Raw genomic sequence first — 144,179 nt, 5'->3', positions numbered from 1 at the left:
CATAGTCACTTTTGTTATATGTGGTTCAGCTTCACTGGTATTGTGTATTCACTGAAGATTGTTTGATCATATTGCATCGTTTTGAATATTACATCATATTGATAGCATTTAGCACTGTATTGGGAGTTACTGTCATTAGGACAGCATTGCACTTTATTACTAGTATACTGGTTAACAATTGAACCCGGGTTCATACCCAGCGGGTGGCTCTTATGTGAGCACCCCTGAGGTTGATCTATGACAAATATATACATATGGATTCATTGAGCACTGCTATTTCATGGTCAATTATTACACAGGTGGCATATATGTTTTAATTGCTTTTATGTGTATAGTGATGTTATTGTACTAATAAATTGCATATATCTTTTCATTACTGTACATGTGTGGTGCTGTTTTTAAAGGGCCTTGTTCTTTCGCCCCCCATGTATCTAGTTGTTTGGTCCTAGCACACACATTAATAGTGTTGCAGAGAGATTCCTTTCTTGTAGTATTGATTTATGGGGTTTTTCCCATTTTTTTTCTCTAGCACCTATTGATATTTATTATAATTATAAGTATTTATGGTTTTGAGGATGGAGGGGTATCTTGAGTCTATTGAGGCCAGTTGGAATGCTAAACTAAATAGAGCATTTTCGAGTAGAGTGCCCCCGGGTCAGCAGATGCCGGATGAAACAAAAAAGTACTTAGACGTTATAAAGATCTTCATAAAGATCATATTCGCTTATGGTGAAACATACATAGTTTAGAACAATACAAAAAGGAATCTATATACCCCAGAGGCCTGAGAGTGCAAATCTTTCCCACATGGGAACTCCTAGGTGATTCTAAACAGAAATGGGAAGAGGGCCTGGGTAGGTGCTCTGTCATTATTATTAATATGCTTATTGAACATGATCAGAAACTTCTTAGGGAAGTTAAGTCTGGCATTGCTGACCTTGAGACACAATTGAATATACTTGATAAAGATACTGTTATCAAGCCCTTTATTGTTACATTTAAGAAGGATATGGAACAAATGGAACAGTCCATCATTGAGGGGAAAAGGAAAAAGTTGGATAGGGATAGACATGACTATGATACTGGTACTGCATATAGGTGGACACATCGTGGCAATAATAGACGGATTAGACGCAGACCCCGACCCAGACCCAAGGGTGATAATCCAGCACCTCAGGGTGGGCCACAGATCCCTAAACCCAAACATGTACCCAATAATGGTCAATATGGTTTACTATCTACTGACCAATCAGACACTCATAGTGATTTTTTATCAAGCGACACAGAAGAGGGAGAACCAGACGGGGGGGCCAGAAACATAAGAGATCTCAGGTCCCTACTGGACTCTCCTCGGAACCCCAAGCGCATGAGACACAAGGATTATGCCAATCTGACAGATTAAATGTGATGAATTTGACAGAGTATGTACTATCAGCAGATGAAGTGGCAGTTTTGCAGAAAGGCCTTTCTTTTTCACCAACTAGGACACTGGACAAGTTTGAATTGGTCAAAGATTTGTATTTGTTCTGCAGAAGGCTGTCTTTTAGGAAGCACTTTGGAAGCACTACTCCTATGGAAGCTAACTCAAATAAAATGGATCAACAGGCACTCAACGATCTTCTAGAATTACTCGATGAAGCTGAGGGTCAGGACGTGGTGAGTCAAAGGAACCGACGTTTTAGGAACCCTTCAAAATTCATGCCATGTTTTGGCAATTATCCCTCTTTAAAAATCTTCTTTGAGGTTATGCTAAAATCGATTGCACAGATAGTACCTAAACAACATCATAAGCTAAACCTGAGTAGGAACGAAGTTTTGGCCATGAACAGTTTGAAAACAAACAGCCAGTTTATCATCAAAGAGGCTGACAAAGGGGGTAATATTGTGCTATGGCCAAGGGAAATGTATTTGAAGGAAGCTTATAGACAATTGGACAATCGCATTAACTATGTGGTTCTACCCGGTGACCCTACCGAATATTATCAGACCCAGTTGGAAGTGTTATTATTTGATGCTAGACAAGGCGGTGTTATTTCTTCTAGGGAATTTGACTTCCTGCTTCCTAAGTGGCCAACCGTACCCACTTTTTATATGCTTCCGAAAGTGCATAAAACTATTGATAATCCACCTGGCAGGCCCATAGTGGCGGGAATTAACAGCCTGACTGCTCCAGCATGCTCCTTTATAGACTTCTTTCTGCAGAAACATGTTATATCTTTAGATTCGTATCTCCGTGATAGTATGGATTTGCTTCGGATTCTTGATGACATCAGGCTACCATCTGGTACGTTGCTGGTTACATGTGACGTGGAGTCACTCTATACTAACATATCACATCAATGGGCTATGCACTCTGTCAAATATTTCTTGAATATGGAAGATCTTACAAACTCTGACCTGCATGTGTTTTTGTTACAGCTGCTGAATTTTGTTCTTGGACACAATTACTTCATTTTCAACGGGAAGTTCTATAAACAGGTATGTGGCGTGGCAATGGGTGCCAAATGTGCACCGGCCATAGCTAATCTGTTCCTGGGGTACTGGGAGCGTGAGATAGTGTTTGGGGACCTCTATGTGGCATACCACCCTTATATTTTGGGGTGGTATCGCTACATAGATGACCTGTTGATCATGTGGAGTGGCCCAGAGGACAAATGTCGACAATTCTTTTCAGAACTGAATAACAACCATATGAACATCTTTCTTACCATGCAGGTATCTGCCTCTGAGGTGCAGTTTTTGGACTTGACCATACGGGTCGAGGAAGATGGGTCTGTTACATCGGATTTGTATCGTAAGCCCACTGCCGTAAATAGTTTTCTACACTATCAAAGTGCGCATAATCGGTCTCTTAGAAATAACATTCCAGTTAGCCAATTTTTACGGTTACGTCGACTTTGTTCTAATGATGATGATTTTTACAGACAGGCACGGGACCTACAGGGGAGATTCTTGGCTCGTGGATATCCCAGAAAAATCATTAAGAAAGTCTTTCATGTCGCCAAGGCCAAGGACCGTATGGACCTGATCAATAGTAGACCGAAAATTCAACCTAACTTGGTGAGATTAAGCACTACCTTTAATAACGGGTGGCCGGATATATATAAAGCACTACAGCGTGCATGGCCAATTCTACAAGCTGACCCTGACCTGGTTAACCATATTACCGCTCACCCGTCTGTGACGGCCAAAAAGTGCCCATCATTAAAAGATAAACTCTGTCCTAGCCACTTTAGTTCAGTAGTTGGCCATACTCAAGGGAACCGCATTTCTGGAAGCTATCCATGCGGATCTTGTAATGTGTGTCCTTTTATGCAGAGACAATTATCAATTACAAATCCAACACAGTCCAAACCATTTAAAATTGAACACTATGTTAATTGTAGGACCCGAGGTGTGGTATATGCCTTGAAGTGTAGTTGTCCAAAAATTTATGTAGGTCAGACAAAGAATGCCTTAAAAACTAGGATTCAACAGCACTTGTCTAAAATCAGGTTGGCAGCAAGAGACTTTGCAGAGGGGAAAACACTTACCTCTGTAGCGTCCCATTTCTTACATGTGCATTCTAGCAGCGTTTCCAGATTGCAAGTCTATGGCCTGGAGCAGGTTAAAACAACAGTAAGACGTGGGGATATAGAGAAAAAATTACTGCAGAGAGAGGCTAGATGGATATACATGTTGGATGCTAAGTCTCCCCACGGCCTGAATGAAGAAATTGATTTTTCTGACTTTCTGTAATGGCTGCTGAGTTTGTATGTTAGTACAATATCTGTAATACTAATACTCATATGCTTGTTCTGCAGATTGGATATGGGTTCCCTTGTTTATAAATACATGTATCATGTTTTGCTGCGCTTATAATTGATATCAGCGGACTTCTTATTGTCACGTGGACTCTGTGTTACACCTGAGATGGATGGACTCTGTTGATCTTGGGACCTTTTGCTATTGGACCTATTGGATGTCGATTCGTCGTTTGTGCGCGGGTTTGTTGTGGATCAAGGACTTTTGAACTGTCTTTACCCTACTCATCTTTGGACTGGACCTTCCTTGCGGACTATATAAATTGTAGTGTGTCTCTCCTTCTATTGGGAGGGAATGTTATGTGATACAGAATATGTAAGTTTAATAATTGTTGCTGTTTGTACAATTAACATGTAAATTGCTTCACAGGTTATAGAGGCTGAAACACATGTATATATAAAAGTGTACTATGCGCTTTTTCGATATAAACTATATGCACTATTCTTTGGTTTGAGTTGTGCATTGTTTTGATACTTACTTCCTGTTTGCGCTCCAGCGTGGTCTTGGTTGGCCTTGTATCCTTTCCTCCTCCTATTGCCCTCATCGGCATCATTGGGCGGCTTGGGTCATGTGACGTTTGGACGCCGTGTGACGCTTACGCGTCACGCGGATAAACACATGCGATTGGCTATGCGTATGATGAGGCGCGTGCGTGCTATGATGACGCATGCGCTCCACGCGGACATTTTGACGCGTCGTGCGGTCACGTGACACCCGCCCCTCTCCACTATATAATTTGGCGTCCTTCGCCATTTTAACACATGGAGATTACCCAGCTTTTGATAAAGCGGCATAATAGCCGCGGAACCGGTGGAGACATCCGCCTGGGGTCCTTCTTCCTCTTGCCAGCCTGATGTTGCGCTCTTATCCGGATAAGTATATTGTACATGTGTCCTCCGTGGTTCCTGTCCAGTATGCAGTATCATAGTCACTTTTGTTATATGTGGTTCAGCTTCACTGGTATTGTGTATTCACTGAAGATTGTTTGATCATATTGCATCGTTTTGAATATTGCATCATATTGATAGCATTCAGCACTGTATTGGGAGTTACTGTCATTAGGACAGCATTGCACTTTATTACTAGTATACTGGTTAACAATTGAACCCGGGTTCATACCCAGCGGGTGGCTCTTATGTGAGCACCCCTGAGGTTGATCTATGACAAATATATACATATGGATTCATTGAGCACTGCTATTTCATGGTCATTTATTACACAGGTGGCATATATGTTTTAATTGCTTTTATGTGTATAGTGATGTTATTGTACTAATAAATTGCATATATCTTTTCATTACTGTACATGTGTGGTGCTGTTTTTAAAGGGCCTTGTTCTTTCGCCCCCCATGTATCTAGTTGTTTGGTCCTAGCACACACATTAATAGTGTTGCAGAGAGATTCCTTTCTTGTAGTATTACTACATACAAGCTACAGTACTCAGGGCCGTGCAGAGAGTCCTTAAGTGGGGGGTGCTCAAAATTAAAAAAGGGGCCTGCCCTCCCCCCCCCCACACACAATGCACAGTAGTACCAACAAGTTAACCCGCTTGCCCTTTAGGGACATGTGACCTTCACACATCCCCGCCACCCACCCCCGGTACCAGTGGCCGTACATTCCCCTCTCCCCGTTTCTGTCTCCTTGGCAGCCTTGTCTCCGCTGTCATGACATCAGGATGGCAACATCGTTAAATGACACGCGTTGTTGCCATGGAGATACCTAGCTTTGAGAAACTTCCTACTTGTTGGCGCCTGTGCTGCCTGGATCACTGCATCTCTCTGCGACCAGTGAGAATAAGTTACTTACTGCAGCTCTGCTGCAACCAGTCCACTCCACACCAAAATGGTGCCCTAGGCAAGATAACACTTTTTCCCCTTCCCTGATGGTCACCAGGCTTATTTAGTTAGATTTGGTGGAGACTTGCATCCACCGGGCCCCTAGGCTTTCTCCAGGCCTTAGGCAACTGTCTAGGTTTGCCTTGTGGATGATCCAGCATTGTATGCCATACAGCACATGCTGCCACTATGCACCTCAAATAAAACCTGTACACACACTACAAGTTCCAGCATCATGTACCCACAGAACAATTTAAGGTATCATATCCTCTAATTGCAGGATCAGATTATCAAACAAGACAGTCTCATTTCAGAATACTTTTTCATAAACATTATGGGATATGTAAATATGTTATTGCCTGTTAGGATAGGATTGGAGTGGGTATAGCATGACATTGAAGGGCTAGTGAGATGGTACAATAGTTTAGCATTTATAACCCATTCTGGTGATAAGCACAGTGTGTTGGTAATGTAGGTGAGACTAGATAAGAGAAGTAGAATGGAGGGAAGAAGTAGTGGAGGGTTGAGAGAGAGAATTGATGACATGGATGAGAAGATAGATATGAGTGGAATAGAGGCATAGTGGAAAGCACTATTGTAATATAGTGCTGAGGCCTAGGTTTGAACTTTGGCCATGGCAAAATCTGCATCGAGATTCTATCGTCCCCTGGATTTCATTCAGACACTTCATATTCTCCTACAACCCAAACGCAGTACTAATAACTGGTTCCCCCAAAACAATCATATAGTAAAAATAGGATTAGACTGTGAGCTCCTCTGAGGACAGTTTGTAACAGGACTACATACTCTATACAGTGCTGCAGAAGATGTCAGTGCTTTATAAATACATAATAATAATATGAAAGGACAATAGACTGTGGTAGAGATTAGATTGTGGGCTCCTCTAGGGTTAGTCAGTAACATGACTATATACTCTGTAAAATGCTGCAGAAGATGTCAGTGATATATAATATATATAATAATAATAATATGGTAGGACATTAGAGTATGACTATGGTAGGATTAGATTGTGAGCTCCTCTGAGGACAGTTAGTAACATGACTATGTACTCTGTAAAGTGCTGCAGAAGATGTCAGTGCTATATAAATACATAATAATAATATGGTAGGACATTAGACTATGACTATGGTAGGATAAAATTGTGAGCTCCTCTGAGGACAGTCATTAACGTGACACATGACTACGTGATCTGTATAGTGCTGCAGAAGATATTAGTGTTATATACTGTAAATACATAATAATAATATGGTGGGACATTAGACTATGACTATGGCAGGATTAGATTGTGAGCTCCACTGAGGTCAATCAGTGACCTGACTATGTAGCGTACCGTGGTGAAAAATGTGGACATGACATGGGTGGACAATGGGTATGGACTCGTTGCTACTGGGTGGGGTGGAAGGGTGACACTGGGTACTACTGTGTGCTGCTGGGTGGGAGAGTGACACTGGACACTACTGTGTGCTGCTTGGTGGGTGGGTGGGTGACACTGGGCACTATTGTGTGCTGCTGAGTGGGAGGGTGACACTGGGCGCTACTGGGTGGGAGGGTGACACTGGGCACTACTGTGTGCTGCTGGGTGGGTGACACTGGGCACTATTGTTTGCTGCTGAGTGGGAGGGTGACACTGGGCGCTACTGTGTGCACCTGGGTGGGAGGGTGACACTGGGCACTAGGGTGGGAGGGTGACACTGGGCGCTACTGTGTGCTGCTGGATGGGAGGGTGACACTGGGCGCTACTGTGTGCTGCTGGATGGGAGGGTGACACTGGGTGCTACTGTGTGCTGCTTGGTGGGAGGGTGACACTACTGTGTGCTGCTGGGTGGGAGGGTGGCACTTGGCACTACTGTGCGCTGCTGGGTGGGAGGGTGGCACTGGGCACTACTGTGTGGGAGGGCGACACTGGCACTACTGTGTAATGCTGGGTGGGAGGGTGACACTGGGCACTACTGTGCGCTGCTGGGTGTGAGGGTGACACTGGGTGCTAGTGTGTAGGAGGGCGACATTGGCACTACTGTGCGCTGCTGGGTGGGAGGGTGACACTGGGCGCTTCTGGGTGGGAGGGTGACACTGGTGGGAGGGTGACACTGGTGCTACTGTGTGCTGCTGGGTGGGAGGGTGACACAGTACGCTGCTGGGTGGAAGGGTGACATAAGTTGCTACTGTGTGCTGCTGGCAGCGAGGGGGACACTGGCTCTTAGCTCCCCTCCCCCAATCTGTAATCTTCTGCTACTTGGGCTAGTGGGTGCTGTGCTCTCCTGATGTCTTCCAGCAGTGCTGGAGAAGGAGCTGGAGAGGGCTAGTCTGTAGATGGATCATATTGTAGTAAAATCAATGTTGTCTATCTATCTCAGTGGGGTGAATTATGACATTTCTCTTATGGTCAAAGCTTGCTATGGTGGTGCAGTCTGGTTTTTGTACGTAAAACGTTCATTTTATTACAAAAGTGTCTTTTCTTTTAATCACTGAGAAACAAGCATAACTGAACTAATTTCTGGATTGCCTGTATAGAAGACTGTATTGTGCACTAATGAGTTCCATAAAGGAGATCAGTCATGCTTGTTTCTCAGTAAATTATATACATAAAATACATGCACCTCACATAAAACAAAAGTTTTGTGTGCAACTCCAGACTGCATAAAAAACTTATTTGCACAGAATCAGCATTAATTTGCTCAGCTAGTCAGCTTTCCATCCATTACTGCAGCCAGCAGTCTCTGTGTCACATGTAGCCCTACAGTCCTGCCTTGCCTGTCAGTGCTCTGAACTTTAGTCACACACGCAGCACTGTAAGCATTGGAATTCTTATCTGCTCCTGGCTGGCTGCGGAGGTCGTGTACCTCCAGACAGAGCAGATGACAGTCCAAATCCAAATCCAAAAAAAGCTTTATTGGCAGGACCAAATACATTTAGCATTGCCAAAGCAAACAGTCTCACTACTGCACATTATTTATACCTGGCTGGCTGGGGGAAAAGATGGCCATCCTGCACAAAATGCACACAGCTCTCTCTCCTGTTGCTGGCTGGCTGCTACTAGTGTTGGGCGAACATCTAGATGTTCGGGTTCGGGCCGAACAGGCCGAACATGGCCGCGATGTTCGGGTGTTCGACCCGAACTCCGAACATAATGGAAGTCAATGGGGACCCGAACTTTTGTGCTTTGTAAAGCCTCCTTACATGCTACATACCCCAAATTTACATGGTATGTGCACCTTGGGAGTGGGTACAAGAGGGAAAAAAATTTAGCAAAAAGAGCTTATAGTTTTTGAGAAAATCGATTTTAAAGTTTCAAAGGGAAAACTGTCTTTTAAAGGGAAGGTTCAGGGAGGGGATTCAAAAAATAAAAAATAAATTTCCACTTACCTGGGGCTTCCTCCAGCCCGTGGCAGGCAGGAGGTGCCCTCGTCGCCGCTCCGCAGGCTCCCGGTGGTCTCCGGTGCCCGACCCGACCTGGCCAGGCCGGCTGCCAGGTCGGGCTCCTCTGCGCTCCATTTCCTGGGACTTCTGCGTCCCACGACGGCGCGATGACGTCATCGGACGTCCGCCGGGCTGTACTGCGCATGCGCAGTAGTTCTGCGCATGCGCAGTACAGCCCGGCGGACGTCCGATGACGTCAGCGCGGCGTCGTGGGACGCAGAAGTCCCAGGAAATGGAGCGCAGAGGAGCCCGACCTGGCAGCCGGCCTGGCCAGGTCGGGTCGGGCACCGGAGACCACCGGGAGCCTGCGGAGCGGCGGCGAGGGCACCTCCTGCCTGCCACGGGCTGGAGGAAGCCCCAGGTAAGTGGAAATTTATTTTTATTTTTTGAATCCCCTCCCTGAACCTTCCCTTTAAATGCGGGAAATGTCTGTTTTCTTTGCACAGGTAACATGCTTTTTGTCGGCATGCAGTCATAAATGTAATACATATAAGAGGTTCCAGGAAAAGGGACCGGTAACGCTAACCCAGCAGCAGCACACGTGATGGAACAGGAGGAGGGTGGCGCAGGAGGAGAAGGCCACGCTTTGTGAGACACAACAACCTAGGCCTTGCATGAGGACAAGAAGCGTGCGGATAGCATGCTTTGTACCGCCATGCAGTCATAAATGTAATAAAGATAAGTGGTTCAATAAACAGGGACCACGCGGCAACGCTAACCCAGCAGCAGCAGACGTGATGGAACAGGAGGAGGCGCAGGAGGAGAAGGCCACGCTTTGTGAGACACAACAACCCAGGCCTTGCATGAGGACAAGAAGCGTGCGGATAGCATGCTTTGTACCGCCATGCAGTCATAAATGTAATAAAGATAAGAGGTTCCATAAACAGGGACCGGCAACGCTAACCCAGCAGCAGCAGCAGCACACGTGATGGAACAGGAGCAGGCGCAGGAGGAGAAGGCTATGCTTTTTGAGACACAACAACCCAGGCCTTGCATGAGGACAAAAAGCGTGCGGATAGCATGCTTTGTACCGCCATGCAGTCATAAATGTAATAAAGATAAGTGGTTCAATAAACAGGGACCACACGGCAACGCTAACCCAGCAGCAGCAGACGTGATGGAACAGGAGGAGGCGCAGGAGGAGAAGGCCACGCTTTGTGAGACACAACAACCCAGGCCTTGCATGAGGACAAGAAGCGTGCGGATAGCATGCTTTGTACCGCCATGCAGTCATAAATGTAATAAAGATAAGTGGTTCAATAAACAGGGACCACGCGGCAACGCTAACCCAGCAGCAGCAGACGTGATGGAACAGGAGGAGGCGCAGGAGGAGAAGGCCACGCTTTGTGAGACACAACAACCCAGGCCTTGCATGAGGACAAGAAGCGTGCGGATAGCATGCTTTGTACCGCCATGCAGTCATAAATGTAATAAAGATAAGTGGTTCAATAAACAGGGACCGGCAACGCTAACCCAGCAGCAGCAGACGTGATGGAACAGGAGGAGGCGCAGGAGGAGAAGGCCACGCTTTGTGAGACACAACAACCCAGGCCTTGCATGAGGACAAGAAGCGTGCGGATAGCATGCTTTGTACCGCCATGCAGTCATAAATGTAATAAAGATAAGAGGTTCCATAAACAGGGACCGGCAACGCTAACCCAGCAGCAGCAGCAGCACACGTGATGGAACAGGAGCAGGCGCAGGAGGAGAAGGCTATGCTTTTTGAGACACAACAACCCAGGCCTTGCATGAGGACAAAAAGCGTGCGGATAGCATGCTTTGTACCGCCATGCAGTCATAAATGTAATAAAGATAAGTGGTTCAATAAACAGGGACCACGCGGCAACGCTAACCCAGCAGCAGCAGACGTGATGGAACAGGAGGAGGCGCAGGAGGAGAAGGCCATGCTTTTTGAGACACAACAACCCAGGCCTTGCATGAGGACAAAAAGCGTGCGGATATAGCAGCAATGCTTTTTGCCGCCATGCAGTCATAAATGTAATACAGATGAGAGGTTCAATAAACAGGGACCGGAAACGCTACACCATCCCAGATGTTCATTGGTCATGTTACTTGGTTGGGGTCCTGGAGTGTTGCGTAGTCATTTCCAATCCAGGATTGATTCATTTTAATTTGAGTCAGACGGTCTGCATTTTCTGTGGAGAGGCGGATACGCCAATCTGTGACGATGCCTCCGGCAGCACTGAAACAGCGTTCCGACATAACGCTGGCTGCCGGGCAAGCCAGCACCTCTATTGCGTACATTGCCAGTTCGTGCCAGGTGTCTAGCTTCGATACCCAATAGTTGAAGGGTGCAGATGGATTGTTCAACACAGCTACGTCATCTGACATGTAGTCCTTGACCATCTTCTCCAGGCGATCGGTGTTGGAGGTTGATCTGCACGCTTGCTGTTCAGTGGGCTGCTGCTGCATGGGTGTCAGAAAATTTTCCCACTCCAAGGACACTGCCGATACCATTCCCTTTTGGGCACTAGCTGCGGCTTGCGTTGTTTGCTGCCCTCCTGGTCGTCCTGGGTTTGCGGAAGTCAGTCTGTCGGCGTACAACTGGCTAGAGGAGGGGGAGGATGTCAATCTCCTCTCTAAAGTCTCCACAAGGGCCTGCTGGTATTCTTCCATTTTGACCTGTCTGACTCTTTCTTCAAGCAGTTTTGGAACATTGTGTTTGTACCGTGGATCCAGAAGGGTATAAACCCAGTAATTGGTGTTGTCCAGAATGCGCACAATGCGTGGGTCGCGTTCAATGCAGTCTAGCATGAATTGAGCCATGTGTGCCAGAGTCCTACCAGAATCCTCATCATCCTCTTGTGAGCGTTGTGATAGTTGTTGTGATGCATCATAGTCGTCACCTTCCTCCTGGTCTGCTTCTGCTGACCATTCGCGCTGAATTGTGGAAGTCCAACGTGCACCGCTCTGGCCCTCGTCAGTGGTGGCATGAAATTCCTGCTCCAACTCCAGCTGTTCCTCCTCCTCTTCTTCGTCATAGCTGCTGGGGCCAGCGTTCCCTGAGGCGGATGGCCTGATGTTGGTACCATCACGCTGATCGTTTTCTCCTTCAGATTCCCCCAGTTGCATCATGACAGCTGTTTCCTTGATTTTCAACATTGACCTCTTCAGTAAACACAGCAGTGGTATGGTAATGCTGATAGTCTGGCTGAGCCGTGTACACAGAGTGGCAGTACACACAATGCTATATAGTCTGGCTGAGCCGTGTACACAGAGTGTCAGTAAACAATGCTATATATAGCGTGGCTGAGCGAGGTACACAGTGGCAGTACACACAATGCTATATAGTCTGGCTGAGCGGTGTACACAGAGTGGAAGTACAATACAATGCTATATAGTCTGGCTGAGCCGTGTACACAGAGTGTCAGTAAACAATGCTATATATAGCGTGGCTGAGCGAGGTACACAGTGGCAGTACACACAATGCTATATAGTCAGGCTGAGCCGTGTACACAGAGTGTCAGTAAACAATGGTATATAGTCTGGCTGAGCGGTGTACACAGAGTGTCAGTAAACAATGGTATATAGTCTGGCTGAGCGGTGTACACAGAGTGGCAGTAAACACAATGCTATATATAGCGTGGCTGAGCGAGGTGCACAGTGGCAGTACACACAATGCTATATAGTCAGGCTAAGCCGTGTACACAGAGTGTCAGAAAACACAATGCTATATATAGCGTGGCTGAGCGAGGTACACAGTGGCAGTACACACAGTGCTATATAGTCTGGCTAAGCGGTGTACACAGAGTGGCAGTACACACAATGCTATATAGTCTGGCTGAGCCGTGTACACAGAGTGTCAGTAAACAATGCTATATATAGCGTGGCTGAGCGAGGTACACAGTGGCAGTACACACAATGCTATATAGTCAGGCTGAGCCGTGTACACAGAGTGTCAGTAAACAATGGTATATAGTCTGGCTGAGCGGTGTACACAGAGTGTCAGTAAACAATGGTATATAGTCTGGCTGAGCGGTGTACACAGAGTGGCAGTAAACACAATGCTATATATAGCGTGGCTGAGCGAGGTGCACAGTGGCAGTACACACAATGCTATATAGTCAGGCTGAGCCGTGTACACAGAGTGTCAGTAAACAATGGTATATAGTCTGGCTGAGCGGTGTACACAGAGTGTCAGTAAACAATGGTATATAGTCTGGCTGAGCGGTGTACACAGAGTGGCAGTAAACACAATGCTATATATAGCGTGGCTGAGCGAGGTGCACAGTGGCAGTACACACAATGCTATATAGTCAGGCTAAGCCGTGTACACAAAGTGTCAGAAAACACAATGCTATATATAGCGTGGCTGAGCGAGGTGCACAGTGGCAGTACACACAATGCTATATAGTCAGGCTAAGCCGTGTACACAGAGTGTCAGAAAACACAATGCTATATATAGCGTGGCTGAGCGAGGTGCACAGTGGCAGTACACACAATGCTATATAGCCAGGCTAAGCCGTGTACACAGAGTGTCAGAAAACACAATGCTATATATAGCGTGGCTGAGCGAGGTACACAGTGGCAGTAAACAATGCTATATATATAGTGTGGCTGAGCGAGCGGTGTACTACTGTTCCCAGCAGCGACACACAATGACTGGGGGGACCCTGGCTAGCGTGGCTGGAGAGCGAACTACCCTGCCTGCCTACCCAAAGCTAAACCCACAGAGAAATGGCGGAGATATGACGTGGTTCGGGTATTTATTCACCCGAACCACGTGACCGTTCGGCCAATCAGAGCGCGTTCGGGCCTGAACCACGTGACCTGTTCGGCCAATCACAGCGCTAGCCGAACGTTCGGGGAACGTTCGGCCATGTGCTCTTAGTTCGGCCATGTGGCCGAACGGTTTGGCCGAGCACCGTCAGGTGTTCGGCCGAACTTGAACATCACCCGAACAGGGTGATGTTCTGCAGAACCCGAACAGTGGCTAACACTGTTCGCCCAACACTAGCTGCTACTGCCTGCCTGGTCTGCACGGGGTTTGTGGGGGCGGGCTTAGTCGGCTGGCTGCCTCTCTCATTGGCTGGGGACACGCACCAGCACAAAAATGAATGTTTCTGATTGGAGAGTGGGAGGGAAGAGTGGGGAAAGGAGGCCTGATGCTTCTCCTTATGTGTATGGCCCCTATCGCAGCAAAAGTGATTATTTTTGATGGATGCCTGTCCCAAAAGGACAGGCAGTACAGAGAACATTAAAATGTATTGTGTTTGGATAGACTGCCCATCCACAGATTGACAATTGGAAACATTGATGAGGAGGGGCTTCGGGGCTATAGTTCTCCCTAGAGGGGGTGCTTGAGCATCCAAAGCACCCTGCTGTGCACGTGCCTGACAGTACTACTGTACTGCTAAACCGCTACATTAAAAGCATGCAATGGCATAAGAGTAACAGCACTTTGTAGCCTGCTGTTTCTATAAGGTTTTAGTTTGGGTATCTAGAAACATGCTATGTATTTAAAGCTACGTACACACATCCAACAAAGTGCACAACCAACACCACAACATGACCGACACCACGACAAACTGTTTACATGACTTGTATTTTCCGCACATCAACCAACTGACCAATCAACTCATTTACATACCGCATGCGCAAGTGAAATGACGGATTGCACGATATGGCCGCATTCAAAACAAGTGTGTCACTGGAACATGACCAACTGCACAATATCAGCCCAACAACCGGATGGATTGGGCAAACTGCCTGTTATCAGACACTCATCATCATTTGCCACACGTACACACGCCTGATTGACATCCATAAGACCAAAATCAGATGACAATCAGGCGGTTTGGCTTAGTGTGTGTAGGAGCCTTAAAGGGAAGGTTCAAGCAATATAAAAAAATGAGTTTCACTTACCTGGGGCTTCTACCAGCCCCCTGCAGCTATCCTGTGCCCTCGTAGTCACTCACTGCTGCTCCAGTCCCCTGCTGGCAGCTTGCCGACCTCGGAGGTCGGCGGGACGCATCGCGTACATTTTTACGCATTCCCGCTAGTGCAGGAACAATAACACATACATTTTTACGCGTTACTGGTTCAATGCGTACATTTTTACGCATTGTGACACTAACGCGTAAAAATGTATGTGGTACTGTCCCTGCACTAGCGGGAATGCGTAAAAATGTACGCGATGCGTCCCGCCGACCTCCGAGGTTGGCAAGCTGCCAGCGGGGGACTGGAGCTGCAGTGAGTGACTACGAGGGCACAAGATGGCTGCAGGGGGCTGGTAGAAGCCCCAGGTAAGTGAAACTCATTTTTTTATTTTGCTTGGACCTTCCCTTTAAGGGCCCGTTCACACCTATAATCGCAAATGCGGGAGTGATTTTCCCACGTTAAACGAGGAAAAAAATCACTGGACACTGCGGCGGTTTTGGAGCAATCGCGATTAGCGTGCCACGATCGCTAATCGTGAATCGCCACCAAACCGCTGCGTGCAGTGTGTTTGCGGTTATCGCTAACCGCAAACGCGGCAGTCAGAACACTGCCACTTGCTACTATGTGTAGCGGTTTTCGTAAAACCGCTAGCGGTTTGCAATGAGCGGGAATCGCGCGATTCCCGCTCAGGTGAGAACGGGCTCTCAGGGCCTTTTTCCACTAGCCTGCGATTTGCTTCTGATCGCAAATCGCAAGGTACATTAAACTAATGGAAACTTCAGCAGCAATTTCCATTAGTGCGATCCGATTGCGATGCGATTTTGGTCAAAGCGCAATCGTTGTCCTGCCGCGTTTTGTATGCGATTGAGCTGGACTATAATGAGTATAGTAGCTCAATCGCAATCGCAAGGTGGAAAGTGAAACGCGATTGCTATCGCGATCGGAGGAAAAGAGCCCTTAGGTGGTTTGACAGAAAAGAGCTTTCCCTTTCTAATCCAGTAAAATAAACCCATTAACGCAGCTGTAAACCAGGCACCATATCAACTCTCACCTAAAGACTTTCATGGAAAGGACCCTTTAATTAAGGAGGTGCAAAGACTCTAGCTGTGTGTGCATTGTGATTGCTGGTGAGTAAATACTCAAAGAGAGACATGAAGGAGGATTCCCAGTAGCAGTGGAGGTGGTACATATATCCGTAATCTCAGGCAGCTGCATTTACACTCATCACTTTACATTCAATACTAGCTTAGGAAACAAGAGTATTAGTCAAACAGCCAGTTCTATAGTGGGAAACAGAATAAGCTGCTCTTGACATTATCTGTACATTTCAATAGGTCAGTTTACGTTGCATGATCCCTGCCTGTGTCTACTCAGTAATTTCCAGCTGTGCCTGATGTGGATTGAGACTGTCCTGGTCAGTTTATACCCCTGCCTGCATAATGTATGAATACACAATCCTGAATGTTGAGAAGCCTACTGCAACATTGAGATAGTTTTCAAATGTTCCGCCACTGATTTTTGCATTGAGGTCTGAATAGCCATTGTAACTACAGGACAAAGAAAAAAAATCATCAAAATCAGTGCAAGGAAAACTAGAAAAAAACAAATGCAAAAGTGATGCAGTTGCTAAGAGCAACCAATCAGAATCATTGAGACAGATTTATCAAAGCCAGGACAGGGATAACTGAAGCAAAACCAGTAGAAAAGTGGAGGAGTTGATTGGAGCAACCAATAAGCATCCTTGATGTGGGCATCTGCTTCACTTTTGTACCAGTGTTGCTCCAATCTTCCTCACATTGCTTTTGATATGTTTGCCCCACGTCTCTGTACATACACATATCACATGTCAGTTACAGAACCGGATTAAGGCTAAATGGGGCCCTAAGCAAAGTAACTGATTTAGGCCCCCCCATCATGTCGTAATAAAATCAGAAGATGCCGCTAGGGATGATCGGAAGGAGCAAATTCCGTTCCGCCGGAAATCGCGGATTCCGTCAGCGTTAAATTCCGTCGCTACGAAAATTCCGCCGGATTTTTACGAAATTCCGCGGAATTCCGGATTTCGCCGGAAAAATTAAAATAATCGCAAAAGCAACCTTATTTATTCTATATGGTAGCCTATAGAACCTATTAACTGTTCCCTTAGTCCCTTTTCTCCCTTCTCCCGGAGGGAGGAGGATCTCATCTTCCAGGGAATTGTTGTATTTCAAAAGCCAGCTTACATACCTTGGCTGGGAATTGAACCCAGGTCTGAGTGCGTAGGTAGCTCTCTTCACCACTATACCACCACCAACACTACATGCTGAAGCCATCCTAGCATGTACCATTATGATATATTCAAGAGAAAAATGAGCTTGCTTAAGGATTTGGAGCATGTCAAAAGCCAACTCACATTGGCCAGGAATCGAACCCAGGCCTACCGCTCTGTAGGCTGCTGTCCTGACCATTATACCACCAACACAACACACTACAATGCTACATGCTGAAGCCAGCCTAGCATGTACCATTATGATGTATCCAAGAGAAAAATGAGCTTGCTTAAGGATTTGTAGCATGTCAAAAACCAACTCACATTAGCTGGGACATTTGCACTCGGGCTGGGGCACCCCTGTGAAGAGGGCGCCAGATATCACAGCAGCAGCACTTTCCCCCTGCATCTCCAGCCTGGCAATAGCAGAAAGCTCTGGACACCGCCAAACCGGAAGCCTTCCCCAGACAGAATTACATAACCACCCCCACCACCGAATAACCGATTTCCTCCCAAACTAGACACCCATCATGCAGCCTCCATCCCAGTGAATACGATAGTCCAGGAGAGAAGGCAGCCGCAGCGAAGGAGAATGACAGCACCAGATGACTCACATTCACCTATTGCAATCTAAGCAATAGAGGTCCCGTTATCCGGAGCCCATCTGTCTCCTCTAGAGTGCCGCCGCTCTGTTACTACTACTATTACTACTTCCTACTTCCTGTCTGATCTGAGAATCAGGAAGTTCAGAGCGAGCTGCTGCACTGTAGAAAAGACAGATGGGTTTAAGATGACGGGATCTCTATAGCTTGGATCATGGATAGGTGAGTGAGCGTTTGCCATCTGCTGCTATCATTCTTGCTGCAGCTGTGGTTCTCTGTGGGAAGGGAGGGAGGAGTGGGCAGCGGCAGAGCGCACAGTAGCAGGAGGGGGACCTAGGAGGAGAGTCTGGCTCTGAAGACAATCAGCAGCGCATGGCATTATTTGACAAGACAAATAACACTTATATCGCGCTTTTCTCCTGGCGGACTCAAAGCGCCAGAGCTGCAGCCACTAGGACACGCCCTATAGGCAGTAGCAGTGTTAGAGAGACTTGCCTAAGGTCTTCTACTGAATAGGTGCTGGCTTACTGAACAGGCAGAGCCGAGATTCAAACCCTGGTCTCCTGTGTCAGAGCCCTTAAAGGGACTCCGAGCAGTGCCTGTGGGTATGCCTTTTAGTATACCTACAACTAATTAATTACATCCTCACACCTACCATCATGATGTTTGTAATTATATCCCCCTGGGTTCCTTATATTTCATTGCATTGTGCTGAATCGAGCTGCCGACTTTGGAGAAAAGACGTCCTGTGTAATACAATGTAACTATGGAAAGATGTATATTTTTTTAAAGCTCTCTTTCTCCTCTTTCCAATAATATATAAACCGCCGCCCTACGCCTTTTAGTTTTCGCTATTTTCGTGATCGAAATTGCTATGGCCGCGATTTCAATCATGAAAATATCGAAAACTAAAAGGCATAGGGCGGCGGTTTATATATCATTGGAAAGAGGAGAAAGAGAGCTTTAAAATAATATGCATCTTTCCATAGTTACTGCACTGCTCAGAGTCCCTTTAACCATTATACCATCCAGCCACCGCTGACAGGATGGCGAGGGCTGGTTTATGTGCTGATGGGGCCCCTTTGACTCTGAATGGGGCCCCAAGTGACTGCTTTTGTTGCCTGGACGGTAATCCGGCCCTTGTCAGTTATATACATGTATTTGTCTTAATGCACCCATGCAGATCATTGTGAAACCTGAGAAATAGTAAAGGCCTGTTTCCACACACACGAATCACAGCCACACACGATTTTGGAGGCTTTCACATGCGGGAAAAATAATGCTGCATGCTGCAGTTTTTCGCAGAATGCGTCGAAGCCCCATAGACGTGCATGGCAATAGCAATTCAAAAGCAAATTTGCATCAGTACTGGTGCCACGTCCATTTCGGGAACCGCACACCCTAGTGCAAACGTAGCCTAAAGGTGGCCATACACTGGTCGATGTGCCATTAGATCGACCAGCTGACAGATCCCTATCTGATCGAATCTGATCAGAGAGGGATCGTATGGCTGCCTTTACTGCAAACAGATTGTAAATCGATTTCAGCCTGAAACCGATTCACCATCTGCTGAGCTGCTCCTGCCGCCTGTCCCCCCCCCGTATACATTACCTGATGCTGGCTCCCGGGCATCTTCTCCGCATTGCACGGCTCTGTTCCGGCTCCATTACGGCGCTTCCTGTGTTACTCCTTGACCAGGAAGTTCAAATAGAGCGCCCTCTATTTGAACTTCCTGGTCACTGCAGTGACACAGGAAGCGCCGGGATGGATGGAGCCGGAACAGAGCCGTGCAGCGTGGAGAAGACGCCCGGGAGCCAGCCTCAGGTAATGTATACTTGATCGGATCGGCCGCCGCTAGCGACGCGCACTTTACCCGCGGGCGATCGAGGGTAATTTCCCGCACGGCGCGATCGACGGACCGATCCGATTTCGGGCGTTTACCGCGAACGATTGGCAGCAGATTCGATCCCAGGATCGAATCTGCTGTCGAAACGGCCGGGAATCGAGCCAGTGTATGGCCTGCTTTACTGTATTTTAAAGCAAACCTGAACAGAAATGTAACAGTCAAAATAACATACATAGGTCATACTCCCCTCCAGTGTAGTCTACTCATCAATCTCATTCTCCTCTCCTGCCCCCTGTTTGTCCACTGTGATCAATGGAATTCTCCGTCCTCCATTTTGAAAATGGCTATTACCCCATAACAGCTTCCTGGTCAGCAGACTATTAAACTGTAATATTTCCTATATTTCCTGTATTACATATATTACATACTGTATATACTGAGAGCAACTGGTATATTTCAGTTCTGACAAATTCTTGTCAGAACTGGAAGGAATCATTGTTAGAAGAAAATGGTGAGCTTCTGAGAGGAACTGACAGTGAGGTGAGTATGTAATATTCATTTGCAGGTACATTGTGTGTTTATTTTAAATAATTGTTTTCAGTTCAGGTTCTCTTTAAGGGCCTACTGAAGCAACAGGCTGTGAGGGCCTATTTCCACTGCTGCACAATGCAGCATTTACCAGCAAGCAAATTGCGTGGGGAAACACTGGCTTTTCAGCCAATAGCCTTTCTAATCGAATTGCATGCTGGCTTGGCATGATCGCAGCTGTGCACAGCTACAGGGGTTCGGATGCTTACTTGCTCCACTGAAAGTTCTGGCGTGTGTCCCACATGACGCATGTGGCTCACTGGAAACCGAGGAACACCATCCATTTATTTTCCTTGTACTTCTGGATGGAGCAGTGATGGATTACAATTTCTGCCATAGTGCCACCTAAACAGGAAATAAAAAGAAATATCTAATAAGGGAGAGGTTCTAGCCCTTCCCCATTTGGTCACTCTACAGACATTAGATAGATATTGATCAAAGTGAAACATTTTAATTAGTTAAAAGTTTGATGTCTGTAGAAGTGCTTTCCCTCCATTGCCATTAACCCAGCTTGGATGAACACCAATTGGTCATGATGGATTTTGTGGAAGACTGCAATTGTATTCCTCCCCAGTGGGAGGATGTATTCCTTTCTACACGACAGCATTGCTTAGCTAAGCTGTAATTTGTGATTGGATCACTTTGTAGAGGAAGATAGTAGCTGGATTGTGCTTTACACGGTCTGATTATTATTTTATTAAGCTAATCTGAAGCAGATTGATCCAGTGTGAAGGAGGCGATGGTGCTGGATCTGTGTCTGGGCACCACTTCCTGTACACACTGCTCCCCTGCCCGCCATGTGACATCACGCACACGCCGATCCGTCATCTATATACAGCTGACTTCACGGCTGTTCAGCCCGGCACAGCGTTGTCACCCGAGAGATCGGGTCGTGGTCCCCGACGGGTGACATCAGTCAAAGAAGTGCACGTACCTGTAAAGGCAGAGGATCCGCTGGACAGGTAGGAATTTGCATTATTTAAAAGGAAATAAATATGGCAGCCTCCATATCCCTCTCACTTAAGTTGTCCTCTAAAGGACAACTGTAGTAAGAGGAATGTGGAAGCTGCCGTATGTTTCTTCCTTTTAAGCAATACTAGTTGCCTGGCTGTCCTGCTAATCCTCTGTCTCTAATACATTTAGCCATAGACCCTGAACAAGCATGCAGTAGATCAGGTGTTTCTGACATTATTGTCAGATCTGACAAGATTACCTCCATGCTAGTTTCTGGTGTGCTATTCAAACACTACTGCAGCCAAATAGACCAGCAGGGCTGCCAGGCAACTGTTGTTGTTTAAGAAGGAAATAAATAATAATAATTTCTTCCAGGAAGCACAGTTGTTAGGGCTAGTTCACACTGGGCGCTCGGAGCGCAGCTTAACTTAAATCTTGCGATTCTTGAGCACTTTGCGTTTGTGATTCCCGTTCAACAGAATGGGAATCACAGAGCAATCGCCCCCAAAATGCTGCATGCAGCGCGTTTGCGATTGATCGAAATCGCAACCGCTGCAGTGTGAATGTATCCATAAAGATACATTGTAGCAGCAATTTGCTGATCGCCGGCGATCAGCAAAGCGCTCAAGAATCGCTCCAGTGTGAACCTGCCCTTAACCCTCTTGCCTTGCAGTGCCAGAATCCCAGATCCATATCTCATCCTGGTTATTATTCGCTTGGAGCCTGTATGTTTACTGTGTGTTTATGTAGGTTTTATTCCACATCTGAAGAATATACTAGTGGTGGGTTAACAGGCTTCCCTCTAAGAAACTAACTGCACACTATGACATAGGTAACAGACGGTACATACACAAAAGCAACTAACTGCACACTATGACATAGGTAACAGACGGTACATACACAAAAGCAGTTAGCTTGCTGAGTGCGCTCTAGCTCTCCTTAGCTACCCATGTACTTTCATTCCTACAGGTAAACAGTGCTACAAAGGCTTTAGTTTGTTTATTTACTTTGGGGACAGCTAGGCCATGAAAACCAAATGATTTGCAATGCTAGGAACTGTGTCATTTTGCTACAAATTTCTTTGTACCAGTTTTGATAAATTGTCCCTAGAGACAGCCATTAATATACTTAAGCCTGGTACACGCATCCAATCTTCATTGGCCAATTTTTATCACTTCCATGGAGTACAAGAGCTTACTTATACTATCTGTTCGTGGTTTTCAAAATCTGTTGGCACTTTATTACATAGAAGTAGTAAAATTGGCCAATCAAGATTGGATGTGTGTACGCACCTTTACTTGTCTGATCTCTTTCTTCTCTAGCAATGTTGGGCATATTTTGCCTGTACAGAATGTTCAAGTGGCCAAACTTACATTATTTTTCTAATAATCATTCAAAGGATTGATAATATATCATCGTTTGAGTGATTGTTTTGAAGTCAAAGTACAAAGCAATTTCACGCAGTTTAGCGTCCTATTCTTGGAAAATATAGAAGTCTGACATCTATGACATCACAAGCATGGGGTTGCGGAGGGTCAGTTCGTAGGTAAATATCTTAATTCTGCAGTCATATGTTTTTGCTTCTTTCTGTGAAAATGGACATGGTCTAGCCCAGGCATGGGCAAACTTGGCCCTCCAGCTGTTAAGGAACTACAAATCCCATAATGCATTTGCCTTTATGAGTCATGACTGTGGTTGTCAGACTCCTGCAATGCATTGTGGGACTTGTGGTTCCTCAACAGCAGGAGGGCCAAGTTTGCCCATACCTGGTCTAGCCTGTACTGACGGAATAAAGTCTGCTCCTTTTGCATTTTGCCTGATGAAGCGGGTGAGAAACACATAAAATGCATTGCAAACATTTTTATTGGAGTATACAATAAACGGTTATTCTTACATTGACTCCGACCTTTCAAGTCTTCTGTGGGCAGGTAAGTCCACCATTACCTCATCCCTGTTTATGGTTGGAATCTGTTTTTATTCTTTATTGGCGCCTCTATTTACCTAATATTGTCGATCCACCCCAGTGGAAGGGTTATTTTGCCCTATTTTCCTTGTCTACGGAGAGCGACTCCTTTATCTGAGTGGGGACAAGATATTCTCCTCACCTGCCTACACCATGGTGGCCTGGGAGGTAACCCATCTTTGTGAGTAGTTTTCATAAAGTGTAATATCCTTCCATTTCTTACTAAACTACGTAACTACAAGCTGGCCACTAACGGTCCAATATCTAGCGAAAAATCGTTCGAGCGATCAGAAATTCTGATCGGATTGGTTGTAAATAATCTCCATTAGTGGACACAATCGATTATGAACGAGTGAAAAAAATGTCGGCCGAATGAATTTTCGTCGAACGAAAATTTGGATTCTCTTGGTGGTCGTGATAGATAGGAAGCAAAGATTGGTTAGTTGGTGGTGTAGTGAACGATTTTTCGTCCGATCAGAATTTCTGATCGCTCGAACGATTTTTCGCTAGAAATTGGACAGTTAGTGGCCACCTTATGGGCTCTCGATTGTTTGTCCCCCTGTTTGTGTGCATTTGTTCTATGCTTACTTTGTTATAATCATTACCCACTCCCTATAACAAGGTTCTATTTGTCATCGGCTTGTTCTTATCACTGTCACCACTTTTTTGCTTTCAGTAAAAGGCCTAAAACCTCTTAACAGCAGACAAAAGACAGCATGTTTCCTCACAAACAAGTAATTTGCTAAGCCTTGCAAAGTAAGGAAATTTATGAATGCGTCGTTCATCAAACTTTCAATCCTACTGCTTGGAAGGATTAAAATTCTTAGCAACAGAAAAATGATTGTGAGACCAAAGGTCAGAGGAACACAAATCAATCTCAAAAGCCAAATGTACTGCATTCTTGTAATACAACAAAAAGACACACTCTGCACTAAATCTGCAGGAAAGTTACTTTTTCTACATCCAGCTAAGCATGATCACAGGTAGAGCAAGTAAATCAGTGTTATATCAAACCGGGAAAGTAAATCAGTGTTATTATTATTATTTAGTATTTATATAGCGCCGACATATTACGCAGCGCTGTACAGTGTATATATATATATATATATATATAGATATATATATATATATATATAGATATATCTATATATATATATATATATCTTGTCACTAACTGTCCCTCAAAGGAGCTCACAATCTAATCCCTACCATTGCCATATGTCTTTATTATGTAGTGTAAGTACTGTAGTCTAGGGCCAATTTTTTGGGGGGGAGCCAATTAACTTATCTGTATGTTTTTGGAATGTGGGAGGAAACCGGAGTGCCCGGAGGAAACCCACGCAGACACGGAGAGAACATACAAACTCTTTGCAGATAGTGCCCTGGCTGGGATTCGAACCAGGGACCCAGCGCTGCAAGGCGAGAGAGCTAACCACTACGCCACCCTGCTGCCCGTTATGCAAATATGGAGAGGAGAAAGCACTTGCACAAAATGCAGCAGAGGTGGATACTGCCACACTGGGCAGAGTCTCTGATGAAGCGGGGCTAGTCACTGCGAAACAGCTGTCAGACTTGTCCTTCCCCACGCTGTAAGCTTTTTTGTGTCAACCCAGCCACAATAAAGGGTATTTTAGCAGCTGTGCCCATCTCCTTCTTCTTCTCTGATTTAAATCAGTGTTACATCAAACTGTTAGGAATAGATTGTAAAAAAATCAAGGAAATCATCTTAAGGGAAGGGAAGACTGGGAAGCTAGATTATACTGAGCTGTGCACTGCATACTGCCTGAAACAGAACTTCACAAATAGAATTGCACTGTGTATGCTAGAGGCCAAGCTAGGCATTTTCCTTGTTTGCCTGTGCCTAGAAACAGCCCTCCATATAATGTATAAGGGACAAGAAGGGGGAAAAAGAGAATAAGGTATCTGCTACCTCTGATACATCGTATCTAAAATCAATTAACACCTCTAGAAATGAATATAAAGAATCTTACAAATTATACAAAATAAAGGGCAGAAAAGTCACAAGGTGTCCTCTCCGCCTATAAAGAGCATACCTACTTTTACATGTACAAATGTATTACATTATTGATGCCCTTGCAAGGGCAAACAAATCCTCAAGAGATGTAAGGCCTTGTATACACTAATACACTACCAACTGATGTCATCCGTGAGGGATCAGGCCCTGGGCCGGGCTGCGTCAGCTGTGTAGCTGACAACACGCTGTATTGTTTTTGCTCAATGACACATTCATTGCAGTATGCCAGAGCTAAAATCTATGAACTATTGACACTTTTTATCTCTTTCCTGCTCTCAGAAGCCATTTTGTTCTAGGAAAGTGTTTTATAGTTGGAATTTCTTATCAATGAGGGCCCTTTTCCACTAGCGGCGTTTGCGATGCTGAATCGCAAAATCGCAAACCGCTAGTGATTTTGAAATCGCTATGGTTTGTTTTTTAACATAGGAATCGCGGTAGGCAATTTCCACTACCGCGATTCGTTTTTGACTCAATTGCGATCGCACCGCGGAGTGATCTTTGCCGCGATTTTGCTATGCAGTGCATTGCATAGCAAAATCATGAACGCAATCGCCGGGAAGTTTCCTGCACTTGCGATTCAGCAATCGCTAGCGTTTAGCGCGAACGCTAGTGATTGCTAGTGGAAAAGGGCCCTTAGGGTCACACTGTAGTCTGACCCAGACAGAAACTGCCACTTACACACCTGATATTTAACTATTTCAGGCAAAGAAAAAAAGGAACACAGCCTAGCTATTTGTGTGCTAGGCACTGTACATACACATGTCTATCTCATCATGTCACGTCACCTCAGGTATCCTTTAAGTAGATCCGCTGGGTGGATCGCTCGCAGTATGGCGATCGGAGGTTGCGGCTGCCACCCTCACACCTGATTATCGGCTGAGGTAGACGTTGTCGGCCGCCTCAGCCGACTTAAGTCAGGCGTGTGTACAGGCCTTAATACATGAATCAGATGCTGCAGTCCTACACAAGAATTATAAATGATGCAAGCTGTCTTCACATCTCTTGGTATGCACTGCAGCAGACGGGCCGGCAATATCGCTATGGGCACAGCGATCTGTGGCAGCTGAGGCAGGGACAGACATGGAGATAAAGGTTGGGGGGCTAGGGAGCAGCCCACTAAACTTAATTAACTGCTAGGTGCTCTGCCAGTAGCCCGTACCATCCTCCGATCCCTTTTATATATTTTAGTGCTATGGTACTCAGTCTCCTTTAAAGTGCGCCTCTAACAGATATAGACTGCGAATGAGGGACATAAGAGAAGCAATAACCAATCACTACCCTCTTTCCCCGAAATTAAGACATCTCCTGAAAAAAAAGCCCTAGTAGGAATTTTGAGCATGCTGGAAATATAAGCCCTACCCTGAAAGTAAGCCCTATAGGCAGGAAGACGGAAAAACATGGCAACTTATGTTACTACTGGAGCCCATGGTCTTGCAGGCAAGTAGACACGGGACACAGGAGGACAGGGGATAGTGGAAGACACAGGTACAGAGGGGGACTCCAAGGGACATAAAAGGTACTAAGGGGAAAAAGAGGCACACAAGGTGGATCCAGCAGAGGAAATGGTGTCACAGTGGGGATGTCAGGAGGACACAGCACAGGGACTTGTGTGTTCATAGAAATATAAGACATCCCCTGAAAATAAGCCCTAGCACATCTTTTGGTGCAAAAATTAATATAAGACAGTGTCTTATTTTCGGGGAAAGATTGTAGTTCTAGCTTACCTGCTGTGTCTGTAGAACTACCTTAATGCTTCTACCAGCAGTTTACCCAGCAGGATTCCGCCAGGCCATCCGTTGCATGAAAACTTCTATGGATTGATTAGCAAGAGCCCTGCTGGACATTACACAGTAGAAGATTATCACTAAGCACCACTGTAATAAGACAAAGTGCAGGTCACACAGGTCCAGATTACTCATCAAACAGCAAGAACAGTAACATCTGTGTGCAGACAACATGCTGGATACCCCTGGGCTCTGTAAAATAAATGACCCTGCATATGTTTTTATGCCTTTTGTTAACCAAACTCTTAACAAAGGAAATGTATTGTCCTGCTAATACAGCTGGAGCGTCCAAGGGGATTTGTCAGCCTCAGAATTCACAGTTTGTACTCTTTTTCATTTACGGTAATATCTGTAAGTGTTTCTATGCACAGGAGGTCATTTGCCATTTTAAAGTAATAAGTGGAGTCAGAACAATGTACACTAGGCAAACATTATAATAGCTAATGGCAACATTTCAGTAATTAAATACATATGAAATAGAACCATAGTCAAGATGGAAAGGGCCCTAAGTAGCTGGTGGTCTAGGGACAGGGGCTTCTGTAAGATGCCTTCATCCTTGTTTTTATGCCACAAACTTGGTGTCAAACTCACCATACCAGGCTCCCGCGGCATTCCCGAACCTGTTCCCTTGTAGAGTTGGGCCGAACCTCCGATTTTAGGTTCGCGAACCGGGTTCGCGAACTTCCGCGGAAGGTTCGGTTCGCGTTAAAGTTCGCGAACCGCAATAGACTTCAATGGGGATGCGAACTTTGAAAAAAAAAAAATTTATGCTGGCCACAAAAGTGATGGAAAAGATGTTTCAAGGGGTCTAACACCTGGAGGGGGGCATGGCGGAGTGGGATACACGCCAAAAGTCCCCGGGAAAAATCTGGATTTGACGCAAAGCAGCGTTTTAAGGGCAGAAATCATATTGAATGCTAAATGACAGGCCTAAAGTGCTTTAAAACATCTTGCATGTGTATACATCAATCAGGTAGTGTAATTAAGGTACTGCTTCACACTGACACACCAAACTGTTCACTGAACAGAACAGGTATGCAGTGGCGGGTTCACTGAACAGAACAGGTATACAGTGGCGGGTTCACTGAACAGAACAGGTATGCAGTGCCGGGTTCACTGAACAGAACAGGTATGCAGTGGCGGGTTCACTGAACAGAACAGGTATGCAGTGGCGGGTTCACTGAACAGAACAGGTATGCAGTGGCGGGTTCACTGAACAGAACAGGTATACAGTGGCGGGTTCACTGAACAGAACAGGTATGCAGTGGCGGGTTCACTGAACAGAACAGGTATACAGTGGCGGGTTCACTGAACAGAACAGGTATGCAGTGGCGGGTTCACTGAACAGAACAGGTATACAGTGGCGGGTTCACTGAACAGTACAGGTATGCAGTGGCAGGTTCACTGAACAGGTATGCAGTGGTGGGTTCACAGTACAGGTATGCAGTGGTGGGTTCACAGAACAGGTATGCAGTGGTGGGTTCACAGTACAGGTATGCAGTGGTGGGTTCACAGAACAGGTATGCAGTGGTGGGTTCACAGAACAGGTATGCAGTGGTGGCTTCACAGAACAGGTATGCAGTGGCAGGTTCACTGAACAGGTATGCAGTGGTGGGTTCACAGAACAGGTATGCAGTGGTGGGTTCACAGAACAGGTATGCAGTGGTGGGTTCACTGAACAGGTATGCAGTGGTGGGTTCACAGTACAGGTATGCAGTGGTGGGTTCACAGAACAGGCATGCAGTGGTGGGTTCACAGAACAGGTATGCAGTGGGGGGTTCACAGAACAGGTATGCAGCCAGGGACAAGCTAAGCCTAACTAATCTTTCCCTATGAGAGAGAGTGTGCAGCAGCTCGCCCTACTCTCACTAATGCAGGCACACGAGTGACCGTAATGGTCGCCGCTGCCTGCCTTTTAGTAGGGGGGAGTGGCTCCAGGGGCTAGTGTAGCCTAATTGGCTACACTAGGCCTGCTGACTGTGATGTAGAGGGTCAAAGTTGACCCTCCATGGTGCATTATGGGGCGAACCGAACTTCCGCAAAGGTTCGCCTGCGGGACGCGAACGCGAACCACGGAAGTTCGCATGGAACCGTTCGCAGGCGAACCGTTCGGCCCAACTCTATTCCCTTGTACGCACGCGCGGGGGTTCCCTGGGACTCCTTTACTTCCTGATTCCTGTGTTATACAATACAATACAATAACATTTGTAAAGCGCTTTTCTCCCATAGGACTTAAAGAGAACCCGAGGTGGGTTTGAAGAATATTATCTGCATACAGAAGCTGGATCTGCCTATACAGCCCAGCCTCTGTTGCTATCCCAAACCCCCCTAAGGCCCCCCTGCACTCTGCAATCCCTCATAAATCACAGCCACGCTGCTGACAAACAGCTTGTCAGAGTTGGCTGTGTTTATCTCTATAGTGTCAGTCTGCTGCTCTCCCCGCCTCCTGCAGAACTCCAGTCCCCGCCTGCATCCCTTCCCTCCATGCTGATTGGAGGGAAGGGACGGGGGCAGGGACCGGAGCTATGCAGGAGGCGGGGGAGCAGCTGAGACTGACACTACAGATGTAAACACAGCCTCACAGCACGGCTGTGATTTATGAGGGATTGCAGAGTGCAGGGGGACCTTAGTGGGGTTTGGGATAGCAACAGAGCCTGGGCTGTATAGGCAGATCCAGCCTCTGTATGCAGATAACATTCTTTAAAAACACCTCGGGTTGTCTTTAAAGCGCATTGACCATTGGCTTGTGACCCCAACCTCCGTTGATTGCCGCCTGCCCCGACTCCTGGCTTGTGACCTGAATACGTGGATTGCCGCCTGCCCCGACTACTGGCTTGTGACCTGACTACGTGGATTGCCGCCTGCCCCGACTACTGGCTTGTGACCTGACTACGTTGATCGCCGCCTGCCCCGGATCTCTGGCTAACTGTCTGACTACGTCTTCTCCTTTTCATATACTAGCATCACTGTTCTCCCAACCACTAGCTGAGGTTATCCCAGTAGTGACCTGGTGGGCACTAGGCAGCAAAATCCTGCACTCCCTTAAAGGGTGTGTGGGCGAAGAGACCTGTGGTCACCTAGATCCCACTACTGGGCAACCCCTCTTCCATCAGTGGACGGGTCAACAGTGTCTGAAGATAACCGGCCGAAGATGACATTTGGTTTATAGCAAAGGGGGTGGAGGCAGAAAATTGGCAAGGATTCCAACCTGACCTGGCATTGAGTGCCAAAGCACTTCTTGCAGAAGCAAAATCAAAGGTCACAAGCTATATATTGAGAGCTCAGTGTTTGGTCAGAAAGGCACGGAGGCATAGTGGATAACACTATTGCCTGAAAGCACTATTATCATTATCATTATTAGTTTTATTTATAAAGTACTAACATATTATGCAGCACTGCACAATGGAGACATAACAACATTATACAGTGGTACAGAGACAGGTCACATATTACAAGACAGAGGGTCATCATACAAGTAAGAAAGCATATGTACAAAGTACGAATGGACCAGAGAGGGGAAAGACACTGGGTTCATTGATTGGCGGAGTAGCATGGCACTGAGGGGTTAAGCACAGGCAATAAGCATGGGGATTAGGGCTGTACCAAACAGACTTATGCTGGGAATACACGGTTCGTTTTTGCCTTCGTTTAAACCTTCGTTTCGATTGTGCCTTTTGTCCTTTTCGATCCCGAAATAATCGGTCATACGGTTAATATCACCACCCACGGTTTCGTTTTTTTTTTTCGATTCTGATGGTTTTGTTTTTCCAATGATCGAAGGCTGCAAAGAAACGAAACGAAAATCCCTTTTTACAGGGACGGACTAGCATAAACGAATATATAATCGATCTGAACAGCCATCAAGCCTACCAATGGCTCGATTAGATGGATAAAGAGAGATAATATCAAACATGTTCGATCACTAGTCGTTCGTTTTTGGGGTCTATTAATCGAAACTATAATGAGATTATGACTATTTTCACATACGTTTTCAACACTCGATTCGTTTACCGAACGAATCGAAGGTTTAAACGAAGGCAAAAACGAACCGTGTATTCCCAGCATTACAATCTAAGAGGCAGGGAAAAAAGACACCCTAGGTGGAAGGGAGTTGCATGCCCATTCAGAGGAGGGGTCTAGGATAAAGATGGAGTGTAAGCAAGGATGAAAAGGTGGGTCTTTAAGGCCTGTTTGAATGAGTTGAAGGTTGGGGGGAGACTGATGGGGGTTGGAAGGGAGTTCCAGAGAGTTGCAGTTACTCTGGAGAAGTCCTGGGGCCTTGCATATGAGAAGGTAATGAGTGGTATTGACACCTGTAGAGTGTTCGGAAGAGCAAAGAGAGCGATTAGGAGAATATTTCTGACTGAGATCTGAAATGTATGAGGGTAGGTTTGGTGGATGGACTTACAGTATATGCCATGGAATATGTTGGTGCTTTATAAGTCAATAATAATAATAATAATAATAATAATAATAATAATATGCTAGGCACAGCAGTTTTAAGGACAGGAAGCCAATGAATGGACTTGCAGAGTGAAGCAGCTGATGATCACTGGGAGGAGTGGCAGTAGTAGATAATAGATTGAAAAATTCAAATCTAGGCCAGAAAACTATCTGCATGGAGTTTGTATGCTCTCCCCGTGTCTATGTGGGTTTCCTCCGGGCACTCCAGTTTCCTCATACATCCCAAAAACATACAGACAAGTTAATTTGTTCTCCCAAAATTGACCTGTCTACAATAGCGCTATGGAACTATGACTATGGTAGGGTAGATTGTAAGCTTTTCCATGGAGCAGTTATTGACATGACTATAAGTACCCTGTAAATGCTACAGAAGATGTCAGTGCTATATAAATACACAGTTAACAAAAATAAACCAGCTAGGTACAGAGAAAGAAAGAAGTTTTGAATCAGGAGGATACCATTTATTGGCTAACTTAGAAGGAGCAAGCTTTTGGCTATGAAGCCTTCCTCAGACTCAATTCCTTTATACTGTAGATACAGGAATTGAGTCTTAGGAAGGCTTCATTGCTGAAAGCTTACTCCTTTTTCTTCTAAGTTAGCCAATAAATGGTATTATCCGGATTCAAAACGTCTTCTTTTTTACTGATGGCTAACACAGTACAATACTCCACTGCTACTAGGTACCGAGACCTTTCTTTCAGGAGGATCATGTGTATGTCCTACAAAAAATACTGAAATAATTTAAGTGGAAATGAAGGCAAACAGAGAGCTACATACACCACCAGCTGAAGTACATGTATGCTTTCTGTGTTTTTGTTTAGCCTTTCTTTTGATTCACACACTGTTGGGATCATGAGTCTCACTATCCCAGGGGAGTATTACACTGATTACTGTTACTGACAGCTAGTGAAGACTGAGCTTAATATTTAAACCTTATTGAATGGCGAAGGTGGAGTAATTGTAATGTACCCAGGGGCTACATGCTGGTGTGACAGACATTTAAGTAAATACTTGACCCTTGTTTCTAGTCACGCTCCACCACACGCAAAAAAGATCACTAGAAGATAATGGATTGGAAATGGTCACAACAAACACATGCTTTAGTCTTCCCTAATCTCCCTAATCTACCAGCTATTTCATGCCTTTCATCTTTTATTTATTACGCCTTCATATAGGATTGCCAAGTACGACTTTGCCTTTACAGAAGATAGCACCTTTACATAACACATCTTCTGTAGGGTCTTATAGAGAACGTTCAACCACTCATATCACTAACTGCCCATTATATGGGCTCACAGTCTAATTTTCCTACAACAATATTGGAAAGGGCACACCTGCCGTGAGGAGAGGCAAGAAAGCTTGTGCTATAGACTGGATGGGGATACTGGATAGAGGAGATCTCAGTACTGCAGGCAGAGCCGGATCATCCACAAGGCAATCCTAAGCAGTTGCTTAGGGCATGGATATAGTTTAGGGGCCTGGTGAATGCTAGCCACTATCAAATCTTACTTTAAAAAAAAGCCAGGTGACCATTAGCAGTGGGCAAAAACTTCTATCTTGCTTAGGACCCCATTTCATCTTAATCCATTTCTGACTGCAGGTAAAGGAACATTTGTTGTAGTGGAGAGTAGTAATGGGTAGTACTGGGTACTGGAGATTTCAATGCAGATATTGTAGCATTTAATACAGTGGAGAGTGGTACTGGGTAGTACAAGGTACTTCCCTGTGTATGCCAGGGAAGGGAGAACTGAGTAAGGAGGTTACACTCAAATGTTAGATTGACATCAGATTCGAAGGTGATCTGCTGGCTGTTCTAAAGCAGCAGCAGATTCATCAGCAGCAGCATCAACAGCAGCAGCAGCAGCACATGCAAATCAACAATGAGGTATGAAATGTAATCCTTGTCTCTGACCATATCTAATGGCCCTTACTCACGGGCTACAATTGTGCGCGTGTTGCGGCGACAGGTCGCCCGTGAGTATGCGGCGTTGCACGGGCGCGCACCCCGAACTGTCGCCCGTCGCTGATGTCGCCAGGCGATTGGCGCGGTCAATCGCCTGGCGACAGTCGCCGCCGCATCTCCGGCGCAACTGTCGCTAGTCCGCGTGAGTACGCCGACTAGCGACAGCAACATAATTACAAATAGACGGCGCTTCCGGCGGGGGGAGGGACAACAGCGACAGCTTCAGCCGCATCAGTTGCCAGGTCCCTCCGCCGTGTGTATGCGGAGGGACCTGGCGACGAGCTGTCGCCGGCATGTCGTTCACACGCTCCCGTGTGCTAGCGACATGCCAAAAAGTTGCCCATGAGTATGGGCCATAAGACATTGCATAATAATAATAATTTTTTTGTATAGCATTTTTCTCCTGTCGGACTCAAAGCACTTGCGAGGCAGCCACTAGAGCACACTCAGTAGGCAGCAGCAGTGTTAGGGAGTCTCACCCAAAGAACTCCTTACTGAATTACTGGCTTACTGAACAGGAAGAGCCAAGATTTGAACCCAGGTCTCCTGTGTCAGAGGCAGAGCCCTTAACCAGTACACCATCCATTCCAGCCACAATATAAAATGGGTGTTTGTCAGTCTACCTGTAATGACATTATGTTTGTGGGGTTCTTTGGAGGACGCGCTTCATGGTTATATTGAGAACATAAAAGCCATCTTTATACCATATGGGTAGTACCGCTGGATGCATAGTTGCTGAAAGATGGACTTTGTGGGGAATTGGTGGGTTCAAGCATACTGAGTGGGTCACATCTGCTGACACCACAGCCCCTGGGGCACATGGCTCTGTAGCTGTGCCACTGCACCATCCTCTGTTATTCTAGTGGTAAAAAATATGATAGCAGTGGCATAGCTATAGCTCCCGCAGGTACAGCTTCTGTGAGTGGGCGGGTGGGTGAGCCCATCAGCCCAAAATATACTTTTAAAAAGGCTTTTCTGGCTGGGCAGTGTGAGTGTGCATAGGCAGTGTAGCCTGCTACTGCTCCAGCCAATAGGATCCTTGTCAGGCTGTTGATGTCACTGTCCCCATAAGAAGGAAGTTCATCTGCGTCACATGAGGAGCGTGTACCGACGAAGCCAAGACTGGAGCGCAGTTGCAACAGATGGATTACCCATCATGGTGCTTCCTCCTTGCTGATGATATTTTTATTTCATAATCGTGATCAGGCTTGTACTGAGCCGCCGAAGTGCCGATGGTCCCATCGGTGGGCCCCGGCCACCCGCCTCCTGGGAGCCCCAATGCTGAAAAGGAGGGGGGCTAAGCGCAGGAAGGATGGAAAGTGGGCACAGAGCGGCGGGGAGGGGGGGAAGCCTCCCCCCCTTCCTCACCTAGGGGCCCCCCTTCCGCGCTCCCCCAACCTCCAAAATTGCAGCCAGCCAGCGGCAGCAGCGGGGAATAGCTTACCGACTGAGAGTCAGATCGATAGCTCTGCGTGCCACTGGTCTGGGCTTCTGCACTGACTGTCCAATCACGCTCTCGCAGTACTTCCTGTGAGAGCGTGATTGGACAGTGCAGTGCAGGAGGCCAGAACAGCAGCGGCACGCAGAGCTATCGATCTGACTCTCGGATGGTAAGTAATTCCTACGCTCGCTGCCGCTGCTATTTTGGACGGGGGGGGGGGGGGAGCGCGGAAGGGGGGACCCCTAGGTGAGGGAGAAGGGAGGCTTCCCCCCCTCCCCGCCGCTCTGTGCCCCCTGCCCCCCCTTCCAGCATGGGGGGCTGAGACCTGCGGCTGCCTACCTAACTGGGGGGGGGGGGGGGGCCCTAGATGGGGGGTGGCTTCCCCGCCAATCTGTGCCCGCTGCCCCCCTTCCGTGCTGGGGGGAACTTGCATTTTGTGGGGGTATCTGCCGCCAACCTGATTGCATTTTGTGGGGGTATCTGCCGCCAACCTGATTGCATTTTGTGGGGGTATCTGCTGCCAATCTTATTGCATTTTGTGGGGGGATATCTGCTGCCAATCTGATTGCATTTTGTGGGGATATCTGCAGCCAATCTGATTGCATTTTGTTGGAAAATCTGCTGCCATTTGACTACTTGATGAATTATCATGAGGCATGTAACTACTTGAATATTTTATCTAAAATGTATCTGGTCGGACCTAATCTCTGAATAACACCGCTACTTATTTTGTGTTTTTTTTTTTTGCTTTTTTTTTTTAAGTCTACCCATGACTCATCATGACCACGCCGATGTTCCAGTGTGTGGTGACACCCATTTATTTTTGCTGCGGTGCCGCATGTGGACATATTCCTATTGGAGACTGTCCTCAGAAGTGCTCACAATCTGTCCCCTACCATAAAGTCATGCAAAATATGTACAGTACATGTGTATGTGAGCCCAATATGAAGGAAGGGGGGGAGGAGGAGAGGGGGTGGGCCCCAGGCTGAAACTTCCTTGGTGGGCCCTTAGTGTCCCAGTCCGACCCTGATCGTGATGTAATTGTTTGAGGGGAGGGGGCAGATGAGAAGTGTCACGTAGTGTTAGGGTAAGACAGAGGCATATTGGGAGTAGCTTGTACAGGGAGTTTTGGTGGGGCTGGGGGAGGGGGGGTGATATCTAGTTACACACCTGCATGACAGTCTTCTGTCATCTCAGGAATATTATAAAGTATAAAGTTTGGGTTATAATTGTGCATATATTCAGTGGTTTAGCTAAGGAGCGTTGGGCCCCAGTTTTACATTGGCCCAAAGCATTCTATACATTACAATTCATATTTATTTATTTATTGTATTTATAAAGTGCCAACATATTATGCAGCGCTGGACATTAGTTTAGGTTACAGACAATATGGCACCACAAAACTGGCCAAGGACATCCACAATATGAGAGTTGTAAGAAGAGGAGAGGAACAGTTTGTTAACCTCCCTGGCGGTATGATTACTTCTGGGTCTTAGGGTCTAAAGGCGGTGCAATTTTTTCACAAGCTTTTAAAAGCAGGAAAAAATTAATATGCTAGATAGATCTGCAGCAGCCCTGCAAATAACCTCACCTCCCCTGGATCCAGTGCTACAATTCTCCCTCCATCCACCGGGTGGCACTCTACACCCATAGTGAGATGGCCGCCTGTCATTCTTGTGATAAACAGCGATCTCACCAGAGGAATCAAGTGCCTCCAAGGACTGGAAGAAGAACGGCTGCCAGCGTCTGGATCCCAGATGGGGTGAGTTATAAACGCCCGCTACACTGTGTCTCCATAATTCTCTGCGGCTACCCCGTGTCAGGCTCGGGGTTATCAATCTGAGCTGTGGATTTCCGGCCCGAGGCTGACTCTGGGTTACTGCTAAGGAGGCCAATGATTACCACTATTCAAAGCATATAGAGTATAGCATAGCACCATTGAAGAACTAATACTGAAGCCCCTAGTAGGCCCCTCTGGTCCAAGGGCCCTGGTGCAGTCGCAACTTCTGCATTCCCTATTGCTACACCACTATATATATTAATTCTGTATTCTGAGCAGATTAAAAATAAGTTGCAGGCCGGGTTGAGAGGCTTACAGAAACGTATCTTAAAAAGATTCTGTCGGTGCAAAAATGGTAGAAACAACAAGAGTGGAGGAGCACCCATGCAAAAGGACATGTGGTGTTCAATAGCTCTAAGATCACTGTACCGATGATCAAACAATGTAGATCCAACAAAGCTGGCACCACCTTCAGTAGATTATAAGTTCTTTATTGAAAAAGTCATTAAAATAGCATGTCAGTGATAAAAATGGCTACACGTATATATACTGTATATACGTATATGGCTTCTGGCTTTGAGGAAGAGCTATTAAGCTTGAAACAGCAGGCTGTTGGCCGCTATAGCCATTTTTATCAGTGACATGTCATTTTAGTGGCTTTTTCAATAAAAAGCTTATAATAACCCACTGAAGGTGGTGCCAGCTTTGTTGGATATTCGGTGCAAAAGGGGTTAAATTCCGTAGAGTAGAACTTAAGTTGGTTTGCAATAAACCTTGTATGCGTGACCTTCAGCAACTCAGATGCAGAGTACAACTTCATGATAGTGTAAATGGTTTCCCTGGGTCTCTACCTAGAATTAAATATGTCATTTTCATTTTCTGAAAACATTGTGAAGGACTCAGACAACAGTGTAAACAAGTGTTACCTCAGCTGCCCCAGGAGATGTAAGTACTGCCGATGAGAGGTGATGTGTTCACTGGAGAACAAATTGCTTCTTATCATACAGGTGCTTTAGTAACAGCTCTGGAAAATGAATCAGATTTGCCTGACAGTTGCCATATTTCAAAGCACTAAAATACAAAGCTGAATATTGGATTACTTACACAGAACAGTCTGTCATTAATTTGATTTAAATGTTTAATCAAATCTCCCCCCCCCCCCCCTCCCGCACCCCCGTTATTCACTGTGTTATGAGTTGCCAGGCAGAGTCAGCATGTTGATGGGCCTTGGAAAGAAACACGTAATCCGAACGCTATAAATAAATTCAACACAGCTGCGTAAAATCCATTATCAGGTATTGTGGGCACAGACGCTGCCCAGTACTTGGCTGGGGAGAGCTTCAGGCTGGTTCCAGTCACAAGGTTTTGTGGGGCACTTCTTATTCTGAAACTGATGGTTTCACATAATCAGAGTATTGGTTTATTATTTGGTTAGTTGCTTGTTAATACTGATAATCCGCACTTTCAGCATACCTTTCAACATTTGAGAATGAAACAAGGGACAAACTAAGAGCGACACAGTGAGCAGCGTTCTTTGCAAATCGTGGCGAAAGGTGGACATGGACAAATAGGTGTTATTTAAGTGCTTGCGATTTTAAAAATCTCTTTAAAAGTGCTTGTGCAATGTTTGCTTATGTGAGTATTCTCACATAAGCGATGAGCTTTCTTTCCAATCGCAAATGTGGCTCCTGCACCATTTCCAGAGCATTTGAGATTCAATGAAAAGTATAGGAAAATCGTTATGCGCTTGAAAAAGTGCTTTGAAAAGCGATTTCGTGAGCACTTTTATGAATAAATAATTTAAAGTCCTTAATTCACTAAGCTTTATCAAACACTTTATCAAACGTTTGATAATTTACCTCATGAGTAACACCTAATTTTGAATTCACTTAGGGCCCTTTTCCACTAGCGCGTTTGCGCTAGCTGAATCGCAAAACCGCAAACCGCTAGCGATTTTCCAATCGCTACGGTTTGCTTTTTAACATAGGAATCGCGGTAGGTCATTTCCACTACCGCGATTCGTTTTTTACTTGATCGCGATCGCGCCGCGGAGCGACTTTTGCCGCGATTTTGCTATGCAGTGCATAGCATAGCAAAATCGCGGCCGCAAACGTCGGGAAAACGGCGGAATTGCGATTCAGCAATCGCTAGCGTTCAGCGCGAACGCTAGCGACTGCTAGTGGAAAAGGGCCCTAAGGTGTTATAGATTTATTTAACATTTTATCGATAAAACATTAGATAAATCTATAACACCTTGGTGAATTCAAAATTAGATTTTACTCATGAGGTAAATTATCAAACGTTCGATAAAGTGTTCGATAAAGCTTAGTGAATTAAGTCCATTGTATTTATTCATTTCCAGGTCAAAAAGTTCACTTCCTGGTTGGGAAGTATAAAAAAAATCACTACACAAAAGCGCTTAGAAAAGCGGATAGAAAAGTGCTTTTCAAAGAGAAAAATCGCTCTGAAGGCGCAGGGAGAAGCACTTACAAAAGCGCTTCCAAAATCTCTCCGCGCCTGCGATTTTGCTGGCGATTTTTAATGTGAACTCGGCCTAACGAAGGATTGAACTTCATCCAAATCAGTAGCTGATTCCCACTTTCCCATGAGATAACTTTACCTTTACTCGGATAAATCATCGGGGGTGGGGAGGGGGGGGGGGGGTTTGGGGTTTGGCGGAGTCTGTATGGCTGATATTGTGGTGAAACCTCTCCCACATTATGATATCAGGACCTAGGTCTGACTGTTTCCTGTCTGAGACTTGTTGCATTGTGGGTAATAACAGCTGCTTCCAACTACTAAGCAACCAGTATCTCCCACTGTGAGTGAGGATCAAACAACATGAACAAATTACATGGCAATTATCAATCATTTCTTGATCTCGCTTCTATTTTTTAACTTCTCACTAGCCTAGCACCATTGAAAAGCTAATACTATAGTTCTGGAAGGGCCCCTAGTGGGCCCCTCCGGCCCAAGTGCAACCTCTGCGTCCCCTATTGCTCCACCGCTGCATATATTAATTCGGTGTTCTGGGTGGATTGTAAATAGGTTGCAGGCTGGGTTGTGAGGCTTAAGGTACCCATACGCTTTTGGTAGCTGATCGACCAATAGACAGATCTCTCTCTGATAGAATCTGATTGGACAGAGATCTGTTACATGCCATAAACTGCAGGCCATTTCCCGGTCGATTACAGCATGAAATCTTTCGGGAATTGGCCTTGTGACGCCGCCTCATTACATCACCGCACCACGCATCCAAATGTAAATGTATGGTGCCCCTGCATTACAACCTACAGTACAAATAATATACATGTCTAACAATGGCATGAAGAAAAATCAAACATGGCAAAGGTGAATTAGTAATCAGCAGTATGACAACATCAGAAAGTAGGTGAAGATGAATACCTAGGAACAAGGCGCCTTCACTACACCTGCAGAACAGACTGGAGAGTAGACCCAGCCCCCCGCTAAACTCAATCCATGGTTCCCATATATTGAAGAATTTGGCAATTTTGTCTTGGATTAGGGCGTACAATACATGCGATCACAAACCATGATTTGGTCTATACAACCTTCTAAGGATGTAATTGAGAGGGTTGGCTTAAGCCACTGGGAAGCTATGTAAGCAGGGCCTCCTTCAGGGCATTACAGACGTCCCGTATGTATGGGGCCTGAGTGAATCTGGGGCCCGGTGAACAATGCCACACATGGGCTGCCCATTAATGTGATGAGAGGTGCCGGTGTAGTGAAAAATGTTGCTACCCATCATATTTTGCAACTTGCCATAAAGAACAGTGTATGGCTGTGTAGGCGTGGCTCCTCTCTATTAACACGCCTGTAATTTTTTGCAACCACAGATCCCATTGAGCTAGAAGGGGGGTTGTTCCCTCCAGGGGGGGTTATTAGTTGAGCAAGAGGGGGTATTGTACCCTCGGTGGGGGGGGTTATTAGTTGAGCAAGAGGGGGGATTGTTCCCTCCAGGGGGGGTTATTAGTTGAGCAAGAGGGGGGATTGTTCCCTCCAGGGGGGGGGGGGGGGGTTATTAGTTGAGCAAGAGGGGGGATTGTTCCCTCCAGGGGGGGTTATTAGTTGAGCAAGAGGGGAGGGTTCTGTGTGAGAATAGGGTTTGGTTGGGTTGCATTTTCTGATACAGATAGGTTAAAGTCAATGGTTAGGTTGCACTTTCTGATAGATATACCTATAAATAAGTGCAACCGGTTGCAAAATCTGATAAAGTTGCAAAAAATTTCACCACACCGGCAGTCTCAACCAGGAGTTACCTTAGTCTATTAGTGATTAAAGCTCTGCCTCTGACACAGGAGACCAGGGTTCGAATCTCGGCTCTGCCTGTTCAGTAAGCCAGCACTAATTCAGTAGGAGACCTTTGGCAAGTCTCCCTTACTCTGCTACTGCCAATAGAGCGCGCCCTAGTGGCTGCTGCTCTGCTCTGGCGCTTTGAGTCCGCAAGGAGAAAAGCGCAATATAAATGTTATTTGTCTTTTTGTCTATTAAAGTAAACCGGAGATGAATGGGAGGAAAGGATTCTTGGTGGGCGGGGCTATACCCCGTGAGGTCCGGTGGAGCGCTCCGTAACTGTGGTCAGCTGACCGCCTCTCCTTGTGGACAGCATGCACGCCAATGGCTTCTGAAGTCCACGTGAGTTGGAGGAGTGACTGTTGAGCCTGTGCATCTACCCAGGCGGGTGAGTCTTGAGCAGCAGACCTGCCTGTTCACACAGGCGAAGATTCCAGCTGCAGCAAGTATCTAACTAACACCCGAAGGTCTGGTGAGATTTACCACTATTGTATTGATGGTCAGCAAGTATATTGTACTGCAGCCGCACCATAGTATATGTGCCTCTTTCCCCCCCGTCTCCACAAAGACGCCGGAGTGTGTGTGTTTACCGCCGGTACCGGTGCAGGGTGACTGTATGTGTCATAGCTGTGTGTTGCATGGAGTGGAGCGCTCCACTGTTGTCTTTTAAATGGTTTTAATTTTTTGACGTACTTTTCTACAAGATTCCCAATAAAGATTGCTTATTATTTTTGCATACCCTCTGAGTGATGACAAATTTATTTGCCCTTGAGAAAAGGATTCTTACCTGAGTCTCCTTCTAGCCCCCTGTAGACCATCAGCTCCCTCAATGCCCTTCCGGTCCAATCCATTGTGCTCCTGTGAAGTCCACACAACCCAGCTGGGTTGCGGGGCACTGCGCATGTGTTTTTTCGGTCTCCTCCATCTAGAGATGTCGCGAACCTCCGATTTTCGGTTCGCGAACCCCGTTCGCGAACCTTCGCGGAAGGTTCAGTTCGCTGAAAAGTTTGCGAACCGCAATAGACTTCAATGGGGATGCGAACTTTGAAAAATAGAAAAAATTATGCTGGCCACAAAAGTGATGGAAAGGATGTTTCAAGGGGTCTAACACCTGGAGGGGGGCATGGCGGAGTGGGATACATGCCCAAAGTCCCGGGGAAAAATCTGGATTTGACGCAAAGCAGCGTTTTAAGGGCAGAAATCACATTGAATGCTAAATTGCAGGCCTAATGTGCTTTCAAACATCTTGCATGGGTATACATCAATCAGGGAGTGTAATTAGAGTTCTGCATCACACTGACACACCAAACTCACTGTGTAACGCACCGCAAACAGCTGTTTGCGTAGTGACGGCCATGCTGGACTGGTGCACACCGTGGCCAGAGTGTAGGCCGTGGCGGTTTTCAAGCCCATATGGTCGCCGCGCTGTGGTAGCTCAATGATAGAACAACAGTGACTGTCCAGCTGATGAAATTTGGTCTGTCCACAATGAAGCAACGACCTTATTATCTTCTTGTATGTAGGTAGGCATAGGTAGGTGTCCCAGTAGTTAGCTAGGCATAGGTAGGAGTCCCAGTATAGGTAGGTAGGCATAGGTAGGAGTCCCAGTATAGGTAGGTAGGCATAGGTAGGTGTCCCAGTAGTTAGCTAGGCATAGGTAGGAGACCCAGTATAGGTAGGTAGGCATAGGTAGGTGTCCCAGTAGTTAGCTAGGCATAGGTAGGTGTCCCAGTAGTTAGCTAGGCATAGGTAGGAGTCCCAGTATAGGTAGGTAGGCATAGGTAGAAGTCCCAGTATAGGTAGGTAGGCATAGGTAGGTCCCCTAGTATAGGTAGGTAGGTGTCCCCGTATAGGTAAGTAGGTGCCCCAGTAGTTAGGTAGGCATAGGTAGGTGTCCCAGTATAGATAGTTAGGCAGGGCCTGGCTGGCACAGTAATAACAATTACCAAGGTCCAGCTGCAACAGATAGGGCTTTATAATTCAGTGAGCAACACACACACACAAAAAAAACACATCAGGAAAACATTAGAGCTCTCAAAAGAGCTGTTGAGGGGTGCTATTTTAGCAATAACAATCAGCCAGGAGCAAGCCAAGAGCCTAACTAATCTTTCCCTAGGAGAACAACTCTGCAGCAGCTGTCCCTAGTCTGTCTCTAGCAGGCACACGAGTGAGTGTAATGGCCGGCAAACCTGCCTTATATAAGGGAGGGGGGGGGGGGGCTCCAGGGCTTAGTTTAGCCTGAATGGGTATAATGTGCCTGCTGACTGTGATGCAGAGGGTCAAAGTTGACCCTCATAGTGCATTATGGGGCGAATCGAACTTCCGCAAAAGTTCGCTTGGTCCAGTCGAACGCGAATCCCCAAAGTTCGCCTGGAACCGTTCGCCGGCGAACCATTCGCTACATCTCTACCTCCATCATGATCATATAGCTGGAAGCGTTCTATGCAAGTGCAGTGTTAGTCTTAAAGCGGACCCAAACCAAACATTTTTTTAATGCAAAATATTTAGTTGCACCTCTCTGACACATACAAAGATAAATAAACACTCCTTCAAGCCTATGAGCATTTCAATGCATGCTTTTCACCCTTCTCTTTTCATAACTAGGGTTATGCAGGTGGCAGCCATTACTTCTGAGCTTAGTAGGAGGTATAAGATCATGGGTGTGTTTGTCATCAGCTACCCTCCCTCCCTTTGTCTATGTGAAATCTCACACAAGCTGAGATCACTTCCCTTGTGACATCATCAGTAACAGCCTGTCTTTTGTTTTTGTTTTTTATCTCCTCCACCAGTCTGCCGGATTCTGTCCCGGCAATATGAAAGAAAGGGAGGGGTTCCTCCAATAAATGTAAAATATTTTATAGTTGTCATCATGCAGCTGCAAAAAGGCTGCTATTTATTATTATAATTTAGAAAATAGATTTTATTTCTGAAATCTTGTATTTTTAATTTGGGTCTACTTTAATGACCTGAGCATACGCAGAATGCTCCCAGCCAAGGGAGCATGTGAAAAGCGGACACACGGACATTAAAGAGGATCTGTAACATGAAAAGATCCTCTGGGGGGTACTCACCTCGGGTGGGGGAAGCCTCCGGATCCTAATGAGGCTTCCCACGCCGTCCTCCATCCGTCAGGGGTCTCGCTGCAGCCCTCCGTGGAGTCCGTGCAGCGGTGACGTCAATATTTACCTTCCTGGCTCCTGCGCAGGCGCTCTGACGGCTGTCGGCTCCGAACTACACGGAAATACCCGATCGCCGTCGGATCTGCTCTACTGCGCAGGCGCAAGTTTCCTGCGCCTGCGCAGTAGAGCGGACCCGAATGAGATCGGGTATTTCGGTGTAGTTCGGAACGGAAAGCCGCCACAGCGCCCCCGCTGAAGCCAGCAAAGGTAAATATTGAACTGACAGTCGGCACAGTCGCCGGCTGTTCGGAGGGCTGCAGCGAGACCCCCGTGGGACAGAGGACGGCGTGGGAAGCCTCATTAGGATCCGGAGGCTTCCCCCACCCGAGGTGAGTACCCCCCAGGGGATCTTTTTAATGTTACAGAGTCTCTTTAATGTGCTCAGACTATCAAAAATTGTGATTTGCTAAGTTGGGGCAGAGGGGAGTGAGGGGGGAAAGTAGGTTTGCCTAGTATGGGGCTCTAAAATTTCTAATGGTAGCCCTGTATGTAAGACCTAATATGCTTATAATATCTAGCTGTCATTGCAAGTCTGTAGGTATCTATTAGCCTGGGTGTGCCTTCTACCTTCCAGGTTTAACAGAGTAAATCTAGATTGTAAGCCCTCAAGGGCAGGGACCTCCTCCTAGTGTTTCTCATACTGATGTTATTTTAACATATGTACATGTACCAACTACATATCAACTATGTATGTATCTATATTTATTCTATTCAATGTCATGACTGTACAGTGTCTTGTATTTCTTATGTATATTTGTTCCCCATTATTTGTTTGTATTATGTACAGCGCTACGGAAGATGTTGGCGCTATATAAATAAAAAATAATAATAATAAAATAATAACAGAGGTTATTCCATACCAAGGGCCCAAGCTCAGTGTGGGAGGTAATTACTGCAAAAAGCAAAGTGACAGCTAAAAAGCACTAGCACTGCCAGATATTGTACTTCTGCTTATTGTCAAAACAGATGAACCCAAGTGTGGTTCAAGGTCATTAGCATCAGCAAGAAAAAAAAAATCCTTTCATTTCTTATTCCCATTCGGCAAGCAGCTGCCTACTGCCAAACGTTCAGCTGGAAGATGCATTTCTGTTTTAATAAATTATAATTGCTCTGCATTAACTTCAAGCACACGTAGGTGTCTCCTTTGTTTGAAATATGGACGGGTTGGAACACGTGCATAATAAGTCATTGGTGGTGGATCAGGTGTTTCTGTTTAGTGGAGATTCAGTTCTCGTTTGTATACATAGGAGATGATAAGCAGCCTCTCAGGTGCCTCCAACGCATACCATGCCCCAGACATTTTATTTCTTGTGGATTACATATTGGCGGTAAGGCTGATATTACCCGGCCCTGCCAGACACAAACATCAATTTACTCGTTTCACAGTTAAGATGTTATTTGTGGACAGACAGTAATTAGCTAAATGTCATACTTGGAAATGTAACCTTTTAGCAAATTCATTGAAAATAACAAGTCATGAAGATGATCATTGTGGTAGAAACTTGGTCGAGGGGGAATATTGCATTCTGGGTAATAAGAACTAAAAATTGTGACAGGGCTCCACAAAACGGGCCACCATTACCCCTAGTCAGGGGCATAACTAGAGGGGAGCAGCCCCTGGGATTGCAGGGGGCCCAGAGCTGTGGAGGTCCCAACTACGAACCTTCCCTTCCTCCCATACAGGGGACTATACTTCAGATTAGGTGTTTTAGTGGCTACACTTGTTGTGGGTGTGACGATTCTGATGGCCACACTAGTTTTATGACCCTTGTGAGATGGGCCCCAAGGCTGTGAAGGGCACCAAGGGGAGGCAAGTAAAGGGGTGTGTGATAATTGGGAAGTCCCATCAGTTTCTCCGGATCCCCATGAATTGTAGTTACGCCACTACCCCCCGTTATTTTATAACTGTATGTATTGTGCCTTCAGGAAAAAAAACTTCACCAGTGCCTTTAGGAAAAAAAGAGGCTGTCTAGTTTGTCTACTAGTGGTCAACCCAACAATTAACAAGCAGGGTATCCATAGTAGATATAAGATGCCACTTGCATTGTGCTGCAGAGAAAAAAATGGCTGAAATCCAAAAGGCAACCTAGGCAGGTACCTGTGGCCTAGTGGGTGTCAGGGGGTCCAACGTTACTTTCTCTGACCCATTTCATCTCAGATTGCCAAAAGGACAATCAAGATGAGCCAAAGCTACTACCTTGCCTAGGGCCCCATTTTATCTTAATCTATCAAATGACAAACTTGCTTACATAGCAAGTTCAACCTATGAAGAGCTCAACTGGGTGTTCATTGTATTCAGTCTGCAAGGCTTTGGCAGAGCACACAAGATGAGAGGAGTGTCAAGTCATCAAAAGGCAGGGTATTGGTTGGAACTTGTTTCCAGACCTCTAACCTATTGGCTGATTGGCAGTGGCGTAGCTTAGGAGCTCTGGGCCCCAGTGCACGTTTTACATTGGCCCCTTAAGTACTCTATACATAACAATTGATATGGAGCACCAAATCCTGCCAAAGACAGCTGCAATGTCAGAGAAGTATAAGCTGGGAAGGAGAAAGGTTTATTAATGGTTACAAGTAGTCAAAGTATATATAGAAGTAATCATGAAATCTTCAGAGAATTGGCCTTGTGACAGTAATGTCTACCAGTGTAGCTCTCACAATCTCAGTGGTGTGGGTTGAGGACCACTAGGGTACCAGGCATGCAGCTGGGTAGAGCAAGTATGCCCTAAGCTTACTGGGGCAACAACACTTGTAACAGCTGTTTAGCTGCTACACGATCTGTCAGGCTGCCAGCGGGAAGCCACGAGTTTGAGGGGAGAGCTGAAGCAGCAGAGTGTGAAGCTGCAGGAGACTGCCAGTGGAGAGCTGCGAGGCTATGGGGAGAGCTGAAGCAGCAGAGTGTGAAGCTGCAGGAGACTGCCAGAGGGGAGCTGTGAGGCTATGGGAGGGCCGAAGCAGTAGAGTGTGAAGCTGCTTGCGCTGTGCGAGACATGCGAGTGTACCGCTCCTCAAAGGAAGCCAAATGTGGTACGGGTCTCTCTTTCTAAGCTTTCTCTCACTGTGTGGCCTTTAAGTGAACATACATCGGGATCACAGGATGGAAGATTCGGAGGTGAGGGCTTCCACTGCTGGGGATTAATGGGAGGACAGTGGCGTTGATCTGAAAATGTATTGACTTTTTCATACAGCTTTTGGGGGAGAAAGAGTGTGTCTTATGGTCCGAAAAATTTGGTACTTTATTTTTACTTTGCTTTAAAATATGGTTTCAGTCACTTTACACCCCATACTGTGTGGTGTAATACACGGTATGAAGCTGAAACAGACTGAAACTAATTCACTAAGCTCTAAGGGACAGTTAGTGACAAGAATAATAAGTGTCTGAGTTCTAATAAATACCTTTACCTCTACAGGCTCAGTCATTTAGAGGTAAGGTCTAGATACCAAATTATTTGTCAAAGTTATTTTTGGGGCCCCTCCTCCTCCTCTCTGATTGTAACCATTGACAGCTCCCAATAATTAGGGTTTGTACGCTTTTTGTACTAGTTCTTTGAACTTTTTACAAAAGCACCTATTTTTTTGGAGTACAACCTGACTATTTACGACGAAAGAACCAGAGTTATGATGGGATTCCTCACAGGCCTTAATTCTGTGGTTGCTGGTCTTGCACCCCTCCTTTGCAGGGCCGGATTTGTACTTTTTTACCGCCCTTAGCCCACTATTACCAGCCGCCCCCTGAAAAAAGCATCCCAACCGAGACACATACGATCACGCACCTTTTTCCCAGTAAAAGCAGCTGGTTGGCCAGATTACTTGATTTTAACAGCCCCTATGCCTACCCAGATCCCCTCATTATACATAGCCAAATTCCTCCCTTTTCAGTATAGGTAGCCAGAGATGCTAAGCCTCTCACCCCCAATTTGGAATGATCGCACAGCACCGACAATGTTTTAGCCACGGTGTTAAAGCCCTCAGACTCAGTATAGGTAGGTAGGTAGCCAGGTATTGGTGCCCCCAGTATAGGAAGTCAAGTGTAGGTGCACCATGTATAGGTCGCAAAGTGTAGGTGCCTCCAGTATAGGTAGCCAGCTATAGGTGCCCCCAGTATTGGAAGTCAGGTGTAGGTGCCCTCAGTATAGGTAACCAGGCATAGGTGCCCCCAGTATAGGAAGTCAGGTGTATGTGCCCTCAGTATAGGTAGCCAAGCATAGGTGCCCCCAGTATAGGAAGTCAGGTGTAGGTGCATCCCATATAAGTAGCCTGGCGTAGGTGCTTCCAGTACAGGTAGTCAGCTGAGATGACCCTAGTGGTATAATCTGGCGGCTGCGGTGGCTCACTCACTATCTTCACGCGTTCCAGTGCTGACGTCACTCTTTTCTCTCTGCCTCCACTCTGTCTGTAGTTAGAGCAGGGCTACAAGTAAATGGCCGCTGATGTCCCCATTTGTGGACATCGGCGGCCATTTTCTTCTAGCCCTGCTCTAACTACAGACAGAGTGGAGGAGGGGAGAAGCAGGGAGTTACAGAGTGTGGTGGCGAGTGGTGACCCATACCTGATGCTGCTGCAACACATGAATGTGTTGCGGTACATGGGTTGGAAATGACTGCCATAAGGGCTCCCGCCTTTCTCTTTGTGCTTTTTTATCTTCCTGGAAGGTTTGGAGATCCTTTAGGACCATTATTGAATACACACCTAAAGTAAACTTTTCAAAGTTTGAAAGGTCCCCATTAAGTGATAAAACCCTCCATAATAAACAACTTTAACACTTACTAAATCAACAGTGAAGATCCAGTGATGACATCACAGGGAGTGTTTCAGCATAGTTCCAAATTAGCTTTTGAAATAGTGGCATAGCAATAGTGAATTGTTGTCTTATTACAACTCCCCCCAAAAAACAAACAAAAACAACAACACATTGCTGCCTTTATAACACCATATATTTTAAAGGTAAGCTTATGGGATTTCATACTTGCATAGTGAAGATCACAGTTTGGGAATCTATGAAGTGGTTGATTGCTGCTTTTTTATAGATTTTGGTTGTAGATTTCTGCTGAAACTAATGTCAAAAACATGAAAGTGGTAAATATTTAAGCTGAATGTAACTTTTATAACTATGGTTCATGGCCCGCCCCATAGTGTCTAGACAATCCATTATAAACATTAGAATAGTCAATTCATATGAATTCATTTTTTTTCATTAGAAAATCATGAAGATAGCTCTACCCCTTTTGTGGCCATTAAATTACTTAACTGAATGTAACTTGATTCAAATGTTTCATATTTTACAGTATTCCTTTATTCATTATTTAGTCAGTGTTTGCCCATTGCAAAATTTTTCCTCTCTCAACATTTTTAAATTCATCATGGCATCACTGCGGAATGTGTTCCTAAGTAAGCAGAAACAACAACAGGTCTCCCAGAATGCACTGGTAGGAGAAGGCTGCATAACTAAATAACCTGAGATAAGCATAACTGGGAGGGTGGGATTACATAGCAATAAACAGGATTAAATACACATAGAAAGTATTTCTAAAGCTGAAACCAGGATAATGAACATAAAATTGTGTATCCCGATTAATGTTTATGTTTTTGAGGTGCCTATTTAAAGTGAACTGGTGGCATTCCAGTAATATCTGTTTGACAAAAGAAAACTATTTAAATAACTTTATTCATGGCACGGAAGGTAGACTAACATTCCAGTCATTCTTACATTCTCCGTTGCTTTATCAAGCATCTCCCTCTCTTCAGATGCTTGGAGGCGTATCATCCATAATCCTCCTGTGCTGATGATGCAGAGCGAGAGAGTCGAGGTAGCGCCTCAGGGATAGATTTGTCACAGGATATGTTATGTTTTGAAAGCCAGCCACTGAGCAGTTTGTTTTTCAGATAAGGCAGTTTTTATGGGGAAATTTTACTGTATTTCCAGTAAAAACACATGGTGTGTTATTATTGTATGATTTGATTTGCCTGAAAGAGAATTCACGTTTTTACATGTCAGCTGTTCACTATTTCCATGACTCTCTTTCATACACATTTATAGATTCTGCTTCCAGTGACTGTCGTATATCTGTATGTAAGTAAAGAGGCAGAAGAGGCAGAGCAGGTGAAGAGGCAGAGCATTTCTGCTGGTCAGATAAAGTGACTTTACTCTGCAGACAGTATATTGCTTTCTTTCATTCTGAACAGAGTGACACACTTGCACTGATAGAGAGGACCATAGTATACCTCCAATACCAACAGCAACTACACTCAGCAAATATCATTGATTATGGCAGTTGTATAGTTGGGTATACAACATAGGGGACAGCACACAGCAAAAATTACCCTTCCTATTGGCAGCAAGTTACCCCGAGTCATGCTATTAGCACAACCCGCGGTACTTGAGTAACACAAGCGTTGCTAAGGTTGTGTTACAAGAACATTACTGGAGCAGTGCTCGCGGTACTCGAGTACCGCGTGTTGTGCTAGTGGTGTAACGCAGTGTGGAGCCGACCGTCCTTGGGAGCACTCAGAGTCACGAATGCTCCCAAAGCCTATTCAAGGTGCCCAAAGATGTATTCGACCAGTTGATTGAATAATACAATACAATACAATAACATTTCTATAGAGCTTTTCTCCCGTAGGACTCAAAGCGCTTAGGCTCTCTCAGATTCAGTAATTGGTAGTAGGATGAAGTATTCACACAACAAAAGTTATATTTCTGCAAATGCCAAACTGAACAGGTGGGGTTTCAGTCTGGATTTAAACACGTCCAGGGATGGAGCTGTCCTGATCTGTTGAGGTAAGGAGTTCCAAAACGTAGGGGCAGCATGACAGAAGGCTCTGGAACCAAAAGTTTCCAAATGGACTCTGGGTATGACTAGATCAGTGGTTCCCAACCTGGGGCGGTGGGCGATTTGGGTTCTAAGGGGGGCGGTAAATTTGTGGGGGGCGACAGGGGGGCGATCAGTATGAAAAGGCAGAAAAAATAAAGTGTCGCAGTGTCACTTGTTTTTAAGAAAATTATGGGCAAAAAATATGATCTGTATAAAATATGCAAGTGTGCATGATAGAGTTGCGTAATTCCTCATGGCTCGTTGGTCACGCGCCGGTGTAATGTCAGATATTGCAGCCCGGAAGCAGCCTTCCTCACTGAGTATCGCGCATGCTCAGTGGGAAGTTAGATATTATTTACCTGAAATATCTCCGCTTCCGCACCACGTACACTCCCGAAATTTTCAGGGGAGGGAGGGGACCGTAAGATCTAGCTCTGTGTCGAATTGCAGCCCCCGAGCCCCGCTAGTTCCCGAGATAGGTTTGCTGCAATCAGTCTCGGGAACCAGCGGGGCTCGGGGGCTGCAATTTGGCACAGAGCTAGATCTGGGGGTCACCTCCCTCCCCTGAAAATTTCGGGAGTGTACGTGGTGCGGAAGCGGAGATATTTAGGACGTTTTACGTGGCTGCACAATTTAATGGGACGCAGGCTCCTACTGCGCATGCGGGGCTGCACAACGTGCGGGGCTGCAATAGCTGACATTACACCGGTAAGGGAATTGGCGCAAAGTAGTTGAGTCACCGGCTATTTTTAGCTGGCAAGGTCACAGCGCTACCCCCTCCACTGGCACCACCACCTGGCGTAAGGGTATACCGTACTAAGAGAAGGGGGGCGACAGGGGTGAGTCGTCTTCCCCTAAGGGGCGATACCTCATAAAAGGTTGGGAACCACTGACCTAGATTATTCAGGGATTTAAATGTCAGTAGGCCGATCTTGAATAGGACCCTCCATTCTATAGGTAGCCAGTGAAGGGAGTGCAGGACTGGCGTTATGTGGCAGTGACGGGGCTGGTTGGTTAGCAGTCTGGCAGCAGTATTCTGTATCAGCTATATGCGGTACAAGACCCTTTTTGGAAGGCCAGTGTAGAGAGCATTGCAGTAGTCCAGTCGGGATGTGATGAAGGCGTGGACTAAGGTTGGCAGATCTTCTGGGGGGATGAGGTGCCTGATTTTTGCAATGGTGGTGGCAGTGCTGGAACGAGGGGACCAATAGGAGAGAGGGAAGGCTCAATAGGAGAGAGGGAAGGCTCAATAGGATCCAGAGCCTTCTCTTTCTATAGGTAAGTTTATTTATTTTTTTGTTATTATCACTTCAGTATAACTTTAAAAAGAAAAAAGTGCTATGTAGTTTATGTCACATGTTAATTCGTGATAGCACACTGGCAACTCATCAAGTTATTATTGTCCATCACAGAGCTTCTGTCAATGGTTGCAGTGCTTACCAGATAACAGCTGGACATGCTGCTGCTTTTGTATATTAAAACATACAGGGCTGTTTATACACACGTTTCTTAGCAACCATGTTTAACAAAAACTTCTTTGCAATCTCCATAAGTCTTACTGTATACATCAGAATTAAGCAAAAGTGTTAATTTCACTTGAGGTTTCATTTTAAACTGCATCCATTAAAACATCCATTTAAATTTATTTGTAACTTAAAGTGTATCAAAGCTCAGGAAAATAAAAAGATGTATACATACCTGGGGCTTCCTCCAGCCCCATACGCTCTGATCGCTCCCACGCCGCCATCCTCAGTCTTCTGCAGCGCCACTGCCGGGTCCCCGCACTTCCATCAGTCGGAGCCAGTCTGACGTAAGAGAAGTGTGCCCTCTGTGTATCTCTCCAGCAATAAAAAGAACAGGGAAGGGGAAGCTGGGCTATCAATATTAGTCATGAGTTAATAAATGCACACTAAAAGCTGAAGCTTTTCCAGCAGTCCATGTGCAGCCCCCTCTTCCATGTGAATCACCCACGTACAGCAGCCCCTTTCATTCATGAACAGCTTGAGCATAATTTTCACTTTTTCATGTTACATAATTATTTGGGTTAAAAAGCACATACATCCAACATGTTCCTCCAGAAGGAAAGGTACAACACCAGCCTGTACCACTACCCTCACATACAGTGGTATGAAAAACTATTTGCCCCCTTCCTGATTTCTTATTCTTTTGCATGTTTCTGCTCATCAAAAACCGTTAACTATTAGTCAAAGATAACATAATTGAACACAAAATGCAGTTTTAAATGATGGTTTTTATTATTTAGTGAGAAAAAAAACTCCAAATCTATATGGCCCTGTGTGAAAAAGTGATTGCCCCGCTTGTTAAAAAATAACGTAACTGTGGTTTATCACACCTGAGTTCAATTTCTGTAGTCACCCCCAGGCCTGATTACTGCCACACCTGTTTCAATCAAGAAATCACTTAAATAGGAGCTATCTGACACAGAGAAGTAGACCAAAAGCACCTCAAAAGCTAGACATCATGCCAAGATCCAAAGAAATTCAGGAACAAATGATAACAAAGTACTATAATTGAGATCTATCAGTCTGGTAAAGGTTATAAAGCCATTTCTAAAGCTTTGGGACTCCAGCGAACCACAGTGATAGCCATTATCCACAAATGGCAAAAACATGGAACAGTGATGAACCTTCCCAGGAGTGGCTGGCCGACCAAAATTACCCCAAGAGCGCAGAGAAAAGTTAACCGAGAGGCCACAAAAGACCCCAGGACAACATCTAAAGAACTGCAGGCCTCACTTGCCTCAATTAAGGTCATTGTTCATGACTCCACCATAAGAAAGAGACTGGGCAAAAACGGTCTGCATGGCATATATCCAAGGTGCAAACCGCTTTTAAGCAAAAAGAACATTAAGGCTCGTCTCAATTTTGCTAAAAAAAACATCTCAATGATTGGCAAGACTTTTGGGAAAATACCTTGTGGACCGACGAGACAAAAATTGAACTTTTTGGAAGGTGCGTGTCCCGTTACATCTGGCGTAGAGGTAACACAGCATTTCAGCAAAAGAACATCATACCAACAGTAAAATATGGTGGTGGTAGTGTGATGGTCTGGGGTTGTTTTGCTGCTTCAGGACCTGGAAGGCTTGCTGTGATAGATGGAACCATGAATTCTACTGTCTACCAAAAAATCCTGAAGAAAAACAAAATGGCTGAAGAAAAACAAAATGAAGACTTTGGAGTGGCCTAGTCAAAGTCCTGACCTGAATCCTATTGAGATGTTGTGGCATGACCTTAGAAAGGCGGTTCATGCTAGAAAACCCTCAAATAAAGCTGAATTACAACAATTCTGCAAAGATGAGTGGGCCAAAATTCCTCCAGAGCGCTGTAAAAGACTCGTTGCAAGTTATCGCAAACGCTTGATTGCAGTTATTGCTGCTAAGGGTGGCCCAACCAGTTATTAGGTTCAGGGGGCAATTTCTTTTTCACACTGGGCCATGTAGGTTTTGAGTTATTTTTCTCACTAAATAATAAAAACCATCATTTAAAACTGCATTTTGTGTTCAATTATGTTATCTCTGACTAATAGTTAACGTTTTTTATGAGCAGAAACATTTAAGTGTGACAAACATGCAAAAGAATAAGAAATCAGAAAGGGGGCAAATAGTTTTTCACACCACTGTATGCCTGTTGATCCAAAGAAGGCAAAAAACCCTTAGAAGGCATGGTCCCATTAGCCCCAAACTCCAGATGGCATCAGCTTGCCCTCAACCACATGCATACTAGCAAGGTCACTCCACTTCCTAAAAAATCCTCATTGAAAGACTGCTGGAAAAGCTTCAGCTTTTAGTGTGCATTTATTAACTCATGACTGATATTAATAGCCCAGCTTCCCCTTCCCAGTTCTTTTTATTTTTGTCTGTCCTAAATCATCAAATTTTATCACAAGATGTTTACTGCACAAAAACAACACAGGCTTAAGGCAGTGTCTCCTTGATGGTAAATAAAAGTTGATTTTCTAAAACAATGAACAAAACAGATTTGATTAAACAGTGGCTTCAAGCAAAAAAAAATGTAAAATTAAAATGCAACTGCCACAAGCAGAAGTGTATTCTGAAATTCAGCATTAGATGGCAATGGGTATTTCACGTCTTCCTGACTCCAGCCATTTCACACTTTATCCATCTGCACACCTCATTGTTCTTCAGAAAAGTCAAGGAAACGTTTAAAAACAGGAGAGAAGGGTCAAGAGTCAATGGCGTAGTAGGTAAGAGTATGAAAAAGAGTATGAGTATGAAAGAGTGCGAATGCAATACTCAGACCAACTTTTTGAGAGGGACACTTTAAGCCACGCCCGTGCCACACCTCTAACCACGCCCCCACCACACCCCTCATCATGCATACCACAAAGAATTCAGCAGCAAAATATGTAGTTTTATCATTCAAATCACACTGGTCCTCTCAATTATCATTCGTTTTCCTTCATTTTCTCTTTTTTTTTTTTTTTTTTCCTTTTTTTTTTTTATTTTTTATTTTTTTTTTCTCTTTTTTTTTTTTTTTCTTCAGGCTCAGTCATGCCACCAGGCTATTTCCTGATTAATTTAAGGCACTCGCCTTAGATTCAGGTATCACTTGCATCATTGCCTGAAGATTAGATTGAATTTTTCAGCTTAATTTACTCTTCTATCTATATAATACCTTTAATAAATCTATTCAATTTTTTATACCCCCCACCTCCTTCCATACCGCAAACACACTAGAACAGACATACCTTTACATAGCAACCATACCATAACAGGCCATGCCAAGCGCTATCATCATCACCAAATATACTTTACACCCCACCTTGCTATTATTTTAAACATTTTCCAAAGAGAGAGCATCCCGCATATTACCCCATGTTCCTCTAAAAGATCCCTCAACAGTTGATAAAGCCAATGTGGGAGCATTGGTGGCTCTATCATATACAGATTCCATTTCTCTAAACCAGTCACTAATATGGGGGTTCCCCCCGCCCTTCCAATGTTTTGCAATTATTTTTTTCAGATAGATATAGCCAATCTCCTTTAGGAAATCGCTTTCCCCATTTTCTTTCGAATCTGTTATGCTAAATATTACACTGATTATGGAGATGTTAAAACAGCTATCTGCCACCCTTTTACCAAATTTAATAAAATGTTCCCACAAGGTGCAAATCGCTGGACAAAGCCGCCACATATGCAGCTCCGATCCCCCTAACCGCCCGCACCTCCAGCATGGAACGCCCGACAGTGGACCGAACTTTACCGCTCGTTTGGGGGTCAAATACCATCTTGTGATTATTCTATATTGCATTTCCTTCATTTTAACATCAGAAATTAAGAAATATATACATTTATATGGTGGTCATAAAGTTTAGAGTCAATTAAACACATTTTTCAGAAGAAAAATACATATACATACACAAATCTGTACATCAGTTCTGAAAGAGGGACAAATGAAGAAAAAAGAGAAACAGAGAGATTTGGTTTCCAAAGAGGGACTGTCCTTCTGAAAAAGGGACAGTTGGGAGCTATGCTCAGAAATAGCGACGGCAGAACCATTTCCCAGGTGAATGGTCGCCGTTCGCCAGCTCGATTTAGCAGTGAACAGTATGGGCCATTGGCACCCGCCCTATACTTTCCTATAGGATCCTTTACCCTCAAGTCAGGCAGGACAGGTTGGCCAATCCGACCTGATCACCACCCAAGCCACCCCCCCTTCAAAAAAAAAAGGCACGATCCTGATGGACATTTTAAGTCTGACAGTGTTAGATAGGCTGTATTGTTATATTGTGCTGTGTATCTGCTTCCTGTGTGCACTGTTACTTACAGTGCACCAGTCAGGGACCCCCCCCCCCACCAACAGTCCTTCTGAGGACCCTTCCTGACTGAATTGAACCCCCAGGAATTGGATTGAGCCCCCAGGCATTGGAGGATTCGAGGAGCCCACAGGCATTGACGGACCAGAGTGACATACAAGTGTTCTTGTCATCAGATAAGGGAAGTTCCCATGACACCACACGGTGTAATGTCCCTGCTCCTTGCTGCCTACAGTGAGCTTGAAGCTGTAAATGATGATGAGAGTGATGATGAAGGATGTGGTGATGTATGTCTGAGGGGTGCCCACAAGATTATACTAATCCAACCTATCTGAAGGAACAGTGTACACAATCTCTGCATGCAAAGTCTTGCTTATCTTTCCCCTGTGCTATGTTATGGCAATATCATCTTTAACAGATATACTAACTGCTGCTGAACCCTGCTAGGTTCCTTTATAGAGCTAGTCCAAACAGTAGTTGCCGGCGTGTGATTGTGGTGCTAGTGAGGTTGTGGGTGTGTTGTGACGGGGTGGCCATCCCATGTGTTTTTTAATGTGATTTTATAGAATATTTTCAACTTTTTCATTAACCAATAAAATTTGATATAATTTTGATATTGAGTACTCTTGATATATATTAACTAGGCAGTACATGCCCCACCATTTATTTGCACAGCCACAATTGTGATTAATGTGGTGATGTATGTCTGAGGGGTGCCCACAAGAGAGGAACAGGAGGAGGAGAGTTCAGAGGGCGAAACCAAGCCTCGGAGAGGGAGGAAAGGGACAGGAAGCAGCGGGAGGTTGCAGGGGACAGGAGTCAAACAGCAGGGTGTGACTTCACCTGGGGTCATCCAGACAACCCACTCGGTCCCTTCTAGCTTTACAAGACTAGCTCATCGAGGCTCTTTAGTGTGGGAATTGTTTTGTATGTGTGCTACTGATGGAACCAACAACATTTCCATCCTGTGTCAAGAGAAACTTGGGAAGACCAGCACACATGTAGGAACAACTACACTGAGTAGGCACCTGGAGTCCCATCACAAGGCCCTGTGACATGAAGACCTTAAGGGAAGAAGCACTCAAAGCGCAAACAAGACTTCTTTTGTTCCACCTTGAAATGTTGAAATTATAGGTAATTGCCCAATTTGTTATTATGGCTTCTGTGTCATACAGAGGCTGAAAGTCAAATATTTATTCGGCAGGTAACTGCTCACCTAGTGTGGAATCTGCTATTTCAAATGTTTAGGCAGGTAACTGCTCAATTTATCTTGCCTCGCCTAGTGTGGCTGCTATTTCAAATGTTTAGGCAGGTAACTGCTCAACCTTTCAGGCCTCGCCTAGTGTGGCTGCTTATTTAAATTTTTACAAGGAAGAAATTATAGCTGTACTATAAAAATCACACTACATGCTATTATTGTTATGCATTTATATAGTGCCGACCACACTGATTACTTCATGCCACTAAATGCAAGTGTTAGATGGTATTGACACCAAAAGGTCAGCAAAACAACCACACAATTGCGTTTTTATTTTTTACAACAACAACAACAAATAACATTTGTAAAGCACTTTTCTCCCGTGGGACTCAAAGCGCATAAGCATGGCTCAGACCATCATGGTACAGAGGAAGAATTCGGAAATGCCAGGCTAAATAGGTGGCTTTTCAGTCTGGATTTGAATAGCTCCAGGGATGGTGCTGTCTTTACTGGGTGTGGCAGGGAGTTCCAAAGAGTAGGGGCAGCATGACAGAAGGCTCTATCTCCAGATTTTTGAGGTGCACTCTGGGAGTGACCAAGTTTATAGAACTTGCTGATCTGAGGCTGTGAGAGGTGTGATGCAGCTTCAGCAAGTCCTTCATGTATCCAGGGCCCAGATTGTGCAGGGATTTGAATGTCAGCAGTCCAATCTTGAAGAGTATTCTCCATTCTACTGGTAGCCAGTGCAGTGAGCGAAGGATCGGTGTAATGTGACAGCGGCGAGGCTGGTTTGTTAGCAATCTGGCAGTCCGCATGGTAATTTCCATATTACATTCACTACCATATCATACAGGCCCCATATATCATTTGTTGGTTTTTGCTATTATTCTTTGCACTGACTGGTGTTGTCAGATTGGTGCCAAAATTAACAGGGGCAGATTGTTAGTGCTGCAATGACATCTGATAATCTGAGGTTATACAAGTATACAAGTGTAGGGAGCTGGTTTTTATCACAGTGTAAACTGTTTGTACCTTTGGCTGATTTGAAAAAAAGTTGTGCGTTTACCATACCTAGTTATCTGGTTACATATACCCAGGCATATTTACACACTTTTCTTCCATGACTGTGCTGGAATGCATTGAAGATGTTACCTTATACTGTGGATCCATTTACTGTTGTTCATCTTTTATCATATAAAGTTGGTTAACTTTTCATTCTGTGTACACATGCTATTGTGTTATTATCACCAGCTGGGTACAGCGGTTCGTTGGTGCTCCACATTTACCTGGTTTGTAGAATAACTAGTTCATTTTCTCAGGAAGAGAATCCTTCCTCTGTCATCAGGGACCCTATCCTGGGTGGAGGCACGCCAAATCTACTTTTATCCTCACGCTTGCATTTAGCAAAGGTTCAGGTTCTCTGTATTTCCTTCAGGTTAGTGCCATAGTCTGGTTTAGAAGGGTCATGTGATATTATGGTACCTACAGTATGTATTGAACCATCCACAAATTCGGCAGCCCCCGTTCAAATTCTAGTTGTTCTCCTGGTAAGATCTAACCATCTTTTGAAAGTCAAAGGTCTTGGCTTTCATTTGCACCAGGTACCCGAGTCGTTTCACCGTTCCCGAGTTATGCAGTGTTGAAGGAGAGGTGTCCACTGCACTTGGCTGCACTGTCCACTCCTGCGCCTGGATGTCTTAGAAATGCTAGCTGATGCCCTCTGGTTAAAAGTCAATGCAGCACCTATGTGGGCCTGAGCCGAGGAGGCGGTGGTTAGGCCGGAGCCAAGGCTTTGCTTGTGGGTGCAATGAAGCAGCAGAGGCAGCAGGTGCATCCCCAGGTTCCTGAATTAAAAAATTCAGTGCCCCTTGGGCCCTACTGACTGCCACAACACCCTCTGCAGTCACAGTGCATGGCGCGTTACAGGTCGCCTGCATGTTCTGCTGCTGTGCCTGCATCTAGACATAGGGAAACTCCTCCTCAGAAAGTATCTGACTCCTCAATGGCAAGTAAATGGGAGAACATTTTCAAAACACCAAACACTGTAAAAAAAACCGCTGCTAGTGGGTTTGGGCCCTTACGGTTAGTTCACACTGAGAGCACCAATCGCAATTGCAATTTTGTGGCATGAAATTTCAGATTTTTACCTCGATTTCCGATTCCTGCTCAATCACAATGCAACTGCCCCCAAAATGCTGCAAATCACAAATGCTGCAGTGAGAATTATCCCATAGGGAAACATTAGTAACTGTGCTTTGTTGATTGCCGGCGATAATAAAACCGCTGAAAAGCTGCCCTTCAAATAAGCAAATCGCTAGCATTTTACTGATCGCAACAGCACCACGATTTACATGTAAATCACGTTGTTCCTTTTTCATCAACACAATTCTTATTGCCCAAATCGCAATCACTGGCATGTATGATTATTGTTGCGATTGTGTTTCGCTCCCGATGGCTTCATAATGCGAGCAACAACTGAGCTTGCCATCGCGCTTCCAAGTGGAAAACCTAGGAAGAAAACAGAAAACAGCTGTGTGTGTAGAAAATTAAGAAAAAATGTTTTGTTTCAGAATAAAGGAACGTCCAAGCACTGGAGCTCAGCTGGTTTTATATTAATAGCTACTGATAAAGACGACCTGGAAAGGAAAGAAGCTTGTACACCTGGTGAACTTAGAGAATTCCAGACGCAGAGCAGTATAAGTTCAAACATGACACTAATATGTTAAATAGCAACATTCAAAAAGTTTCATTAAGATATTCAGAACTGTGCAAGCTGCAAATCCACTGAACATTTAAATATTGTTATTAGTTTTAATTAAATATTTCAGCTAATATTTCTTTGGCGCTCCACTTGCATGTGGGAGGAATGGCAATATTGGTAAGTAGAAAAGTGGCCTTCCTGGCCACTGCTGCAGGAAGTGAATGTCTAGAATTCCAGTATCAATTTGGAATAGAGGGGAAGGGAACATATTTATATATAAGGCTTCTAATGATAGAATAACCAGCACAGTTTACACTACAGACATAGGGCTTATCTTCACACATAAGCATTAAAAACAATGTCGGGCATCAAGCGACTGTGATCTTCAAGTTCTGATCCTAAATTGCTGACCATTATTATTGTTTTCCAGTGGATTGTATTGCCAAAGGTAACATTAAAAAAACAGATTGAACAATGAATAAGAGGACCACAAATAATGAATAAATATTTAAATCTTTGGAAATAAAAATTGCTCAGGCTTCACCTTTCAGCCTATAAAAAGGACTAGAACTGTTATGTTATATCGCCATCTAGTGAAAGTTTAGAAAATGACAGTTTTAATAAATTTGTTGTCGCTGTTGCAGACCTATCCATCATATGCCCAGCCCCCCCCCTCCCCCCCGAAATAGCCAATAACCACCCACAACCTAAACCCTGCCACAACCTCCATGACCAATTCCCTCCTAGAACGTGAGCACAACTGAAAATAACTCAAATAACACCCCGTGTGCACAGATACCATCCCAGCCCCCTCCTCATCCGGACTATCCAAACAGTCTCATCCTCCCATCACCTTGGACTTGACCTTCCCCCACAAGCCCACACTTTCCACACTAGAGATCCCGTGCATAGTGAACATCTAATCTAAATACCATTCACACACGTGCTGGGCGCGAGGATAAACATTGTTTATAATAAACCCCAATCCTGCCTCCTCCAAGCCCCGCTTGCCCTGACAACCATTTGGCAGGCTGCAGAGCCGGGACAAGGTCCTCCAGCACCCAAGGCTGAGACACCAAAGTGCGCCCCATCCCTGCCACCCCAGCTGTCACACACTGATTGCTATTAGACTAAGAGGCGCCACAGGGCCCACAACCTCCCCAACACCTTAATATCTAGTTATCTGGCTTGCAGTCACCCCCTTTTCTTATTTCTTTCTGCTTCAAACACAATTAGGAATGACAGCTGAATGAATTCTGCGCCCCCTCCTACACTGCGCCCTGAGGCTGGAGCCTCTTCAGCCTATGCCTCGGCCCGGCCCTGGCAGGCTGTGCCTCCACTTACTTCTTTGCCAAACCCAGCCCCCCTCACAATTCCCATTTGCCATGCATGTTTTATTACTTGCATTTCCACCAATCACAATTCTACCTGCCCCCCCATAGGCAAACGCAAGGGGGGGGGGAATTACAGCTGCCCAGAATCCCCCCCCTCAGACCAGGCCCAATGCAGTGTCTGGGGACAGGAAGAAGTTGAGACACCAGAATATCTGCAGGTATCCTGCAGCTCACAGCACAGCATCCTTTCTTTCCCTGTTACAGTTGACTTTGGATGTAGCAGCAGCATTTGGACAGAGAAGGAAGTACCGTATTTTTCGGAATATAAGACGCACTTTTTCTTCCCCAAAAATGAGGGGGAAAAGTGGGTGCGTCTTATATTCCAAAGATGCGGTAAATGTGGCTCTGGAATATACTTACCGGCTCCTGTTGCCGCGATCCTCTCCTCTTCGTCTGGCGCTCTTCATCCCAGGACGTCTTGTCATTCATTGTGAACGTCTTCAGAGCCCCAGCTGCCCGCGCGCCTCTTCACTGCAGTCTTCGTATAGACTGCAGCCTTTCGATATACATGTGCTGCCGCTGCCATCCTTCCTAGTTACGGCGTCCTCCCCCGATGTCCTCCCTAGTTACAGCGTCCTCCCCGACGTCCTCCCTAGTTACAGCGTCCTCCCCTGACGTCCTTCCTAGTTACAGTGCCTCTGACGTCACGCGCACATGTGCGTCGCAGATCAACCAGCAGAGGGCACTGTAACTAGGGAGGACGTCGGGGAAGGACGCTGTAACTATCGAGGACGTCGGGGAAGGACGCTGTAACTAGGAAAGATGGCGGCGGCAGCACATGTATATCGCAAGGCTGCAGTCTATGCTAAGACTGCGGCGAAGAGGACCGCGGGCAGCTGGGGCTCTGAAGACGTTCACAATACATGACAAGACGTCCTGGGATGAAGAGAGGAGACTGCAGCTGAAGAGGAGTGCCGCAGCTTGGACCCTGAAGACCTGCATCCTGAATGACGGGCGCCCTCTGATGAAGAAAGCCAGATGGGGGAGGAGAGGATCGTGGCGACAGGATCAGGTGAGATGTTTCATCAGGGTTTAGCTAGTGTAGTGTATTTGGTGGTGGCAGAAGGGGTTGGTTAGTGTAGTGTAGTGTAGTGTAGTAGGTGGTTACAGCAGCAGGGGTTAGTGAAGTGTAGTGTAGTGGGGGCAGCAGGGGTAAGTGAAGTGAAGTGTGGTGTGGTATAGATGGGCAGTGTAGCTTAGGCCAGTGTGGTGTAGATGGGCAGTGTAGTTTAGGGAGAAAGGGTCCATAAGACGCCCCCTGCACCATAGACGCACCTAGCATTAGTTTTTTTTTTCTTTGATTTTTGCCCCCTAAACCTAGGTGCGTCTTATATGCCGGAGCGTCTTATATTCCGAAAAATACGGTAGCTCTGGGGGAAAAATGACAGGGCACAGAGTCAGGTATGAGCACAGCCCTGTGCCCCTGCTGGGTGAATGCTTCACTTTCCCCTTCATTACCAATGTCAACTGTCCTCATTATTAGTTACCACATTTTTAGTCTTTAAAGGGACAGTAAACATAAGTGATTACACATAGCTCTAATTGTTTAGTAACTGTCCTCATTATTACCTGTATCCAAACTGCTCATGATCGATCCCGTTGTCAATCGGGAGCAGATTAGACATGCCGGAAATAATCGTCAGATCCTGTCAGATGGGAAATTGCATTATGTGTACCCAGCATGATGTCCTACCACATCATTATACTGTATTGTCTGTGACTGAGGAAGACCTTTCAGGAATCCCCCCCCCCCCTTCAAAATCCTGGGTTTGCCCCTGCCCCCCCCCCAACTAAGCCCCAATTGCCATGACTACCTCTCAATATACTAACCAACCCCAAAGCGCAGTTTTATACGCATCTCCCTCCCACACGCATCTCCCTCCCACACGCCACAGGTTAACCAGCTGGTATATACTGCTTATGTCAAGGCAGTCCAAAGATAGCACTCATGTGATTTTAACTTTGCACTAGTTCATTAGCCAGAATGTGCCGTCCAATTCATGGCAGGATAATGATCACATTTGTGCGCCCTTTTTATTGCACCAGCGTATCTCTAAAGGTGGGTACACACATCAGATAAAAGTCTTTGGAAAATAAAGGATCACAGGCCAATTTTACCCCCTTCCATGTAGTATGAGAGCCATACTCTACACAGTCTATTCTATTGAGCTGAACTCTTCATCAAATAAAAATCTTTGCAAGATGCTGAACACAAAGATGCTGTGTACATGCAACAGATCAGCATTCATAGTCTGATATTTGCAGATCTCATACACACCTTGTTTAACGGACATTCATCAGCAGATCAAATCCACCAGGATGGATCTTCAGATCTGCAGATGATTGTCTGATCTGCAGATGAATGTCCGTTAAAAAAGGTGTGTATGAGATCTGCAGATATCATAGACTATGAATGCAATTTGCCGAACCTGATTTTTTGCAGGAACTGATATTTTGCAGAAACCGATCAGTTGCACGTGTTCAGCATCTTGCAAAGAATTTTATCTGATGGGTGTACTCAGCTTAGGATAGACTGTGTATGCTCTCATACTGCATGGAAGGTCTGTGATCTTTCATTTTCCAAAGACTTTTATCTGTTGTGTGTACCCACCTTTACACTATGCTGGTGTGACGATCGCTCTCCACAGTTAAAGCCAATTCCCTACTTCATCCTGCCCCCCAGCCCTATCAGTTCAACACAATGGCCATTCACCACTACACCAATGGTATCCATGGAGACTAATTAACATCAGAACTTACAACCAATTAGGGTATACTTCCTGTCTAGACTCCTTCGCGCCTGCCTATCCAATAGGCACAGTTGGCGGGAATTTTAAAATTGGACCATGAATACCTACAAGGAACCACCAGCCAAAGCCCGGTCCCCGGCTCAAGAGGGACGCAAGCGTGATTGCGTGACTCCAGACTCTACAATTAGATGAGACCTCTCCTATTGGGCTCAGCCCCACTCTCTACCACCCAATACAATGGGTGCTTTTTTTCTTTTGTCTTTCTTTAAAACATAATCAAGCGATGTGTCTTCAAAACAAAATCAGACCTTGTGACCTAAAATAAATTAGGCAGTGTGCCAGCAAAACATACACAGGCAGCGTGCGCCAAACCATAATATGGCAAAGTATTCCTCAAAATATAACCAGTGTCCCCTAAAACATTATCAGGATGTGTGGCCCTTAAAACATAAATAGGCAGCATGTCGCCAAGACAAAATTAGGTAATGTTCCCCCAAAACGTTGGTATCCACTGGTTTGGTGACTGTAAATCAGAAAGATTCACCTTCCAGCTTATTCGTGTCCTCTAGCTTCCCATGCACCAGCCCCATACTGAGAGACTCGGGTGATGGTGCAGCAGCCTTTTCATAATGCATCACCTAAACCACCGAAGAATAGTGTGCTGCCATCTGCTTGGCTGTAAAACTAAGGCCTGGTGCACACCAAAAACCGCTAGCAGATCCGCAAAATGCTAGCAGATTTTGAAATGCTTTTTCTTCTTTTTCTGTAGCGTTTCAGCTAGCGTTTTGCGGTTTTGTGTAGCGGTTTTGGTGTAGTAGATTTCATATATTGTTACAGTAAAGCTGTTACTGAACAGCTTCTGGAACAAAAACGCCGGCAAAACCGCTCTGAACAGGCGTTTTTCAGAGCGGTTTGCGTTTTTCCTATACTTAACATTGAGGCAGAAACGCATCCGCAATCCAAAAAATGCCTCACCCCGGGAGTATGCGTTTCTGCAAAACGCCTCCCACTCTGGTGTGAACCACCCCATTGAGATACATTGACCAAGCGGATCCGCAGCCGCAAGCGGCTGCAGAAACGCTGAAAAAGCCGCTTGGTGTGCACCAGCCCTAAGATAGACTGCAGAGATCAAATTACAACTTGTAATTAGACACAGCTTAGAGAATTTAGCCTGTCTAATTCCCCCTCAATACATACAGGGTGCATTTCTCTTTGTTTTCCTTTGGTCCTGTGCAAGAGTTAAACTGGACCTGAACTCTTGGACAGGAGAGAAGGAAGACATAGAGAAATGCACCCTGTATGTATTTAGACACTTTAGCCTGTTTAATTTCCTCTCATTTGTATCTAACAATTTGTTCTTTCCCCTGCATCACCTGACTGCCACGACAGATAAGGCAGATAAGATCAATTTGAAAGCACAGGATGTTAACAATATACCTACTTCCATGAAAGCAGGAAGTACAAACTGCAGATTTATTTGTTTTTATTTAAAGGTTATTTTGCTGTTGTGTATCTTTTAGAGCAGAGAGGAAGTTCTGACTTCAGGTCCACTTTAAAAAGTAAAAGTTTCAAACACAAATCAGAATAAAACAAGTGTCCAGTAATCTCACGCCATCTAGCGACTTTCTAGCTGTTAGTGCATCACAATCACAACTTGGTGATAGAGAGCTAAATACTGTTGTACAGCGCTGACATGTTTCCGAAGACCACCAGTCTATTAAGTACCTGCATCAAGCGACAGCAAAATGTCTTTGCGCTAGACGGAAAGACACACAACATTCCTCTACCCCTTCAAATGACACGCGCATGCGCACTGAAGCAAGATCGCTACTCTGCAACAATGAAATGCGCATGCTCTGTTCTCCTACTGTTGCGTAATCTTGTTGAGCTAATTCTTGTATCGTGGAATTTTCCATCGCGTTCCCAGCTCCTGATAGGCTCCAGTCTCCTAAATGGGAGGAGTAATCTTGTTGAGCTAATTCTTGTATCGTGGAATTTTCCATCGCGTTCCCAGCTCCTGATAGGCTCCAGTCTCCACAATGGGAGGATAGCACAGCTGTAAGCACCGCGATTACGCTCTTCAAATAATTTGTTTCATTTTCAGCCCTAGGCAGCTTGCGTATACTACGTCATGGAGCTTTTCGTGTTGTAGGCTATTTCCTCTGAGTCCAACAGGTGGCTCCGTGGCGCAATGGATAGCGCATTGGACTTCTAGTGGAAGAAGATATTCAAAGGTTCCGGGTTCGAGTCCCGGCGGAGTCGGGGACCGTTTTGTTTTAATCGTTACATTCACGTCACAAATGATACATGTAAATATTTTATTGCAACACTGTTACATTTTTTCTTTGTGGTGCAGCTGTTATGTCGTTCTGTATAGATAGCCGTTTTGTTTGGTAACATTTTATGTTGATACAGCAAAATGAATGACAGGTTAAGCATTCCATACTCTAAATTTGCAAATCATTGAAGTGAGTGATAATTCTTTTTTTTTTTTTTTTGTAGTTAGTCTATTTGGTTATTTTTCATCCTGGTCTGTCGGAATCTAAATACTGTTCAGTATTTATGTTTTGATATGAGAAAACGAGACTATTCAGTGAGCGTAATTTATTTTCAAAAATATACTTTATTCATGTTACTTGCAAAGACCTACATGAATATTTGTGTAGTTGAGAAGCAATAATATAGGTGCCCCTTAAAGAGAACCCGAGGTGGGTTCTAAGAACGCTAATTGCACACAGAGGCTGGGTCTGCATATACTGCCCAGCCTCTGTTGCTATACTGTGCCCCCCACTCTGCTTACCCCCCATAAATCATACGCCGAGCTGTTGACACACAGCGTGTTGCAGCCGGCTTTTTACCTTCCATCTGTCACTCTCGCCGCTCCCCTGCCTCCTCCATAGCTCCGGTCCCCGCCCGCATCCCTTCCCTCCAATAAGCGGGGAGGGAAGGGACGTGGGCAGGGACCGGCGCTATGGAGGAGGTGGGGAGCAGTGAGAGTGACAGACAGAAGGTAAAAAGCCGGCTGCGTGTCGACAGCTCGGCGTATGATTTATGGGGGGCACAGCAGAGCGCAGGGGGGCCTGTGGGGGGAATCAGTATAGCAACAGAGGCTGGGCAGTATACGCAGACCCAGTCTCTGTGCTAATTCTTAGAACCCACCTCGGGTTATCTTTAACCGGTTCAGCACCGCAGTGTCGAAAACCTCATGCATCCGAGCAACGTTCACCTCCCATTCATTCGCCAATAACTTTATTGCTACTTATCACAATTAATTGATCTATATCTTGTTTTTTCCGCCACTAATTAGGCTTTCTTTGGGTAGTACATTTTGCTAACAATTATTTTTTTCTAAATCCATTTTAACAGGAAGCTTAAGAAAGAAATGAAAAAAATTCATTATTTCTCAGTTTTTGCCCATTATAGTTTGAAATCAATATACGCTACTGTAATTAAAACTCATGTATTTTATTTGCCCATCTGTCCCGGTTATTACACCATTTAAATGATGTTCCTATCACAATTTATGGTGCCGATATTTTATTTAGAAATAAAGGTGCATTTTTTTCAATTTGCGTCCATCACTATTTATAAGCTTATAATTTTAAATAATATAATAACATACTTTCTTGACATGCATATTTAAAAAGTTCAGACCCTTGGGTAACTATTTATGTTGTTTTTTTTTTTTATTGTATTTTTTTTAATTTTTTTTTTTTTAATAAAAAAATGTATGTGGGTAATTTTTGGTGTGGGAGGGAAACTGCTAATTTTAAATGTAAAATAATAGAATTGTTTAATTAAAAATGTATGTGGGTGCAGTTTACTATTTGGCCACAAGATGGCCACAGTAAAAAAAAAGTCCTGGATGCGAATGATCTCGCATCCAGGAACTACAAAGAAGAGGAGAAGTTTCCTGGGGGCAGAAATACCGCGCTCTCTGAATAGAAAGCGTCGGTTTTTCTGCGGGGAAGTTAGATCGGTGAATGGGAATTATATTCCCATTCACTGATCGGGGGGCGGGCGGCGGGAGCGCACCTGATCGCGCGCACCATGCGGCGGCAGCAGCGCCTATCTGGACGAGTAAGCTCATCCAGATAGGGCAAAGTGGTTAAAGGAAATCTAAAGTCAAAATAAAAAAATCAGTTTAACTTACCTGGGTCTTCTTGCAGCCCCCTGGAGTCCTCCTGTGCCCGTTACGTCCTTGCAAGTCCCTCTGGCCAGCAGTGGCGACCTCCGCAAAGCTGGCTGGCCAAGCTCCTCCTCACCGCGCTCCCCCTGCCGGGAACATTCTGCGCATGCGTAGTACATGAAAATCACTACTGTACATCCACAGAGTTCTCTCAGCAGCGGGAGTGTGATCAGCTGCGCATACGCAGTAGCCTCCGACTGGCAGCGACTGGCCAGCTTTGAGGGTGTCGCTGCTGTTTGATTGAGGAACTTGGAAGGATGGCGCGGGCACAGGATGACTCCAGGGGGCTGCAAGAAGCCACAGGAAAGTTAAGCTGATTTATTATTTTGACTTAAGTAACCCTTTAAATTAAACTGGAGGTGAATAAAAGTGTTTTTAATATATACTTACCTTAGTGTTCTAGACACTCTTCAGACCCCTTCAGGCTACTTCTTTTGTTCGGTCATCCCAACATCTTCCAGCTGGGCACCCTCTCTGTACATCCCAACATCTTCCATCTGTGCACCCTCTCTGTACTCACTCCCAGTGTTTCCCAAGTATTACCGGGAGCATCCTGGGCATGCGCAGTTCCAGTTCTTTCTGGGGTTGGGGTGTGGGGCCGGGCGGCTCGGAGGGGGTATGGTGGATAAATTTGGGTTGGAAAACTTAAGAACATACAACAAACACGTTTTAAAGGGAACCTAAACTGAGAAACAAAAAGTGCCATGCACTGATGAGGATCAAACAATCCAAAACAGTCTGTATGCATGTTGGATTATTATGGCTCTGTACAAATTAACAAGGTGACACATCATTGCATTCCAGCGATTCTGGAGGTGTGTTTAGCTTCTAAGGGCAACGATGGTTAATTTGCATATATTCAGCAGTGATGCACTGGGAGACATCTCAAGCTCACTCCAACCTGAATTATTGCAAATTCTTTCTGTTTTAAGAAAGCAAACTTTTGTTTTCCTTAGTATTTTAGTAAGGGGGCTTTTAGGACCATTGTAGCCCCTCACATACTCCAATGAGTTCTGGTTCACCATGAGCTTGCTGGTTAGTCTGTCCCTTAACTGAGAAGGATGTAGATTTTTTTCTCTTAAAATAATACCAGTTGCCTGACTCTCCTGCTGATCCTGTGTCTCTAATAATTTTAGCCACAGCCCCTCAACAAGCATGCAGATCAGGTGCTCTGACTGAAGTCAGACTGGATTCGCTGCATGCTTGTTTCAGGTGTCGGATTCAGCCACAACTTTGGTCAATGAGATCAGCAGGACTGCCAGGCAACTGGTATTGTTTAAAAGGAAACATCCATACCCCTCTCAGTTAAAGTTCCCTTTAAGTGGGGCTTGGTCTCCACCCTAAAAAAAGCACCGCTCCCCCTTGAAAATGTTGAGTGGCCGAGTGAACATTCTATTCCTAGAGTCCTGACTACCCCAGCCACTCACCAGCAAAATGTGCAGAGGCGTCTGAGCCATTAGGCAACTATAAATTTTCGCCTAAGGCGACAGGAAGAGGCAAGGGCGCTTCTGCACTGAGTAGTGAGAAAAGAAATGCCTCTCAGCTGACTCAGGTGTCAGTTTACACAGCAGCAGCAGCAGCGGGGCTGACTGGACTTCAGCTCAATGATTTAAAGAACCACAGTAATGAGTCAGTGAGAGAAGGCACTCATCCTAGTCAGGGATCCGAGGAGTACAGCATCATCAGCTCCTGAGTCCGACTCCTGAGAATTCAGTCCCTCTCTCTCTGCTACTGGTAACTGCGCGGATGTAGAGACTGTGTAGCAGCCAGGCATTGACTTCCCCCCCAGGCCGCCTTTCATTCAATGATTTAGGGTTGGTCCTGTGTCTGCTGTATTCAGGTTTGTTGATGTAAGGCAATGTAAAACACTAGGCTAGCTGATAAAAGTGCAATTAGAGGGCAGGCAAGCTGGTAAATATACACAGCATGATGTAGAACTCGTCTGGAGGGTCAGTGGGAAAAAATCTGTCTGGTCTCTCCCCATTGTTATAATGACTGCAAGTGCAGATAAGGTCTTAAACAGGTTGAAAAGTTTTGACAGTCCCTAGACTCCAGGAGGGCTGCTTGCTGACTTGTGTAAGAGACTGGCAGGGACAGCAGTCCTATTACCAGCAACTAGTCTCTGTGTAATGTGGGACTGCAATACAGATAAACTGCTCCATCTCAGGCTATTCTCAGTCTCACTCCACTCCTCCTATCTCTGTATGTGTATAGTGTATGTCTACTGTGTGCTGTGTATAGTGTGCGTGTGTGTGTGTGTACTGTGCTGTGCGTGTCTAAAGTGTGTGTGTGTACTGTGTATAGTGTGTATGTTGTGTGCAGTGTGTGTACTGTGTGTGTGTGTGTGTGTGTATACACTGTGTGTGTGTGTGTATAGTGTGTGTGTGTACTGTGTGTGGTGTGTGTGAGTGCATGCCGCAATAAGTATATTTTATGGTGAAATGCTCTGCTGCATAACAACTATTTTCTGGCGAACCCATGCCGCAATAAGTATATTTTCTGGTGAAACGCTGCTGCATTATGATTTTCGGGGGTCTTGGGGGTGGGGTTCACCACAGGAGTGGTGTTCACCATGAGGGGTGTGGGGTATGGGACTGGGGGCAATCACGGGGGGGGGGGGGGGGGGGTGCCACAGGATTTCTCGCCTGGAGTGACAAAATGGCTAGAGACGCCCCTGAAAATGCGTCTAGGCCAAATTGTCCTCCGTACAGCTCTCACTGCATTCCTCCCTCCCAACTGGCCTACACCTGTGGTGGGCAATATGACCCCCCCCAGCAGGGCCGGGCCGAGGCAGAGGCTGGAGAGGCTCCAGCCTCAGGGCGCAGTGTAGGAGAGGGCGCACAATTCATTCAGTGGTCATTCACAATTGTGTTTGAAACAGAAAGAAATAAGAAAAGGGGATACAAGACAGTGACTGCAAGCCAGATAACTAGAGATTAAGGTGTTGGGGAGGTTGGGGGCCTTGTGGCACCTATTAGTCTAATAGCAATCAGTGTCTGACGGCTGGGGTGGGAGGGATGGGGGGGCGCACTTTGGTGTCTCAGCCTTGGGTGCTGAAGGACCTTGTCCCGCCTCTGCCCCCCAGGTAGCCTTATTCACTTCCAGCTGTGTGTGCACCATTCAATACTGCAGATAGTGTGAACAGGTTCTACAGTCTCTCAGGCCTAGTGCACACCAGAGCGGTTCGGCAGCATTTTTCGATCCACTTGCGGATGTGGAAACGCTTGGGTAATGTATTTCAATGGGCTGGTGCACACCAGAGCGGGAGGCGTTTTGCAGAAACGCATACTCCCAGGCTGCTGCAGATTTTGGATTGCGGACGCGTTTCTGCCTCCAATGTTAAGTATAGGAAAAACGCAAACCGCTCTGAAAAACGGCAGTTCAGAGCGGTTTTGCAGGTGTTTTTGTAACAGAAGCTGTTCAGTAACAGCTTTACTGAAACAATATATGAAATCTACTACACCAAAAACGCTTTCCAAAACCGCAAAATGCTAGGTGAAATGCTACAGAAAAATAAGAAAAAGAGTTTCAAAATCTGCTAGCATTTTGCGGATCTGCTAGCGGGTTTTGGTGTGCACCAGGTGATACTGACAGCTCTACATACACCTTACAAATGTATGTAGTATAAGGGCCAACAGATTGAAAATACCTTGAATGATTGATTGGATAAGCTCTTATACTACATGAAAGTGGTAAGATTGAACAACCTAGATTGTATGGTGTGTGTTGAGCCTTAGGGCCCGTTCAGATCAGAAATGCGGATGGCCATGCGTGCGGAACGCGTGCGGACCACAACGCGTACGAACGCATGGCCATCCGCGTTTGTGTGCGTTGCGTGGCTGATCCCATCACTGAAAAGTGAATGGGACAGCCACGCGTTTTTGAAAAATCTGCATGCAGCATGCGTTCCCGGACCGCACAGGTCCGGAACGCATGCAGTGTGAACATCAGACATTGCACTCTATGCAATGTCTGATGTCGTGCGTTTTGGCCACCTGCACGCGTTTCCAAAATGCGTCTGGAAACGCGTGCAGTGTGAACGGGCCCATAGTCATTGATTTATCTGCCTAGCAGCCTGTGATAGTCACAGGGGCGTAGCAATAGGGGCTGCATAGGTAGCGATCGCATCGCCGCCCTTGGACCACAGGGGCCCCGAAGGGCCCTACCTCAACTACAGTTTTAGCTCTCTATTGGTCCTGTGCTCATAATAATCACTTCTATAGATGCTTTGAATAGTGGTAATCATTAACAAACTGCTCCCCATCCCCTTCTTGCACCTCTGACACTGTACTTGCCATTGGCAGGTTTTGGTGCGCCGTATCAATTGTTATGTATAGAGTGCATCGGGGCCCACAGCTCCTTAGTTACGCCACTGGATAGTCATGCATGGTGAATCTTTGACTTGGAAAAAAAAAAGGTCCATATGAGAAGCCTCTGAATGGTCCAGAGGCTCCTCGTGTCCTCCATGGGCCGGGACCCTCTAATATCCTCCTTGACCCCTCCGCCATGGTTTAAGACCCTCTAATGTCTCGCAGCTGCGCTCTCGCCTGTGTATGAGTACAGCCACACTATGTAGGGGCAACAACCTGTGTAGGGCGTGTGCATGCAAGAATGGCCCATGTCTGCGCATTAGCATGAAGCTGCACATACACGGAAGAAAAAGCCGCGCACAACTGGCTCTGTGCCACCACGCGAGTTATACTTCTGGTTTTGCAGTGTGGATATGCTTGTACACTGACAGGAGCCTGACTACGAGAACATATTTAACAAGCTCTTGAATATGTTCTAATGCCCCATGTACACCATAAAATTATTTGTCTGATTCGATTCATCCGACATGTCCGATTGGGATTCAATTCGATTAAATTTGCCATTGTTTTGCACTGCAGACATGCAAACATTCATTGCATCAAACCTATCTAGGGATTAGGAGCACAAATCCTGACGTCCTCTCCTGGGACAGATAGCGCATCTTACCAATTGCACAAGGGAGCTAACGTAATGTATCCATGTGCACCATGCACATACACCAGCATAAGCTGTGTGTATGCTGACTAAAAACACATACAGGGGAAGGAGAGACATATATATCCAGGCACATCGCCTCTAGTTAGGACATTAAATAAGTTATTAAGGAAAGGGAGGTGCTGAAGGGGGTGTGGCTAGAAAACGTCAGGATTTGTGCTCCTAATCCCTAGATAGGTTTGATGCAATGAATGTTTGCATGTCTGCACTATGCATGTTACAGGGCCAGAGTTAGGACACCTACCTGTATGTTTACCTGGGTACTTCTGCGCAGTATAGGTGACTAAGCATAAGAATGCATTCTTCTGTGAACTAAGACCCCGGCTTTTAACCACTTTACCCCCACGCATACGCATTTCTCCGTCCCTTTTTCCATCCTTTCACCACCAGGGACGGAGAAATGCGTACTTTCCGCGCTCCCGCCGCTGCCCGCGCTCCTGCTCGCCCTTGCGCGCACTCCCGCTTGTAAACACGCCACCAGCAGCTCGCCCGGAGATCAATGAACGGGAAGATCCATTCCCGTTCGTTGATCTTAGCCCCGCAATGATCCGCTGCTTCTCCGATAAGCAGCGCGATCATTGTGGGAAAAAAAAAAAGTTCCCAGCCTCTTTGTACTTCCTGCAAGCGTCCTTCCGGACGCTTGCAGGTTGCATAAACAAAATGTTACTGTGCCCATCCTGTGGCCAAATAGTAAAACTACACCCTAAAGCATTTTTCCACATACAAATAAATTAGTTTTACACACAAAATTAACTCCTTACCTCTCACACTCCCCAATTTTTTTTTTTGTAATTAAAAAAAAAAAAAATACAATTAAAAAAAATACATAACTAGTTACCTTAGGGACTGAACTTTTTAAATATTTATGTCAAGAGGGTATAACACTGTTACTTTATAAACTATGGGCTTGTAATTAGGGATGGACGCAAAACTGAAAAAAATGCACCTTTATTTTCAATTAAAATATTGGCGCCAAACATTGTGATAGGGACATAATTTAAACGGTTTTATAACCGGGACAAAAGGGCAAATACATTTCATGGGTTTTAATTACAGTAGCATGCATTATTTAAAAACTATAAAGGCCAAAAACTGAAAAATAATAAATTTTTTCCCACATTTTTTCCTATTTTCCCATTAAAACACATTTAGAATAAAATAAATCTTGGCATAATGTCCCACCTAAAGAAGGCCTAATTGGGCCAACTTTATGGTTCGCCTATTTAAATTTTTTAATTTTTTTGCATTCAACTTTTAACTAAAAGACGAAAATTCCTGTGCGGCAGCCTTTTGAAAATGCAGGCCTAGCTAAACAGGTTTAATCTTTGGAGTTGTGTAAATAATTAACAAAGTTAACTAAGATCACTAACCACAAACCCAATAAAGGATGTTATCAAAGGTTATATACTTGTTAAAGTGCCCACAGGAATTAATATCAGCATGTTCAGCCACCACTGTAGGCTATGTTCAAAAGAGAATAATGTAAGCTTTAGGTTCTGGAATGAATGGGGAAGGGTTACACACAGGTTTTTAAAGCAGTAGGATTAGCCATACTATGCCAGGGGAAAAAAAACACATATATAAGTAGATAAATACTTGATCTACTTACATGTATTGTACTGTCCACGTTTTGATTTCAGTGAATGTTATATAGTAAATGAAGAGAATTCTTGTCCCGGTGGGGGCCATGTCTTTTGCCCACAGTTTGAGGCTAAATCCTGATGTCATTTTTGCCCTTTACTTTTTTTTTCTCCTCCAATCGCTGTCACCTCAGCCTTGCTTGTAAACACAAGTGAGCAGGGGATTGTGTTTCAGATAAGCAGTTGGCAGGGAAATAAATGGAAGAGGAGGAATAGATAAAAATATAGATAAAAATAACCCCCAGCACGCAACTGTTTGGCACTGACTACTAAAGGGCCAGTGCTCCTATAACTGAATCATAACAGCAGAAAAAGTTTTGAATGCAGGATTAGCATCTTTATCACTTAATACACTCAGACCAGTTGCTGTTGAAAATTGATTTTTTTATACAATACAATACAATCACATTTCTATAGCTCTTTTCTCCCATAGGACTCAAAGCGCTTAGGCTCTCTCAGATTCAGTAGTTGGTAGTAGTATGAAGTTTTGTAAGGGTTTCTCGCCTTCCTCTGGATCAACAGGGATATGTGAGGGAGCAGGCTGGTGTTGTACTTTGTTCTCTGGTTGAACTCGATTGACATATGTCTTTTTTCAACCCAAATAACTATGTAACTATGTAACTATATATTCACACAACAAAAGCTATATTTCTGCAAATGCCAAACTGAACAGGTGGGTTTTCAGTCCAGATGTAAACACGTCCAGGGATGAAGCTGTCCTGATCTGCTGAGGTAACGAGTTCCAAAACGTAGGAGCAGCATGACAGATGGCTTTGGGACCAAAGGTTTCCAAATGGACTCTGAGTATGACTAGATTATTAGAACCTGTGGATTTGAGATTGCAGGGATTACTATGCAGCTGTAGCATTTCTTTCATGTATCCAGGGCCCAGATTATTCAGTGATTTAAATGTCAGTAGGCTGATCTTGAATAGGGCCCTCCATTTTATAGGTAGCCAGTGAAGGGAGTGCAGGACTGGCGTTATGTGGCAGTGACGGGGTTGGTTGGTTAACAGTTTGGCAGCAGTATTCTGTATCAGCTCTAGGCGGTACAAGTCCTTTTTTGGAAGGCTAGTGTAGAGAGCATTGCAGTAGTCCAGTCAGGATGCAATGAAGGCATGGACTAAGGTTGGTAGATCTTCTGAAGGGATGAGGTTCTTGATTTTTGTGATGTTCTTCAGGTGGAAATAAGATGATTTCACCACAGCAGAGATGTAAGTTCTGAAGTTTAAATCCCCATCAATTATAACTCTCAAGCTACGCAAATGATCAGAGCTGTGTAGATCCGTGCCTCCTATTCCCAGTGGTGAAGACTGCAAGTTAAGGTGTTTTGTTGTCATGTGATGCCCTCCGATCAGAAAAACTTCAGTTTTGTCTCTATTTAGTTTCAGCCAGTTGTCACTTTTATGGTGACACTCCCGCTTTAATGTAGTCTTTGTCCCATAAAGGACAACTGAAGTGAGATGTGGAAGCTGCCATATTTTTTTCCTTTTAAATAATACCAGTTGCCTGAATGTTATGCTGATCTACATGGCTGCATTAATGTCCTGCGGATCCGTTACGGTTTGAAAAGCGTGAACGGCTCCAGGAGGCGGTCAATGTTATGGTTAAAAGTATTAGAGGCAAAGTTATCAGCAGGATAGCAAAACAACTGGTATTGTTTAAAAATAAATACATATGCTAGCCTCCATATCCCTCTCGCTTCAGTCTCCAGGCAATGCACCCACATTATGCAGGGACTTATAGTGTTATAGCCTCATTTAATTACCTATTTTTAAAAAGGGCTGGTTTACATGGGCTTCTGCTGAGGTTCTCCTTAGCGTTTCGTTCAAACGCTGTTTTTTTTTTTTTTTTTCAAGAATGCCACCATTTAACAGCTTAGCTTTTAATGTCTTTTCAAGGCTTTTAATGGCTTTCAGGAGAGTGTTTCATTTTCTGGGCTTTTGGTTGCTTTAGCAGGAAATATACAGAAAGGCTCGGCTTTTATGGGCTTTCTTTGGCTTTTATAGACTTTCATTGGCTTGCAGTGGCTTTTGCTGGCTTTCAAATGCCTTCTAGAAGCTGCATGTTGCTTTTGAGATGAGACGCTGGGATCAACTGCCAAGCTTTAATGAAAGCCTGCAAAAGCTTGTACTAAACACTCCCTGGATAGTGTAATGGCTGATGGTGTAATGGTGAAGGGCTCTGCCTCTGACACAGGAGACCTGGGTTCGAATCTCGGCTCTGCTTGTTCAGTAAGCCAGCACCTATTCAGTAGGAGACCTTGGGCGAGTCTCCCTAACACTGCTACTGCCTATAGAGCGCGTCCTAGTGGCTGCAGCTCTGGCGCTTTGAGTCCGCCAGGAGAAAAGCGCGATATAAATGTTCTGTGTTTGTTTGTTGTTTTGCATTCACTTGCATGGGAGGGCGGTAGATCCCTAAAAACACGTTACTTTTAAAACGCTGCGTTTAATGCCAGCAAAACGTCTGTGTGAACCAGCCCTTAATATGATAGTAAATTTGCATTCATTAGCAATAAGATTTTGTTCTTTGCAGTTTGCACTCCTTTATATTTTGGAGTATATTTAAAACATTTGCCTTGTTGGATCCTCCATTCCCTTTTGCAGTGCCAGAGCAAACATATTGTAGAAGTGACTATTCAAACCCCTCCCTCAAGAGGTAATCACCCACGAGATAGGAAAGGTCAGGAGTCAGACACTCCCTATATGCACAAATCATATTAAGGCCCAGTTCACATTAGCGTTATTTTACGGAACTGGACATACGGATCAGGCCAGCTGGATCCGGTGAAAAGGCCTGTTTTACAGCCAGTGTGTTGTAATTGGTTCCTATATGCTGCAAAACCTTCCGGCTCTGTTCCGCTGAGCGAAACGGTCTGGAAAATTGGGTCCTGCAGCATTTTTTTGTCCGTTCAGCGGAACTGACCACGGAACCGTACGGCCGGTTCCATTGGCAAACGCTAATGTGAACTGGGCCTAACTAACACACAGAGGGAGGAGATGGTTGGAGTCAGGTGATCTCTTCGATGCTGGAGAAGGAACTTCTATTCTGCTGGCAAGATAAAACCGTAAACATCAACCACCAGGTATTTTACATTTACATGTTGCAAATAGTACAGCATTTATCTTTGCAGCTTAAATCAACATTGAGAAGCCATTTTATAACTCCTGTAGTATTAACTAATTTCCACGGTGGCGCAGTGCTCTCGCCTTGCAGCGCTGGGTCCCCGGTTTGAATCCCAGCCAGGTCAACATCTGCAAGGAGTTTGTATGTTCTTTGGTTTCCTCCCACATTCCAAAAACATACAGATAAGCTAATTGGCTACCCCCTAAATTGGCCTCAGTCTATGATACTTGCACTATACAATACATATGACTTTGGTAGGGACTGGATTGTGAGCCCCTCTGAGGGACAGTTAGGGCCCTTTTCCACTAGCAATCGCTAGCGTTCACGCTGAACGCTAGCGATTGCTGAATCGCAATTACCGGCGATTCCCCGACGCTCGCGGACGCGATTTTGCTATGCTATGCACTGCATAGCAAAATCGCGGCAAATATCGCTCCGCCGCGCGTTCGCGTTCCCGGCAAAAACGAATCGCGGTAGTGGAAATGACCTACCGCGATTCCTATGTTAAAAAGCAAACCGTAGTGATTGTAAAATCGCTAGCGGTTTGCGTTTTTGCGATTCAGCCAGCGCAAACGCGCTGGTGGAAAAGGGCCCTGAGTGACAAAACAATATATACTCTGTACAGTGCTGCGTAATATGTTGGCGCTATATAAATAAGTAAGTAAACTAGCTGTTCCTAGGCAGAGCCCAGAAGTTATGTGGTCTTAAAACTTAATACGATGTACATCAGGTAATATTGTACATGAAGCAGTAAATCAATGAATCTGCTTATGTCCTTAGTTAACTGGCTATAAAGAGTGTGAACACGTCAGCAGCTAATAAATGTACCCATAAACGTGATTCTTTGGTCAACCAATATCAGCCGGTTTGCGTCTATGGGTGCATGTATTAGTGTGGAACCATCACCTGAACAACATTTCTGATCTAAAAACCTGATCTATTGGGATGAGCTATTTCTGGAGGAGGATCAGGCATATGTGTAACCATGGAAACCTGCTGGTGGTGGATAGACAAACTTCATTCACAGCTACTAGCTTAGTAGAAGAAAGGACCACTGTTTTGGCCTTCAGGAGTGCTGTTGTACCTAAATATGGATTTAGATACTAGTGAGCAGAGGCAAAGCAGCTGCACATTTCACCTCTATACTGGTACAAGTTTGTTGGCTTTAACAGGTCCGACTGGCCCAGTCTCAATGGCAATTTATCTGTAAAATATATGGAATAATCTGCTGTCTGAAGGTATCATGCTGGACCACCATTTGCAGACTAATGTTGAAGCACTATGGCCACTTCATCTTTTAAAAGACTTATTTTGTGTAAGATTGTTATATCTATGCTGTATCATTTTATAGAGGTCTTCTTATTCAGGGCTGGTATAAGGTCACATCCTAATTCTGCTTGCAGTTGCATTTCACGGATTTTACATGACAGTTGTCACATGATTATTGTCCAATCAGCTTCTCAGCACTCCTGCTATGAGTAAATTGCAATGCAATGGCCTAATATGCTGCTAGCTGTATTTTTGTGCAAATGCATTGCCGCCCAATTCAGTATAAAGGGTGCACTAAAAATCACATTCTTCCTGCATGCTCTGCGGTGTGCAGAAGGAAGCTTGCTTGAAAATACATTTTACTTCATATAAAACAGAAGTTCTGATCCAGCCCCTCTGCCAATCTCTCCAAGTGCTACCTGTTACCCAAAGGATCCAGTTTAAACTCTTCATACAAAGCTTTCACCTTCTTACATTTCCTCACTAATCTCCAGATACCCTCCCATCTGGAACCTTCACGCCTCCCAGGAAACCCTCTTGTCCTCTAGCTTAACTGCCAACTCTCACGACCATCACCTCTCCTTTGGAAAGCTCTCCTAAAGCCAATCCGTCAAGTTACGAGTCTGGAAATCTTCAAACCTTCTCTCAAAACACACACCTGTTCAGATAAGCCTATCATTTGCTATAGATAGGCATTGGAGGTTTACTGCCTCATCTGCTAACCAGAGTCTTCTTCCTAATGTATCAAAACCACTTCTTTCTGAATTGTAAGTTTGCAAGGCCAGGGACCTCCTAGTGTTTCTTTTTCTGATGTAATGTATCATATGAACATGTACCAGTATTGGTGAGGTCTCAAACCACTCATCAATGTACAGTGCATCCAGAAAGTATTCACAGTGCATCACTTTTTCCACATTTTGTTACAGCCTTATTCCAAAATTGATTATTTTTCCTCAGAATTCTACAAACAACGCCCCATAACATGAGAACAAAAAAAAAAAAAAAAAAAAATGTTACTTCAATTTTTGCTAATTTAAGAAAAAAAAAATATGTAGAAAGTACATGTACATAAGTATTCACAGCCTTTGCCATGAAGCTTAAAACTGAGCTCAGGTGCATCCAGTTTCCCCTGATCATCTTTGAGAGGTTTCTGCAGCTTAATTGGAGTCCAGCTTTGGTAAATTCAGTTGATTAGACATGATTCGGAAAGGCACACACCTGTCTATTTAAGGTCCCACAATTGACAGTTCATGTCAGAGCACAAACCAAGCATGAAGTCAAAGGAATTGTCTGTAGACCTCTGAGGCAGGACTGTCTCGAGGCAAAATCTGGGGAAGGTTACAGAAAAATTGCTGCTGCTTTGAAGATCCCAATGGCCTCCGTCATCTTTAAGTGGAAGAAGTTCCGAATCACCTGGACTCTTAGAGCTCCCTGGCCATCTAAACTGAGTGATCGAGGGAGAAGTGCCTTAGTTAAGTGAGGTGACCAAGAATGGTTACTCTGTCAGAGCTCCAGATGTCCTTCGTGGAGAGAGGAGAACCTTCTAGAAGGATAACCATCTCTATAGCAATTCACCAATCAGGCCTGTATGGTAGAGTGGCCAGACAGAAGCCACTGCTTAGTAAAATGCATATGGCAGCCCGCCTAGAGTTTGCCAAAAGAAATCTGAAGGACTCAGACCATGAGAAACAAAAAATTCTCTTGTCTGATAAGACTAAGATTGAACTCTGGTGTGAATGCCAAGTGTCCTGTTTGGAGGAAACCAGGCACCACTCATCACCAGGCCATTACCATCCCTACAGTGAAGCATAGTGGTGGCAGCATGATGCTGTGGGGATGTTTTTCAGCAGCAGGAACTGAATGACTAGTAAGGATAAAGGGGAAAGATGACTGCACCAATGTACAGAGACATCCTGGATGAAAACCTGAGCCACTGAGCTCTTAAACTCAGACTGGGGCGATGGTTCATCCTTCAGCAGGACAACGACCCTAAGCATACAGCCAAGATATCAAAAGAAGCAGGGCCGGATTTGTATTTACCTCCCAAGGCCACACTCAGCAGCCGCCCCCCCCCTTTCAGTATAGGTAGACATGACCCTACCCCCTCCCTCCAGTATAGGTAGCCTATTGACTCTTCCCTCTAGTGTAGGTAACCAGATGACCCTCTCCCCCCCCCCCCCCCAGTACAGGTTTCCAGATAACTCTTCCTCCTCCCCTCCAGTTTAGATTGACACCCCTCTTCCCATTCTCTCTAGTATTAAAGCCAGATGACCCTCTTCCACTTCCATACAGATAGCCTGATGGCCCCCCTCCAGTATAGGTAGCCACAGGCCCTCTATTCCCCCCCCCCCACAGCATAGCCGGCTGCCCACCCGCCCTTACTCCTGTGGTGCTCTAGGCCATAGCCTATGTGGCCTTGGCTTAAATCCGGCCCTGCAAAGGAGTGGCTTCAGGACACCTCTGTCAATGTCCTTGAGTAGCCCAGGCAGGCCCCATACTTAAATCCGATTGAACTTCTAAGGAGAGATCTTAAAATGGCTGTGCACCGATGCTTCCCATCCAACTTGGAGATTGAGAAGGGCTGCAAAACTTGTGGCATCATATTCAAAAAGACTTGAGGCTGTAACTGCTGCCAAAAGGTGCATCGACAAAGCATTGAGCAGAGGATGTGAATACTTCTGTACATGTGATCACTTTTTAATATATATTTTCCAAAACCTCAAGTGAACATTTTTCAGGTCGTCATTATGGTTTGTTGTGTGCAGAATTCATAGGAAAAAATGAATTTAATGAATTTTGAAATAATGCTGTAACATAAAATGTGGCTAAAGTAATGTGCTGTGAATACTTATCGGATGCACTGTATGTATTTGTACTTGTATTTCTGGATTTCCTGCTTGTACAAAGTTTTCAAACACTCAACTATCTATGTTCCCCACTATTTGTTCTGTACTATGTACAGTACCATGGAAGATGTTGGTGCTATATAAATAAATACAATAATAGACGTTAGAAAAGAGCAATTAAAACAAAAAAAAAAAGTCAGATGTTTAGTGGCTCTTTAATAAGCAAATGTTTATACAAAAAAAGTTACAGAACAAAAATTTTAAATTATACACAATTTATTTTCAGATCATCTCTCTTAGCAAGGACAAGGTCTACATAAAAACCCTGGAAAAAAAAAAAAAAAGTCTACTACAGTGACAGTAAAAATACAGATTAGATATAGGTTTGGTTATTCTACAGGGTTCCTTAGCAAAGTGATTGCATTCTACCACATAAACATTCTGTCAGTAACTAGGATTATGTGTACTGTGCCCCTGCTCATTTACATATATTTCTATACATTTATCAAAAATATACTCAGCAATCTCATCTGAGTCATTCTGAAGAATCTGACTGCTGTGGACAGCACATCTCATTCTGTCAACATATTCTCCCACACTGCATGAGGGAAGGGGCCTGCAGCACAGGTCTGCATTCTGGATGCTACTGGAAAACATGGATGAGCAAAACCTCCTTCAGCAAAGCAAATGACATTAAACAAACAGCACAATCTTTCTCAAAGCTAACCTGAAAATAAACAGAGTAACTGTAGGAGTAATCCTAATTAGAACACTTGAGAGTTCCATATACGGTACTTATTTTGAGTTAAAGGGCTTAATGTCAGGACACCACGAAAGGATTGGGTAGGCTCTATAGGATCAAGAGCCTTTCTTCTCCATAGACAAATATGACTTAAAAAAAATAAAACAAAATCTGCTTCAGTTTTGCTTTTAAGCAGGCCTCTGAGAATAACTGTTTAAAGAAGACCTAAAGCAATTCATAGATGGACAGTACTATTGTCAACTTTTAAACTTAACAAGGGCCCTTTTCCACTAGCAGGCACGATCACAAGCGCACTGCATTTACAATTGCGCACACTGCTTATTCCATTTGCTACGATTGCGGTGTACAGCGGTTGAATGAAACAATCGAGCCGAGAATCGCACAGGTCAGTGATTGCGATCGGGCAAAAAAAAATAAAAACAAAAAAAAACGAACCCCAGTAGTGGAAAATGAGCACTGCGATTTACATGTTATCACGGTGCTCATTGCAATCAGCAGAATGGCTGAAACCTGTTTCTTGAAGCTAGTGGAAAAGGGCCCTAAATATAAGTGCTGTCTAACTGGAACTTGTGCTGGTCCACTGGCGGTGTAATGACAGATAGTGCAGCACGAATGCAGCTCAGCACTCTGAAGTGAAACGTCATCACGTGCTTGAGCAATGGATCTACACGTCATCAGAACTGGACAAATGACAGTGTATGCAGACTTTCAGCTGCTGCAGAGTTTATCAACGTGTCTGCCTACCTCCGCCCCCCGCCAGTGTCAATATCCTCCCACCGCCGTCCCCGATATCATCTGCACCTGCTTATTATATATATAAACATGCAATTGAAACACTAAAGGTGGGTACACACATCAGATAAAAGTCTTTGGAACATGAAAGATCACAGACCAATTTTATCCCCTTTCATGTACTATAAGAGCCATACTCTACACAGTCTATTCTATTGAGCTGAACTCCCCATCAGATAAAAATCTTTGCAAGATGCTGTGAACAAAGATGTTGTACACATGCAACAGATTAGTATCTGCAAAAGATCTGTTCCTGCAAAAAATCAGTTTCTGCAAAATGCATTCATAGTCTAGGATATCTGCAGATCCTCATACACACCTTGTTTAACAGACATTCATCTGCATATCTGACAATTATCTGCAGATCCAAAGATCCATCCTGGTGGATCGGATCTGCAGATGAATGTCTGTTAAACAAGGTGTATATGAGATCTGCAGATATCAGACTTTGAATGCATTTTGCAGGTCTTTTGCAGATACTGATCTTTTGCATGTGTGCAGCATCTTGCAAAGATTTTATCTGATGGGGAGTTCAGCTCCATAGAATAGACTGTAGGTATGGCTCTCATACTACATGAAGGGGATAAAATTGGTCTGTGATCTTTCATTTTCCAAAGACTTGTGTGTACCCACCTTTAGAATTTCACTGGCATTTCAGTAAAAAGCGTTTAAAAGAAATTGTTTATATATAGTAATAAGCAGGTGCAGAAGATATCGGGGGCGGCGGTGGGAGGAACAGAGCGGCAGTGGAGGGCGGGGCTTAGCGGTGCCAATTTTTTTTTTCTTTCTAGTGTTTAAAATGTGAAATAATAAAAAAAAATAAAAAAATTGCAGAGCAGAGGAACGGTGGCGAGGGGCGGAGTACAGTGACATCACGCTGGGCTGTGGACCAGTAATGATTTATACGCTATGTGTTAATACACGCGGCTGCAGCGTTGGAGGATGACGTAGCGCGCACGTTGTACAGGCGCATGCGCAGTACCAACAGGTCTGCACAATCTGCGAAGCTGCACATTCTGTCACTACACCAGCAATCCTGCTCAAGGAAAGCTACAGACATGCACTAGATTTTCCCCACCCAGACAGCACTTCATGACTAAAGCATGGTACACACCATGCAATTTACTGCTCTTACTCGAAAGTGATCAGTCCAATATTCAGAGCGGACATAAATCAGATAAAGAAGAAAGTTAGCATACAGGAGTTATTCAAACACCAATCAGATTTCTGATTGGATATTGATTAAAAACAAATTGAAAAGACATATGCACAGAGAGATAGCTGTTATTTAAATAGATATTTCCCATCATATCTGATCTGCTTCTGATCGAGAAACAGATCAATTTTGAACTTGGGATTAGCTGCTGGCAATTGTTAAGCTCAACACACACCATACAATCTTGGTTGTACAGATTTACCAAATCTATGTAGTAGAAGGGCCAACAGATTGAAAATACCTTGAATGATTGATTGGATAAGCTCTTCTACTACATGAAAGTGGTAAGATTGAACAACCAAGATTGTATGGTGTGTGTTGAGCCTATGGCTGTATATTCCCCAATTTCTGCTTTGGGAGTAGCATCTGAAGTGAAAATTGCATGGTGTTCCGCAGGCCAAAGGTGAAAGTCTAGTATCAGTACAGCTGTCCCCCCCCCCCAAAAAAAAACAACCAGAGTCGCTTGGCGTTTCCCACTTGTCCTCCCCCTCTGCTATCCATATCTTCATTTCCCTCTAAACAGTTTTCCTTTAAAGCCGCTTCATATATTATAGGCATATAGGCAAACAAAAACCCAACTACATATATACACATTAACTGATGACCTAGTAACAAGATGCATTCAACTGCTTTGGTGCGGTGCTGCACACTTATTTCTAACACCACAGTTATCGTCTGTATAAAACAATTATATATAGGTTTAAAAGTTTTAACATTATAAACAGTAAGAAAGTAAAGCCTTCTTTACATAGGATGGTTTGGAGGGTGAAAACCATGTTTTACCACCCTCTTAAAGGACCACTATCGCGGAAAAAGTAGGCAGTTAAAAAATGTGACAGATGACAGGTTTTGGGCCAGTCCATCTTTTTAAGGGGGATTCTCAGGGCTTTGTTTTCAACAGCATTTCCTGAACAACAGTTGCAAAATCTAACTGACATAATAGTGTGCAAGTGATCAGGGAGGCCGGGTGGTATCTTGCTATTTTGGCAGTTAAACTGCTGTTCAGGAAATGCAAAACCTGTCATCTGTCACATTTTTTTTAACTGCCTACTTGTGTCACGATAGTGGTCCTTTAAACCGCTAGTGCATTAATCTTTGGCAAGCCATGCCCCACCCCCCAATCAAGTATGAAGACTTCATCCATGCAAATGTAGCAGTTTACTTGAGATTGGTTGTAAGTTAGCACGGTTGAGGGTGGTCTAAAACTGCATTATGCAGCGTCTATGGAGTGGCCATTGCCCTTCCGCATATACGGCCATGCTGGGTCTTACTGCGGATCCGTGCAGTGGACTGTGGCGTTCACTGCAAAGGTGCAGTTATGAGAGATTCTGCAGGCTTTATTTATCCTGATTGCAGAAAGTAAGGAAAATGCCTATATCTGGGTTTTCCAGGCTATTGCATAGGTGACCGAGTCACAACATATTGGCCAGAGCACGCTGAATGGCATTGTGTTCCATAGATCTCTGACAAAGTGCAATATACAGTGATTCAACCTTCAGCTTACCTACCAACCTATCCAAGGTACTACATTGTCAAATTTCTGAAGAGCCAATTCTACTTGTGGAAGCCCCAGCCACAAATGTTTACAGCTCTGTATAAAAAGTTAGAGTAGCCCATTTCCCTTCTTCCATTCCTGCAAAAAAACAGCATTTTCTAAAAACAAGGTTTAAAATAATATTTTTACTAGTAGAGGTCATATTGATCTGTTCTGCAGTTTTCCCTCACATCTCAGATTTGAATGATGAAAGCGGTATCAGCTCCTCTGATATTAGTGGTCATAAAGGATGGCCAGCAGAGATTAAACATGATACAGCGCAGTGGAAAATTCTGATCCCTTTGACAAAAGATAAGTTGGCATCGCGTAGCACGCTAAAAAAAAAATAATCCTAGAGCTCATCTTACAGGCTTTGTGCTGCGCATATTCTGCAGGTCTCATTTCTAATGTACAAATATCTACATCCTGTCAGCCATCCCTCAATGTCTGTTGAGACAGACCCAGTATGGCTCTAGACAGGGCAAATGTTGCCAAATCCTCAGTATGGTTGGGCTCATCAATACTGCTGTAGCCATGCCCCTTAAAGAAAAACTCCTGCTTAAGTTAAATAAAATCTCTCCCTAATTTGTTATTGTAATCTTTGTATTATTTTCTCTCCCTTGCTTAAAAGGGTATGTTAAAAATGCTTTGGGACTGCATGCAGTTAAAACTGCACCACACTTGTGGCAGCCCAAGCCTGATGCACCATAGTGCCGCCAGCACCCATGCATGGGACACAAAGCGAACTGAGCTCTGTAACTTTGTTAAACTGCAAATTAAGTTGGGCTTCTTCTAGCCCCCTGTAGTCCTCCTGGTCCCTCATTGTCATTACATGGTGTTCCCTTTAGCCGCTGTATCCCCCTACTCGGCCACAGCTATGCTCCTCCTTGATTGGCTGGACGTTCGATCCATGTGCAGTTGCAATTTTTGCGAATTGCACAGGCACAGAATGCTCCCGGGCCACAGGAGCCTGATCTAGGAGACACCCAGCCCGGGGCCGTGCATGGCGCTTTCCAGGGTTATGCCAGATAAGGGAGCGAAATGTTGACTAGTGACCAGAAAGTCTATCGGGGCTAGAAGAAGCCCTAGGTAAATTAAACCTAGGAAAGGTTTTCTCTTTACATTTCATTTAAGCCCCACTTTGAAAGATTGTAAAAAACAGGGTTTTTATAGTTTGTGCGAATTTACATGAATTTTTAAAGGTGGTCTATACTTTACAGTGTAAGGCTCATCTGAATGGAATATATAAAAAAATGACTGCAGGGCTAGTGCAGGGAGTACCCCTCCCCACCGACTGCCTGTAACTTTGAAGCTCAGACTGCAGCTATGTTCCTGCTGCAGGCTGATCCAAGATCTCCATAAACCAACAGCAGGTAACACATGCATTGCCAAGCATCAGTCTATGAAAAGCTTGGACTTGAGCATCCTTCCCTCTCCATAGAACAGATCACATTGCCTGGCCAGGAGCAGAACATCATGTCTATTTGATGTTTGTTCCAAAACGATAACTAATGAACTTTACAGGTAACAAATATCTCAACTGTGTGCCAAGCTTTATAGGGCATCTGTTATAACTCATTCACATACAGGGTGCCAATAAAATAATACCTATTCAAAGAAGCCAGGAGAAAAAAGAAAATTGGGAGGCTCTAAAAAATACCTGCCGGTTTTCTTATCTGAGCACTAAGGTCAAAATAATATGCAAGTTTTACATTGATTAAGATAGAGGCAATAGGATCTGACTAACCTTTAAAGCACTATATTTACACTGTGCAGCAACAGCTACCTATGCCACTTCAATGTGAATCATAAAAAGAATTTACTTGGAGCATATGTGCTGTGAGAAATGTAAAACAGTCAGATTACAGGAAGAGATAGTCAGGCCTATTGTGTGTACGATTAGTATCTATCAAGGTTGCCAAGTCCAATATTAGACACCAGGAGCACTGAGCAGTCTATGCCATGTTACAGTGCACATTAAAGGGGCCGTCTGCTTGCATCAGATTGGCTAACTAGATGGCAGAAGAGAAGTAGAAACCTACATGTGGGTTCAGGAAGAAAAATTCTGGGCTTCTCCCCTAACATGTATGGAGAGTGGGATGCAGATAAGGCCAGAGAATAGCGGCAGGGAGATCACACAGCATAGGATACCAGAGAGCATAGGAGACAGCAGAGGGAGGAGCCTGGAGGGTGAAATGCAGGACAGCCTCTTTACAGTTACTCTGCTTCAGTGATAAGCAGAACTGCTAATATTCTTTTTGCATTAATTTTTCACAAAAATTGTTAAATACAATTTTCGAGTGAAACATTTCACGTAAAAAGTTGATATTTTTTGCATTGTCAGGAAAATGCAGATTTTTCACGTAAAATAGTTTTATGTGTTTCCGCTGTAAAAATATTTTTTGTTTCCGTGCTAAATTTATTGATTTTCGAATATGAATTGAAAATAGCATTTTGGCAAAGATTTGCAAGCAACACTGCTCTGCTTTAACAAGAGGAGAGGTGACCACTGGTGGCCTGTCAGGACCAAAAGGAAGGGGAAGAGGAAAATGTCAGAGCACACTGCTGCTCACTCAGTACCCAATACGTTTGTCCATCTCATGGAGCAAGTGGTCAGACCTGGAAAGGATTTTTAGATCAGAGTTCTCACCTGAAACATAGTGGTACATGATGGAGTTTGCTGAAATACAGTTAAACAATTATTTGATGAAATATGTCAGGGAGGAGTGGCTAAACACATGAAAAGATGCCTTATTAAACTTTTTTTTTTTAAAAGAGCTTTATTACACCTATATTCATTGACACCCATGGGGAGCAATAAGAGTAAATGTTAAAAGTATTTCCACTATAAGCAAATCGATTTATCACTTAATTCTATTTGAAAAAGATGCTAGTGAGCCCTCTACCATTGATGTCTGATAGTCCCTAATCAGCAAGCTCAGTCTTCCTATGGCCCACTACTCCACACTTTAAAAACAACCTGTGGTGTGAGACTTATGGAAGCTGCCATATTTATTCCCTTTTAAACAATACCAGTTGTCTGGTATAGTCCTGCTGATATTTCTTGTCAGTAGGGTCTAAATCACACTTGAAACAAGCATGAAGCTAATCTTGTCAGATTTGTCATCGACCTCCCATCTGCATACTTGTTCAGTGTCTATGGCTTAAAGTATTAGAGGCAGAGGATCAGCAGGACAGCCAGGCAATGTGCATTATTTAAGAGGAAATAAACCTGTGAGCCTCCAACTCTCTCACCTAAGGGTTCCCTGTAACAGGGAACATATTGTACAGCAGTATATGAGAGCGAGAGAGCTTCACCCATTTAATTTCTCACAAATCTCATGGGCATGGCTTATTTTTTACAGATGGCCAGGAATTTAAGTACCTGGTTACAAGCAGACCTCCAAACCCTCGAGCCACAGTGTTCTTGTGACATCAGGGCTCGGATCACTCACTCTTACTGACAGAGGGAGATGATACCATTTGCCTCTGCGAGAAAAGCATTCCCGAGGAAGGACAAATATATATATGCCACTAACACTTATCCCTAACCAGTAAGGATATGCAATATAGAAAAAAAAAAACTTAAAGTTCCACTTAGAGACTCAGATTTGAAGCATTAGACAAAGTTTTCAGATGCATGTATTATCTGCTGTTGAAGCTTCCAGTGGTAATTACATCCAGCAGCGAACCACTGAAGTGGCTGTATCCCTGGAGTTTTAGGTCTGTCCTCTTCTGTTTCCGGTAATTTTGAGCATCCATTGGCCATCATAAGACTCGGCATACAGTCTATTGATGTGCATGCATCCTAGCGATACTGAATAAACTAGCTCAATATCATCGCAAGCTGCAGGCTGTCATAAACAGCAGGGAAACAGCCACTACAATGGAAAGAGGATTAACCTCCCTGGCCGTACGCAGTTTTAGAGGCTGCGTCCGCGGGAGGATTTTTTAAAAATAAGAGTTACGCTATATGCCTAAGCTAGCACTTCGCTAGCTAATTATGTCCCCCAAGCCCCCCGGCACACAACTAAACCCCCCGATCGCCGCCGGCAATATTTACCCGTCCGCGATCCCTCGAGAGCCGCAGCTTCACTTGTTGCTATGGCGACGATCGGACATGACGTCAGATGTCATGCGCAGTCCCGATTCTCCCCTTACCGAAGCCCGGAGCTGAAGGCTGCGCCATTGCGGGATCCCTGGGGGGAGGTACGTATTACGGCGGTGATCAGGGGCAATCGGTGGGGACCGGAGGTACTTGGGGGACATAATTAGCTAGCAAAGTGCTAGCTGAAGAATATAGTGCAATTTTTATTTTAAAAAAATCCTCCCGGGGCCATGTGATCCCCTGCGGCAGCTAGGGGCTAGGTCGGCATACCGCCAGGGAGGTTAAAAGTAAAATTCCATCTATGAACATGTCTCACTGCTACCGTATAGAACACTTTTCATACATAAATGTAATTAAAAAGTTCCTTTTCTATTTTAAATACAGTTTTAAAATAAAAATATGCTACTGTAGATAAAACCCACACAATGGATTTGCCCATTTGTCCCAGTTATTACAACATTTAAATTATGTCCCTAGTAAAAAAAAATTTGCAACAATTTATTATTTGGAAATAAAGGTATTTTTTCAGTTTTGGTTCCTTTATACTATATCAATACTTATAAGACTTTAGTTGCGCAAATAAAAGCAACATACCCTCATTACATACATATTAAAAAAAAAAGCTGAGTCCCTAAGGTTACTAATAAATAGTGTATTGCGGCCAGCACGTTGCTTTGAGGAGAAGGATCTGCACATCTCCCATTTTGCACTTACACCCTGTCTCCCGTGGTTACAGTGTACTGTACATTTGCTCACTGCCCAGGATCTGTTATCTCTCCACTATCCTGTCAAACAAACAACTTGGATCACCACCACTGCTCAGTAAGTGACCACTGCCCAGGATCTGCTGTGGTACTCAGCTTTGCATTTATTAATACCTGCCATTTGTTTTGATAAATTCACAATGCAGTAAAATGTATAAACATGACATACTATCAATTTGATAGTATGATATACATACATTTTTTATTTTTTTTTAGAAGTCGTCACTGGTTTTTCCCAAGTGCTTTATTTTAGTAACTATGGGGGGAGGGAATAGCATGGGTTAATATATAATTTAATTTTTAAAATATGTTAATATTTTTCATGAATTTTTACTTTTTGCCCACTTGATGTCCCCACGCTTATTCCTATATACTGAATAGTACACAGGAAGTTGTTTGAATGTGTGTGTTTACTTCCACTTTGTGAATGACCATAGGTATCTTTCTGATGCTGGTGATAATTTGTCCCCATTCACTTTTTCAATGCTATAATCTGTGCTTTGCAGTACAGACAGTATTGTCCTCTTCTTGCATGAGTAAGCAGCTGCACAAAGCAGGAGCAAATAGCACATACAGTACTGCATTGCTCCTCTGAGTAGCAGCAGTTTTGTTACTCATATCCTGACAGTCTATATTAAGATCATTGTGTGGAAACGGTATGTTTTAAGGTAATCCAAGCACTTTAATTGCAAGATGCAATCTATAACAGGAAGCTTCTTGTTGCAGTCAGCACCTGCATATGGTTATTGTGAATAAGGTTTTAAATCCCAGGGGTCTTTACTAGTAATAACATTTACTTTGGCTTTTTATAGATGAAGAATCTGAGGCCTATTCCTAATCACTAAGTATTGGAGAAAGATTACTTAAAACAAAATTAGAGGAAGTGTCCGAAAAAGTAGAAAAAACGGGGCTGCTTCCAACAGTGATTTCACTGAACAGGATGGACCCTTAAGTGGTCTAGGATATGTAGGTCATTCTTCATTATCCAAAAGGTAGTCTTCAGCCTGTAAACATTCTGGCTGCAGGTACTGCTTTGATATTGGCAATAATGGTCAGCCAGTAGTTTAGACTTAGGAATAATCTTTCCATGCGTAAGGACTGTGCGCATCAGGTAAAGCTGGTCAGTCATTTGTACACCACAGCGTTAGTGGAAAGCTTTCCTCTTTGCTTGTACAATGTAGCCTTTACATTTGATAATTCCACGGGTTTTCACAATGACAGAGTATCTGAGTACCCACGAAGGTGACCACGCCTCTGCTTCACTCCCCTGGACACTGTCTCTTACCACATCTTGAAAACTTTCATCAGATAGGATTTCTGTGTGGCAAGAAAGGGGAATGTTAAAAGGGTTGGATGAGAGAAAGAACTGAAAGCGTAATTCGTACTTATTAGCTTTAACAGCTATTTTTTTTCTAACCCAGGTTGCTACTTGCACATTTTCTGAGTAGAGGAGGTCAGAGGATTAAAGTGGATCAGAGTTAAACTTTTACTCATTGCATAATTGTGTTCCTTTCATATAGTTTATAGGGCATTCCTCAAGCCAAATACTTTTTTTTGTTTTGTTTTAATACTAGAATCCCCTATAAACTAAACAAGTCTCGCCCACAGCTTTTCAGAGTGCCTTGGCATTTTCAGACAGTAGCAAGAGCTTATAGGAGCTCAGTCTAGGCAGGGGGAGGTGTTACTAGCCATTGATTTCAGAGGCAGAGGGGAGGAGGGAGGAAGCGAGGGGACTGAATTTACACAGAAGCAAGCTGATTGCATCTCCAGCTCTCAGCCTGTGACAATATGACAAACAGAACATGGCTGCCCTCATTTTATCACAGGAATAAATAATCATAAACTGTTGAAGCTGTTTGCAGCTAGTTATGCTGTGTAAACTATAGATAACATATATAGACAAGTTACTTGTTATAGTTCGTTTTTCATCTCGTATCCGCTTTAAAAATGTGCCCATACACTAACGCGATTTCCTGCCGATAGACAGCAGATTCGATCACTGTGTGAATTAGATAACACAAACGCGGACTGATCGTGCGATTTCCTACCAAAAATAGATTGTCGATCTGCCGAGGCGGAAAATTTTGCTCTATTGCCAGCGGGTCGGGAGTGCGTCGTTCGATATGGCGATGACCAACGCAGCAATACATCACCTGTCCGGCCGGTGCGAGTCCCCGCTGTCGCTTACTTCTTCCGGCCTCTTCTCTGAACTTCGCTTTCTCACAGGACGGGACAGGAAGTGAAAACAGTAGAAGGCACTCTTATGTTAACTTTCTGCATGTGACAGGACAGGACAGGAAGTGAAGGGAAGATGGAGTATGCTGGAAGTAGTGAGAGACTGCGGGGACCCAGGGAATCACGCCGGCGGATAGGTAATGTATTGCGGCTGGCCAGGGGAGCAGGGACACGAGGCAGGCGGCAGCTCCACAGGTTGTGAATAGGTTTCATGCTGAAATAGATTCAAAATCTGTTTGCAGTGTATGGGCAGCCATTAGATCCGTTTCTGATCGGAGTGGGATCTGTCTGTTGGTCGATCTGGTGGCAATCAACCAGGGCATGGCTGTCTTAACTTTGCTTTGCCTGGCATCTCATTTAGGTTGATTATATCAATTTGTGATGAGTGGTTGCTGGCCTTTAGGAACCTTTGCATCCCATGTAGAAAACGTAGGAGAAGGATATGTAGGCTGCCATATTTATTTCCTTCAAGGCAATACCAGTTGCCTGGCTGTCCTGCTGATCCTCTGCTTCTATTACTTTTATCCATAGACCCCGAGCAAGCATGCAGACGATCAGGCATTTCCGGCATCTTCAGATCTGACAAGATTAGCTGCATGCTTGTTTCGGGTGTGATTCAGACACAACTGAAGCCAAATAGATCAGCAGGGCTGCCAGGCAAATGGTATTTTTTAAAAAGGAAACAAATATGGCAGCCTCTATATTCTCCTCACTACAGTTGTCCTTTAAGAGGAGGAAATGGGAAGGCTGTAGGAGTCTGAAAAATTGAGGGCTGGGAGAGGAATGGACAACTCAGAGGTATGTGTATCCAAGCAGGAACATATCTAGGTTCTTAGCTTAGGTAGCTTTGCCTGGAGGCAGGTATACTTTAACCACCCTGGCGTTCTATTTCCCCAGGATTTCCATGCAAGAAGTGGTTCAATTAATTTCCAACCATTTTTTTGAGCAATCAATTTTTTTTTATATTGAATTCAATACAGGTTATTGTATTGAATTCAATAATAAAGATAATAAAAAAAAAAGTGTTTGCTGAGAGATGTTGATGCTGTGTGACCCTGGTGCCATCAACGCTGATCGCGAGGGATATGTGATCGCCGAGGGAGAAGCAAAATCCCCCAAGGGACATGGACGAAGGCACTGGGGAAGCTATGAGAGGTACGCGACGAGGGATCAGCACGCCAATGGTGAGTATAAGACCCAGATGTATAGCCAGATGTATTAGCCAGATGTGCAGTCAGGTATATAGTGAGCCAGATATTTTGCTAGGTATATAGTGAGCCAGATGTTTTGCTAGGTATATAGTGAGCCAGATGTTTTGCTAGGTATATAGTGAGCCAGATGTTTTGCTAGGTATATAGTGAGGCAGATGTGCAGCCAGGTCTAGGGAGCCAGATGTATGGGGAGCCAGGGTTGCTGGTGCCTCTGCCCCCCCCCTCCATTGCCCCGATCCACGTACTCTCCCGACTGTGGCTGGGTGTCCCTGTCCTTCCCCTTCTATGCGGGCTGGTGGTGGCCTATGGGGATCCCCCTTCTGTGGGGGGGGGGGGCCTTCTATGGGGGCTGTGGGTGGCCTCTCCCTCTTCCCCCCTCCCTCCCGATCCCCAGTGCCCCCCTCCCCGTCAGGAGCCCTGATCTACTAACCTGAGGGCTTTCTCCTGCGGCAGAAGCGGCGCACTTCCTCCTCCATCGCGAAGTCTCGTGTTCTCTATAATTACAGTTACGAGGCTTGGTGACATCACTGAGCCTCGTAACTGTAACGACAGAGACCGGGGGTGTCCATCGCGGCCAGCGCAGGAGAAAGCCCTCAGGTGAGTAGATCAGGGCTCCTGACTGGGGGATGGGGGGGGGGGGAAAGGCTAAACATCCGCCCCCACAGAAGAGGGATCCTCGCAGGTCACCACCACCCCCGCACAGAAAGAGTCCCTGACCGGCCACGACTAGCCCCCATAGAAGGTGACACCCACCCCCGCACAAAAGGGGTATCCCCGCAGGCCACCACCAGCGCGCATAGGAGGATCACACACACACACACACACACACACACACACACACACACACACACACACACACACACACACACACACACACACACACACACACACACACACACACACACACACACACACACCAGAAGGGGGACAATCCCTCCCCCCGCACAGGAGGGACACCCGGCCACCCGCCCGCAGATAAAGGGGAATCCCGCACGCAGCCAGCACATTCTCTGCCCTGCTGGATGCACAGGGATTCCCCAGGGTGGCTGGATGCTAGTTCTGCACGCTGGGGGTAGCACAGATCGCTACCCACAGCGTGCAGACGGGCATCCAGCCATCCTGGGGAATCCCTCTGATCAGTAAAAAGTGCAGCGGGCGGTGCAGAGAAACAGGAAATCTCCCTGTCGGCATGGACGAGCTCAGCTCGTCATTACCGGTTTTTGCACGTGTTTCCTGGACAAACTCAGCTCGCCCATACCGCCAGGGAGGCTACAGTTGCAGCACAGAGGTGCGTGGATCGAGTGTGGACCCCAGCAATGGTTCAAACTCATCCAAACACTCACTATAGGTCATGTGTCTTCTATTTTGGGTCCATAAAAAAAAACAAAAAAACAAAAAAAAAAACACAACATTGGGGGATGCAATTTTCAGGAATATAAGCTTTTAGGAGATACAAGTCTTTTTAGAATCTCCAGACAAAACTAAATGCAATCAACTTTTAAACAATTTAAAATAATAATACTATATAAAACAAAAAGAATCACCTATATTTTTGCACTGGATTATTACAGTGGACAAAAGCTGGATTGTGAATGGTTATTGTAGGGGGGAAAAAAAAAAGTAACTTGACAAATAAAGCTTCTTGTTTTTACTTCCTATTTTTTTTTTTAAAGACAGTAAAAACAGCTCAGTCTATTTAAAAACGGATATACGGGATCGGGTTTAGGCCAACATAGCTAGGTAATGGAGCTAAACGAGGATGACTGCTGCTACCATAAAAAGGGATAGACAAACAGACAGACCTGTCCCCACCATCACATTTTCTTATTAAAATAGCCTGTGGGTTGATGGAGATGGCAATTCCAGTGCATACTCACCTCATCCAAAGGGATAGCATATAGAGGGGTGATAATGAGAGAAGTTAGCGTTCCTCCAGACTACCTAAACATTTACTGTGAGTACCAAGGGCAGTTAGAGAAGGCAAGAATACTACCACTGCATTTGCCTTACCTGGTTAATAATCAATCTGAAAATCTGTTTATGAAGGACAATGACTGGTAACACTGATCAACATTTCTCACATGCCATTACCTTTGGAATCACTGTGGGTAAGTAACTGAATATCAAACTCCTTTGCAAACGCAGTTAAGTCTGGAGGCATTATGCAGCATGAGGCGAGATTCACTTGGTTACTACTTGGTTTTATCTGTAAAAACACAAACAACAGTGTTAGTGCACAAACCCATTCAGAGCTAGTTCACAGTGCTCAGTTGTGTTGCAAAATAATTCTGCATGTCTACTCGCTGCCCATACAATCCTATGGGCCTGTTCACAGTACTGTGTTGTAACTGATCAGGTTCCAACTCGCTGCATGCAGGCGTTGTATTTAAGTCTATGTCCAGTCTCCATTACAGTTCACATTCATTAGAACGTGTGCGTTATGCAATTGACCACTGTGCACCTAGTTTTAAGGTGCCCATACACTTGCCCGATTAACCACCAAGAGAGCAGATTCAATCACTGATTGAATCTGCTGTGAAATCGATGCGCAAACGCTGACCGTTCAACCGATTTCCACCCGAAAACGATTGATCCCATCAATCTGTCGCACTGAAAATTTTGCTTGATCGCCGGCGGGTCTGGAGTGTGTTGATAGCGGCGTTCGAATGTCCGACGACAGACGCTAGAGGGAATACTCTTACTTCCTGTCGGGGGAAGTTTAAACAGTAGCGCGCCCTCTACTGTTTAAACTTCCCCCGACAGGAAGTAAAGTGAAGCTGGAGCCCAGAGCAGAGTAGAGAGAGCGGAGACCGGGGGACTCGCGCCTGCCGGATCAGGTAATGAATGCAGGGGACGGCGGCAGTTCCACAGATTGTGAATTGGTTTCATAGTGAAATCGATTCAAAGTCTGTTTCCAGTGTAGGCAGCCAATAGATCCCTTTTGATAAGATTCGATCACAGAGGGATCTATCTGCTGGTCGATCTGGTGGCAATGGACCAGTGTATGGCTGCCTTTAATTACAACTGCTATTCAAAATCAGCTACTAAACAGGCCAGAGTGCCACCAGTACAAGTAAAACACAGAGCATGGCACACTCCTACAACATACACAAGAGATGGTATCACAACTGGCTCACTACATGTACAAAAGAAACAGCCTTTACCGTTACATAATCTTCTGTAGCACTGCCAACAAAAAGAAGATTGAATAACTCCACCCAAAATGCTTCTCACTGCCAGGGAGCAGAACACTCAGAAAGAACTATGTATCATGTATGTGGTAACAATGTTTTTATAGGGATGTAAATAATTGTTACAAATTGTTTTAGTCTACTTGACTCAGCATGCCTTAAATACTGACAGGAACTGCTAAGATGGTTATCCAAGCCAATGTGAAGTGAAAAACAAATGACTTGATTGGGCTAGCACTGACTAGTTCAGCACTACCCAGTCAGATTAAGCGAGGATGCCTCCAGGGTAAAAAGCCTCTTCACCACACTGGCAGCAGCCCCCCTCCACAGCTGACTGCAGTACCCTCTTATCTGGTATTCCTCCTGTAGTCCTGACTGCCACAAACAATTGCTTGTCAATGCATATTAGGGACCTATTTAGAAAGAAGTTTCAATCTACAGATTGCCACAAAACAAAAAAACAGGTTGCATCAATTGACTTGAACTGTAGCCATACATCGACGGTCGCCAAAGTCTCCATTAGTTTTAGAGTTCTTTTAGTCTTTGGTAAATATGACGAACAGCAGCTCTCCAGAAAAATGCTATCATTTCTTAAAGGGACTTCTGTAGGGAAAATTTTAAAATATAAAATACATGTAAACATATACAAGTAAAAAGTACTTTTCTTCCAGAGTAAAAAGGAGCCATACATTAATTTTCTCCTATGTTGCTGTCACTTACAGTAAGTAGTAGAAATCTGACATTACCGACAGATTTTGGACTAGCCCATCTTCTCATGGGGGGGGGGGTCTCAGGGTTTCCTTTATTTTTTTTAAAAGCACTTTGTGAATAGCAGTTGCTCAGCCCAACTGCCAAAAAAGTGTGCAGTGAGCATGGAGGCTGACCAGCATCTTTGTATAAATCTTTTTCAAGGAGTGTCTTTATAAAGAATAAAAGGCCATGCTGAGAATCCCCCATGAAGAGATAGACTACCCCAAAACCTGTCAGTAATGTTAGTTTTCTATTACCTACTGTAAGTGACAGCAACATGGGAGAAAAGTAATGTATGGCTCATTTTACTCTGGAAAAAATGTACTTCTTATTTGTATGCGTTTTAAATTTTAAGATTTTCGCGACAGTTCCTCTTTAAGAAACAACACTGTTTCTGGCAGTGGGCTAATCATCACCTTCATAAATAGGTCCCTTATTGCACAAGCCAACATGGTCTATGGCAGTGCTGTGATCCTGGCTGCAGAAGGGGCAGCACCAATGCAGCATACAGAGGCTTCATTTTGTTAACCAGCTGTCAGCTGTGCAGGGTGGGTAATGGTGTGGTGTGGGTAATGCATGGTGGTACTGAGCTAGCAAGTGCTGGTCTAATAAAGTGCTTCTGACTTTACATTTGATTTAACAGGAATACAAACAGACTAACGTGATGTATCCACGTTACAGCAGGCAAAGTAGGTGTGCATCATCTAATCTACTGTGTTGTGAAGCTGCACATTGGTATGGTGAGGTTCTCCACCCTCCCTTCCCCCCATCTCAGCCTGATACTGAGGCTAATCACAAGGCCTACAATTCTACCATATATGCAAGATGTTCATATAAAACAGAGGCTGCTACTCTTTATAATGGCTGTTAGACAACATGTGTGGGATGCCAAATTCAGTTTATGTTTCTTGATTCAACTTTAAAGTCTCTTTGAGTAGAGCATTTCAATGTCACTAAAAAATTAGAAAAAAAAATCCCCACTCGTAAATAGTTACCACAAGGAAGCTTAATTAATGAGGTAAATCAGCCCATCCTGTTCCATTCAGTTTTCTAACCAGAGTGGCAGGTCAAGAAGTGTCTCAATAGCTACTCAAATTGGTTAATAATAACAAGCACAAAGCTGTCAGTTATCAAGGGATACAGCAATCGTCAACAGGGAGAATTCAAGTTAATAGACTGATCTCAGGCTGTGCATCAGACTGCCTTACTGAGGTCCCAAAGGAAACCAGTTTCTCCAAAAAAGAGGGGGGGTTCAGTGCCTTAAATAAGTATTTACTTCAATAGAGGGAAGCCCCTGGATAATTCAGAGGCTTCCTGTGCACGCCTCACCTCCACCAATCCAGCGCTGGGACCCCCAGAACTTCATTGACAAGGGCCTAGTCAAGCAGAGCACGGGGCCATGTTCCCTTCTGTGAATGAGCGCAGACACACTGCGCAGTACGCCTCATGTCTGTGCAGTAGCATGGAGTCACTTGGGCTCAGCCTTTTCTGCTGAACATAAGCGACTCAGTGCTACTGCGCAGGCGTAAGGCATCCTGTATGTGGGGGGCGTGTCCGCAGCTCGTACATGGCGGACACTTGAATAGTGAGCTCCGTGCACGAAGCCTAAACTAGCGACAACAAAGCAGCCACCCGGGTCCCAACAGCGAGAGTAAGATGTCGGAAACCCCGATGGAAACAGACCTGTCAAAGAAGAGGAAGAAAAACCCACCTCAGCCGCAGAAACTCCCAGAGCTTTTTGCAGGCATGCAGGCACGGGCCGCACTCAAAGATGGCGCCGGCTCTTGCTCCAGCGCCAACTCCGGAACAACAAGCCTCTTGCCTCCTCCCGCAACTCAGGAGGGAAACAGAGCCCAGACACGAAACTCTTCTCCGGACCCGAGACTCTTCTCCGGACAACACCTCACCAGCATCCCCTGGCCCAGTGAAGTCTCGACAGAAGCTAAACGGAGACGGCGATCAGGTAGGACAAAGTACACCAGACCCTGCCCCCTCTCTACCCCCAGCCAGCATGGAGAAGTTCCCGGCATCAGAGCAGGTCATCACCCAGACATACTTGAAAGAACTAATGCTGGCCATGAAACAATCCACCACATCAGATATGTTAAACATATCCCACAGCCTTAAAAACTCCATAGACCTCCTGGGGGAACGAGTAGATATAGTAGAAAGAGGAGTTTCTGCACTCACTACAGAGCATAATAAAGCGGTGGACTGCATCGAGCATAACCAAAATGATATCTCTTGGCTGAAAAGCAAACAGATTTAGAAGACAGGAACCGTCGATGCAACCTTAAATTCAGAGGGGTAGAAGAAGCCGTGTCTCAATCGCAGCTACGGGACTATGTCACTAGACTTACAAAAACAGCACTCCCACAAGTGTCTGATATCGAGCTAGCCATAGAGAGGGTCCATAGACTCCCCAAACCAGCGAATCTCCCAGACTCCGTACCGAGAGACGTCATCTGCTGCTTTGAATTTTTCACTACAAGGGAAGCTCTCCTACAAGTAACCCGCTCTAAGGGTGCGCTCCCGGACCCGTTCAAGCACATTTCGCTGTACTCAGACCTCTCTCAGGCTACGCTACTCAAGAGGAAAGAATTCCAGCTCATCACTAAAACACTTAGAGAGAACGCAATCCAATACAAGTGGGGATTCTCCGCAAAACTATTGCTCTCCAAAGACGGGAAAAAGATAATGATACAAGGCATCCTGTATGTAACCAAATGAGCACAACTGTAAATAATAATAATAATAATAATAATAATAATAATAAAATCTTAGCACTACTATGTGGAATCATATTCACTGAACAGAAATACTGCATCATGGGAATTCCTGCTTTCTCACATAAAGCTAACTGCAAATGTTATAAGAATATACAGTCTTACTATTGTAATGCAGCTATGTGCAAATTATTTAAAGGTTTTGTCAGGCAAAAAAAAAAAAAAAAAAAGTTTCACTTACCTGGGGCTTCTACCAGCCCCATGCAGCCATCTTGTGCCCTCATAGTCACTCACTGCTGCTCCAGACCCCATCCCCCAGCTAGTTTCATTTTTGCCGACCTCAGGGTTGGCAGGCCGTATTGCGTAAATTTCTACGCATTCCCGCTGGTGCAGGAACATTAAGGCAGGGAACACACTTGACTGTTTTCGTGCGCGTTTTCTGCACAGAAAAACTGAGAACTCATCTTAATCAATGGGCTAGTCCACACTTAATATGTTGTTCGCGCGCAGAAAAAAAACTGACATTCTGCATCCTGATTCTGCACATTCTGGCAGTTTTCTCTATCAATTACATCAGCTGTTGTGAAAAAAACGCGCGCGTTTTCCTGCATAGAAACACACTTGGTGTGCAGAAAAAGTATGCAAGAAAACGCACGCAGAAAACTGAAAGACAAGTGTGTTCCCTGCCTCACACATACATTTTTTACGCGTTAGTGGTGCAACGCATACATTTTTACGTGTTGCACCACTAACGCATAAAAATGTATGTGTTAATGTTCCTGTACTAGTGGGAATGCGTAAAAATATACGCAATGTGGCCTGCCGATCCAGAGGTTGGCAAAAACAAAACTAGCTGGTGGATGGAGATTGAAGCAGCAGTGAGTGACTACGAGAGCACAAGATGGCTGCATGGGGCTGGTAGAGGCCCCAGGTAAGTGAAACTTTTTTTTTTCTTTTGCCTGACAATTCCTTTAAAGACATTAAAGAATACAACGCAAAATTAGCTTCTCTTTCTTTGCCAACAGAGTAAAAGCATTTACTGGCATTATCTACAATGTGCATACTCTAACTAAATCACCAATATGGATTGCTTCTTTTTCAGCTCAATTAATCTATAACACAACACATTGCTTTACAGCAGTGTACATAGAGAGTATGCACCACACCTCTGCTCTCCTTGCCTTGGCAGTGACTGCCCAGCCTTACCTGTGCCCAGAGGTAAAGCTGTTCCAAGAGGGGTTTATCTAAATCTGAGGTTCCTATAGCAACAACTTTATTGTCTTGGACAAGACTTTCCAGCTCTCTCCAGTAAGGCTGTAAATGCTCCAAAGTAAGAATGACTCCATCTTCCAGAGGGGGAGGAACGATGATAACAGAATCCAATTGGGCAACAGCCAGGGTGGAACACACTAGAGGAAAACAATCAGACGTGAGCAGATTATCTGGCAATGAAATAACACAGCAGCTTATCACTATTACTGCAGCAGGAGAATAACTGCTGAGCTTTATGGAGGAGGGAAGAAAAAAAAAAAAAAAAAAAGTTTTCAAGTGCTCTCTGCAGCGAGACAATACAAGAGTGCAATTCTAAAGAGGTAGAAAAGCTTTTCTTATCCACCTAGCGATCTTTTCCTCCAGCTGTGCGGTCCATGATTCCAGCCTACAAACATGGCTATGTTACCTTTTGCAGCACTGGCATTGGGGAAAATTACTCTAAGATGTCCAGTGTGCTGCCCAGAAAGTTTTTCCAGCCGGGAGGCATGAAAAAGTAGCCGGTTGGGGTAGAATGCAGTCTCGCCGCAACTCTGCTTCCAGCATAAGAGGCGGATAAGAAGGCAAGCCGATAATAGCCGGGTGGTCACCAAAAGTAGCCGAGGTGGAGCACCCGGCTAAAAGAGCTGATGTCTAAGTAACCACGTTTCCATTATTTGCATATTTACAGGCCACGTCCATCTCCTGATTGCATTAGCATTTTGGGAAAGATGCAGGGAATTTGCATAAAAGGAAACTAAAGCTGGCCATAAACTATCCATTTTTTTTTTTTACCAAATTCGACAGTTAAGGTGCATACACACATCAGACTATAGTCTTTGGAAAATGAAAGATCACAGACCAATCTTACCACCCTTCATGTAGTATGAGAGCCATACTCTACACAGTCTTCTCTATGGAGCTGAACTCCCTATCAGAAAAAAATCTTTGCAAGATGCTGCACACAGATGCTGTACACATGCAAAAGATCAGTATCTGCAAAAGATCTGTTCCTGCCAAAAATCCATTCCTGCAAATTGCAATGATAGTCTATGAGATATGCAGATCATCATACACACATGATTTAACTGACATTCATCTGCAGATCAAGCAATCATCCGCAGATCTGAAAATCCATCCTAGTGGATCTGATCTGCTGATGAATGTCAGTTAAACAAGGTGTGTATGAGGATCTGCAGATCTCATAGACTATCATTGCAATTTGCAGGAATGGATTTTTGGCAGGAACAGATCTTTTGCAGATACTGATCTTTTGCATGTGTACAGCATCTGTGTGTGCAGCATCTAGCAAAGATTTTTTTCTGATGTGGAGTTCAGCTCCATAGAAAAGACTGTGTAGACAGAGTATGGCTCTCATACTACATGAAGGGTGGTAAGATTGGTCTGTGATCTTTCAGTTTCCAAAGACTATAGTCTGATGTGTGTATGCACCTTTTGACGCAGGGTTGTGGAGTCAAGAAAAAAAAATGAACTCCGACTCCTCAGTTTATGAAACTACTGACTTGAGTTACCCAAAATTGCTCCGACTCCACAGCCCTTGCATGGCTATGGAGTGGGTACAAAAATCATCATACAACACTCACTTTATGAAACCACCGACCGACAACAGGTACCAAAAAATTGCTCCGACCAGACCTTCACTCTAATGTTTCAAGCACCAGTAACTTTGACCCAAAAATGTGTGCAAAAAAATAAATAAATAAAAAAATAAAAAAAAAAATAAAAAAATTATATGACTTAAAATCTTAGTTTTCACTTGTCTCTCAGTCAAAGGAAAATGGCATATTGCTTAAGGTGACCACACAAACAATACAATTAAAATCCAATTTTACGGAAATTCGATAAAAAGAAAAAAAAAATTGTACTGAGAATTTGAAAGCTTTTCTTTCAGTTGCGTAAGAAACCCGATTAGACTCCCCATTGATTGGATATAAATCAACCAGAAATGGTAAATTTTTCTGATCAATGTTTATGAAAAATCTAATGATGTAGGGGAGATTGTGGTGGCAGACAAGTGTTTGTTACTAAAGGGTGCTGTGCATGCAGGAAACCCCTCAGTCACACAGCAGAAAAACTTCTGCATGGAGGAGTCGTGGAAAAGAATTCTCAATGTCACGCTGGGAAACCATTTTTTTTTTTTAATATATATATTTTTTCCCCCCCAATTACACATCGCTTACCATTTACCATGCCATCTATATGCTATTACATGCAAAGTGTGCATGGCGTAATAATAGGGGGTGCAGAGGTTGCAACCGCAGAGGGGTCTTTAGGGCCAAAAGTGTCCCAAGGGACCCTCGCTCAACCTCAGTATTAGCTCTTCATTGGTCCTGTGCTGGTAATATAATCACTTCTATAGATGGTTTGAATGATGATCATTAACAAGCTGTTCCCCATTCCCTTCTTGCACCTCTGACACGGTGGTTGGCCTTGGCAGGTTTTGGTCCGCTGTATCCATTATGTGTGGAGTGCTTGGGGGCCCAAAGTAAAAAAACTTGCACTAGGGCCCACAGCTGCTTAGCTATGCCACCATTTAAGATGGAATGATTTAAAAAGGCTCATACACACGCTCAACAATAGTATTTTAAATGCACAATTAATCAAGTCAATCCAACAGTTGAGCTGCATCTTTTCAGTTGTTTGAACAATAACAAACAACTTTTTGGGTTTGTTTCAAACAACAAAAGTTGTTTGATAATAATTGTGCATTTAAAAAAAGACTAAGGGCCGGTTCACACGAACGCTTGGCGGCGTCTACCGTCAAGCGTTCGGGACCCATCGGCTAAACTCTCCCATTCAAGTGAATAGGAGCGTTTAGCATTGCGCGGTTACCGTCGATTGCATAAACGCGGCGTTCTGATCCCGATTTAACGCATCGTTTCGGCCGTCCCTAGAAGCCGCATGCAACGTCCAGGGACGGCTAGCCGGCGCGGCTTCATGTCCCCCTGCGGGGACGAGAAACGCAGATCGCAACGATCTCTGTACCTCCGCCACCGAACGGGACGTCACAGGACGCCGCGACTTCTTGGCCGCCCCTAAGGGCCGGTTCACACGGACGTCAGGCGGCGTTGGGGCGGCCAGGAAGTCGCGTCGTCCTGTGCCGTCCCGTTCGGTGGCGGCGGTACAGAGATCGTCGCGATCGGCGTTTCTCGTCCCCGCAGGGGGATATGAAGCCGCGCCGGCTAGCCGTCCCTGGACGTTGCATGCGGCTTCTAGGGACGGCCGAAACCATGCGTTAAATCAGGATCAGAACGCCGCGTTTATGCAATCGACGGTAACCGCGCAATGCTAAACGCTCCTATTCACTTGAATGGGAGAGTTTAGCCGATGGGTCCCGAACGCTTGACGGTAGACGCCGCCAAGCGTCCGTGTGAACCGGCCCTAAAGAATACAGAACTACCGAGGTGAAATGCGATAGGTGGTTATACAAAAAACATCCATGTGTTTTGCATTGTAGACTTCATATGCTAACACATATTGAGCACAAGGTTACATAAAGACCAACCCTGCCACACCTTCAGCATTCAGCAACAAATAACTGGGAAGCCCGAGTAGCAGAAATGCCAAAAACATTTTTGAGCCAAAGAATTTGCAGCAACTAAGAAAAATACAGTAGTGACTAGACCAGCAGTGCATATTGCACTGGTGGTCAAAAAATCTCCAGATTCTCCATTCACAACAATGAGCAGATCATATCAGGGTACTACCTATTGCTACCAAAGCCTGGTATACACTTTCAATTATCAGAAGTAGCTTCAAGTACAGACATTCAAGATACTTTATGCAAAAATATACAGTTTGAAAATGGACCAATTAAATCTTGTTTGGGTTTTATTCCATTGGTTCATTTTTTTTAAGATGCATACATTTACCAAGGCTGTGGAATCGGAGTTGAGTCGGAGCAATTTTGGGTACCCGGAGTCGGAGGTTTCAAAAGGAGTTGGAGTCGAAGTTGGATGATTTTTTTGTATCGACTCCACAGCCCTGACATTTACACAACATTTTGCATAAATTATTGGAATTATTTGCATTTCACTGACCACCCCTAGTGCTTAAAATAGGTTACTATGGTTTCTGACCAGTTAAGGCAATTAAGGTTTGTACACATGACACAAGCCAGTAAACCATGGAATCAAAATGATCAGATGTTTACTGAAAATTTATTCTATTGCAGACTGGTCAGGGGCAACCGATACACTATTGGAAGTTTTGGTAAACCTTGATTGGTCATACACACATTGCGTCATGCAGGGCTGTAGAGTCGGAGTTGGAGTCAGAGTCATTTTGGGTACCCGGAGTCGGGAGTGAGTGGTTTCATAAACTGAAGGGTCGGAAGATTTTTGTAGACTCCACATCCCTGGCGTCATGTATAACTGATCCTTACAGAGACCTGCAGAAAAATATGTGCAACAGCAGCCCGCTCAGAAGTGTCGTTCTAGGTTTTAGCAATTATGACTGTTTGGTCTCTGATTGGAAAATCGATCTGAATGATTAAGTGCACAAACGGATCTGTGTGTACCAGGCCTTATTTATGCAGCAAGGCAGGAGGTTATCCTCAATCTATACAGCAAAAGAGATCAGCTGCCATGACTGCTAAGTACTGCACTGGAGTTTACTACCAGCTTTGGAAATCCCTAGTTAGCTGCAAACTGGAATAAAATAATTCGTAGTAACAGTAAAAAAAAAAAAAAAAAAAAAAAAAAAAAAAAAATTGTATAGCACTAATCCATACTTATGGAAAATTTATAATAAAACCCGAATTTCCCTTAAATCATTACAGAGACTAGGAGAAAGCTCTAGTGATACATCACACTGTGTATACCTTAGTAAAGGCCTTCATAAGTAATGCAGAGAGTAGAAACATTAGCATTCCCTTTTGCATTGTTGCTTTCAGTTGGAAATCATTTAAGCCACTCTTCACAGCACACCAGATCTGCCACAGAATGCTATGGACACAATGATCTGCCCCTCTGGCAGACATGGCTGTGGAATGTGAGCTTGTATACAGCTACACCATATGCCTGCTTATCTCTGATGCTCACTGAGTCTTCAGAGCAGGAGTCAGCCACATGACCTGCCAGGCAATAGTTTATTTTCAATGTGGTTTACATCACCATTTCCACATGTTTGAACACCATGGCCTTTATTGCAGGAAGAGAGCAAGTTCACATGAGGCCAGCCTGCAGCCTTGTGAACTACAGCAGAAATAGCTTTATGTATCAGCCAATCCACCAGCGCTGAAAGCAATTAACCAGCCATGGGAACTGCACTAAACTTATGCACCCTTTCTGGTTTTCTTTAGCTTACTCCACAGGAGCCATTCTTTATCCAATCTTTCATTACACTTGTGGGCAAGGGATTGCTCTGATCGATTTTTTTTTAAATCAGCAATTGTTGTACGTTAAAAAAATAAATGAATAAAAAATGTGCAGCACTATGTTTAGGGAAGGTTTGTAATGAAAGTAGCGCAACATGCTTCACACAAAGCAAGGCTGTATGAGCACATCACACCCTGAAAACATCTGTAGTACAATACAGGGCAAACAATTGCATATTCCTACAACATCTGTATACGACCCCCATTAACCGCTTCTGGACAACAGTAATGAAATCTATGCCCTGTTTTTGGCAGTTTATTCCTGACAGGGTGTAGATTTCAATTACCACGCCGCACCGACCGCAACTCTCTCCCTCACCGCAGGCCTCTTGCTCTGCTGTTGCTATGACGGCAGAGCTCTGTGAGCCGGTCAGGAGCTGATTTCACTGGCTCCTGACCCCATGAACACGGTGAGCCAATCCCATTGGCTCACACTAATGACAGGGTCAGAAGCTAAAGAAAACGGTTCTTGATTAAATTGTATTTACTTAATCTTCAGCCCTATAACACTAACCTGAAGGCTCTAATTTAGCCATGATCCTAGAGGTAATACTATTGTACCATCAAAGCAATTATAGAGTGCAAACATTCTGTATTTAAAGGGAACCTAAACTGAGGATATGGATTCTTCCTTTTAAAATAATACCAGTTCCCCGACTCTCCTGCTGATCCTGTGTCTACTTTTAGCCACAGCCCCGAACAAGCATGCAGATCAGGTGCTCTGACTGAAGTCAGACTGGATTAGCTGCATGCTTGTTTCAGGTTTGTGATTCAGTCACCACTGCAGGACTGCCAGGCAACTGGTATTGTTTGAGGGCTCGTTCCCACTGTTGCGACGCGATTTCGGCCGCATTCCGACGCTTGTAAAAACGCATGCGGATGAGTTTCCGCATGCGTTTTTACCCGCGATTTCGCATGCGATTTCGCATGGCAGGGTGCCATGCGAAATTAACCATGACACTGCCAGGGCTAAATAAAATTGAAAAAGGTGCGAAATCGCACGCGAAATCGCGGGTAAAACGCATGTAACAAACGCATGCGTTTTTACTATTAAATACATTAGCGGCGATTCGCACGGATTTCCGACGCAGGCGAAATCGTTGGCTCTTTTGTGCGTTTTTTTCACGCTGAAAAAAACGCACCTCAACAACGCTACAGTGGAAACAGGCCCATCCACTTGCATTACATGTGCGGATCTGCATGCGTTGGACGCATGCAGATTCGCGATAGTGGGAATGAGCCCTTAAAAGGCAACATCCATATCCCTCTCAGTTTAGGTTCCCTTTAAAGATGGGGCTATAAAACTATGCAAAATAAGACTTAAACTGATCCTCCCCATCAACTTACCCATGCCTACTGCATCTCTGATGGAGGAAAGTCCAGAATCCAAAACAAACAGTTTCACTGTCAGTTGGGGAGACAAAAATATGCAGTTAGACACAGAGGAGAATGGAAGTTTGTAAAATATTCATGGTCACTCCAATCTTGCCTTACATGCAGAAAATACTGAAACAATTCTAAACAGTACACATAGTCAACACCGGGCTACAGAACAGCTTTGAAAACTAAAGTATTTCCAATATATAATAAAGTTATATCCTTTTTAATTGTACTAATAAAGGCTTGTCCAATAGGACTTAGTGTTGCGCAGAAGTCAGATTACTGAATCAGTAAGTCTCCCTTCCAGTTGGTGACCCCATACCCACAAGATCAAGATCTCAGACAAATTAATTATAGGAGAGCCAACAGTCTGGGACATTTATGTAATGCTAAGGCCTCATTCACACTTCTCAGCACAGGTGGCCGTGAGATAGGATTGCAACACTCGCGAACCTGCGCTGCAGTGCGTTGTGCTGCTGATCCCATTCACTACAGTAAATGGATCAGCACTGCTGTTAGCAGAAATGCATGCAGCATGCGATAGAGCATCACAGCACGGAACATCAGACAGTGCAGTCTATGCACCTCTGATGTTCCTGCGGGTCACACACGCCTCAGGCACAACAGTAGAAATCACAGTACTGACCAGAAACTTTCATCTCCTCTCTTTCTTCAGGGTTTATGGTTTCCATAGCCTGACTAACAGCACATTCCAGGCTCTCTGGAGATTCCTACATCACAAGAAAAGAGAACAGAAGTTTAGAACTAGAATTCTTCCATTGACTGATCACAAATGTGTTCTGCAGCAAACAACATATATGCCATGTACAGTTATGTCCATGCAATACATGCATAGATCACTGACTCCTTCCAGAGACAGAGCCTTATTCACCAAGGCTCTCCCGAGGTTTTAACTATACCTGTAACTTAAAAAGAAAAAAAAACAAAAACACAAAACCCCACTAACATACTTACTAGATGCTCTAGAGAGGTTTCCCCAATCCTCTGTAACCCCTCTGCGGCCAGACGGAAACCTATTCACAGCTGATCGCCTGACAAGTGGAAACAGTCCCATCCACTTGTATTGGCTATGCGAATTCGCGATAGTGGAAACGGGCCCTAAAGGTTTACTTTAAGCTAGAGAGCATGCGTATACATTACCTATGCACAGTCTGCTGAAGGATTTTAGTTATTAACTAATACAGTTTAAAGGGTAGAGAATTTTTCTTCAATATATCAATACTATACAAGCCACTTTGCAATTTGAAGTTATTAATTACCTTTACATTTTACTCAACTATGATTTTCCAGATATGGCAGATGATTCTCAATAGGTTTACTGAAGGAAGATGAGCCATGCTGTTTGAGGTTGCACTTGTTAAAGCAGCCCCAGTGCTATATAAAGAAAGCAGCTATTTACTGTCGCTCATTCCGAATAATTTGACAGGAGTAGCCGATCATGGAAAGTGCATGTTGCTCACCAGATATGTTGTTGGTTTATTCTTAAAGCGGTATCATCACCATAAAAATCAAATTTCAACAGCAACTGGTCTGAGTGTATTAAGTGATAAAGATGCTAATCCTGCATTCAAAACTTTTTCTGCTGTTATGATTTGGAGTTATCACATACTTAAAGTGGAACTTCAGCCAAAACAAACATACTGTCATTAAGTTACATTAGTTATGTTAATTAGAATAGATAGGTAATATAATTTTTTACCCACCCTGTTTTAAAAGAACAGGCAAATGTTTGTGATTCATGGGGGCTGCCATCATTGTCATGGGGGCAGCCATCTTTTTGGATGAAAGGAGGTGACAGGGAGCATGAGACACAGTTCCAACTGTCCTGTGTCCTGATAACCCCTCCCAGCTGCATGCGCTAGGCTTCAAATGTCAAATTCAAAATGTGAAAAAAAAATAAAAAAATTTGCACCAAAACAGCAGAACGAGAACATCAGAAATCCCATCATGCTTTGCACAGCATCAGGGAAAAAAAGCCCGGGCAGTTTTCTTCTGTGCAGCTAAAAATGAGGCTTGTATAAGAGTAAAAGTTCTGATGCTGTGAAACTTAAAGAAACACCAAGCCTTTTCAGTGCTGCTGAGTCGATTTTAAGTCTGGAGGTTCACTTTAAGGAGCACTGGCCCTTTAGTAGTCGTGCCAAAGAATTGCATGCTGGGGGTTGTTTTTATCTATAATCTATTCCTCCTCTTCCCTTTATTTCCCTGCCAGCTGCTTATCTGAAACCTAATCCCCTACTCACTTGTGTTTACAAGCAAGGCTGACGCGACTCAGCGATTGGCGGAGACAAGAAAAAAAAAGTAAAGGGCAGAAATGACATCACGAGTTAGCCTTAACTGTGGGCAAAAGACATGGCTCCCACCAGGAGCAGAATTCTCGTCATTTACTATATAACATTCACTGAAATCAAAACCTGGACAACCCAAGTTGTCATTATACAGCTAGTCCCTCCCTGTGCTCGGCCCTGCGGGACTTCCTCCCCCCCCCCCCGGCTCTGCCCCGCAGGACTTCCTCCTCCCCCCCCCGGCTCTGCCCCGCAGGACTTCCTCCTCCCCCCCGGCTCTGCCCCGCAGGACTTCCTCCTCCCCCCCCCCCCCCGGCTCTGCCCCGCAGGACTTCCTCCTCCCCCCCCCCCCCGGCTCTGCCCCGCAGGACTTCCTCCCCCCCCCCCCCCCCCCGGCTCTGCCCCGCAGGACTTCCTCCTCCCCCCCCCCCCCCCGCTCTGCCCCACAGGACTTCCTCCCCCGGCTGGGCTGCAAGGGCCCCTCAAAATTCATTTTATTATTTCTTAAAATGGTGTCATTTTAAAAAAAGTTAAGACTAAGACACGGTAACTACAATAGCTTTGCTACATGCTGAGCTGCTGTCTGAATTAAGTTTAGCTTTATACACGGTATTCATATTTTAGTTGGTGTTTTTTTGACTGGCTTTGTAAGCTTCATCCTCCAAAAAGGACAATTGAACATATTTTACTATGTTCATATAAAAAAAAAGGAAATTCCAGAGGTATTGTTAGCACCGAAAACTCTGTTCAAATTAGGATGTTATTCAATCTTTTCAGTATAAAGTCTGTTGGCTAAAACACACTGACAAGCCAGGCCTGGGCAAAAATAACTGTCTGGAGTCTGGACAGGAACAATAGGACTATTGCATACCAGCCATCAAACACTGACATTTCCATTCACTGCAGAGTGACTGACTGCCTACATGGGTGCTTGGTGCTGCCCCCAATATAAACAGGCTGGTTCTGGTGCAGAAAATGATTGTTTATTATAGAAGGACACAGTGCAGGGAAACCCCAGCACAGCATAGGCCCTTCACAGGAGGTGTGACTGCACATAGCTTTGTCCTAATACAATGCTGATAGGTACAGCAGGTCAAGGATTCTCAGCTTTCTCCCGAAATTTAATGGAGAAATCGTGGCGCAAGTTGCTACAGCAATCACCACTACTTGATTGATTACTGATCTAGAGGTCATTGATCACTTGTGCATCGCTAGCTTAAGGTGACCATACACTAATAGATGGCCACCAAATTCAACCTTCAGATGGATCCCTCTCAGATCAAATTTGATCTGAGAGGGATTGAATCCTTCCATTCACACTGGCAAACAGAGTTTTGCGTGGGTGATTTTACAGCAATTAAAGTGGTAAAATCACTGTATGCTATCGCAATTTTTGAGCGATCGCGATTAGTACTTTAGCATTCTAATCGTGATAAAATGCTGCATGTAGCGCATTTTGCAATTGTTGCTAAATCGCCAGTGAAATGCCATATAGCTAGTATTGCGCTAGCGCTTTAAAGAGAATCTGTATTGTTAAAATCGCACAAACGTAAACATACCAGTGCGTTAGGGGACATCTCCTATTACCCTCTGTCACAATTGACGCTCCTCGCCGCATTAAAAGTGGTTAAAAACAGTTTTAAAAAGTTTGTTTATAAACAAACAAAATGGCCACCAAAACAGGAAGTAGGTTGATGTACAGTATGTCCACACATAGAAAATACATCCATACACAAGCAGGCTGTATACACCCTTCCTTTTGAATCTCAAGAGATCATTTGTGTGTTTCTTTCCCCCTGAAGCTATCTTCCACTGAAGTGTCAGGCTGTTTCTTCCTGCAGAGTGCAGACAGCTGTGCCTGTATGTAATTCCTCAGTATGTGAAAGCCCAGCCAGCTCAGAGGAGGATTTATCCAGCTTGTAAAAGATAAGAGAGAAGAGAGAAGCTGCCCTAATCTAATTAATACACAGGCAGTGTGCAGAGAGGGGCCTGGAGGGGGGAGATGCATCACAGAACCACAACACTGAAGAACTTGGCAGCCTTCCAGACACAGGCTGACAAGTCTGACAAGAGAGAGATAAGTTGATTTATTACAGAGATGGTGATAGTAGAACGTGCTGCAGTAAGCCAGAACACATTAGAATAGCTTTTGGAAGTTGTAGGATGATAAAAAACAGGATGCAATTTTTATTACGGAGTCTCTTTAAGAAGCGATAGGTAGCGATTAGCAGGAATCACCAGCTAATCGCCCCAGTGAGAACGGGCCCTAGATCTCAACATGCTTTACATTTGCACAGAGCAATAGGATGAGGGTAGGAACAATTTTGCTATTGATAACGGATGTTGATGTAAAAACGCATTGAAAGTCAAATGTTCAAAATGTGGGCAGTGTTGGTGGTGGTTGAAATGCTCTGGCATACTAAATGCAGCCTGCTACATGCAAACTTACCAGATTTATAAAAAGGCAAGTAACACCTGATACAGTTACACTTGTCCAAATCCCACCTGTTACTGAAGACATACCATACCTACAATGGCAATAATGCCAACTACAGGCCCAGGGAGATCCATAGCATTCTCCAAGCACGCACCAATTAAGAGTCACTGAAGACTGACCTCTGCCTTTTGATGGGCAGCAAAAAGGTAATGGAAGTTTGCAGAAACAATAAGACACCTGTACATTGTACATTTCCTCTGCAGCAATTCAAAAATGGACATCAGCCAACTTTCCCTGCAATAAATCTTGTGCTTGTGATATGACCACAAAGTTACAATTACGCTATTAAAGTGGACCCAAATTAAACATACAAGATTTCAGAAATAAAATCTATTTTCTAAATTATAATAATAAATAGCAGCCTTTTTTCAGCTGCATGATGACAAATATAAAATATTTTACATTTATTGGAGGAACCCCTCCCTTCCTTTCATATTGCCGGAACAGAATCCGGCAAACTGGTGGAGTAGGTGGTGTCTGGCAAAGGAGGAACTGCTAATGGCTGCCACCTGTACAACCCTAGTTATGAAGAGAGAAGGGTGAAAAGCATGCACTGAATGCTCATAGGCTTGAAGGAGTGTTTATTTATCTTTGTATGCGTCAGAGTGGTGCAACTAAATATCTTGAAAAAAAAATGTTTGGGTCCGCTTTAAGTTTGCTGGAAGCAGAAATCATTGCCAACTATACAAATCCAGGCCATGCTACACTTTATCCCCCGAAACTGAAAGAATGCCACCAATAGCACAACATAACCCGTGCACACCATGAAATGCACTCGTTGAGCTAGAACAACCGATGACCTATAACTGCACTTCAGACAGAAGACAACTCAGAAAGACGGCCTGGTACATATTACCAAGGTTTTGTGTTTCTAAACTAAGGAAAAATACTAACGCGTCAATGGTAAGACATTTAATATAGACATTATATATACACAATATATAATGTTAACATTTTAGATATACTATAATCCACTTCTAAGGGCCCACCTGCCGCAAAAAAGGCACATTTTAAAAGGCAGCCATGTAAATAAGATCTTTTGTGCAGCTGTGCTTGCCTGAAGGAGAGTTCCTATCCATACAGGTTTGAGCACCCCATTTTGTTTTATCAGAACTGCAGTCATACAATACCTCACTGCCTACTTCCTGTAAACTACCACCTTCTTATGCCAACTTAAAGAGACACTGAAGCGAAAAAAAATATATATGATATAATGAATTGGTTGTGTACTATGAATAATTACTAGAAGATTAGCAGCAAAGAAAATATTCTATACTTTTATTTTCAGGTATATAGTGTTTTTTCTAACATTGCATCATTCTATAATATGTGCAGATTACACAACACTCAGCATTCAAAATGAGTCTTAGCAGTCTGAAGTAATGACCTCTCCTCTAGCAGAGGAAAAGTAAACAGTCCAGGAACAGTTGAGATAATAAAAATCAGATAACAGCCCTCTCCACCACTAACTAAAGTCAGAGAGCTTAATGGCTTGTTTGCATAGAGATAACAACTGGAGTTTCTCAACTCTTCCTGTACTGGAAACAATTACATTGATGTATCTGATCTTAATGTTTTATTTCTTAGCTGTGCTACACATACAAATCATAATATCATCATTTTTTTTTCCGCTTCAGTGTCTCTTTAAGCTATACTAATTTGTATGAATGTTGAGAAATATAGTAAATGCAGCCAAGCCATCCATTGGACTTCCAAGCAGAAAAGCAAACAAATAAGAATCTGTGGTTGTTCCCTCTGCCAAACAATGGAATGTAACTATGGTTGCAAGGAACGGTAATTTTAATATTTGGGCATGTATGGAGCACAATAGCTAGATGGAGACTGAAAAGGAGAGGCAATTTTAATAATACTGTATTACAAAATGGCTTGTGTAGCAATATGTCTGTTTCTGCCAATGACAGCGGCGTTACGTTTTATGTGCAGAGACCAGCACTTCTAGTCATGGAAGGTATTAAGCATTGTACAATTTTCATCAGATTGACGGCTCTATTAGATAATTTCCGAGCGGTCCGATCGATTTTGGATACTTTATGCTAAAATCGAGCAGAAACAATTTGGACGTCTACACAAGATGCAATTTCTCATCAGATCACAGGTCGATCTGATGGAAAATGGTACCAGGCTTCAGATTGACACAATCACTTCTATAACTGCAGTCTCTTGCCCCCTGTTCACAGGCTTATTAGGTGATGAAACTGGGAATGCAGATTGGCTTCTAGCGCTGACAGATTACCTGTACAAGTTCTGGGGTGACTTTTGAGCTCCATTCATTCAGTATAGTTGCGATGCAATCACCCAACTGTTAAAAAAAAAAAACAAAAAAAAAAAAAAACACACATTAGTACCATAACATTAGATAAAAAAAAAATTATAGCTAATCAACAGTATGCCTAAACACTGGAAAGAAGAAAAATAGACTTGTGTCCCTCGTGAAAGGAAACAAACAGGGTCCAGAGAAAGGGGAGGGGCTTTTAAACTTTTTGGGCCTTGTGTTTCTGCAGGGGGAGGAGCCAGTGATCTCTCCTTAGGCTGTCCTGAAGGATGAATGTGCAAAACACAAGTATCTTATTGTACAGTAATTGATAGTGGGTAGAAACACATGCATGCACAACAATGCAAACCAATGTATGAAAAATAAATGCAAGGGATAACAGATATACAGTATAGACTCAGAGGCATACTACAAGCGTGAAAGGGTCCTTGCTTAAGTTTATAATTAACCCCCAGACAGACAACCATTGGAAGAAGTGCACATTCCAGTCCATTGAAATGCAAGAATTTATTTATTCTAGGCAAACTTGACACAAGGAAGGGGGGGGGGGGGGGGGGGGTGGGGGGGGGGGGGGGGGGGGGGGGGGGGGGGGGGGGGGGGGGGGGGGGGGGGAATGGGCATGAAAATATTTTAAATTGTCAGATTGCAAAAGAATCACACAGCACCACAGTCGCTATGTGATTAACTAGATTTTGGATAGGAGCTCGCACACACAGAAATGATAGCAGACATGCCGATTGCAATCGAGAAAAGTCAACACGCATATGCATCCCAATAATGACAAGGTTTGCCATGGTTTCCATTCGCTTTTAGTACCTGGCGTATGGTGATCTGCAAGTGATCAGATTGCAAAATGCTACCAGTGGAAAAGGACCCTTAGGGCTCATTCACACTACAGAAGTCACACAAACGCCATTTCATGCATGCGTTGCCACTGCACGACCATCGCATGGAATGTATGTCGTGGTGCACTAAACAGCAAATGTTACCCATTGGGAAATGCGTGTCATGCAATAAAAAGTTCCCAGGTGCGTTACATCATAACGCCTGGGAACGCACAGCTGTAATGTGAATGGTAACATGACAGTCTATGGCCTTTCATGTTGCCATAAGGATCGTACACCATTTGCACTGTGTCAAAACTGACAGTGCAGCACAGAGTGTGAATGAGCCCTTAGGGCTGGTTGCGATAACTAGAATACAGCTGATGCTGGGCACACACTACTCTAATCCAGGGCCACTTGCCTATGAAGTTCCTCAGGGTTCTGTGCTATCACCATTACTTTTTGCAGTCTACATGCTCCCACTGGGCAAAATAATCCAGAACTATGGCCTAGGATACCATTTGTCAGGAACCGGCCCGCGGCACGCCTGCGTATACGGTTCCCGACTGCGGGTTTTACCAGATCAAGCGGGGAGCAGCCTTATTCGAGCTACAAACAAGGCTGTGACCCCTCAAAAGCTCCTTACTGCCACCTCTAGCGGTTTGCTAGACACGTCCACTCGGCTGTCGAGTGCTCAGCATGCAATCCGCGTTTTCGTATTCGGGTCAGCTTTGCGATTTAGGCCGAATACGGGAACGCCACGAACACACACGCACAGTTGCAATCTTACACTGTAGTGAAGCAAAACCACTAACAGTCGTTCCGAACGATACTGTTAGCCACTCTGCTGTCGAGCTACTCGCACTGGCGTTTTCGTACGTTGGGTCAGCTGCGCGCTTTAGGCCAACGTATGACAAACGCCCCCACACACACAATGCAATTACAATCTCATATGGTAGGGTTGCTCACGTACAATTAGGCATGGATTTATACACAGTTGCACTTCAGTCTCTTCTAGGCTATGAGTGTTAGTTTAGTACAGCAGAAGTCAAGCTTATTAAATAACGATTTAATATTCCAGGAAACCGTGGAACAGTGCAGAAAGTAATATATACAAAAGATGTACAAAAAACAAAGTAAAAAAAGTATAAAGTAAAAAAGTTACAAGAATACACAAGAGGATAATTGCGTAAAAATAAAAATGGAGATTAAACCGTTACCAACTTGAAGGTCTAAACGTTGTTGGTGGGAGCACGCCGTTTTTTCGACCAGGAGTCGAGATCATCCCTAGCTATGCGCTATCTCCAGGAGAAGATACCTGTGACTGTCCTGGACTAACTTAAATAGTCCGAAGTGTCCCCTGGGGCATTTAATGTCCAGCCCCCAGGAACTAATGCAATTTCCCCATTTGTAACATCACCGAACGCTTGTCCTAGTCTTCCTGTGATATGCGAACTTTGAAGGGTTCCTGTTTTAGCTTTTTGAAGGTTGCAGAATTCAACAGGTAAGATTGTATCCTAACAGACATCAAAAGGCTTCCTCAACATTATTTCCTAGCATCAAAGCTTTCCTGTCTCCGTTTTTAAAGTCTGCAGAGATTTCCAACCCCTTCCAATAGATGTAATTTACAGGATATAGTTTGCACCTCCACAAATAATTCAATTTCCTCACAATGAAATAGTGTTTAACCACTTGAGGACCTAGGGCTTTCTACCCCTTAAGGACCGGCCACTTTTTTTCCATTCAGACCACTGCAGCTTTCACGGTTTATTGCTCGCTCATACAACCTACCACCTAAATGAATTTTGGCTCCTTTTCTTGTCACTAATAAAGCTTTCTTTTAGTGCTATTTGATTGCTCCTGCGATTTTTACTTTTTATTATATTCAGCAAAAAAGACATGAATTTTGGCAAAAAAATGATTTTTTTAACTTTCTGTGCTGACAGTTTTCAAATAAAGTAAAATTTCTGTATACATGCAGCGCGAAAAATGTGGACAAACATGTTTTTGATACAAAAAAACCCATTCAGTGTATATTTATTGGTTTGGGTAAAAGTTATAGCGTTTACAAACTATGGTGCAAAAAGTGAATTTTCCCATTTTCAAGCATCTCTGACTTTTCTGACCCTCTGTCATGTTTCATGAGGGGCTAGAATTCCAGGATAGTATAAATACCCCCCAAATGACCCCATTTTGGAAAGAAGACATCCCAAAGTATTCACTGAGAGGCATAGTGAGTTCATAGAAGATATTATTTTTTGTCACAAGTAAGCGGAAAATGACACTTTGTGAGAAAAAAAAAAAAAAAAAAAAAAAAAAGTTTCCATTTCTTCTAACTTGCGACAAAAAAAAATGAAATCTGCCACGGACTCACCATGCTCCTCTCTGAATACCTTGAAGTGTCTACTTTCCAAAATGGGGTCATTTGTGGGGTGTGTTTACTGTCCTGACATTTTGGGGGGTGCTAAATTGTAAGCACCCCTGTAAAGCCTGAAGGTGCTCATTGGACTTTGGACCCCTTAGCGCAGTTAGGGTGCAAAAAAGTGCCACACATGTGGTATTGCCGTACTCAGGAGAAGTAGTATAATGTGTTTTGGGGTGTATTTTTACACATACCCATGCTGGGTGGGAGAAATATCTCTGTAAATGACAATTTGTTAATTTTTTTTACACACAATTGTCCATTTACAGAGATCTTTCTCCCACTCAGCATGGGTATGTGTAAAAATACACCCCAAAACACATTATACTACTTCTCCTGAGTACGGCGATACCACATGTGTGGCACTTTTTTGCACCCTAACTGCGCTAAAGGGCCCAAAGTCCAATGAGTACCTTTAGAATTTCACAGGTCATTTTGAGAAATTTCGTTTCAAGACTACTCCTCACGGTTTAGGGCCCCTAAAATGCCAGGGCAGTATAGGAACCCCACAAATGACCCCATTTTAGAAAGAAGACACCCCAAGGTATTCCGTTAGGAGTATAGTGAGTTCATAGAAGATTTTATTTTTTTGTCAAAAGTTAGCGGAAATTGATTTTAATTGTGTTTTTTCACAAAGTGTCATTTTCCACTAACTTTTGACAAAAAATAAAATCTTCTATGAACTCACCATACTCCTAACGGAATACCTTGGGGTGTCTTCTTTCTAAAATGGGGTCATTTGTGGGGTTCCTATACTGCCCTGGCATTTTAGGGGCCCTAAACCGTGAGGAGTAGTCTTGAAACGAAATTTCTCAAAATGACCTGTGAAATTCTAAAGGTACTCATTGGACTTTGGGCCCTTTAGCGCAGTTAGGGTGCAAAAAAGTGCCACACATGTGGTATCGCCGTACTCAGGAGAAGTAGTACAATGTGTTTTGGGGTGTATTTTTACACATACCCATGCTGGGTGGGAGAAATACCTCTGTAAATGGACAATTGTGTGTAAAAAAATCAAAAGATTGTCATTTACAGAGGTATTTCTCCCACCCAGCATGGGTATGTGTAAAAATACACCCCAAAACACATTATACTACTTCTCCCGAGTACGGCGATACCACATGTGTGGCACTTTTTTGCACCCTAACTGCACTAAGGGGCCCAAAGTGCAATGAGTACCTTTAGGATTTCACAGGTCATTTTTGTTTCAAGACTACTCCTCACGGTTTAGGGCCCCTAAAATGCCAGGGCAGTATAGGAACCCCACTAATGACCCCATTTTAGAAAGAAGACACCCCAAGGTATTCCGTTAGGAGTATGGTGAGTTCATAGAAGTTTTTATTTTTTTGTCACAAGTTAGGGTGTAAAAAAGTGTCACACATGTGGTACCGCCGTACTCAGGAGAAGTAGTATAATGCGTTTTGGGGTGTATTTTTACACATACCCATGCTAAGTGGGAGAAATATCTCTGTAAATGACAATTGTTTGATTTTTTTACACACAATTGTCCATTTACATAGAAATTTCTCCCATCCAGCATGGGTATGTGTAAAAATACACCCCAAAACACATTATACTACTTTTCCTGAGTACAGCGGTACCACATGTGTGACAATTTTTTGCAGCCTAGGTGCGCTAAGGGGCCCAACGTCCTATTCACAGGTCATTTTGAAGCATTTGTTTTCTAGACTACTCCTCGCGGTTTAGGGCCCCTAAAATGCCAGGGCAGTATAGGAACCCCACAAGTGACCCCATTTTAGAAAGAAGACACCCCAAGGTATTCCGTTAGGTGTATGGCGAGTTCATAGAAGATTTTATTTTTTGTCACAAGTTAGTGAAAAATGACACTTTGTGAAAAAAAACCAATAAAAATTAATTTCCGCTAACTTTTGACAAAAATAAAATCTTCTATGAACTCGTCATACACCTAACAGAATACCTTGGGGTGTCTTTTTTTCTAAAATAGGGTCACTTGTGGGGTTCCTATACCGCCCTGGCATTTTACAGGCCCAAAACCGTGAGTAGTCTGGAAACCAAATGTCTCAAAATGACTGTTCAGGGGTATAAGCATCTGCAAATTTTGATGACAGGTGGTCTATGAGGGGGCGAATTTTGTGGAACCGGTCATAAGCAGGGTGGCCTTTTAGATGACAGGTTGTATTGGGCCTGATCTGATGGATAGGAGTGCTAGGGGGGTGACAGGAGGTGATTGATGGGTGTCTCAGGGGGTGGTTAGAGGGGAAAATAGATGCAATCAATGCACTGGGGAGGTGATCGGAAGGGGGTCTGAGGGGGATCTGAGGGATTGGCCGAGTGATCAGGAGCCCACACGGGGCAAATTGGGGCCTGATCTGATGGGTAGGTGTGCTAGGGGGTGACAGGAGGTGATTGATGGGTGTCTCAAGGTGTGATTAGAGGGGGGAATAGATGCAAGCAATGCACTGGCGAGGTGATCAGGGCTGGGGTCTGAGGGCATTCTGAGGGTGTGGGCGGGTGATTGAGTGCCCTAGGGGCAGATAGGGGTCTAATCTGATAGGTAGCAGTGACAGGGGGTGATTGATGGGTAATTAGTGGGTGTTTAGGGTAGAGAATAGATGGAAACACTGCGCTTGGGTGGTGATCTGATGTCGGATCTGCGGGCGATCTATTGGTGTGGGTGGGTGATCAGTTTGCCCGCAAGGGGCAGGTTAGGGGCTGATTGATGGGTGGCAGTGACAGCGGGTGATTGATGGGTGGAAGTGACAGGGGGTGATTGATGGGTGGCAGTGACAGGGGGTGATTGATGGGTGATTGATAGGTGATTGACAGGTAATCAGTGGGTTATTACAGGGGAGAACAGATGTAAATATTGCACTGGCGAATTGATAAGGGGGGGTCTGAGGGCAATCTGAGCGTGTAGGCGGGCGATTGGGTGCCCGCAAGGGGCAGATTAGGGTCTGATCTGATGGGTAACAGTGACAGGTGGTGATAGGGGGTGATTGATGGGTAATTAGTGGGTGTTTAGAGGAGAGAATAGATGTAAACGCTGCGCTTGGGTGGTGATCTGATGTCGGATCTGCGGGCGATCTATTGGTGTGGGTGGGTGATCAGATTGCCCGCAAGGGGCAGGTTAGGGGCTGATTGTTGGGTGGCAGTGACGGGGTGATTGATGGGTGATAGGTGATTGGCAGGTGATTGACAGGTGGTCAGTGGGTTATTACAGGGAAGGACAGATGTAATTAATGCACTGGCGAATTGATAAGGGGGGGGTCTGAGGGCAATCTGAGCGTGTGGGCGGGTGATTGGGTGCCCGCAAGGGGCAGATTAGGGTCTGATCTGATAGGTAACAGTGACAGGTGGTGATAGGGGGTGATTGATGGGTGATTGATGGGTAATTAGTGGGTGTTTAGAGAAGATAACAGATGTAAACAATACATTTGGGAGGTAATCTGACGGCGGGTTTGCGGGCGATCTAATGGTGTGGGTGGGTGATCAGATTGCCCGCAAGGGGCAGGTTAGGGGCTGATTGATGGGTGGCAGTGACAGGGGGTGATTGATGGGTGATAGGTGATTGGCAGGTGATTGACAGGTGATCAGTGGGTTATTACAGGGAAGAACAGATGTAATTAATGCACTGGCGAATTGATAAGGGGGGGGTCTGAGGGCAATCTGAGCGTGTGGGCGGGTGATTGGGTGCCCGCAAGGGGCAGATTAGGGTCTGATCTGATAGGTAACAGTGACAGGTGGTGATAGGGGGTGATTGATGGGTGATTGATGGGTAATTAGTGGGTGTTTAGAGAAGATAACAGATGTAAACAATACATTTGGGAGGTAATCTGACGGCGGGTTTGCGGGCGATCTAATGGTGTGGGTGGGTGATCAGATTGCCCGCAAGGGGCAGGTTAGGGGCTGATTGATGGGTGGCAGTGACAGGGGGTGATTGATGGGTGATAGGTGATTGGCAGGTGATTGACAGGTGATCAGTGGGTTATTACAGGGAAGAACAGATGTAATTAATGCACTGGTGAATTGATAAGGGGGGGTCAGAGGGCAATCTGAGCGTGTGGGCGGGTGATTGGGTGCCCGCAAGGGGCAGATTAGGGTCTGATCTGATAGGTAAAAGTGACAGGTGGTGATAGGGGGTGATTGATGGGTGATTGATGGGTAATTAGTGTGTGTTTAGAGGAGAGAATAGATGTAAACAATGGATTTGGGAGGTGATCTGATGTCGGATCTGCGGGCGATCTATTGGTGTGGGGGGGTGATCAGATTGCCCGCAAGGGGCAGGTTAGGGGCTGGCTGATGGGTGGCAGTGACAGGGGGTGATTGACGGGTGATTGATGGGTGATTGACAGGTGATTGACAGGTGATTGACAGGTGATCAGGGGGATAGATGCATACAGTAAACAGGGGGGGTGGTCTGGGGGGGGGGGGGTCTGGGGAGAATCTGAGGGGTGGGGGGTGATCAGGAGGGGGCAGGGAGCAGGGTGGGGGATAAAAAAAAAAATAGCGTTGACAGATAGTGACAGGGAGTGATTGATGGGTGATTAGGGGGGTGATTGGGTGCAAACAGGGGTCTGGGGGGTGGGCAGGGGGGGGTCTGATGGGTGCTGTGGGCGATCTGGGGCAGGGGGGGGGGGGAAAATCAGTGTGCTTGGTGCAGACTAGGGTGGCTGCAGCCTGCCCTGGTGGTCCCTCGGACACTGGGACCACCAGGGCAGGAGGCAGCCTGTATAATACACTTTGTAAACATTACAAAGTGTATTATACACTTTGTATGCGGCGATCGCGGGGTTAACATCCCGCCGGCGCTTCCGTATGGCCGGCGGGATGTTGCGGCGGGTGAGCGGCGCCAGGCGGAGGCGGAGGATCGCGTCACTGATGACGCGATCGCTCCGCCCATGCCCCTACAAGGACCGCCGCCAATTGTCAATACGGCGGTCCTTGCGGGGTGCACTTCCCGGCCGCCAATTGTACATACGGCGGTCGGGAAGTGGTTAACACACATGTCAAACGTTTGGTGAGGAGACTCTTCCTGACTAGTCTAGAGTTCTTCACAATGCTTTAACAGCCTTCATCAACAGAAGTGTAAATGTTTCAATTGTCAATGACTTCAAAGCTTCAGCTCCAGATAAGGTGGAACAAAACCCTTCACTTCTGCCATTGTTTGATTAACCCCAGCTTTATTCACTGAAGTCCGCTTTAGATGCAAATGTAGTACAGCCAGATGACAATCGCTTCAAAGCAGAATACACATGTGAGATATAGCAGACAAACCAGATGGCAGTTACCTCTAATATCATGACCATATCATAAATAGTCGCCATGTCCTGCGTATTACTGTACATATCGTCATCACCACATATGCCATCCATATCCTCACACCATATCCTCACACCATTGTTATGCAGATGACACACAACTGTATCTGTCCTTCAAGCCTGACACCCAAGACCAATCAGCATCCATAAATGCGTGTCTAGTGGATTTACAAAATTGGATGAACACCAGCTGGCTGTGGCTGAACTCTGACAAAACAGAGGTGTTGGTGGTAGGTGGTCCACACATGATGGATAAAGTTCTAAACGCTCACCACCTCAAACTAGCAATTGGGGGAGATACTGTACAGTATAAAGACTGTGCGAAACCTTGGGGTGATCCTGGATGGAAATCTAAAACTCAGACAGTAGGTATCAGCTGTCGTCAAGTCTTCCATCTAAGAAATACAGCGAAAAATCAAACACCTTATCCCAGCTGAAGACCTACCTGCCCTGGTTTATGCATTTGTATCCTCCCGCCTGGACTACTGCAATGCCCTGTTCTTCGGATCTACAGATAAGGTTCTGCGCCCCTTACAGCTAGTACAGAATGCTGCAGCCAGACTCCTAGCCAATGCCCCCCCGCAGCTCACACATCACCCCAGTACTGCAAACTCTTCACTGGTTGCCAGTAAAATGGTAAAATGCTTTCAGGTGCTGGCTTTAAATGCCACAATTCTCTTAAGCTTAGAATTAATGGTGCATGTAACCAGGCCAGTTACAATTTGAATTCGGAATTTACGATGTCTCTTCATCACCAGAGTCTGCTTTATGTCATGTTGAGGATTCTATTGATCTTATCAATTTAGATAGGATGCCTGGGAAAGCCTCATAAGTAACAGTTAAGGCATCTAATTACATTTATGTTTGCTAAAGAATGTTTCTCCTCTGTAAGTCAGTGTATATAAGCTGTGTTTTTCAGTTCTGGTCAGGAACCAGTCCGACGAAGGCTTTTTATAAGTCGAAAGCTCACTGTTTATCCATCTCTAAGTTAGCCAATAAATGGTATCATCCTGATTCAAAACTTCTTGCTTTTACTCATGGCTAACACGGTACAACACTTTACTGCTTCTACTATGCTGAAAGATACCGCAATGTACCGCACATTCCTGGAACTGAAAAAAGACCTAAAGAAACTTGCACAACTGGACAGCGACATCTTTTTCTTGACTACATGCAAAAAGGAGAACCTTATACCACAAGGACTGAGGATACAGAATCCCACCCTGCATACATACAATAGCAGGTTTGCAGAACAAATCTGCAGGAGGAGCTCGGAGAGAGTACGAAACAACCTAATAAAAATCTGCTATAACCTGAAGAGGATTGTGAAGGACCATATACAAAGTCTGAAATCATCATCTTTAACTGATGACCCCACAGGAGCATGGGAACAGCTACAGACCTTTTATAGGAAATTGCAGAGGATCTTAATTAAAAACAAGAAGAAAAAAAACTTCAGAGACTCAAAATAAAGAGTGGACACTTGGATACCGCAGCAGCAGAGAAAGAGCAACCCACAGGTGTCATTAACCTTTCCTCTTATCAGGCCACTGAAGCTGAAATGGCAGTACTGTCCAAAGGCCTGTCATTTTGCCCTGCAAAGCCCATAGACAAGATTGCACTCTGTGGTGATATGGAACAATTCTTCAGGAAGCTACGTCTCAAGGAACACTACTATGACAAGGAATCTTGCAACACTACTGATAATGAGCCAACACACACCAGATCCACAAAAAAACGCGGATGGACCCCTGCAGCTGGAAAAAATCCTACCCTGGACAAATACATCAACAAATTTAGACGCCAAATCTGACAGGGTTCTGAATAAAAGAAAAACACTGGCTCATAACATAACATTGCAAGAGCAACAAGCTATCACATCCCTTAAGGAGAATAAGGACATTATTATTAAGCCAGCGGATAAAGGGGGTGCCATAGTCATCATGAACACCGGTGACTATATCCAGGAGGCACAAAGACAGTTGTCTAACACCATGCACTATACCAAATTACAGGAGGACCCAACAAAAAAGGTACAGGATGGCACTCAATAGGATGGTAAAGAAATTGCCCGTAAACACCAGGCTTCATGTACAGACTCTTATCCCGGAAAAGCCGAGAACCGCCTGCTTTTACATGCTTCCCAAAGTCCACAAAGAGGGGAACCCAGGCAGGCCCATAATCTCAGGGAATGGAACTCTCACAGAGAATATCTCAGGGTGGTTGGAAAACATTTTGAAGCCTCTAGTCTGTAAAAGACCCAGCTACATACAGGATACTACACACCTCCTGAACCAACTGGCAGCCATTGGCCCAGTGCCTGAAGGCACCATTCTTGCCACTATGGATGTAGAGTCTCTGTACACCAACATTCCCCACAATGATGGAATTGCGGCCTGTCGCAAATATCTTCAAGGTTTGGGCACACCTATAAACTCAATTGCTGGACTAATGAGATTCGTTCTCACACACAATTATTTCACTTTTGGGGAGGACCTCTATTTGCAGCAAATGGGAGTGGCAATGGGCTCACGGTTTGCACCGCAGTACGCAAATCTCTTCATGGCAAAGATTGAAGAATACCTGAATACTTGTCATATAAAACCCATGGCCTACTTCCGTTTTATCGACGACATCTTGATCATCTGGTCTGCAAGTGAGGAGGATCTTGTCCAATTTCACAGGAACTTCAATGCTTTCCATCCCACAATCAAACTGATATTGAGCTACTCTCACAAGGAGATTAACTTTCTTGACACCACCATATACATCAGAGAGAACAGCTTACAAAACGTCCATGTACCGCAAACCGACGGATCGTCCCACATACCTCAGGTATGACAGTTTCCACCCCAAACATATAAAGAATTCCATAATTTACAGCCAGGCAATAAGATGCAATCGGATCTGTTCTGACAAGGATGACAAAGACAAACACCTGGGTTACCTGAAGAAGAATTTCATAAAACAGGGATACAATCCTCTAATGGCTGAGACCCAAATCAGGAAAGCTAACAACATCCCTAGGACTCAGCTCCTGGAGTACAAGCAGAGCCAGGAAGAGAGCCGTGTCCCACTGGTAGTAACCTACAACCCACGCTTGGAAATCTTAAGGAAGATTGCAAAAGAACTTCATCCTGTTCTACACAAGGATCAGAGACTGAAAAAGATATTCCCTGAACCTCCCCTCCTTGCGTTCCGACAGCCACCCAATCTTAAGCAGATGATAGTGAGGAGTGCCTTAAATAGGCAAGAACAGAATGGAACATTCCCCTGCCGAGGGAAAACATGTGGGACCTGTGAATACATCCATTCCACTGACAGGATACTAATACCGGGTACACAACAGGAATACAAAGTACAAGGCACCTTTTCCTGCGACTCATCTAATGTGGTATACCTGATCATGTGTGCAAAATGCCCCAAAGGAATTTATGTGGGAGAAACAAGTCAACCACTGCGGGATCGCATGACACACCACAGATCCACTATTAACAGCAGGAAAAAGGATTTTACAAATTATACTGATCTCCCAATACCAACACACTTTTGTTTACCTAGACACAGTTTAAGCGATTTTCGCGTCACTGTATTAATGGGTGGCTTCAAATCGGGAAACATGAGACTAACACAAGAAACTAAGTTTATACATTGGTTCAAAACTGTACAAGATGGTTTAAACAAGGACTCCAACTTCTTGTGCTGGTACGATGGGTTTTAAATGCCACAGTTCTTTTAATTTTAATTTTTCTATCTTTTCATTCATTTTTGTGCCATATGCTGTGTAAGATGGAATTCACTGTCACTATTCATTTTATTTGCTTTCAGGTGCTGGCTTTAGATGCCACAATTCTCTTAAGGTGGCCATACACTGGTCGATGTGCCATTAGATCGACCAGCTGACAGATCCCTATCTGATCAGATAGGGATCGTATGGCTGCCTTTACTGCAAACAGATTGTGATCGGTTTCAGGCTGAAATCGATTCACAATCTGTTCAGCTGCTCCTGCCGCCTGCCCCCCCCCCCCCCCGTATACATTACCTGAGGCTGGCTCCCGGGCGTCTTCTCCGCACTGCACCGCTGTTCTTGCTCCATCCCGGCGCTTCCTGTGTTACTCCGTGACCAGGAAGTTCAAATAGAGCGCCCTCTATTTCAACTTCCTGGTCACCGGAGTGACACAGGAAGTATAAGCGTACACTGGGACATGCGGAAATGCGGTGCAGCGAGGAGAAGAGGACCCCGGAGCCAGCTTCAGGTAATGTATACATGCTCGGATCGGGCCCGAATCGTACGCCGCAAGCGACGCGCTCCTACCGCCGGGCGATCGAGGGTAATTTCCCGCACGGCGCGGACGGACCGATCCGATTTCGGGAGGGAATCGGATCGGCGGGTGCGTTTAGCGCAAGCGATTGGCAGCAGATTCGATCCCAGGATCGGATCTGCTGTCGAAACGGCCGTGAATCGAGCCAGTGTATGGCCTGCTTAAAGCTTAGAATTAATGGTGCATGTAACCAGGCCAGTTACAATTTGAATTCGGAATTTACGATGTCTCTTCATCACCAGAGTCTGCTTTATGTCATGTTGAGGATTCTATTGATCGTATCAATTTAGATAGGATGCCTGGGAAAGCCTCCTCAGTAACAGTTAAGGCATCTAATTACATTTATGTTTGCTAAAGAATGTTTCTCCTCTGTATGTCAGTGTATATAAGCTGTGTTTTTCAGTTCTGGTCAGGAACCAGTCCGACGAAGGCTTTTTATAAGTCGAAAGCTCACTGTTTATCCATCTCTAAGTTAGCCAATAAATGGTATCATCCTGATTCAAAACTTCTTGCTTTTACTCATGGCTAACACGGTACAACACTTTACTGCTTCCAGTAAAATGGAGACAGATTTTAAGATCTGCCTGCTGACATTCAAGGCTCTAAACCACATGGAACCCAAATACATAGCGGATCTATTGGAACTTTATGCCCCTCCACGCACCCTCCGCTCTGCCAACAAGATGAAGCTGATTATTCCCACTATACACCTAACATTTGGTGCTCGGGCCTTTTCCTATGCAGCCCCTACTCTATGGAACACTTCCACAATCAATACAAGAGGCTCCTTCTCTAGGCAGCTTTAAAAAAAAAGACTAATAACTCACCTCTTTTCCCTAGCCTTTGAGACTGCATAATGCAGGGTCACAGCACTTTGAGTCCCCAGGGAGAAAAGCGCTATAAAAATATTGTTATTGTCATCTCAATCCACACTGGGAGACATTTATTGAGCATGTATACAGGTCTTTACAGTTTTGGATCATAAAAACATATCAGTAACTGTAAATGGTCTTGAAGACCACCAAAAGTGAATATTGTTAGGCAGGGCTGTGGAGTTGGGAGCAATTTTGGAGTACCTGGAGTTAGAGGTTTCATAAACTGAGAAGTCGGATGATTTTTCTACCCACTCCATAGCCATGCAAGGGCTGTGGAGTAGGAGTCGGAGTTGAGTGATTTTGGGTACCTGGAGTTGGAGTCGATTGTCGTCGGATTTTTACACCGTTTCCACAGCCCTGTTAGGGGAATCAGAATGACCAGCCACCTTTGTAAATTACAGTATCATATATACAGATAATGCCCATACACCTGCATTACAGAATAACTAATGAGAACACACCTATCTGCTATCCAGAATAAACTAAGAGAACACATTTGCACTACATGTTCCAAACAAGAGCAAATTCCTTCTATACAGAAAGCTCTTAATTCCATTGTCTTCTAATCCTCCTAGTTACAAAACCAAAACTAGCAGGCCAACAATGTCCTTTCACCTCAGTAACAGATTACACAGCTTTGGAGATCATTCAGCATCATCGTGACTGCACACTTTTCCTGTACCAAACATGATTGTACTTGTAGTTGCTGTGAAAGCTTGACTGCAAGCCAAGGGTGAAACGAGCAGCTTCTTACATTGAATATCCATACCTCTCATCTGAAAGGTACACTATAGACAATGCAAACATTCTGCTACTCAAATATTAATCGAGTCAGTATCAGCAGAAGAAACTCCTCAAAAGGTTTTACTATCCAAATCCTTACTAAGGAAAAGCAGAATTTTTACAAAAAAATGTCTCTGGAGGGAACAGTAAGGTTGGGCTCACACTATCAGATTACTGCCCTGCATGATGACATTGGATGCGCTGTCAATGTTCTGAGTGTGAACCTCGTGCAGAGAGTTTCCATTGCATTGCGCATATATGTGTATCCGCTGCCCTCTGATGCAGAAAACGAGCCATTTTTTCTGCAAGTACGAACCCCAGTCTAAGCAATAGCATACACATTCATTTGACTGATCTGAGTGAGCTTATAGCGACAGGAAATCACGTCACAGAAAGGAAAGTCCCCAGACATAATATAGCCCAGTACTGTTCAATTTGAAGCCTAATACAAAATAAATAAATTCTGACATGGAGAGGGAAGGCTCTGGATCCTATTAAACCTTTACGTTACGCCACCTCCAAGAGCACTCGGAAGGCTTTAGAAGCCCTTGTTTTCCGGAGCACTTGGGGACACAAGTACTGAGCAGCATGAAGCCTTTGGGAGCACTAGGAGACACGAGTGCTTCAGAGGGTCCCTAAAGGCATAGATGACCAGCTGGATGAATATATACAATGAGACACAACGGCTCTGGAATTAGAGAACAAGAAGACTCAATAGGATCCAGAGCCTTCCCTTGCCATAGGCGGAGAATTGCTTCAGTTTTACTTTAAAGCCCATTTCTATATTTTTTTACAAACCCTTCCCCATTCAATACAAGTGTATTCCCCAACCCTCGTCCATACTACACTACACACACACACTACCAGAGATACCCCAAATCCAGTCTGGTCAGTTGCAGTAAGGGCACTGTTCCACTATGAAATGTTTCAATTTTCACCATGCGATTGAGCTACTATACTCATAGTACAGCTCAATCGCATACAAAACACGGCAGGATGACGATTGCGCTTTGACCAAAATCGCATCGCAATCGGATGGCACTAATGGAAATTGCGGCTGCAGTTTCCAATAGTTTAATGTACCTTGCGATTAGAAACAAATCGCAGTGTAGTGGAAAAAGGCCCTTAGGCAGAGTTCACACTTCAGGAAATCACATTAGATGCGACAACCCATGTTAATCAATGAGCTCATTCACATTTAGGGCTGAGACACACCAGAAAAGCTCCCCAAATGCTAGAGGTTTCAATAGCTCTTCCCAATGTAATGCTATGGGTTGTTTTTTTTTACAAAACCTCATCGCTCCAGTGTGCATAGACTCATATGATAATATGATAACATTAGCAGGAGGTTTCAAAAACTCAAAACGCTCAGAAAAACTCCTCTGGTGTGCACCAGGCCTTATTCTGAGGCACCACCTATACCTGGCTACCTAAACTGGGGCATCACCTATACTTGGCTACTTATACTGGGGAGCCTGTACCTGGCTAACCTAAACTGGTGCACCACCCATACCAGGCTACCTATACTGGGCATATACACCAGGCTACCTACACTGAGGCACCACCTATAGCTGGCTACTTATACTGGGGGAACCTATAGCTGGCTACTTATACTGGGGGCACCTATACCTGGCTAGGGCAGGGGGATGAGCTGAGACAGAAGGGGACAAGAGGTAACAAAGGGGGATAAAAGAGGCACAGGGGGAATAGAGGTGGACAAAAGAGGCACGGGGAGAAAAGAGATGAGATGGGATGGGAACATTGTCTCAGAAAAACTCATCTGGTGTGCACCAGGCCTTAAATGCAAGTCCCACAGCCTTGAGAGGATTGTGAAGCACAGTGGAGGAAGATTCACAAGTAGTGGACTTCAAAATTTGACCACACGCAGATGCACCTGGGCTACACCTTGTGTCATGCCACTCCCGAACAAGAGACAGCAAGAAGCATTTTACCTGGGCTCAATAATAAAATGGGATGGACTGTTGCACAATGTTCCAAAGTCCTCTTTCCGAATTAAAATAAATGTAGCATTTAATTTGGAATTCAAGGTCCCAAAGCCTAGAGAGAGTGGAGAGGTATAGAATCCATGAAGCCTAATGTATAGTGTGAAGGGTCTACAGTCAGTGGTGATTTGGGGACCGGTGTCATCTGCTGGTGTTAGTCCACTATGTTTTATCAAGTCTAGTGAACACAGCCTTCTTCCAGGAAATGTTTAGAGCACTTACTGCTTCTGTCTACTGATAAGCTTTATGGAAATGCCAATTTTAGAACAGGACATCACTCCTGTCCACACTGAAAGTACCAAGACCTGGTTTTAACCATCACTGTGCTTCATTGGCCAGCAAACTCGCCTGACCTAAATCTAGAGAATCTATAGGGTATTATCAAGAGGACAATGAGAAATACCAGACCCAGAAATGCAGACTGTGCCATCACAGCATTCTGGGACTCCATGACACTTCAGCAGTGCCATAGGCTGATCACCTCCATGCCATGCTAATGCAGTAATGCATTCAAAAGGAGCTCTGACCAAGTATTCAGTGCATACATGGACAAAGGTTTCAGAAGGTCAACATTTCTGTATTAAATCTTTTTTCCATTGGTATTCTGGAATAGTCTAATATTCTGAATCTGCAAAATTACAAGAAACATTTGAAATATATCAATATGTGTGTAATGAATCTATTGGGAGTTTCATTTCTTGAAGTGAATTACTGAAATAAATTGATATTTATTGTGATGCAGCTACATTATATACTTCCCCATAATATCAGCATTTAAAGGGAATCTGAAGTGAAAATAAACTTCATGAGATAATGAATTGTATGTGTAGTACACTAAAGCCCCAACTACACTAAGATGTTGCAGCGATCCGGCGGCTCGATTAGCCGCCGGATCGCCTCTTCGCGTGCCCGCCGCGTCCCCGCTCTCCGCGCCGCATTCGATTCCCCGCTAGTCTATGCCGGCGCTGCTTACCTTCCGCTCGATTCCCTGCCATTGCCCCCTCGCGGGGAGCGAGCAGGGAATCAGCGGTGTGGAGATCCATCCTGTCGGATCTTATCAAGATTGATAAGGAGCATCGCGGCCGCATCTACTCGTGTAGTATGGTAAGAGTTAAGAAACTTCCCCTTTTAGCTATGCAAAAGAGCTTCTCTGAGCTCTCCTACCCAACTTGGGTCCCCTGCAGTGCTGGTTTCTGAAGCAATTATACATCAAATAAACAGAGAGACACAGTTTCAGATAAGGTTTTACTGCAGGGAAATTCAAAGGGTCACTAGCTTTGCTCAGCGGTTTCATAGTTTAAAATAGAGTGTATTTTGTAAATTGCATATGACAAAATGATGCAACGTAAAAAACAAACAAAAAAACCCCGCTATAATTGAAATTAAAAATATGAGACTTTTTTCCGCCCCAGTGTCACTTTAAATCGTTTTTTACAAAACATCATCTAAGCTACTTTCGACGAGATCAAAATTGCGACCTCCAAAGTATTTTAGTTCTCAAAGCAATATTTTTAATAAAGTTCTGGGTCTATAAAATGTTACATCTTGCTGCCTAGTAAAACTGCTTATGAGTGCTTTTGAAAATATCCATTTAAAACGTCTGAGATAAGTTTACAATTTTGAGTCCATATGCCAGCAACCACCAGACACTTAATTTACAGAAAGTGTAAAGAGGATTCTAGTCTGCTGCCATCACATGACTGTAGCCCCGCCCCCTAAAAATAAAAAAGTTACACAGACAAGTCTCTGATTGGAGCTAGAGAAGCACCTATGACCTCTTGGTGCTAGGGGGAGGGGCTAGGCAGAAGTCAGACACCAAGACCTATGGTAGGTATAATAAAAATTTATTCACAGAGGGAAAGGGGTAAGAACAAAAACAAACAGAAAAAAAACAAAACAAAATCGGCGCTTCCAATTTTAACACCAGGAATTTCAGTGGGTCCCAGGCCTTATGGTCTTTAAAAGTTGACATGTTCTCTTTAATTCTTAGGCCATATTCACACTATCATTTGTAAAGATCAGGAAAAAAATACTGTATTGTTATTGTCATGCATTGGACCTCAATATTTTGTGATGCAATAGTGTGACATCAATTTATCATGGTAGTTTCCCAAATAGAAATTACCATGGGATGACCATGAGACAGGCAAATGCCACTGCAAGTAAAATTCACTTAAAAGGGAATTCAATTCCTTTAAAATAATGCAAGTTGCCTAGCTGTCCTGCTGATCCTTTGCCTCTGATACCTTTGGCCAAAGACCCTGAGGGCAGGTTCCCACTCAGAACGCAAATTGCTATTTTGCCCCGATTTGCATTGCGTCTCTCATTCAATAGAATGAGTCACATGGCAATCGCCCCAAACGCTGCATGCAGAACGTTTGCCATTTATGAAAATTGCAAAAGCAACAATGAGAAATTGAATGATCCCATAGGGATACATCAGCTCTAGCCTCCATTACCAGGTTGTCTTCCCATGCCTTACAGCTCAGTAGTGATAGTGTAATAGTGTTAACCAGCAATCCCGATTATTTGCAAGAATCAGCCACCAAGTGTTTGTGTGCCCCCCCTCCCCCACAAGCATAGTAGTCGGCAGTTGTAATACACCCGCAGCACTGCGTCCACGCCATGCATATTACAACCAGGTCTGTGGAGGCGGTACAAAAATCATCCGACCCCAACTCCTACTCCTCATTTTGTGAAACCAGTGACTGACTCCAGGCACCCAAAATGGTTCCGTAGTTTAAAACAAAAATCATCCGACTCCAACTCCCACTCCTCAGTTTATGAAACCACCGACTCCAGGTACCCAAATTTGCTCCGACTCCGTGACTCCAACTGCGACACCACAGCCCTGATTACAACTGCCTATTAGTATATTAGATGGATATAGATAAACCATGTCTCCCACTGGCTTAGACATTAGGAGTGACCACAAACAAATTCTGGGAATCTAGCTCGAGAAATCAGCTCATTTGAGAACACCAGCCCTGCTAGCTTAGAACACAGGCAAAATGTACTAGTAGAGTTTGGCTTTAAATAACATTAAGAGGCGTACATAACATTGTCAGGTGGCCTGGAAAAAGCAAACACTGTACATGCTAGACGAATATAAAAATGGTTAAGTGTGAAACAGCAAGTCATCCTGACAGAGGAAGGAAAAAGTGAAAGTAACTTCTCTGTATAGGCGACACTTATCCTCACTTACACAACAGAAAGGACATTAAAGAATAAATTTTCTTTTTAGCAAGGCCAACTTCCTGGGTGTCCAGACACCCAAGTCCACTCCACCCCCCCCCCCCCCCCAATAAATAAATAAATAAAAAAAAAAAAAAAAATTAAAGAAAAAAAAAAAAAAGGGGGAATCCAAACAATAGTATTTACCCATTCTAGGGGCTTCTTATAGCCCCCCCCCACTCTTCCTTGCACCCCCCCCCCTCTTAAAAATGTGAAACTACAGCGCATGGTCTGTTGCGCCTCTTCGATCAGGCTCTTCTATGGCTGTGCACAACAGCCGTACAAAACTTTCTGAAATGTGCACGCACAGAATACTCCTGGCCGGCATGCACCACAACAAAAATTAAGGGGCTGATTCACAAAGCTGTGCTGCTATAGCAGCGCAAGCTCCATGACCAGCACCGCGACCTGCTGCTGTGAAGTCTCATGACTGCGATACTTCAGTAGCACGGCCGCTACTATGTTAACTACATAATAACTATGTTAATTAGCATAGCAGAGGCCGGCATTTAAAGAAACACACGTTGTTTTGAAAGCAGCACGCGTAACTAAGGAAAGTACGCTGCAAGAACAAGCGTAGCGTGCATCCCTGGATTTAGGTTGCGGTGCTGGTCATGGAGCTCGTGCTGCTATAGCAGCGCAGCTTCATGTATCGGCCCCTAAGGATGCAATAAGCCCTGTCAGGCTCTGTTACATCTGCACTTCCTGGTACTGGAGTTGATCAATCAAGGGCAGTTGCCACGTCCCCCTCAAATAATCCAACCTCTGAGTTAGCTAGTATAGCCAGGTCTGTAGGAGGGGTGTGGTGGGTACATGCATTATCCCCTATGCACTCACTACACTATACTATACGTCAATGTAGAAGCTGGAATGTGATCAGATTAGCATGAAGCATGGCTATAGTCATATTTCAGTACTAGGAAGTATAGACGCACCAGAATTTGACAGTGCTGCAGACTATGCAGCTAAAACCTTAGGGCTGGGGCACACTAGAGAGTTTTCAACAAAGTTTTTCAATCCCTAGAAAATGAAAGTCAATGGAGGACAGTAGCAATTGACTGAAAATGCCACATGCAACATTTCTGGAACGTTTGGGCTGCAAGACAAAATATAGGATTGTTGCAAAGTCGCATTTCAATCGCGGTACAGAGCGTTTGGCACCACTTTTACTACCATACTATATAAATAACAATTGTTGTATAAATCGCTTGTATTAAAGCAGGGCTGTGGGAGTCGGAATCGGAGCAATTTTGGGTGCCTGGAGTGGTCAGTGGTTTCAATAAAGCAGGGCTGCCAGGCAACTTTAACCATATCTATTAATTGATCACTGTGCTATTTACATTTCCTGTCTAACGTGCAGAAAAACAATCAATTCCTCTAAAAAAAACTAATAAGCCATGTACTAAACCATAAAATATAGACTATCCATACAAAGTAAACTATGTGTAGATTATGTCACACAGCGACGTGTCTGTTTGCTACCATTAGCAATAGTTCAAAAAATATGGCAAATGGAATTGGCATTATCAGACTTTGCAAGTTATGTTGGAAACTAAGCTGTTAAACATTACATAAAGCTCATCATGCACTCTACTGAAGGAGGTGTGAGGCCTGGAAGCCACTGAAATCTGCAAACGCAAACCGCTAGCGTTTTGTCTGAGCGGTTCGCAAGCGGATTCATGCGCGTTTTTGGCCGTGTTTTGCAACATTGTATTTTTTTGCCCAGCTTTTTGCGTTTTGCGGTTTTTATCCTGATTGGTCCTGTGAATTATTTTTCATTTTGTTACAGTGTGCTGAACCGCAAAACGCTAGCAAAACCGCTCAGTTTAGGTTTTGCTGAGCGTTTCCGCTAGCGGTTCAATACTTTACGTTGAAGCGCTAACGCTCCCAAAATGCTGCACGTCCTGCGTTTGCGTTTCTAAGAAACGCAAACGCTCCTGTGGAAGTTGCCCCATCCATTAATATTAGCCCAGCGTTTTGGCAAACTGCTAGCGTATCGCAGTGCTGCCAAAACGCTGCCAAAAGCGCTCCTGTGGGTTCCAGCCCTGAAACTGTTTTTCTGCAGAATAGCCATGGGCCACACTCTTTACACCTATCAGAGGGGAGAGGGGTTAGTATCCCAGCAGTCACCTGGTTAAATGCAGACAAGTGGGTGTGACAGGAGCAGGCATGTGTCCTGTGACAGATTGTGCTGCCGCCCATAATGTCTTATGTAAATGCTTCTTTTGGCAATACAAATACTGAGCAGCACGTGTTCAAGTAGAATACTCCGATATTCATAGTTAGGCCTGTGGGGATTTTTTATCATTACCTTTGGATTTTTGGCTTTGGAACTCCCTGCTCCCATTTGGGCAATTGTGTGAGTGTAGCGGTCTCCCCCATCTTTGTAATGTACTAAATAATGCTCAAAAGCAACAGTTGTAATAAGACCTCAAGAAGATAATAGTAAAAATAAATAGACAAGAATTGGTAGTTGCACATAGAATACAGTACAGAATTGAGCAAATATGTAAATTGTAGTTAAAGAGGAACTGTAACGACAAAACGGCCCCTGGGGGGGTACCCACCTCGGGTGGGGGAAGCCTCAGGATCCTAATGAGGCTTCCCACGCCGTCCTGCGTCCCTCGGGGGTCTCGCTGTAGCCCTCCGTACAGCCGTGACGCAATATTTACCTTCCTGGCTCCTGCGCAGGCGCTCTGATGCCTCTCGGCGTCGAAGTAGGCGGAAATACCCGATCGCCGTCGGGTCTGCTCTACTGCGCGGGCGCAAGTTTCCGGCGCCTGCGCAGTAGAGCGGACCCGACGGAGATCGGGTATTTCCGTCTATTTCCGTGCCGAAAGTCGCCACAGCGCCCCCGCTGGAGCCAGCAAAAGTAAATATTGAACTGACAGTCGGCACAGTCGCCGGCTGTTCGGACGGCTGCGGCGAGACCCCCGTGGGACAGAGGACGGCGTGGGAAGCCTCATTAGGATCCGGAGGCTTCCCCCACCCGAGGTGAGTACCCCCCAGGGGAGGTTTTTGTTGTTACAGAGTCTCTTTAAGGTGGTACAATCTCCCGATCGATAAAGCGATGTTTTCTGTGCCAATTTACGTTAATGCAAATTTTGAATCATTTTATTTGCCCGATTGTTTATTTTGCCCTCCGTTGGTGGAACCGAACAATCGTTTCTGATCAATCGCAAAGTCGATGAGGAGATTATACCGCTAATTGTTGTCACTCAGCCCTGTCAGATCTGTTAATTTGGCTGAGTCGCGGGCCCCTGCGCATGCACGGTCCGGGCCACACATATCCCTGATCACACACCTGTTGCTAGGAGTGTTCTGAGCATGCAGTTTAAGAATGCAACTGCGGCAGCACAGAACGCTCCTGACCACATAAGTGCAATCCGAGTGGGTGCGCCCAGCCAAGACTGCAAGTGAAGTGGCCCACAATGGGCCTCACAGCGGCGCAGCAGAAGGGCCCAAAAAGAATACGAGGGAGCAGACAGACTACAGGGGGCAAGTGGAGGCCTTAGGGCTAGATCACACGGGGCCCTTTGGTAGCGTTTTGCTGATCGCCAGAAGTCTGTTTTTTCACTGTACAGGAAAGCGATTCAGGAGTGATTGTGTTTTGTGATTCTATAAAATTGAAATGCAATTGCTCCAAAATTACTCCAAAAATGCTGCATGTACAATCAGCAAATCGCTAATCACTGGCGATTGCTACAGCGTGAACACTACCATTGACTTGCATTAGCAGCAGCATTTCGCTGATTTCTGGTGATCAGCAAAACGCTGAAAAATCACCCAGTGTGAGGTAAGTATAAATCCTTTTGCTTTCTTGGTCTCAGGTTTACGTTAATATCGATTGAAAACAAAATCAAGTGATCGTTGAATAATGCACAGATTGTGAGCCTCTTCTGAAGGACAAACAGGTGATGTGAACAGATAAATGCACTCTTTGGAGCAATGTACTTTGTAATACATCATACTAAATACACAAAAGCAATGACAAGAATGGTAAAATAGTAACTAGGTTGCAATACTGATCACATGTTGCAATGAACCTTTTCCCATGATCACAGTATACATATCTGTGTGTGACAGGTGACAAGAAGATGCGCGACAGTCTCACCTCCTCTCCGGGGCCCACCGCGCACTTCTTCTTCAGGCGGCCCCAGTCCATGAGGTTTCCGGTGTGCAGGGTGAGGGAGTGCGCGGCGTGCAGCAGGCTGGCGGGGTGGGTGCCCATGGCTTGCAGATGAAGGTGACTGGTGATGATGCAGCAGCGGTGTGAGCAGCTCCTCCTCGCTCGGCGGCTGTGCTCTGTCTGATCAGTGGCTGTACGGCGGAGCTATTAGAGCTGCTGCAGGATGACTCGGCACAAGTCCAGCTACAGTGCTGCGTAACCGTGACTCATCATCACCGGAGCCAACCCCGGCACCGTGACATGTGCGGCTCCAGACTACACGCCGCTATTATTATGATTGGCCGATGCCGGAGCGGATCAGCGCCCCCTGGTGTCCGGGAGTGTTTCCTACATTATTGATCTACATTAGGGGTTATTCTGTGATATATACCGTAATATACTGTAGTCAGGGCCGGTGCTCACGTCGAACTAACCTACATCCCATAGACTTTTACTATCCCTTCCCCTCCCCCAACCCTAACCCTAATCCTCCTGGTATACGTTTGACAGTGGATGTAGGCAAATTCGACGTGTAGGTTAATACGTCGGAACACCGGCCTTAGGTTTCACAGCGCCCTGAGCGAAACCTGATTTTGGTGCCCCCCCTTCATCCTACACATACACACACACACTTTGCACCGTATGTTATAGCCGCTGTCTGTCCCCCCCCCAAAAAAAACACCCTCAGACTCAGGTAGGTAACCAGGTATAGGTGCTCTCAGTATAGGATCTCATTTGTAGGTGTCCTAAATATAGGTAGCAAAGCATAGGTGCCCCAGTATAGGAAGTAAGGTGTAGGTTTCCCCATAGGTAGCCAGGCGTAGGTGCCACCAGTATAGGTAGCCAGGTGTTGGTGCCCTTAGTAGAGGTAGCCAGGCGTAGGTGCCTCCAATATAGGTAGCCAGGTGTTGGTGCCCTCAGTATAGGTAGCCAGGTATAGGTGCCCCAAGTATAGGTAGCCAGGTGTTGGTGCCCTCAGTATAGGTAGCCAGGTGTTTGTGCCCTCAGTATAGGTAGCCAGGTCTTTGTGCCCTCAGTATAGGTAGCCAGGTGTAGGTGCCCTCAGTATATGTAGCCAGCTATAGGAACCCCCAGTATAAGAAGTCAGGCGTAGGTCCCCTCTGTATAGGTAACCAGGCATAGGTGCCCCCAGTATAGGAAGTCAGGAGTAGGTGATCTCTTTATAGGTAACAAGCTATAGGTGCCCCCTGTGTAGGAAGTCAATGTGTAGGTCCCCTCAGTATAGGTAGCCAAGCATAGTAGGCACAGTAGGAATAAACATGATAACACTGTACCATAAACATGAAGATATATATATATATATATATATATATATATATACACAGTATATATATCTCACCACAACCCCATAATTAAGGCCAAGCAGGCAAGCAGAAAAGGGTATAGTGACTAACAGCAGAAGTGAGGTAAGATGTATGCAGGGGATGCCTAAAGGAAGCAAACAGTGTGTGGAGATGCCGAGATGGCTAAGTGTGCTGTAGTTACTGCGTGACCTGTGAAGGTAGAGGAAGAGCAGAGGAGCAATGTGGGGAGGCATAGGGGCTTACCGGGAGCAGCCACGGAGGAAGAGCGGACCATCCAACGCCAATGTCACTCTTCTCTCCCTGATCTCCACGCCTCCTCCATCTGTAGTTAGAGTAGGTCTACAACAAAATGGCTGCCGATGTCCGCATTTGTGGACATCGGCAGCCATTTTTTTGTAGTCCTGCTTTAATTACAAACAGAGCGACGGTAGCAGGGAGAGACAGAGCGGGCGGCAAGAGGGCGGCTGTACTGTGCGCCCATGTAAGCTGGCGCCCTGAGCGACCGCTCCGGTCGCTCAGGTCAAAGGCCGGCCGTGACTGTAGTTATACTATAGCCGTAGGCAAGGCAGCTTTTGTCTCCCTACCCCAATATCGTGAATAGGAAGTTCATAACCTACATAATTGTAAGCTAAATTAATGGCTGCAGCAGGATATTTCATACCTATCTAGTATTTTCAATTAGCAACCTCTCAGAGCAGTCTGTGTATGCAGCATGTTGCAGTATTTTTCCAGACTGTAAGATGCACCTAGGTTTAGAGGACAAAAGCCAAGGGAAAAATATACTAAACCTGGTGACTCTATGGTCCAGGGGCGTCTTGTAGATGTTCCCCCAATTATTGTGCCTTCCTTCTGTTCCCCTTTGTGGCCTCCCCCTGTCCACCTTTTGTGGCCTCCCTATATCACCCCCCCGTGTCATCCTTCTGTCCGTCCTTGTGGCCTATTCTGCCCCTCCTTGTGACCTCCTACTGACCCCCTTTGTGTCCTTCTGTCCCCCCTTAATCATAGCTCCCAACTGTCCCTCTTTCAGAGGGACAGTCCCTTTTTGGGAGCCCTGTCCTTCTTTCCCCCTCATTTGTCCCTTTTTCAGGACTTTGTCCCTCTTTCTATGTAAATATATATATTTCTATACTAAAAAATGTGTTTGATTGACTCTAAACTTTATTCCCATCCTTTAAATTGATATATTACTCATTTTAAAATGTTACTGTGAAGGAAAATGAACCAGGATAGAAAGGACCAGTGTGGTTTGAATTAAAAAAAATCATATTTTTCTTATAAAATTTTTATGAACTTCGCCTAACCGCCCCCGCATCACCCAGTCCCATGCACGCCTCCAGGACTTCTCAAGAGCTGCTCCAACACTATGGAACTCCCTACCTCCACCCATTAGGACAGCCCACTCCTTCAACATCTTCAAGAAAGCCCTCAAAACTCACCTTTTCACTCTGGCCTACTACCCCTCACAAGTGCTCTAAACCCACAGCTGAACTCTGGTCTCCTACCTCTCGTGTCCCTACCTCTCCCTTTAGATTGTAAGCCTTTGGGCAGGGTCCTCCTCCTTTTGTGTCCAACTTGATCATGCACCTCCATTACTGTGAACCCATGCTAGGTATCTGAGTGAACCTAACTTGCCTAAT

At 44.7% G+C, this 144,179-nt stretch overlaps 1 protein-coding gene and 1 non-coding gene across 2 annotated transcripts; one reads left to right on the top strand and one right to left on the bottom strand.

The window, feature by feature from the left end:
- Window positions 1–66,963: 66,963 nt before the first annotated feature.
- Window positions 66,964–67,048, top strand: TRNAR-UCU (transfer RNA arginine (anticodon UCU)). The gene is given in 2 exon segments: window positions 66,964–67,000; window positions 67,013–67,048. It is a non-coding gene; the product is annotated as a tRNA-Arg (tRNA).
- A 16,090-nt stretch (window positions 67,049–83,138) lies between these two features.
- Window positions 83,139–141,492, bottom strand: GCLM (glutamate-cysteine ligase modifier subunit). Its single transcript, XM_068239775.1, has 7 exons — window positions 141,164–141,492; window positions 117,251–117,316; window positions 110,843–110,927; window positions 110,164–110,220; window positions 103,377–103,579; window positions 97,595–97,709; window positions 83,139–93,374 (listed from the first exon to the last, which is right to left on the bottom strand). The coding sequence occupies exons 1-7, from the start codon at window positions 141,278–141,280 to the stop codon at window positions 93,202–93,204; spliced, it is 816 nt and encodes a 271-aa protein (XP_068095876.1). The 5' UTR covers window positions 141,281–141,492; the 3' UTR covers window positions 83,139–93,201.
- Between the last annotated feature and the right edge of the window lie 2,687 nt (window positions 141,493–144,179).

Source organism: Hyperolius riggenbachi, chromosome 6 (genome assembly GCF_040937935.1).
Source record: "Hyperolius riggenbachi isolate aHypRig1 chromosome 6, aHypRig1.pri, whole genome shotgun sequence".
NCBI classification, from domain to species: Eukaryota; Metazoa; Chordata; class Amphibia; order Anura; family Hyperoliidae; genus Hyperolius; species Hyperolius riggenbachi.
The sequence above is the reverse complement of the archived record's forward strand: the minus strand, read 5'-3'. Positions and strand labels throughout refer to the sequence as shown.

Bases quoted from the DNA above. Each gene is read 5' to 3' on its own strand.
- GCLM (XM_068239775.1), bottom strand. From the start codon at position 141,280: ATGGGCACCCACCCCGCCAGCCTGCTGCACGCCGCGCACTCCCTCACC. The intron at 110,928-117,250 runs GTAATCTGTCAG...CTTGTGATGTAG, and splicing joins TCACCCCAGAACTTGTACAG to GAATCTCCAGAGAGCCTGGA. The intron at 97,710-103,376 runs GTAAGGCTGGGC...GTGTTTTTACAG, and splicing joins AGCTTTACCTCTGGGCACAG to ATAAAACCAAGTAGTAACCA.